Genomic DNA, 116,521 nt, shown 5'->3' on the forward strand with positions numbered 1-116,521 from the left:
TCTCCAAGGAGCCGTCAGTGTCGTTTTGTGAGGCTGATCTCTTTGCTTTCACTGTCACTCTCTTCACTCCATTCCATCCATTCATGGGCCTCAGGTCCTTGTTCTCTTCCTGTGGGGGGGTGGGGGGAAGGCTTTGAAGAGGGTCCAGTCCCAAGGTTGATGTGGCAGCCCTGGGGCTGACAGCAGTGTCCCAGGCAGGCTGCCCCTTCAAGTGGAAGGGGGGCTTCTCTTGGACTCCTCTGGGGCAGCACAGCAGTAATCCAGAGAATGGAAGGTGGAATGGTTGTGTTTGTAACATCGTTACCCAGTGTAGAGGGTTGGGTAGGGAGCAAGCTTGGATTCCATTAAACCCAATTTAGCTGCAGTCACCGAGCACACAGTGTGTGCCTGGCGTGGTGTTGGGGTGGGTGGGGAGGATGAGGGGGTGGATACAGAAATGAGTAAGACACAGTAACTGTCTTCTTAGAGAGAGAGGGTGTGTGTGTGTGTGTGTGTGTGTATGTGTGTTGGGTGGGGGCCCAGGAAACACCACACAGGCAGAACAACCCCTGGGAGGGGAACTTAAATACAATGTGCTCCACGCTAAAACCATCACCTCTGCCCACCCCTCCCCAGAGCATCACAAACACACCATCTGCCTGATCCTCCTGCTATATTTCCTATTTTGATTTACTAAGGCCACATTGCGGCCCAGGGCAACACCTTGGGGCTGCTCCAGATCTTCCCTCTCCTACCGTATCCAATCTGCCCCCCATCCTGTGGGTTTTCTTGTCCCATCTCTTCCATCCACTCTCTCCTTTCAGGGCTCACTGCCTGGGCACCTCTCACCACCTCCCTCCTGGACTTCTAATGGGTGGGGGGAGTCCCACCTTCAGGCTTATTCCATCCTCCACACTGTTGCCAGAACCATCTGCCTTAAACACACAGCTGCTCTGTCACTTAGAGCCCTTCACTGGCTCCCTATTACCACTAGAATAAAGTCCCAAGTGCCTGACATGGCACAGCCATCCATCTGTGCACAGCTCGCTGCACCCCTGCACCTCTCAGCCTGCCCCCAATTCCCAGTTCCCCCAACTGGCTTTGCCGGTGGACACTTCCGAGCCTTCGCATGTGCTGTCCTGTTGCCTGGAATGCCCGTCCCTCCTCGACCTAGCAAGGACCTCCTCATCTTTCCAGACCGAGGGGGTCCTTCTTGGTCTCTATCTAAACCAATTTTATAAGAGTGTTGACAAAAGTGACTTAAAAGCCACATACCAGGCACTCTTCTTTTTTTTTTTTTTAATTAATTATTTTTGGCTGTGTTGGGTCTTCGTTGCTGCGCGCGGGCTTTCTCTAGCTGTGGCGAGCGGGGGCTACTCTTCATTGCGGTGTGCGGGCTTCTCATTGCGGTGGCTTCTCTCGTTGTGGAGCACAGGCTCTAGGCGCGTGGGCTTCAGTAGTAGAGGTTGCTCCGAGGCATGTGGGATCTCCCGGACCAGGGCTCGAACCCGTGTCCCCTGCATTGGCAGGTGGATTCTTAACCACTGCGCCACCAGGGAAGTCCCTACCAGGCACTCTTCTGACTCGTCACTTTATATGTATTTTATATATATATTAGCTCATTTAATCCTCATAACAACCTTGATAGGTGCTACCATTATCATCTCCATTTTATAGATGGGAAAATTGAAACACAGAGAATGTAAGTGACTTATTTACCTAAGGTGATATGCCTAATAAGTGGTGGAGTGGGATTTACACACAGCCAGTTATCTAGAGTCTATGTAGTTAATCCCTGCACTATACTGCCTCACTCACTACTGTGTTTGCTAATTTATATAGCTTTTGAGCAATCAGAGTCAGTTAATGTCTGATGAATAAATGAATGAGTGACTCATTAAAATTGAATGGAATGAAGAAGTAGGGCCCCTCCTCATTTATAAGATTCTGCCATGCTAAAGCTATTTTATTTTTATGAACATAGAAAATTTTAAAGAAAAGGGATTTTGAGAGTAAAATCCCATATATCACTTTTTCATCTTCTTGCTTTTTATATAAAATTTACATGGATCTCCAAGCCTAAGTTTGTTTCAAGTTGATAAAGAGAAATGTCCTCAGGACCCTCTAATGACCTGATTACCATGGCCTGCTGCCCCCAGGGAGACAGACCCACTGAGAAGTGACCCAATGCAAAGTGAATTGTGACTGATGCTGAAAGAGCATCCTATCTCATCGCACAGTCCTGGGACAGAGTCATCCCAACCACGGATGTCAGCGAGAGCTTTCTAGAAGAGGTGAGATTTGGGCTGAGTCATGAAGGATTTTGATAATTGGAGAGAAGGGAGAAGGGCAGGGAAGTCCAGAGAATGTTTGGACTCCAGGTTGGTGGTAGGAAGAGCAGGGCGGGAAGACAGGAGAGGGAGACAGGATGTGATGGAAGGTGAGACCAGGCAGGTAACAGCGCATGGTGGCGTGGCAGGTGTGAAATCACCTTTACTTCCACCCTGGGTGTCTGTACAGTTTTGAACAGGTGGCTGATTTTAAAATTTTCTGCGGGAATTCCCGGGTGGTCCAGTGGTTAGGACTCAGTGCTTTCACTGCCGGGTCCCAGGTTCAATCCCTGTTCAGGGAACTAAGATGCCACAAGGCATGTTGCAAGGCGTGTCACACAGCTAAAAAAAATTTTTTTTGCTTTTTAATTAAATTTTCTGCTATCCTATGTGCAAATTGAGTATTTAAGCCTAGGGAAAAGCTCAAATGAGCATCCCCAGGGCAGGAGAGATTGCTGATTCTCCAATCTAACATACTTGGTTCACCACCCAACCAGCCAACAGCTTCAGTCCCCCTACACTCAACTTCTGAAAGGTGGTGTGGCTTAGAGGGTAAGCCATGACTCTGCCACTTGCTAGCTCGGAAGGTCATTCGACTTCTCTGTGCTACAGTTTCCTTAGGTTGTTGCTGAAGATTAAATTAGTTAAAGCACTTCAATCATCTAGATCATTGGAAGCATCCAGCTTCTAACAAGTGTCCAGTAGACATTAGCTAATATGGTCACTGTAGCCAGAGGTCTTCATAATGATGCAAAATCTCATTGGGTTATCCCTCTTCTAGGCCACAGGATTGGGCCTTTGCTGCCACCTCTTTCCAGTCCCAGGGTTCTCCCCACAGGTATGGTTCCTGTTGACCTCCTCACCCACCAAATGCCCCGAGTCAGTCCCCCCTCTTTTTGCCCCTGCCCACTTATGCCTACTGTGCTGATACACTGGCTTCTTGGGATGAGATTAATTTTGCTTTGTGCCCATAGAGCCTGGGCGGGAGAGCAAAGCTGGGAAGAAACCTGAGTAAATACTTTCTGGGAGTGCACAGGGCACGTGGCCAATTTCAGTTCGAGAGTCAGCCAGGTGCCAGACACCAGAGCTAAGTCCCCAGAGAGTAGGCACTGGTGCCTCAGTGTCTCCTGGGGTGGGGGTGGTGGGTTTTGGCTACCTCACAGCCCTGCAGGGAACCAGTCTTGGGAAATACCTGTTGGTCCTTTGCACAGCAGGGTAAGAGCAGCATCCAGTTATGCAATGACAGCCCAAAGATCCTGAGAACCTGGCTGGGATGGGCTATAAATCTGGTTCCTCACGGCGTCGGGGCAGGTGGCAAGGTGATGAGCTTACAAATCAGAGCCTGGACCCTTTCCCAGGGCCAGGTCGGTGGGCTGCTCCTGAGCAAACCCTGAGGGCCTTGACGATTCTCTTTGAACCATCAGGTTCACCTTCCTGCCATTCTGCCCTTCTTACCCACTTCTGGGGCTTTCTCCTAACACCCTCCATCCTGCAAAAGCTTTCTCTTAAATCCCCTAAGTCAGAGTTTCTCTCTATAGCTGTTCTTTTTTTGTTTTTTGTTTTTTTAGCGGTTTGATAATGATGTGCCTTGGTGAGATTTCCCTTGTGTTTATCCTGCTTGGGGTTCATTCATCAACTCTGGAACAATTTCAACCAATACTTATTCTAAATGGTTTCAGTATTCCTTCTATCCCAACAACTGTGTCTCAAAGATGGTCTGCAGGGGACCACCTGGGAGTGTGCTAACCACACCCCATCCAAGTAAGAATCCCCTGGGAGCCTGGGAGTCTGTGTTTTGAACAAGTTCCTGGCTGAGTCTTAGGTCTACTGAAGGGAGATCACTTCAAAGAGACTGTGAGTGCTCCAGCTGCAGGGCCTGGGTGTCACTCCTCTCTGGGTCCCCAGTCCCTGCAGGGCCTGACTGTTGAATGGAACCCTCAGCTGCAAGGGTTTCTCTTCGTTCACTGAGTCAGCAAGATTGGTGCCACCTGCCTTCCCAGGTTACTGAAGCCCAAAGCTAATAGGATGACCACTGGACTCATGAATTTCAGGTACCAGTCAGCAGAGGAAAGAGACTCTTTGGGGGCTTTAAGGAGCTCCTCCAAATCCACCAAGGAGGCCTCCGGGGAAGGCACTCCTGCTGACTTAACCACGCGGGACCTCTGTTCTCTGTAAAATGCAGGTAAACATTTCTGTGTGGAGGCTGGGTGAGGAAGTCAGCCTCAAAAGTTAGAAATTCTGGGTGACAGGCTTAATTCACTTTGGGGTTAGGAATAGAGGGAGAAAAACAAGTGAGCAGGTTAGAAATGATTCTTTGCAAGCTACTTCCTAGAAAATATACAGAGAAGCAGACAGATAACGTACCAGACTAGTAAACAAGCACACACATTGTGTGTGTTTTCCATCAACTTTACTGAGGCATAATTTACATAACAATACAACACACCCATTTAAGTGTACAGTTTCATGAGTTTTGACAGATGTGTTTGCCTGGGTAACCTCTATCACAACACAGGTCATTTCCTTCACTCTAAAAGTTTCCTTGTTCCTCTTTGCAATGTCTCCACCTGGCCTGAGCAGCCCCTAATCTGCTTTCTGTTACTTTGCATTAGATTGGTATTTCCTAGAATTTCAAATACATGGAATCACACTCTTTTGCATCTGGCTTCTTTTGCTCAACATAATGATTTTGAGATTTGTCCCTGTTTTTGCATGTATCAGTAGTTTTTTCCCTTTGATTGCTGTATTATATTCCATCACATGGCTCTACCACTATTTGTTATCCCTTCTCCTGTGGATGGAGATTATCATTGATCGTAGTTGGAGGCTAGTATGAAAAAGTTGCTATGAACACTCTTGTACAACTCCTTCTGTGAACACACGTTTTTGTTTCTCTTGGGAGCAGAACTGCTGAGTTATATGGCAAGTGTATGTTTAACTTCAAAAGAAGCTGCCAAACAGTATTCCAAAGTGGCTGTATGTTCCCACCAGGAAAGGATGAGAGTTCCAGTTGTTCCACAGCCTTGCCAGCTCTTGGTATTGTTGGTCTTTTTCATTTTAGCAGTAGTGGTTAGGTGTGTAGTGGTCTCTCACTGAAGCACACATATGCCCACCTCTACAACTCTTCTGGGACCAGTGCCCCTGCCCCACACTTCTCCTTAGCCACTCTGACAATCTCTCTGTTTCTCCCATGTACTGAGCTTCTTTCCTGGAATTCTCATCCTCTCAAAATTTCCATAACTGGTTCCTTCTCATGATTCATTTCTCAGAACAAGTGTCACCTCCTCAGAGGCCTTTCCTCACCACCCTCTCTGTTGGTGTCCTCAACACTTTTGATCATATTACTATGTTTGTTTTCTTTGTAGCAGTGAGTCCTATCTGAAAGAATCTTATATGTTTGTCTACTTGTTGACCGTCTGCCCCATAAGAACGTTAGCTCCAGGACCAACGGCATTTTGTCTGTTTTGTTTACCTAGAATCTGATAGATAGTAGGTGTTCAATATATATTGTTGAATGGATTTGCAGTCCAAAGTGGATGTTCAATATATTGGTCTTTGAGGTCCTGGGAACTAAAGGGTATGCATATCAACAACAAAAAAAATATTTAGGGACTTCCCTGGCAGTCCAGTGGTTAGGACTCAGTGCTTCCACTGCAGGGAGCTCCGGTTCCATCCCTCGTTGGGGAACTAAGATCCCGCATGCTGGATGGCGTGGCCAAAACAAAACAAAACAAAAAAAACACAAAGGAAAAATATTTAAACCATAAATTATTTTTATTGCCTGGAGCAATTTGATTTTGCATGTAAATATGCTTAGAAACCTAAAAATACAGGAAAGTAGAAAGAGGAGGAAAATCAACCATAGTTCCACCAAATTACTGCGGTTTTTTTTTCTTAATTTTTTAAAATTTATTTTTATTTATTTTTATTTATGGCTGTGTTGGGTCTTCGTTTCTGTGCGAGGGCTTTTTTCTCTAGTTGCGGCAAGTGGGGGCCACTCTTCATCGCGGTGCGCGGGCCTCTCACTATCGTGGCCTGTCTTGTTGCGGAGCACAGGCTCCAGACGCGCAGGCGCAGTAATTGTGGCTCACGGGCCTCGTTGCTCCGCGGCATGTGGGATCTTCCCAGACCAGGGCTTGAACCCGTGTCCCCTGCATTGGCAGGCAGATTCTCAACCACTGCGCCACCAGGGAAGCCCCCATTACTGCGGTTTTAAAATGTAAATCATTTAAAAATTTTAACTAGGTTTAAAATTTTGATTTTTTAAAGTTAATATTAACTTAATTAAATAATATTTCAACATGGAAAAAAATTCAAACAGTATATCCTTCTGGAAAAAGCTACTCATATACAAACATAGCTATATCTATCTGAATTTTTTCCAAAAATAGTACCATACTGTATACATTGCTTTGCACCTTACTTTTTTTAACAATTTATCTTAGAAATCATTCCACATCAATATGTGTATTGGTTAAGATTATGTTCAGCTGCAAGTGATGGAAAATTCAAAATATCAGTGCCTTGCAAAATTAGACATTGATTTCTCTCTCATTAATGAAATCCAGGGTTAAGTAGCCAGGCAATACTAGGACTACACAATTATCAGGGACCCAGATTCCTTCTGTCTTTTGCTATGCCATACTCAACATGGGGCTTCTACCTCATGGTCCAATATGGCTGAGTTCCAGCCATTACATCTGCATCTAGCCAGTAGAAAGAGGGAAAAAAAGAGAGGGACATCCTTCCTCCCATTAAGGACACTTCCTATGACATTTTTGCTCAGCTCCCACTAGTCAGAACACAGGGACACACCTAGCTGCAAAGGAGGCTGGGAAATATATTCTTTGTTCCAGGTAGCCATGTACCCAGTTCAAAAAGCAGAGGAGAAGAGGAGAATGGATATTGGGGGATGACTAACAATCTCTGCTACAGTATACATAGATTTACCTTATTTCAAAAAATGGATTTTTTTAATAGCCACCTGTCCAGTGGAAAGTGGGGGCCACTCACCAGACCTCCTGTCCTGCATTTCCAAATTGAAGTCTCCCTTAGGTGTGTGATTGATTGAGCTATGATCTAGCTGCAAGGGAGGCTGGGAATTTGAGTTCTGACTTCCAGGTTGAGAGGCAAAATTCATGATAGGAGGATTTCCCCAAATATAGAAATGCCATTTAGAATTTGGATCATTCCCCTCATCAAAGACAACTATATACATTAGACAAATATTTTCAAATCTTAAAAGCATCAAAAATCTAACAAGGTAGTGAGGAATTACTGGACCACGATACATGAAATGATAAGAATCCAGAGGGATTAGAGTTACCAGATAAAATATAGGACTCCCAGTTAAATTTGAATTTCAGATAAACAGCAAAATATTTTTTTAGCATAAGTACGCCCATGCAATATTTGGGACATAGTGATACTGAAAAATAATTTGTTGTTTATTTGAAATTCAAATTTAACTTGATGTCCCCATATTTTTATTTGTTAAATCTGGCAACCCTAACGGAGAAGTGAATCCAGCATATGGGGCTGCTTTTACCCAAGGGCATTTGCCAATCTGAGTCATCAGAGAGGCTGAGCTGTGCTTTTGAAAGCTTCTTAGGACTACAGGCACAAAATTGGAGTTCAGGGCCTACCAAGGTTGTAGACTCTGATAAACTACCCCTGTGGTAGGCTATTACTTTGATGACCCCCAATGAACCATGACTATTGGTCTTCATGCCCTGTGTATTCTCCTGACTCTGGGTTGGCCCTGTGATCCGCTTTACCCAATAGAACATGGTGCAAGTGATGTTGTGCTGGGCCTGGTTCAAGCCTCAAGAGGGCAGCTTCCATATTTTGGCTTTGGGAAGCCAGCCGCCGTGTAAGAACTCCTACTACCCTAAGAACTGGGACCTAACCAAGGAATCGGTGACACGTTCCCAACTAGATTTCAGAATTGCCATGGACCTGTGGCTGCCATGTGCCTGCCATTTCCTCCTTTCTGAATAGGAATATTTATTGGGATTTCCCTTCCTCTGCCTCACCATTACCTGTGGGGAGCAAATAACTTGTCTCTCTAATTCAAAAGTCGTCAGATTCAGAGAAGTATCCCTTGAGAAACCTCATTCATGCGTGGACCTGATTTAGATGATGAAATTATGGACTTCAAGCTCAATGTTGGTAATGGGGTGAGATCTGGGGGTCTTAAGAGGTGGTGAGTGTATTTTGCATGTGGGAGGAGGTATATCACTAGGGCACAGAGGGCAGATTGTAATAGATTGTTACTTCGGTGGGCCCCAGTGAACCATGCACTGTGGTATTCACATCATTATTAGTTCCCTCCCCTTGAATCTGGACTGGCCCATGACCTGCTTTAACCGACAGAACATGGTGGAAATGACGCTGTCAGTTCCAGGCCTAAACCTTAAGAAGGCTTGGCAGCTTCCACATTTGCCCTTTGGAGGAAGCCAGCCGCCATGTTTGGAAATCCAGTTATGCAACTCAGTGGTTTTAATGCATTCACAGAAATGTGCAACCTTCACCACAGTCAACTTTAGAACATTTTCATCACCTCAAAAAGAAACCCTGTACCCTTTACCTATTATCTTCCTATCCTTCCTTCCCCTACACTCCCAGTTCTAAGCAATCTCTAATCTGCTTCCTGTCTTCTGTCTTCCCTTTTCTGGACATTTCATATGAATGGAATCATATAATATGCAGTCTTTTGTGACTGGCTTCTTTTACTTAGCATAATGTTTTCAAGGTTCATCCACATTGTAGCATCTATCAGTACTTCATTCTTTTTTATGGCCAAATAATGTTCCATTGTATGGATATACCACATTTTGTTTATCTATTCATCAGCTGATAGACATTTGGGTTGTTTTCACCTTTTGGCTATTATGAATTTATGCTGATATATACATTGGTGTACAAGTATCTGTTTGAGTCTTCGTTTTCGATTCTTTTGGGTATATACTTAGGAGTGGAATTGCTGGGTCATATGGTCATTCTTTGTTTAACATTTTAGGAAGTGCCAAACTATTTTACATTCCCACCAGCAATGCCCAGGGGTTTCAATTTCTCCACATACTTACCAACACTAGTACCCTTGTGGAAAATCAGTTGACCACAAATGTATGGGTTTACTTCTGGACTCTCAATTCTATTTCATTGATCTAGTATATTTCATTGTCAAGGATATGTCTACCCCATTCTAATACCAGGTGTTGATTACTGTTGTTTTGCAGTAAATTTTGAAATCAGGAAATGTAAATCTTCCTACATTGTTTTTCTTTTTAAATATTGTTTTGGCTATTCTGAGTCCCTTGCAATTCCATATGAATTTTAGAATCAGCTTGCCAATTTCTATAAAGAAGTCAACTGGGACTCGGATGGGATTGCACTGAATTTGTAGATCAATTTGGGGAGTATTGCCATCATAACAGTGTTAAGACTTTTGATGCATAGGATGTTTTTCCAATTAGTTAAGTCCTTAACTTCTTACAACGTTTTATAGTTTTCAGAGTATAAGTTTGGCACCTCTTTTGTTCAATTTGTTCCTAAGTATTTTATTCTTTTTGATGCTATTATAAATGGATTTTTTCCCTTAATTTTATTTTTGGATTGTTCATTGAAAGTATATACAATTGCTATTTATTACTGATCTTGTATCCTGCAACCATGCTGAATTCATTTATTAGTTCTAACAGGTTTTTGGTGGATTCCTTAGGATATTCTACACAAGATCATGTCATCTGTGAATAGAGATAGTTTTACTTTTTCCTGTCCAATCTGGATGCCTTTGTGTGTGTATGGATGTGTCTTTTATTGAAGTATAGTTGATTTACAGTATTATATTAGTTTTAGACATACAACATAGTGATTCAATATTGTTATAGATTTTACTCCATTTGAAATTATTGCAAAATAATAACTATGTTTCCGTGTGCTGTACAATATATCCTTGTTGCTTATCTTTTTTTTTTTTTTTTTTGGCCGCACTGTATGGCATGGACCAGGGAATGGAACCCATGTCCCCTGCAGTGGAAGCACAGAGTCTTGACCACTGGACCACCAAGGAAGCCCTTGCTTATCTATTTTATATGTAGTGGTTTGCATGTTAATCCCATACCCCTATCTTGCCCCTCTCCCCTTCCCTCTCCTCTGGGGTAACCACTAGTTTGTTCTCTATATCTGTAAGTCTGTTTCTGTTTTGTTATATACATTTGCTTGTTTTATTTTTTAGATTCCACATAGAAATGATAACATAGAGTATTTGTCTTTCTCCATCTTACTTATTTCACTAAGCATGATGCTCTCTAGGTCCATCCACATTTGTCACAAATGGCAGAATTTCATTCTTTTTTTATGGCTGAGTAATATCTCATTGTGTATATCTATCTATCTATCTACCAACCACATTTTCTATTTCCATCCATCTGTTGATGGATACAGGTTGCTTCCATATGTTGGCTATTGTAAACAATGCTGCTATGATCATTGGGGTGCATGTATCTTTTTGAATTAGTGTTTTCATTTTCTTCAGATGTATACCCAGGAGTGGAACTGCTGGATCATACGGTCGTTCTAGTTTTAGTTTTTTGAGGAACCTCCATACTGTTTTCCATAGTGGCTCCACCATGGACGCCTTTTAATTTCTATTTCTTAACTAATTGCCCTGGCTAGGACCTCCAGTACAATATTAAATAGAGGTGGCAAGAGTGGACATCCTTGTCTTGTTCCTTGTTTTGTTTTCTGGGAAAAGTATCTAGTTTCTCACTGTTAGGCACGATATTAGTTGTGGGTTTTTGTAGATGTCCTTTATCAGGTTGAGGGTGGCTGCCTGTCTTTACAAATAAAATCTTATTGTTAAATAGCCAGGCCATTCATTGATGTGTTGTCTATGTCTGTTTTGTACTATAATGATAGAGTTGAGTAGTTATGATAGAGACCATATGGCCTGCAAGCCTAAAATATTTACCATCTGGCCCTTTAAGAAAAAAATCTACTGACATCTGTTTTAAACTGCTAAATTTGGGGACAGTTTGCTATGAAACAATATATAACTGAAAAAAAACCTCCCCATCTTCAACTGGGACCTCAAAGAACTGTAGCACTGAGTAAGGGGAAACCATAAATGAACAAACCCTCCCACAGACTCTAGTCTAGCTTCAAGTTATCAGAGATGCTCAGAAAATCAGAAGCCCCTGAAATTGGGTTAAGGTGATCCTAGCTTGCTGGTGTCCCAGGATGCCTGCAGAAACAAATGGAAATCCTTTCTGGAGGAAGATATTATCATCAATGTCTCAAATGATTTTTCAAATACAATGTCCAAAACATAACCAGGTACATGAGGAGATAAAACAACATGAGGAAGAACCAGTAGGAAAAACTGACAATGGAAGTGGACCGCCAGGGACCCCAGATTGTGCTCCTCCCCTCACCAGGGACACAGACCCTGAAACAACTATACTTACTATGTTTAAGGAGAGAAAAGCCAAGCTTGAAAATTAAGTAGGGCACTAAGGGATATAAGAAGTGACATAGCAGATCTGAAAAAGAACCAGATAGAAATTCTAGAACTAAGAAAAATAGAATAACCAAATTTAAGAGCTCAGTGGATGGGTTTAAGAGGAGAATTTTTTTAAAAAGCTGAAGAGAGAATTAGTGAACTGAAAGAGTCAGAAGAAATTTTTAGAACAAAGCATGGAAGGACAAAAGATAGAAAATACAGAAGAAAGGGATGTAGTGAGAAGGTCTAATATATATTTCAACTGGGGGCCCAGAAGGAAAGAGGAAAATGTACAGAAAGAGTATTTGAACATACAATGGCTGAGAGTTTTTCAAAATTGATGAAAAACTATTTAAAAGGTGATAGCCATGAAATGACAGATATCCATTCCATCAGGTGTTCTGACTCTTAAAATCCTTCATGTGCAAATCTACATTTGAAAGGATTCTGAAACTGACATGGAGGTAGCTCTGAAGTGGATGGACTAGTGCTTGGGTGGGCTGAGTTCAAATACAAACTCTGCCACCTCCTAGCTGTGCCACCTGGAGAAGGTTGCCAAACTTCAGTTTTCTCAACTGATAGATGGGACCGGTAATGTAGGCCTACTCCACATTGTCACTGTGAGAATCAGGTGATACAATGCATGTGAACAAACCAAGTTATTTTATTTTTTATTTTTTTGGTTGTGCCGCGCAGCTTCTGGGATCTTAGTTCCCTGACCAGGGATTGAGCCCGTGCCCTGGGCAGTGAAAGTGCAGAGTCCTAACCACTAGACCACCAGGGAATTCCCCATGCCAAGTATTTTAAATGAGATATGGTTTGAGCAGTATCACAAGCATTCCTAGGGGCATTAACAGTGGCAGGTAGGATGGGCAAATAATTTGCTGGTCCCATCACAAAATAAAAATGTGGGCCCCTTGTTAAAAAATTAAGAATTTCAGGACAGTAACAGCAGAGCATTAATCCGAGCACAGGTTACACTCCCATGAAGCCAGCTGTGGTGACAGGCCTTGCAGAGGACTCCTGTGCGCACGAGGAAAGGGTTGCTCATCTCACACCCAGGTGTCTGCAGCCGTAGCCCACGTTATCTGTGCATTCTGAAGGGCAGCAATGCTTAGGGAAATTACAAGCACGCGTGTTTCCAAATGCTGAGGCAGGCAAGTGCAGTGACCGGAGTGGTTTTCTGAGAGAGTGGGTGTGGCCAGCCAGGCTGCCATCGGAACTGTGGAACTGACTGTTCCCCACAGACTCTGGCCTAGAAAAAAAAAAAAGTCTGCAGCTGTATCTACAGGGCCTGTTGTTGTTTGCTGCGGTGTGTTACAACACAGCCTGGCAGCCTCCCGGGTCTTTCTGTCTTCCTCCTGGAAGAGCCTGGTCCCAGACCATGTGGCATGGCCACACAGCCCTGCAGATTTGCCCACACTGTTCCTTGCTGTTCCCTCAGTTACTAGGCTTTTCCAGGTCTGCATTCTTTTTGCTCCTGCTAGTCCCTCCTCCCGCCCCCGCCCCCCCAGGGGAGTTCCTTTCCTTCCTCTTCCACATCTGTCAGTCTGGCAAAAACACCATCTTTTAATACTTATCTTTTAAGACTCAGCTCTAAAGTCACCTCTTCCAGGCCTTTCCTGACTCTCCCAGGAAGAGTGAATTCCCCTCTCCTTGGAGTCCTCCACTGGCCTATGCATAGCCACTCCCTATGCAGACATCTGTCACAGTCTCTGAAACATAAGGAGCACTGACATGCAATGTGGATGTCACTGTCTTTTAGGCTGAAGCCCTTAAGGGCTGGGACAGTGTCCTCTCACCTCTGTATACCCTGCACACAGCACAGTGCTTAATACTTGCTGTTAAAAAGCATAGTAGATGCTTAATCAACTGGTGTTAGTATGCAGAGTAGTTTTAATCACCATTGTCTTACTGAATTAATGCACAAATAAATTGTTTCAGTGACTCTCCCTGGCATCTGGTAAAAAGGGAAGCTTCTAGGCACTGAGACAGGGCCTTTGCCCTTGATGAGGTTTCAGTGTCAGCTCTAGTGGTTATTTCTGCAGGCAGCACCTCTTGAATGCAGGGATGGTGATTTGTAGAAGCTTGTCATCAATACCTAAATGACCCAGGTGATATAGCTTAGACAGCAGTTGTGGAGCTAGGAGATGTTAGGTTTCCATAGGTAATTAATAAGCTCCATAGCTATGGGACTTCAGGTTTCTGTTTCCTCAAAAATGAGATTGAGCTAGCTACTCCCTAAGGCCCAGGTGGCTAGCTCAGTCCCCTCATCTGAATCTCTGGGTGGCCATTTCATTGGAGGGGCCTGAGCACCTCCTGAAGCCGAGTTGCTCAGCAGGCCTACCCTTTCGCAGGTGGCAGAGAACACAGACATCTTTTAAGTCCCTTTGCTGTCTCAGTCACCTGGGATCTCATGTTTGAAAGGTAGAAAGCCACAGGAAACCGTAGTCTTCACAGTCCCTGAGTGTCCAGAGGGAAGTGCTATGTGCTATGTGCTATGGTTCTCCAGGTGGGATTTTCCCCAGTTCCAAATGGACAACTTTGAGTTCCTGGTATTGTTTCCTGGGGCTAACCTCACACAAACAAGCCTGGTCTGTCACTCTCCATCCTCAGGGCAGGCCTAGTGGGCAGACAGGAGGGCAGAGCTTTCAGAGAGAGATCCGTTATGTTTAGTCAACTAGCTTCTTTAGGCATTAGTTTTCCCGAAGAGAAGGGATGGTGTGAGGGGGTGTCGGTCAGTTTCCTCCATTCCTTCCCTCCAGCCCCCACAAAGGGCAAGGGCCAGACACGTGGGCTGGCGTGGAGAGGCGGAGGTTACACCAAGGCGGAGGTGCAAATGGTCGGGGGCGGGGCCTTATTTGCATGGACGGCGCGCGGCCGCCAATCCGGACAGGCGGAGCGACAGCCCGCGCGCCTTTTGGGGGCGGACTGACAGCCCTGGGGCCCTATGGGAGGCGGGTCCTGCGGCCGGCGGGGGTGGGACGGCGCCGGGCGCTGCCCGGGGGATTCGGGCCGGTTCGCGGGCGCTGCCAGTCTCCGGCGGCGGCGTCCGGCGCGCGGGCGGCCTGCTGGGCGGGTTGAGGGTCCAGCGGCTCGCGGGTTAGGCGGAGAGAGACAGAGCAGACGAACAACCGCGGCGACAGGTACTGGCTCCATGGCCGCAGGGATGGGGAGTGTGGTCGCTAAGCCCAGGGAGCCGAATTCCCTGCTTCGCGGTCCGGCCGCCGCTGCGCCGCCTCCCCGCCCCCTCACGCGGCTCCCCAGCCCGGGAGCGGCGCGTCGGGGCCAGGGGAGCCTGGGGAGCCCCCAGGCGGGCGCGCCGGATGCCCCTAGCTCCACTGCGGGGCTCCTCTACGTCCCGCCGGGCCGCGGGGCAGGGGCTCCCTCCCGGAGGCGCGGAGCCGGCGGCTGCTGGAGCAGCTCCCCGCCCCCCGCCGCGCTCTCTCTCTCCGAGGCGAGGCCGGTCGCGCCCGCTGGTCCTCACCCGGCTTTTGTTTCCCTCCCGGGGTGACAGGTCCCGGCTCCCGTCCGCGGCCCCCGACTCGCCCGAGGCCCGGCGCCCGTGACCGCGGCAGCCCGGAGCAGACGGCGGGACCGGCGGAGAGCCGGGCGGCGCGTGAACAGCAGCTGCCGCGGGCGGGAGAGAAACTTCGCTTTCCGGGGCCCGGGCGGCGGGAGAAGTGGAGCCGGGGTGAGCCGTGCACCGGGACGCCGCGGGCGCGATGGAGCCGCACTCACCTGGCGGGCCAGCCGAGAGTGAGGATAACGGAGCGTCCCGCCGCCGCTGTCCTGGCTTTCGGTTTGCGCTCCCCGGGCGGTGGGTGTGGATGCGCGTTCACCGCCTTCACCTGCCGCCCAGGGACCAGTGACTGGGAACAGCATCCCCACTCTCGGCCGCTCGTAGAGGGTGCGGGTGCGGCGCCGTTCTAACAGGTGATAATCCTAGTGCCAGGTGAAAGCCAGTGAAAAGTTGTTTCAGAGCTCAGTATTCAGTTCACTCCGGGACGTTATAACGCCTTCTCCCTTAATGATTTCTAAAAAGGTGTGCTGGTCGCAGTATAGGAGTCAAAACTAGTATTGATTGGAAAAAAAAAAAAAGGTGGGGGGGGGGGACGGGTGTTGTCAGCGTGTAGATTGCCTTCTTTCCATTGACTTGCCGGGAGGAACATCTTTGTAAAAATCGGTTTCTGCAGTGGTGGCGAAAGCATGCATAGTAAGGTACAGGTTGTAAATGGAGAATGCAGAACTCTAGATATCCTTCAGTGTGGTTCAGGGCAGCGTGTACAACGTTTGGCCGCCATTCAGTAAATTCTTCATGAAGCAGTTTGAGCTCGTGGTTTTGGATTTACTTTACAGGAGTAGAATAAGGCTTAGCGTTGAATGGGAGCTTTCTTTGCCTCTCTGAGGGCTCACAGGATTGTTTATTTTCATTGTCTTCCCGTTTTGTTAGATTGTAGACAAGGGAAAAGTTAAGGCATATTTTGGTTCAGTATTTTGAGTAGTCTGTGGGAATTCTCCCGCATCCCACCCCGCGCCCCACATAAGAGTTTGTTTGTTTGTTTGTTTTTTTCAAGGATAGAGTTGAAAAACTTCTTGTTCTTGTGGGAAATTTTTATTTGTTATACTTTTCACTTATTTTCTTTTTCTCTCTCTCCCATCTGACCTCACTTAACAATCTGCAATTATGGCCCCGACCAATTTAGGGCATCTATAGAAAAAAACGTTTTAAAATAATGTATAATTACTTTAAAATATATTATGAAGGTTATTAATAACATTCATTTGTGAGGAACAGTTGATTTAGATTACTCAGTTATTTTCTTCTAATGTGTCTTTTTTTATATCTATGCTGGGTATGATTTGTACTTAAGAGATGTAAGTTTAACTTCTTAAGGACAGTTATTTTAATTATGCTACTTTATTAGTGTTTCATTGAATGGTAATTTTAGTTACTTACATAGCTAATTAGTAACACCTTTTAAAGGTGAACTCTTTAACCAATAGTCTAGTTGTGACTATTTGGGATTTTTTAAAAAATCAAAGATGGACTTTATAAAATGTTTTATTTCTCTAAAACAACAGGCTTACATGCTGTGAGGTCTTTGTCTTTCCAGTATTTAACAAAACAAGTGTGTTTCTGAATCTTCAATTTTTTTAGTGATGGGAATTTTGGGTGAATTTCTTTTTTAAAACATGATTTTAACCAGTTCAACATGAACATTTTAAAATATTGGATTAGGCAACTAGTGAAATCTTCAATTTTCTGTTTACCCTTGGATTGGAAAAGGATACATATTTTAGGTTGTTTTGTTTCCTAAAGGCTTCTTACCTTAGAACCAGTCTAGAGAAGGAAGAGCATCCTCTTTCTATAGCTGTAGAAGAAGTTATTACTGTTGAAAGCTGAGTTGGCTTTTTGATATTTAGTGAAGGTAGATTGAACAGTGACTCGTGCAGAGTGGGTTTTATTCTGTATAAGTAGTTCTAAGGAATCTTATGAGACTGGGGTTATGGGTGATGTATATAATTGTCCTTTAAAGTGTATAGGAATATATTAGTTTAACTACTATGTGTAATTAGAAGTTTTATAGTCATTATCCTATAATGATGCTTAAATATACCACATATCATAAATTAAAGCTATATTTCTTAGTTTTATTTACGTAAAGCATATTTGGGGAACTTTAACTATAAAAGTGCCCTTTATTTAAAAGACCATTTTCAAATTCAGTTTTTACATATTTTAATTACAGATTGTTGTCCACTTTAACTTGCGGTAGACCATATCATAAAACTATCAACCACATTACAGTTTCAAAATTAAGCATAAGTTGAACTCTTGCATCTACACAATAAATGTTGGGAATGTTTTTAAGTCACTGACCCTCAGGTGTGGCTCCTTTTTAGTTTGGGGGTGGGCAAATATTTTTGAATGAATAAAGCTACAAAAGAACAGGGACACATATTAAACCAGCTAAATTTGAGGGTAGATCACATGATACTGTTAGACATTAATACTGCTTTATTTAACAGTAGTATGCATGCTGTATCTGTCATTAAGAATATTTTCTGTAGGCCTTTAATATAATTTTCCACAATTCCTAACAAAGAATCTATACTGTATATATTTTGGCACACTAAATTCTGTAATTATTTTATGCTGAACAATTATTTTATACATTTTATAATTCTAAGACTGTGTGAACTTTCTAACCTAGCTGATTAGTAATTAGATTTTGTTTTTTCATTGTTTTACATTCTGAATTTTTTTACAGTGCATTTTTAACTTCTGACATTATGTCCCCAAAAGTGTAAGGAAAATTAAATCTACACTCACCAGAGATTAGGTGGACGTTGGTAGGTAAATCACGTAACTATTGATTTAAAAACAGTAGCGACGGGACTTACCTTGGTGGTGCAGTGGTTAAGAATCTGCATGCCAATGCAGGGGAGACGGGTTCGAGCCCTGGTCCGGGAAGATCCCACATGCTGGGGAGCAACTAAGCCTGTGCACCACAACTACTGAGCTGCACTCTAGAGCCGGCGAGCCACAACTACTGAAGCCCGCACGCCTAGAGCCTGTGCTCCGCAACAAGAGAAGCCGCCACAAGGGGAAGCCTGCACACCACAATGAAGACCCAATGTGGCCAAAAAACAAACCAACAAACAAATAAATAAATTTTAAAATAAATAAATAAAAACAGTAGCCACTTAAGTGTGGGTTTTTTTTCTTTTGCAAATAAGATGTTTATTGTGTAAAAGACAGTTCTGCCAAATGAGACAGGTTAAAATAATTTATAGTAGGACCTTGTGTAACAAGTTACTAAGGATATTTCAGTAGTATTTGAAACACTAAAACTCAAGTACTCAAAATAATTTGTTCCTCATCGTTTGTTATGAGACTTGACCTGCATTCAGCTGAAACTCAAACATGTAAGACTATAATCCTTTAGTGGGCCGTATTCATTTGCTTATTTTACTATTCTAGTCTTTTGGAAAACATCTGGTTAATAAGAGTGAAGGACCACCAGAGGGAGTATAGGGTCTACACATTTGGTATACCTGTTTTCTAGTCTTGATCTAGAAGAAAAACATTTTAGAAAATAGGAATAAAATTTTAGTTCTCTAACACAATCAGGCAAAAGATATTGAAAGTTGGGAATTGTAGCTGTTTGGAGCTGCTGTCATTTTTGTAACACTTAGTTAATCAAGGTTTTTTTTCTTTTTAGAAAAAGGTGTAGTTATTAGAAAAATGAAAATTATGTATTTTCAGAGTTAAATAATGGGTTCTTAAGTAAACAGTTCCGCATCTGTGAAAGTTAGGGACTATCCAAATGTTAGGAATGTTTTTTAAGATTAAAAATATAGGGGGCTTCCCTGGTGGCGCAGTGGTTAAGAATCCGCCAGCTAATGCAGGGGACACGGGTTCGAGCCCTGGTCCGGGAGGATCCCTCGTGCCGCGGAGCAACTAAGCCTGTGTGCCACAACTGCTGAGCCTGCCCTCTAGAGCCCGCCAGCCTAGAGCCCGTGCTCTGCAACAAGAGAAGCCACCGCAGTGAGAAGCCCACACACCGCAGCTAGAGAGAGCCCGTGCCCAGCAACAAAGACCCAACGCAGCCAAAAATAAATAAATAAATTTATTTAAAAAAAATATATATAGTACATTTGAATTGTATGGTCTTGAAATTGCTCATTGTTTGGAAGGAAGAATAAAAGATGGAGAAAGATCAAAGGCTAGAAGAGGGTTTTTTTTCCCTTTTGTAGTTGCAAACCCTTCCTAAAGCAGATGATGGTAAATTTCTGGAACCGTTTGTAGTGTTCAGCCTCAGTCTTGGCAATTTATGTATGATGTTAAATAGGGAGCCACTCCTAGTCCCCTGAAAATGATCATCTGATTATCAAAAACAGGCTTGGGAATTTCAAATTGATCTCATCAAAAATCAGATTTGTGTGTATGTTTCTCAATGTTCTATCTCTGGAAATTAAAGATCCTCCTCTACTGTCTGCCGAAAATTACACATAGAATTTGAAGGTTAGAATGTCTCTATCACAGACTTAATGCTGTAGTAAGTTACTTTTTGGAACGGAGGAAACATCCTAGCCTTTTTCAGAATATACAGTATTCTGAATGAGGATGAAATGGTCTTTACCCATGTTAAATATTAGCCAATGGAATTATTTCCATGTTTTTAACTTTTTAAAAAAGCAAGACAGTAAAATAAAATATTGAAAGCTTTTGTATTTGTCCCCTAGCATAAAAAATTATTACATGGTGCATGGTAATATTTAATGTTTTGAAATTCTAGTTTGAGAAGGGGATTTGTTATGAGAAGAATGGTATTTCATTGAAGCAAAACAGGGTACCTTACATGGAAAGAAATTTGTTTCTCTTTTGAATTAGTCTTAGGTTAAAACAATACTTATTAAGAAAAATTGAAATGTCATCTTTCCTATCTTAAATTTACTTGCACTATGAACTTCATAAGGTCTTTTTTTTTTTTTAAATGAATTTATTTATTTATTTATTTATTTTTGTCCGAGCTGGGTCTTTGTTGCTGTGCGCGGGCTTTCTTTAGTTGCGGCGAGCCGGGGCTACTCTTCGTTGCGGTACGCCAAGGGCTTCTCATTGCTGTGGCTTCTCTTGTTGCAGAGCATGGGCTCTAGAGCACAGGCTCAGTAGTTGTGGCGCACGGGCTTAGTTGCTCTGCAGCATGTGGGATCTTCCTGGACCAGAGCTCGAACCCGTGTCCCTGGCACTGGCAGGCGGATTCTTAACCACTGTGCCACCAGGGAAGCCCTATAAGGTCTTTTAAAATATCTTTGTTGGTCCTAGGTGGACCTCTCAGAATCCATTTGTAGAGACACACACACATATATATACACACACACATAAATATATACACACAGATAAAGTATCTATGCTATATATATTTGCATTATATATGTAACTGTATGTTTGCTATATGTATATATATAAATCAATCCATCTATCTATACTGTGTGACTTCACAGGCTTATTTATATGTGAAAACTTTTTTTTTTTTAAATGAAATCTTGCTACACCAAGAGAAATAAAGTATATGTACACAGAAAGACTGATAAAAATGTTCATAGCAGCTTTTTTTACAATAGTAATGAACTAATGATTCATACAGTGACATAGATGAATCTCAGAAATATTATTCAGAGCAAGAGAAGCCAAACACAAGTATGTACTATAAGATGCCATTTATAACAAATACAGGAACAGGCCAAACTTAGGTATGGTGATAGAAATCAGGACAGTGGTTTCTGGGTAAGGGCTGTGGATGACTGGAAAGGGGCAAAAAGGAACTTTTTAGGGTAATGGAAATATTCTATAACTTGATTTGGACATCAAGCTATGGAATTCAAGTGTACACTTTTGGGGTAAGTTTTAATTTTCATGTAATTTTTAACTTACAGAACAGTTGCAAGACCAGTACGAGGAACTTCCAGATTCACCAACTGTTGGTGTATACATTTGTTCACATTTACCCAGCTGAATACTTAAGATCCGTGCATTTTATGGTATGTAACTTTTACTTTCATAAGGAAAAAAAACTATAAAAATTTGTTGAAGATGAGGAGAATGACCCTATTATCTGAAAAAAGTGAAATACCTCAATTTGAAATTAAGCAGTGCTTTAATAATGATGTAGGAGAAGAAAATTACTGACAGCCTTTTGTCTCTACATATATGTATCTATGCTGCTTCTCTTTGAAGGTTCATGGCAACATATTTCTGTTAGAAGAAACAAGATCCTGAAAATAGTTCAAGGCAAACTGCCAGCCAGGAAACTGCTTTATTTTGTTATCCTGTGTAAGTCACCTAGGGAATGAGACTGATACCTAGCGATAGCTTCCTGGGAATTGAAGGTAGTGATAATTCCTGTTAAGAGAGTTGCACACCTTCAGTGTGCTAGGTTTTGCACAAACGTGCAATCTTTACTGTCCTGGAACTCACCAGACAAAGAAGAGGCAAACAAAGCTGGTTGTCATTTTTGGGTGGTGTTTATAGTAGAGGGAAGGATTGGTGCTTGTAAACCATATAAACTAATCTTGATCGTAGGTAAGTGGTAAATCTAAGGTGGTGAATTTGATGCTCACTGTTAGTTTTAGGGCTGCTGTAGAGTGATTTGCTTTAAATTAAACCTATTTAAATCACAGTTTAAACTATGTCAGTTGTTTAAAACGTTCAGCTTTTTTTCTCGACTTACTATTTTATATAATCTTAAATATGTGTTCTTCACAATTTAGGATTGGGCATTATTTATGGATATTAATTTTTTAATTAGTTCTTTTGCATCCACATAAGAAATTTGCTTATTTGGTTATTTACTAAAGTGGAATATGATTTGAAGTAACAGAATGACTAGCCAGCAGTTTCAACAAATTAATCATTGATAACTGGGGATAAACATTTATGTTGCCTTTACTAACAAAAACCATACATTTATATGGTCTATATATTTTTCTTTAACAAATATAAGTTCTTTGAAGAGAAAAATGACAAATGTCCAACTCAACCAACATGGATAAAAGGATGACTTTCTCCATTTAATGAACATATTCATGTTCCTCTGAAATGACAGGGCCTTATCTCCCTTTCATATACACTAAATTTCATTGGTCTGTTGAGCATGAATAAGACATTATTTGAAAAGTTTTTAGAATTTTGTTTTGACTTGTCAAAGCCTAACTGCAGATAGAACTTTAAAAATATCTGTAGGTAGCCTTTTTTTTTAGACTTTTTTATTATGAAAGTTTCAAACGTACACAGAACTGGAGAGAATAATAATGAACCTCCATATACCCATTCTTCAGATTTATTAATTATCAACATTTTGGTTAGTGTGCTTTTAAAAACTGATACATTCTCACAAATATTGTAAAATAGTAGTGGTATTAGTGTACCAGATTTTTCTCTCAATTTTTTTCAAAAGTTTTGTTGTAAATAGAGAAACCTGAAAAGCAGTGTGTTTTAACTCAGAGACTTAACTTTGGACAATCAGTAATTATGAACCTATTTTTATTCTAAGTTCCTTTCTGTCAATTCATAGCCTGGAAAAGAAAGATTAATTTTTTAGCTTTTTATTTATAATAAATTAGTCCAAATATTCTAATCTATAGAATAAGGTAGTACTGTTCATCTGGTAAATTAGATTATCTTCAAAGTGTAGTGTCTGAGGAATGCTGTTGTCTAAATGTTTTGCTGTTACTTTCTCTTTCTCTAAAAACTCAGTCATTGCTGTGCTTTTTTAGGCTCCAAATCTGTATCTTATGTCTAAACTCCAGGCCTTGCAAAACTGAGGCCCAAATTTTCGCTTATGTCTTGAAACTAAATATGTTTAAATACCATCTCTGTAGCAACTGCACACCAACACCCCCTCTCTCCACCCCCAGTCAAAACGCTTCTCTTCCTGACTTTCCTCTTTAGCTGTTTGTGACACCATTATTCTTACTGGTCATTTTTTACTCTTCCTTTGCTTCTTAAGCTCAGTGAGTCACGAAATCACTTTGTTTTTAAATTTATAATGTCTTTTTATCTTTTCGTCCTTTTTCATTTCCACTCCAGTTGTCCTAATTTGGGTAACATGTTAGCGGGAAGTTATCCCTAATCTATAATGAACTTCATACATATCAAAATTAAGATATGTTCCTAAAGCAAAATAGAGCATTTTCTTCCCTTTCAGAGAAGGCTTCAGTCAGTCTTATAAGCAAACACATAATTTTTAAGGGCTAGGAAATCATTATATTTAAACCAAGGTGATAGAGACGATTTCCAAATCACTCAGCTCAAATAACCTGGTGAATGATGGCCAGCAGGGCCCACAGTTTATCAAGGGATATAGGCAGCAGACTTTCTTGGACCACAGAAATAGCCCAGAATGAGTTCCTTCCAGCCCAGAATATCTGCAGGTGCTTTGCAGTGGGGGAAATACTGAGTGTATATAACACATTTTAAGGACTTCTTGTGTTTTTATGGTAAAAATAAAGAGCTGTGGGTTTACCCGAAAACCCTTCTATTCCTTGTGGCATATTTCCTGACCAAGATAGTTCTTATCAAAAAGCCATTATGCCAAAAGTGACATGATACTCTTACCTCATTACTTTCCCTTCTTTTTACAGGCTCCTAGAATTGACATTTGTCAGAAAGATAGGAACCTGAGGTTAGTTGGGAAGATATAAAATAGAAATGGGAAAATAAGTGATATCCATTCTACTTCCCACTAGCAGTCGTCCACCCTCCAGTGGTCTTGGGCCTGAGTCATTTACAGATGGATTGTAGCTTATCAACTTGGCTTGCTTTTGGTCAGCTTATGGAGCTCTTTCTTCTTTCCACTCTTCTGGGAAATGTTTGAATTTCCTCCTGGTAGAAATCAAGACCCAATTTAAGATTACTGACTTTGGGGATAAGAGAATAAAATTTGATATTGTTTTAGATAATCCAGAATATCTGATTATTTTCTTCTATGGGAAGTAGGAATAATATGGGGATTCTGAGATGCTTATGCAGAAATTAATTTAATAGTTATTAAGAGTGGAAAATGGAAGAGAAAATTACACCGTTTCTAGGAAGCCTAGTATAGTAGGCATAGACAGGGATGAGATTCAGGAGTGTTGCTACATGATCTTGGGCAAGTTAAAGTTACTTAACCTTACTGAACTTTATGTTAATTGTAAAATGAATGGGTTGGATTAGATAGTGTTCTAAGGTCTTTTTGCAGCTCTGAAATTCTAAAATGAGTGGTTTTTCAGGGGAAAAACTCCTGATTTATATACTCTTCCTAGTTAATGATTTTTTCAGTGATTGTTTCACCTACGTATTTTTCTGTTTCCATTAGAAGTTAGGAAAAGAAATAATTAAAGGAGTCAGCATTCGCGAAATGAATTAGATTTTAGTGTTTTCATTTATCTACATCTCTCTACTGGATTTATTCTGGACTCACTTTCACCTTCTGTTTGTGTCCACTCTCCTGCTTTTCTTGCTTTTTCTTAACTTTGCTATACAGTGTGACTTTCATCTCCCTCTTTTTGCTGCTTCTCCTTGCTACTGGTTTTTTCTAGCTGTCCATTGCCCATATTTCATTATGGACATGGAATTCGCCAAATAGACCCTTGAGTCTGAGCTACTGATAAATTAAATTTAGACATCCTAATAGTTGTCAGGATTAGTGGGATCCTTCTACTCTATAATACAGAAACTAGAGAGATGAGTCCTAGGGTAGAGGGAGTGGGGAAAGCCTGAAGGGAGAAGGAATGGGATGGAAGAGTTTCCAAGGATTATTTAGATATTTTGATTTAAAATATAAGTTAAACTCTTCCTTAAGTTTTGATGATGGTGGCTGTGCCTGTGATATCAAAGTTTGGTCCTGAAGTCTTAGTGCACTGTGAGTTTCATGAGGGCAGCAGCTGTGCCTCTAATTCTGAATCCTTGGTGTTCAGCATAGTGCTGCAGAGTAAGTGAAAGTTGAACTGAGTTGTAGTTAGGACTGATTCTTTCTTCAGGGTGTTTTGTGGTTGGCTGGAGATTAAGATTCTGGTTAGATCCTTAAGTAAGACTGTCAGCACCACTTTGTGATATGGGACAAGATATGTAGCTTCTCTCTAAGCCTCAGTTTCCTCATCTATAATAATGGGAGGTGCAGGCAGTATTAATACCTACCTAAGGGTTGTGAGGAATAAATGAGACAATGCATATAAAGTACTTAGGCCAGAACCTGGCATATGTCTTCAATAAATATTAAATGCTATTATAGTTTCATTAATAAGCACTTTTGTGTTCCAGGTAATAAGTTCTGTTCGGTTCTAAGTAGTGTTGTTACAGAATAAATAAGACAAGATCCTGTCCTTAGAAAAGATAGAACATGTGCACAAAAGATAAATAACAACCTAGGTCTTGTGGTAAGTGACAAAGGAGTGGTTTACTTAAGGTCTCAAGAGGCAGGAATAATTGCTAAGCAGGTGAGAACTTCAGGAAGGTGACAGAACTCTGCCTAAGCCTTGTAGGACTAGTTAGCAAGTTAGGAGGACGGGCTCCTTGGAGCCAGTTTGCCTGTGTTGGAATCCTGACTCTGCTACTGTGTAATCTTTAGCAAGTTACTTGACCTCCTTCCTAGGACTGTTGAGAGAATTAAATGAGTTAATACATGTCAAGTGCTTAGAATGGTGCCTCAAACACGGTTAGAGCATGATAAATTGTTATTATAAATTGAAAGAAGGGAGAAAGCATTTGACAGAACACTGAGTGACAGTGAAGGGGAGATATAAGTTTGTCTGCAGTGATGAAGCCAAATGGACTGGAGGGAATAACCTGTTGGAAAATAGTGAGTGATTATGTTAGGGCAGAGTTATGAATGATTAAGCCAGGGAGTATGGCATCTTTTCCATATGTACTGGGGGAACTTGGGAAGATTTCTTGGGTTATTTGTAAAGCATTCTTGTGTGTTACAAATAACATTTCTAAGTCTGTATCTCTAGCATTTCTCACTATCTTTCCTGATGTCAGTATAACTGAAACTACTATCATACTAATTTTGACAATGAAGCTCATGATCCTCTATTCTGAACCATTATGCCTCTTTAATTTGTCCATTTGTTTTTGTAGACATGTATTTTGGGCTTTCTCTTTTTCTCTCCATATTCTAGTTGTTTACATAATTCTTATTCTTTTTCTCCAGAGTTTAGTGGGTTTCTGCTATTTTCCTCTCTGTCCTCAAAAATCCCAGTCTAGATCCTAAATCACCAAAGTCATAAAGTAGAAAGGGCCAGGGAGAGGGAAAAAGGGGGAGGAAGGTAGGGAAGTATGCTCTAGTCCACCAGTCTTATTGTACAGATGAGGACGTTGAGGTCCAGAGGAAGTAAAGTCAGGATCCACAGCTAATTAATTAATGGCCTGTACCTTTTAGAGCTAAACTAGGGCTGCTTTTGTACTGTCATCCTAGTATGATTCTTAACCATCTGGGTGGGAATTACAGTGGTATTACCAATAATCTTTCTACTAACAGCTATCAAACACCAAGGTAAGAAATAATTTTACTGCCAGGAATAATGTGATAATAATTCACTCTATTCTTAATGAGAAGCCTGTGATCACACTTCTTGGACAGGCATTACTATTCTTAAAGTAATATTTAAAGCCAAGGCTCCAGGGCTTCCCTGGTGGCGCAGTAGTTAAGAATCCGCCTGCCAATGCAGGGGACACGGGTTCAATCCCTGGTCTGGGAAGATCCCACATGCCACGGAGCAGCTAAGCCTGTGCGCCACAACTACTGAGCCTGTGCTCTAAAGCCTGTGAGCCACAATTACTGAAGCCTGTGCACCTACAGCCCGTGTTCCGCAACAAGAGAAGCCACCGCAATGAGAAGCCTGCGCACTGCAAGGAAGAGTAGCCCCTGCTCACCGCAACAAAAGGAAACCCGCGCGCAGCAACGAAGACCCAAGGCAGCCCAAAATAAATAAAATAAATTTATTTAAAAAAATAAAATAAAAAATAAAAATAAAAAAATAAAACCAAGGCTCCAAAATGTGCTTTAGGAACAAAAGGGTTTCTTTATTTTTAAGAGTTGTAAATTATAAATATAATAGTGTTGTAAACATAAATATCATTCTCAAAAAAAGTGGACTTCTGTTTCTGTCATGGTGGAACACAGGTTCTTTTACAGAGTGATTGATAGTCCAGTAAGATTAGCATGAAAAGTTGGGAACTATTGTACTTTCACCTCACAGCCCCCAGCTATGTACTTCTACTAGTACATAGTCTCTAAGTTTACACTTGCTTTCGTCTCTTACATTTTACCATATGCCACACATAATGGTGAGAAACTTATTCAAGCATTGTTTTCCTCCCTAGATGCAATGTGATAGAATGTCTTTTATAAAACCCTAAGCTTAGTGTCTGGATACTCTAGTTGCTCAATAAATACTCCTTCCCTTTTTACAGAGCACGTAATTTTTTCTCATTAATGTCAGTTCCTCATCTTCAAATCACTGTCACACTACTTTTCTTCCCTTGAAATGTCTTGTTTTAACTTTGACAAGATGCTCTCCCTGCATTTTGAAAATTTATGTGATGTGCAAATACTTTTTAGTCACTTTAAGCATGATTTTGTCATAAAATTATTTCACAGCTGGTAATCTTTTCAGGTTCTATATTCTTTCCCATGATTAAAGAAGGAAAAAGTGGCATGAGTCACATAAAAATACCCTAGACATCTCTGCTCATCCTGCCATATTCCTTAAAAAAAAAAAAAAAAGAAAAAAGACTTCTAACTGGATTCATTTTTACTGAAATACTTATTTTTCTTTATCATTTTCAAACACTGTGAAGTTGAATTGTATAATACACAAATATCTATGCAAAAGAATTTTTTCCATGTCCTCAGTGCTTTGTATCAGATCACTTAGTTGTATTTCCCATGGTTTGGTTTCTTTTTCCTGTCTTCATTTTTCTGAAGGGAGAAGGGATTTTTTTCTCTCTTATGATCTGTGACTTGTTTTGTATTTAGATGATTACTCTTTATAACAAATTTTAACTTCTATTTATGCTATTAGGGGGGAAGAGAAATACTTCAAAATTAAATTTTAGATTTCTTTTTTGAGGGCTCTGTGTGTGTGTGTGTGTGTGTGTTTCTCTCAGCCCCTTTCTTCAGATAATATATAGGAGTTTGTTTCTGTTTTTAAATTTTTTTTATGTTGAACTGTTTTATTGTTGTTTGAAGTCTGTTAAGCTATATTTTATGAGTGGTTACTAGCCTTTCCTTGTAAATTTATATAGTAATAGTACTATAAATTCTTCTCTATATAACTATATGTTATATATACTATATATAATACTGTATTATATATGTTATATATATAATATAAATATAGTGTATATTAATACTATATACTATGCTGTATAGTATATAATACTATATAAATTATATAGTAATTTATATAGTAATACATTTTGCTGTTAACTTCATCCTTAGAATATTAAGTTTTTTGTAATTTAACTTCTTTGGGTATGTCTTGCAATTCTCATATGTTGAGAGAGAAAGGAACAATTGGTTTTTGTAACTTTTATATAAATTATTTGGCTGTCTTCTTCCATTTATTATCATTTTCTATTTTTTTATTTATGGCTTCTAAAAGTGAAGAGCTTTAATATTATGCATTTTTGTAGACCGTAGTCTTTGTTACAAAATGTGTTCATTTCTCTTTTCCATGTTTAATATGACTATGCTTAGGTTTTCTGTTTAATTCATGGTATATTTTTGTTTAGTTTTCGGCTGGATTTGTCAGTTTGGGTTGTAGTTTTTTTTCATCTTTGTGTTGTTTTTGTTCATTTTCTTAATATCTCATTTTATCTCCACTTAACAAACTTTTTGGTATTACCATATACTGAATATTTTCATATGTGTGTGTGTCTATAGTTTCTAAACAAGTGTGACCGAGTTTCCCTCTTTTCTTAAGATTCCTAGGCTATTTAAATATTTTTGTACCTGTTGTCTATTTTGCATCTAAAATGCTGATAACAGTAAATAAGATTTTAGTACACTTTATGTGAGTTAATTTTTTATGACAATCTAGCTTTGCCAGACCAATTTTGTTAGTAAATTAAAAACATTTAAAAATTACTAATCCTCCTAATCTAGTGTCCCTAATTTAGTAATTTGTTTTGATCCTTGTGTCATTTTATCAGTCTTTTATTTTGAAAACTTGCCAATGACTTTTCTAAAAGTGAATCATGAATTATGTGAAACAATTAACTTTGAAAGGGGAAAATAAATGTACATTTTAGGACCTACATTTTATATAAATTGGATTAACAGATTATTCAGTGATGTAAAGATATAATCTTTTAAATTAAGTTTCTTTATACTCTATTCTATTCATTGAAAAGATTTGATAGCTTGTAATTAAAACTAAAAAGGCAAGAAACATTAAAAACAAAGTCAGAAATTAAGCATAAATCACTTGAGAAATAATGAGCAGGATGAGGGAGTGGAAAGAAATCTTTACAGCATAATCTGAGGCAAAATATTTTCTGTATTTGAACATTAAATTTAGCTCTGAGCTTCCTGGCAAGCAGGAGAAAAAAGGAAACAGGATGGGTTTCACAGTTATTGTCTGATAAAGAAAGCTTATCAGTTTTTCATGGGAGAGAAACTTTTTCTGAGTTCTAAGTTATAAAAGGAGGTTATGTGAATTCTTAATAAGGAATATAATTTATATTTCCATTTTATAGCTTAATTCCTGCTATTGCTGTGTTAGCTGTGATATACCATTTATATGCACTGTAGTTATATTTGGTCATATTAAGTTCACATCCACTGTTGTCAGGAGTGGAAATACCATGGCTAGGGTGTGTTTATGTATTGCATCTAGAATTGTAGCCATTGACGAACAGGAAACTGAAAGCTAAAAGTTCAGGAAATGTATTGTATTTAGACTTTGTGGAAAAAATATATATGATACTTAACTACTGAAATCCATGGCTGTTTGAAGACTGAAAAATTTATGTGTGCATTTAGTTAGAGAATAATATTATGGATTCTTATAACAATGCTGTCAGATGCTTAAATATGATAATAAATACAGTATGCACATTGTGTGCCAGGAAAATTGTGCAATGCTAGAAAAAATGCAATGGATTATTATATGTGTTCAGCTATACTCTCAAGAAATAAAACAGCTGGCACAGCAGTTGAATTCTTCAAGGATATCTTATTTTCAGAGAATTACAGAGTTTTGGTTTTAGTTTTAGTTCCAGGGAAGGAGAGGTCCCTGTTTTACAAGACAGTCCATTTCACTCTTAGGAAATTCTAATGGTTAAGTTTTATTTTCTCATATTGCATTGAAGTTTGTTCCCCTGTAATTTATTAATATACTCTATAGTTTTCTTAGTGTTGAAAGGAAAATGGTTAACTGATAAAAATTATTATTTTTTTTAATAAAGGTGATTTTTAAAAAATTTTTTATTTATTTATTTATTTTGGCTGCTCCGGGTCTTAGTTGTGGCACGCGAGATCTAGTTTCCTGACCAGGGATCGAACCTGGGCCCCCCTGCATTGGGAGTGCGGAGTCCTACCCACTGGACCACCAGGGAAGTCCCGATAAAAATTATTTTAAAAGCTAAATATATTTCAAATGCTTGGGTTTGGGGGTTTTTTTGTTTGTTTTAGGATTGTGGCATTTTAGGTGCCTCATGAAATACTACCTGTAGGAGCTTTATTTTTGAAGTTGTTTAAAAGATTTCTGTCAGAGGATAAGTGATTAACGTATATGCTGCATAACCTGTATTTTCTTACTGTTTCTGTACTTAGCTATTTTAACAGGATGTGATTTATATGGTTCCAACATTCTTTGAGACAGCATCAAGTCTTAGTAGCTTTTTAGAAATGGGAATTTTCTAATATTGTATTTTTGTTGCTGTTCTGTTTCAACAAGAGATCAGTTATGACTGTTTTCACTGCCAGTTTTGTGATTTGAAGTTATAGTCACACAAAATATTCAGGGACCACATTAAATGAGAATTCTATTTATTACAAAGTTCTTTTAGGTGGGCTTCCCTGGTGGCGCAGTGGTTGAGAATCTGCCTGCCAATGCAGGGCACACGGGTTCGAGCCCTGGGCTGGGAGGATCCCACATGCCGCGGAGCAACTAGGCCCGTGAGCCACAACTACTGAGCCTGCGCGTCTGGAGCCTGTGCTCCGCAACAAGAGAGGCCGCGATAGTGAGAGGCCCGCGCACCGCGATGAAGAGTGGCCCCCGCTTGCCACAACTAGAGAAAGCCCTCGCACAGAAACGAAGACCCAACACAGCCAAAAATAAATATAAAAATAAATTAAAAAAAAAAAAAAGTTCTTTTAGGAAATTTAGCTGTATTATATGTCAGCACTTATAATCATTTTAATAGTCTCATTAAAATTAGCCTCTTTTCAGGATTGATTTGGATTTGGATCTGTTAGGGTCATGTGTTCACCTCTGAACTGTTGGGGTGGCCAAGGGGATAAGAAGCTCTGACTGGCAGAGACTGGGGATTGGGCCCACCCCAGGAGGTAAGGAGCAGTGATTCCCCCGTGGAAAGTCCCAGAAAGCTGTTTGCAGCAGAGGGTGGAATGGGCTCTGGGCTGACAAAACAAGGAGTCTTGACAAGGCCAGACCATAAAGGGCCTGGTATAATGGGTTAGGGGGTTGGACTTTAGGCAGTAGCTGATCTGTTGTTGCAACAGAGGGTTCTTTTCAAGAACAACTTTTACTTCCTTCTTATTGTATAGTACATGGTTATTGTAGAAGAATTTAGTAAGTAAATATAAATCAATGAAGAAAATAAAAATTTCCTGTAATGTTTTTTTCTTTTGAATTTTCTTAGCTAATTTCCCTTACATTTCATTTAACATCTAAATTACTTTTTAAATTTTGTTTATTTGAAATGGTGCTTCTTCAAGTGTTCTTTCACAAATTGTGTTTCTGTTAACTTTTTAAATTAATTATGAAGGAAATAGGAGTTAATTACATTTAAAGCCTTTGTTTTTGTTTGATGTAATTATTCTATTAATTTGTATCTATTTTATGGGAAACTGTAGGCATAATAGGCATAATGAGAACACAGACCTGGAAGTCAGAGTGGTTCTTACAGGGGAGACAGGAAAAATGGAGCAGGGACTAGGTCTGTCTTGTTCACCATTATGGCAGTATCATCAGGCACGATGCCTGACACATAGTAAGTGTTCCATAAATAGTTGCTGAATGAATGGATGAGTTTCTCATTAAGCACTTTGAGTAGCTCATATTTCCTGCACTGTGGATAATCAAGATCAATTATATTCATCCAAAGTTAAGAGTCTTTGCTGTGCTCTGCCCTTTTTTAAAAATGAAAATTGAATAAATTGATTATTTTTTTAAAAGATACGTATGTGTGTACGTACATGCACACACACACAGTACAAAAAGTAAAAATCCCTTGTTTCTTCCCCTGAATTCCATTCTCCAGAATTTGCTACTATTAATGGTTGGTATATTTTTTCTAGATACTTTCTTGCATTTACAAATGTATATGCATTTTCTTCATACAAATAGAATAGTAATTTACACTGTTGTATAACTTGCTTTTTTCCCTCTTCATGCCATTCTTAAACATCTTTCCCTATCAATTCATATATAACTGCTTCTTTATTTTTTTTATTTTTAAAATTTTTATTTATTTATTTTTGGCTGCGTTGGGTCTTTGTTGCTGCGTGCGGGCTTTCTCTAGTTGCGGTGAGTGGGAGTTACTCTTTGTTGCGGTGCGTGGGCTTCTCATTGCAGTGGCTTCTCTTGTTATGGAGCATGAGCTCTAGGTGCGCAGTCTTCAGTAGTTGTGGCATGCGGGCTCAGTAGTTGTGGCTCGCGGGCTCTGGAGCGCAGGCTCAGTAGTTGTGGCACATGGGCTTAGTTGCTCCATGGCATGTGGGATCTTCCCGGACCAGGGCTGAAACCCATGTCCACTGCATTGGCAGGTGTATTCTTAACCACTGCACCACCAGGGAAGTCCTGCTTCTTTATTTTTAATTGCTGCATAATATTCCATTGTGGAGATGTATAATAATAGTCAATTAAGGAAATTTCAGTTGTTCCCCCCCTTTTTTTTTAACCATTACAACAATGTTGTGTTTAATATTCCTTCCACGTGTAATTTTGTTTTCTTCTGTGAGAATATCTATAGGTAATTTCCCGGATGTGCCATTGCTGGGCTGAAGGATATTTGCACTTAACACTTTTTATAGATGTTGGAAAATTCACCCTTAAAGATAGTATATACTACTTTGCACTCTCATTTAAGGATATGAGGTGTTATTTTTTGATAACGACATACTTTCATTTTGTGGATTAGAAGGGTTCAGCTTTTGAAGATGAATCCTTATGGTAATTTGAGTTGTCAGAAGATGATGGATTAAGTCATATATTCCCACTCTCTGACATAAGTAGTTGAAGTCAAGTGAAAGATGGTGGACTGTACTCTCTACAGACCTATAGTGTGCATTGCACTGATCCAGATGTGGAAGATTTGAGAAGTTTAGTTTTATTATGCTGGGGAACTATTTTAAGTCCTTGAACTGGGGTGTGTACCGTGTGAGAGAGGTTTACTGGCAGTATGTACAGCATGAATAGAAGGGAGTAGGCTGGAGGTAGGCAGGTCAGCTGGAGGGCTGTGGTGACTCAGGAAGGAAAGGAAGAAAACCCAGAATGTGGTGATAGCTATGGAATTGGAAAGTAAGAGATAGTAGGAAACACAATGAACAGTTGGCAGGTCCTGTTGATTAAATGGAGAAAAATTAAAGTTGTAGGAGAATAGCCAGACAATACAGATGATAAAGTAAATGGAGAAGGAGCCAATTTTGAAAAAGTGAATTTTCTTTAAAAAATAAGGATATAAAAGGGTCCTGAAGTATTGAATATCTATAGCCAGGCAATTTGGGAGAGATTAAAAACAGGAGAAGGGAAGAGGGAGAAATTATAACTAGATCTGGAAGTTATCTTAATAGAGGCCATATTTGAAATTAAGAGTGGATGAGTTCTGGTATGAAGTGGTTGACAGGGGAAAAGCTGTTGATTGAAAACTACATTTTGAAAAGAGATACTTGCAATAATAGGAGATGGGATAAAAGAATGATCAAGGAAAGAAGAAGTAGGTAATCTGAGGAGTAGGAAAAGAATCAGGAGCAATGTTACTGGGATCTCACCTTCATTCTTTTTCTCTACATATGATACTGTATTTACTGGATGTTTTCCAGGTAGCCACCATGTTCTTTCTTTGGTGTGATACCTCAGAAAATTTTGGTGTGAATATTTTAAAGATGGAGTCAGTTTTATTCCTGAAGTTGACTATTATACTTGAAAAAAACTCTTGGTAAAGTAGTTTTGGTGTCATGTGCTATGTTCCTTCTAGTTTCATAAAATCTTTTCATCTTGTTTTAATATCTGTGGGTCTAAAACAAGAAAAAGTACAGCTTATATTTGAATAGATAAAAGTCCAGATACCTCGTGCATTTTAACTGACCATTTTAAAAATGTTTCCTGGCGATTGAAACTTGGCTAATAACAAATGATAAGAATGCATATCTTTTTAGAAGAACATAGCGTCAATTTAGAGTACACTATCTTGGTGCTTGTCTGGATGGAGCCTATTCACTGGAAATAATCTAGAATCAAAGCCAGGAACCTGCAACTTCACTTGAGTCAGTGTGTGAAATGGTTCGAGTGCAGGCTCAGGAGTCGTTCTGCCTCGTTCCACTGTGCATAGCAATATTATGCCCCTGAATTTTGCCATCTGGAAACGCTAATAACAGTTCCTATATCAGGGTAATTGAGAGGATCCATCCTGGAACTTATATTCTAGTAAAGAGAGACGGGAAACTTACAGATAAATACATGTGCCGGGTGGTAAGTGGAGGAAAAAAAATGGTAGGATTGATTGCCATTGTTTCTTGCTCTTTTATATTGGGTAATAGGGAGGGCCTTTCTGATAAGAAAGTGTTTGAACAGAGACCTGACGGAAGTGAGGGAGCAAACTATGCAGCTGTTTGGGGCAAGAGTTCCAGGCAGAGGGGACAGCAAGTGCAGAAGCCCTGAGTAGGGGTATATTGAAGGGTACAGCAAGAAAGCCAGTGTCACAAAAGCAGAGTGATTGAGAGGAGGAGCAATAGGAAATAATTTCAGAGATAGCCACTGACCGGCATGTGGGGTTTTAAGCATAAGAAGGACTGGGTTTTATTCTGTGTGAGATGGGAAGCTCTTGGAGGATTGCCAGAGAAAAATTTTTTTGAAGTCAGTCTGATTGTCACTTCTTTTCTTTAAAATGCTTCAGTTCTCTATTTCCTTTGGAATAAAGTTCAAATGCCTTATTCTGGCACACAAGGTCCTTCACAGTCAGGCCTCTGCCTATTTATTTAGCATCATCGGCCTCCTTCCCACATGTACACTTCACTTTAGCTAAATTGGATTACGTGCAGTTCCCTGCATGGATCACGATGATTTGTGTCTTTGTGTTTTTCTACATGCTGTTTGCCCTGGGAGAAACTCTCCTCCTCAGCTCCCATGGTCATTGGCTCTGTTTTAGAGGGTCCTCTTTGTGTTCCCAGAGCACCCTGTACCTTGTTCTGTCACCGTTCCCTCCCCTAGCCGCTTTGTACTCAAGCCACATAGTCTTGGAATGTGCTGTGTTCTTTTACCAGCCTTGATTTTACTCTTGCCACACCCTTGCCGGTTGAAATTATGCCCACCCTTCAAGAGCCAGCTCAAACACTGCCGTCTTTACTTTATAAACCTTTATAAACTGCTATCTTTTCCCTACTCTCATAAATACTTCATAGCTCGGTTATACTTAATCGTAGTTACCTTGAATTAAAATGTTTCTTTGCCTTACCTCACACAAAATCCCTGGCCTTACTCATTTTCAGTTTCCATTGTAGCCCCCAGTATAGGGTCTTGTACAGATTTCACGTTCAGTAGATGCTCCAGGTGTGCAGGATTCATATGATAATTAGAAAACTATTGGGTTTCAAGCTGCTAAGGACCAAAAGCAGCAAAAATGAACAGTTAAAGTGAGATGCCTATTAAATTAACAAAACAAATTTATTATAACATAATGTTGATGATGGCCTGATTACTCTGGTTCTCTCATATATTTACTACTAGTGCCAAAAACTAGTGCACCCCTTTTGAAATGTAGTTTGGCAGAATGTATTCAGGCATATAAATGTCCATGTTTTTTGAGGTGGTGATATCACTTCTGGAAGTCATCTTCAGAAAATAGCACAAACTAGAATAACAATTATAATAGCTACCTCTACCACTAATGTTGATAGTTTACTATGTGACAGGCACCATGCAGAGCCCTTTACGTGCGTTACTTAATTCTCAGAATTCCAAGAGGTGTGAATACTGTTAACCTCATGTCATATATGGGGAAATTGAGGCACAAAGAAGTTAACTGACTTGCCCGAGATCATACAGCTGCTATGTTGTCAAGCCAAGATTCCTACTAACAGAATTCATACCCTTATATGATATGGTAAAAGCCTAGGCACAAAACTGTTCACAGTAGTGTTACATAGAATAGATAAGTTGGAAGCAATGTATATCATTAATTATGGTTCATCCATTCAATAGAATAATAGAAAGCTGGATAATAGAATAGATTTATTGAAATAAAATTCACATAGCATAATATTCACCCCTTTTAAAGTGTACAAGTCAGTGGTTTCCAGTATATTCACAGAGTTATACAACTATTACCATTATCCCACTTCAGAACACTTTATCACCCCCAAAGAAATCTCATACCCGTTAGCAGTCACTCCCTATTTCCCTGTTACCCTAGAAGATCACCAGTCTTTTTTCTGTCGCTATAGATTTGCCTATTCTGGACATTTCATATAAATGGAATTGTACAAAATATGGCATTTTGTGTCTGGCTTTCATTTAGCATATTTCGTGGTTCATCCATGTTGTAGCATGTTATCAGTACTTCATTGCTTTTCATTGCTGAGTAATATTCCACTGTATGGATATACCACATTTTGTTTATCCATCATTAACTAATGAACATTTGGGTTGTTTCTACTCTTTCGCTATTAAGAATAATGCTGTTATGAACATTCATGTACAAGTTTTTGTGTGGACATGTTTTCATTTTTCTTGGAATTGTTGATCAAATGATAACTGTTTAACTTTTAGAGGAACTGCCAGACTGTTTTCCAAAGCAGCTGCATCATTTTACCTTTCCACTAGCAATGCATGAGGGTTTCACCTTCTCCACATCTTTGTCAATACTTGTTATTATCTGTCTCTTTGCTAATAGCCATGCTAGTGGGTATGGAGTAGTATCGCATTGTGGTTTTGATTTGCATTTCCCTGATGACTGATGATGTTGAGCATCTTTTCATGTGCTTATTGGCCATTTGTAAATCTTATTTGGAGAAATGTCTGTTTGAATCCTTTGCCCCTTTTTTAACTGAGTTATTTTCTGTTATTGAGTTAAAGGAGTTCTTAGTATATTCTAGATACAATCTCATTATCAGATACATGATTTGCAAAATTTTTCTCCCATCCTATTGTGTTGTGTTTTCACTTTCTTGATGGTGTCCTTTGTAGCACAAAAGTTTTTAATTTTCATGAAGTCTAATTTATCAGTTTTTTTTTATTGCTTTCAGTTTCACATAAGAAAACATTGCCTAATCCAAGGTCAATGAAGATTTACCCCTGTGTTTTCTTCTAAGAGTTTGATAGTTTTTGCTCTTACACTGAGGTCTTTGGTCCATTTTGAGTTCCTTTTTGTATACTGTGTGAGGTGGGGTGTCCAACTTTGTAATCTTTTGCATATGGAGATCCAGCACCATTTGTTGAAAAGGCTGTTCTTTCTCCCACTGAATTGTCTTGGCACCTTTTTCAAATATCAATTGTTCATAAGGTTAAGAGTTTATTTATCAGCTCTCAGTTCTATTCCATTGATCTATGTGTCTGTCCTCATCCTAGTACCACACTGTCTTGATTACTGTCACTTTGTAGTAAGTTTTAGAACCATGACGTGAGTCCTCCCAACTTTGTTCTTTTCAAGGTTGTTTTGGTTATTTTATTCTGTTTGCTGTGAACCTATAACTGCTCTTAAAAATAAAGTCTGGGGCTTCCCTGGTGGCGCAGTGGTTGAGAGTCTGCCTGCCAGTGCAGGGGACGCGGGTTCGGGCCCTGGTCTGGGAGGATCCCGCGTGCCGCGGAGCGACTGGGCCCGTGAGCCACAATTGCTGAGCCTGCGCGTCTGGAGCCTGTGCTCCGCAATGGGAGAGGCCACGGTGGTGGGAGGCCCGCGCACCGCGATGAAGAGTGGCCCCTGCACCACGATGAAGAGTGACCCCCACTTGCCGCAACTGGAGAAAACCCTCGCGCAGAGGCAAAGACCCAACACAGCCAAAAATAAATAAATAAATAAATAAAATTTTTTTTAAAAACTGCTTTGTAAAAAAAAATAATAATAATAAAGTCTGTTTTTAAAAAAGACCTCCTGAATTGTAATGTTGGGATTATGGTGAATTCTTTTCTCCTTTCTTTGTTTCTCAAACTTTCTGTAATATATAACTATATAATATAATTTAAAAATTTTAAGTTTTGGCTAATAGAATACTTTTTTTTAACTCAAGAGGCAACTCTTAGCTCTGTAGCTAAAAACCAAAGTTACCTAACTTTCCAGGAAGAATGTATGAAAGTGAAGAGCTGGGGCATAACATTATGGCTAGAATGAGCCAGTCTCAGATTTAACACTCAGCTGCATGAATGCTCCTTTCTGTCGCCAATCAGTTTCCTTCAGTTTCTTTTTCGCCTTCTCACTCTCCATCAAAAGCCCTCCCTCACATGCTAGCTAAGACTTTCCTCAGACCATTTAGGTGAAATTTTTGGAATCTGGCTAGTCTGTATAATTGCCATTGAGAAATGGAAAGAATTGTGATCGAGTAGCATGAGGGCAAGGAGCCAGATAATGCAGTCTGAGCCACAGAAGTCACTTTGATGGAAGGTGATTTGGGGGGGGGGGGGAGTCATCCAAGCAGAGCTCTTTATGGCCTTCTCTGCCCTTGTTGTGTTCTGTCAATTTCTTTGCAGCTGTATATGTTGTTTTCTTATGAAATCATATGCTGAGGGCAGAGATCTGCAGGTGGTGCTAGGGCTAGTTAAAAGTTTAAATAGACACACAGAGAAACAAGCCACGTGACTTGGCGACAGCCTGCTCCTCCTATGTTGTTTGTAAGTACCACTACAGAGTGTGCATGTTCTAAAGTTTGGGGGCTTTCTTTCCAGTTGAAGCAGTGTTAAAATCTCAGTTTATTATTATTTTTTGCATATAATAGGTGTCCATTTGAGGTTTGTTCCAAAACAAAAGCAAGTTTTATAGACCTGCTAAAGACTGTTAATACCAGTGTCAACCACAAGCCAACTTTTTTGTAGCATTATGACTTTGAAGTATTAAGATGATTAACAATGTATTTTTTTAGTTGAATTAATCAAAGGAAGGGGAAAACAGTTTTTAACTCAGATTTTTAAGAATTGTGGTATATTTATTAATGGCATTTAGAAATGTAGAATCATAATGTTTTTATTCTTATAAGGCTTAAACTTATCATTTTCTTACATAGATTAAAGAAAAAATGAGATACCACAATTATCCAAATTTCCAGAAATATGCACAAAACCATAGTTTTGACTGCTGTTTTAAGATCAAGTACCTGCCATTTTAGGAGAGAGATGTCTTACTGTCAGTTACAGGCTTTGACTTTTGTATTGTCATGGAAAAACTATATCCTTCAAATTTCAGACTGTCAAAATTAGTTCTAAATAATGTTTATTTTATAAGATATTTTCTTGCCACTTGAAATTCCATTCATAGTACTTGTGTCTTTTTACTGTGTCTCCCTTTTTCTGGCTTAAAAATATACTTGTGGGCTTGTGCTTCTGGCCAAGGTGGAATAACAGAGATTGGATTTACTCTCTTGGCTGTAATCACGTAACTAACAAACAAACAAAAACCCCAGAAATACTATATGAAGTTTCAAACACTGCCCAACTGGCAGCACAGGACAGTGATTCCCAAGAAAGCAGAAACAAACAGATGAACCCTACAATTATCCTAGCTTACTGTCTGGAGAGAGTTTCTAGGCTGCAGCGTAAGGAGGGGAATCCCAGGCAGAGCCCATCAGTCTCCCTAGTTGAGGAGACAGAGCTGGAGGCCAAGGAGGCTATAGTTTGGAGAAGAGAGAGCTGCACAAGGAGGAAACTCCAAAGGTCTGCAGAGAGTCTCCCTTAAGTCTTCATATGAGTAATGATTAGTACTTATATTGTGTGGAAGCTACCTGAAGCCAGGAACCACCCAAAAGGAGTAGAAGGGATAATCCCTGATTCTTTTTCAGGGTTAAAAATAGTTTGTGTTCGCACCAGCCAGAGGAAAAAACCGCATAAGTCACAGAACATTGGGTAGAGTACTCAGAGGGTATTGCCCCAGCAGTGGTGCAAATGTAGCCCTAAACTATAGACTGCTGTGATCCCTCCTAACAAAGCTTAAAAATAGGCCTCAAAAGGATCAAACTGTTTCCAAGTAATTTAACTGCATCCCAGAACAAAGCTCAATATGTATAGTTATACAAAAATATCTAGCACTGTATTATCAAATAACAAGTGTTGGTGAGGATGTGGAGAAAAGGGAACCCTTGTGCACTGTTGGTGGGAATATAGATTGGTGCAGCCTCTATGGAAAACAGTATGGAGATTCTTCAGAAAATTAAAAATAGAACTACTGTATGATCCAGCAATTCCACTCCTGCGTATTTTTCCAAAGAGAACAAAATACTAATTAGAAAAGATGCATGTACCCATATGTTCATTGCAGCATTATTTACAATAGCCAAGATATGGAAGCAACCTAGTTACCCATCAGTAGATGAAAGGATAAAGAAGATGTGATCTTTATACCATTTGTGACAACATGGATGTAGAGGGTATTATGCTATGGGAAATAAACCAGAGAGAGATAAATACTATATAATTTCACTTACATGTGGAATCTAAAAACAAAACAAATGAACAAACATAACAAAACGGAGACAGTGTTATAGATACAGAGAACAAATGGGGAGTTGCCAGAGAGGAGGGGAATAGGGGGAAGAAAGAAATAGGTGAGAGAAATTAAGAGGTACAAACTTCTGGTTGCAGAAAAAAAATGAGTCAAGGGTATGAAATGTACAGTGTGGGGAATATAGTCAATAACTGTAATATCTTTGTATGGTGACCTATTGTAACTAGACTTATTGTGGTGATCATTAGACTTATTGTGATGATCATTTTGAAACATATAGAAATACCGAATCACTGTGTTGTGTAACAGGAACTAACATAGTGTTTTAGGTCAATTGTACTTCAAAAACAAACTCATAGAAAAAGAGACCAGCTTTGTGGTTACCAGAGGCAGGGGCAGGAGGAGGGGAATTGGATGCAGGCAGTCAAAAGGTATAAACTCCCAGTTACAGGATAAATGAGTACTAGGGATGTAATGTACAACATGATGAATATAATTAACACTACTGTATGTTATATAGGAAACTTGTTAAGAGAGTAAATCCTGAGAGTTCTCATCACAAGGAATTTTCTATTTCTTTAATTTTGTATCTATATGAGATGATGGGTGTTCACTAAACTTATTGTGATAATTATTTCATGATATATGTAAGTCAAACCATTATGCTGTACACCTTCAACTTATACAGTGCTATATGTCAATTATATCTCAATAAAACTGGAGGAAAAAAATACCTAGCTCTCACCAAGGTAAAATTTACATTTGGCCTCCAGTCAAAAGCATCAGACTTGTAATGAAGCAATCTATGAGGAGGAAAATTAAAAAATAGAAACCGACCCAGAAATGACACAAGTGATAGAATTAGTGGACAAAAACATTAAAACAGTTTTGGCTATATGCCATATATTCAAGAAAGTAGAGGAAAGATTGAGAATGTTAAATGCAGATATAAAATATATTTAAGAGACCTAAATTGAACACCTAGAGATGAAAACTACAACGTGCAAGATGAAAAATAAACTACATGGGATTTACAACAAATTAGACAGTGCAAGAGAAAAGATTAGTAAACTTGAAGCCATAGCAATACAAACTATCCAAAATAAAACTCAGAAAGGAAATAAAGACTAGGAAAAAATGAATAGAGCATCAGTGAGCTGTGAGACAACTTTAGGTGGCCTAATATACATGTAATTGTAGTCTCAAGGAGAGAAGGAGGTGCAGAAAAATTTTTTGAAGAAATAATGGTCAAAAATGTCCAAATTTGATAAAAACTATAAATCTAGAGATCTTAAAAAGAGGAAAAATGGAACAAAGAACAGATGACAAATAGAAAACAAATAGCAAAATGTTAGATTTACACCAAACTATATCAATACTTATATTAGCTACAAACCATCTAAACAATCCAGTTAAACGGCAGAGCTTATTAGATTTGGTAAAAAAGCAAGACTCAACTGCATGTTGCCTACAAGAAACCTCTGATACATAGTAAGATACAAATAGATTAAAAATAAAAGGTTGGAAAAAGATATTCCATGCTATTACTAATCAGGAAAGTTGGAACAACTATATTCATTTCAGAAAAATTAGATTTTAGAACAAAGACTATTACCAGGGATAAAGAGGGTCATTTCATAAGATAAAGTGGTCAGTTCATCAAGTTGAATTAATAGTACTAAATATGTATTGTACCTAATAACAGAGTTTAGAAATACATGAACCAGAAATTAATAGAACTGAAAGGAGAAATAGATCCACAGTTATAGTTGGAGATTTCAATACCTTACTTCTCAATAACTGATTGAACAAGTAGACAAAAAATTAGTAATGATTTAGAAGAGTTAAAGATTATCAACCAGTTGATCTAATTGACATTTATATGACATTCTACCCAATACAGCAGAATACACATTTTGTTCAATTGCACAAAGAACATTTACTAATATAGGTTACATTTTGGTCCATAAAATAGTATCAATAAATTTAAAATTACTTAAATCATAAAAAGTATGTCATCTGACTGAAAGGGAATTTAATTTAAAATCAGTAACAGAAAGATACCTGGAAAACCCCTAAATATTTAGAAACATACTTTTAAGAAACTCATGGGTCAAAGGAAAAAAAAATCAAAGATGAATTTAGAAAGTATTTTGTACTGATTGAAAACGCAACATATCAAAATTTGTGGCAGGTAGCTAATGTAATGTTCAGGGGAAAATTCACTAAATACCTATATTAGAGAAAATGTAAGGTTGCACATCATTGTCCTCAGCTTCTACCTTAAGAAACTAGAAAAAAGGAGAAAATTAAACCCATAGTAAGCAGAAGAAACGAGTTAAAGATAAAAGCCGATACCATGAAATAGAAAAACAGTAGAGAAAGCTAATGAAATCAGAAGCTGGTTCTTTGAGAAGACCAATAAAACTGATAAACCTTTATCCTGTTGGATCAGTTAAAAGAGAAGACACAAGTTATCAATATCAGGAATGAAAGAGTCAACAAAGCTGCAGATACTATAGTTTTAAAAATGATACATGAAAGAATGGTATGAATTACTTTACATCAATACATTAGACTCTTAGATGAAGTGGGCAGATTCTTTGAAAGATGCAAGATACCAATGCCCACTCAAGAAGGTGTGAATAGCCTGAGTAGTCTTATATCTATTAAAGAATTGAATTTCCCCAAAGAAAACTCTGGGCCCAGATGACTTCCCTGATGAATTCTAGCAAATATTTAGGGAAGTCATAATACCAAGTTCATGCAAATTCTTCCATAAAATTTATGGAGGGAATACTTCTTAACTCATTCCATGACAGTGGCATTGTCTTGATACTAAAACCAAATACATTGCAAGAAAAGAAAGTTACAGACCAATATCCCTCATGAACATAGTTGCAAAATTCTTAACAAAATTTTAGCAAATTGACTCCAACAACTTATAAAAAGATAAAATACAATGACCAAATTGGATTTGTCCCAGGAATGCAAGGTTGGTTTAACATTTGAAAATCAATATCATGTACCATGTCAATAAAGTAAAAACAGAAAACCATATGATCAACTCAGTAAATGCATTTAACAAAATCCAACATTAAAAACTCTCAAAGAACTAGGAATAGAAGGTAACTTCCTTAATCTGATAAAGAAGATCCATGAAAAACCAATAGCTGAAATCATACTTAATACTGAAAGACTAAATCTTTCCCTTCTGAGATCAGGAACAAGGCAAGATGTCCATTGTGAGTCACCACTTCTATTCAACATTGTACTTGAGGTTCTAGCCAGTACAATCAGACAGGAAAAAGAAAGAAAAGGTATCCAGATTGGAAGAGAAGTAAAACTCTTTATTCACAGATGACATGATTGCCTATGATTTCTAAGAAAAAAGAAAGAAAAAGCTACTAGAAAAATTAAGTGCACTTAGCAAAGTTGTAGGATACAAGATCAATACAGAAAAGTCAATTATATTTCTATATACTAGGAAATGAACAGTCAGAAGTTGAAATTTTAAAAGAATACTATTTATAGTAAAATTAAAAATATTCAGTACCTAGGATAAGTTTCCTAAAAGATATATAAGACTTCTACACTGGAAGCTACAAAATATTACTGAGAGAAATTAAGGAAAACCTAAATAAATGAAGATATATTGTGTTCAAGGATTGGAAGACTCAATATTGTTGTCAGTTTTCTCTAAAGGTATAGATTCAGTGCAATCTCAATCAAAATCCCAGCTGGCAATTTGTAGAGAGTGACAAGCTGGTTTTAAAATTTATGTGGAAATGCAAAGGTCCTAGAACAGAAGAACAGAGAGGACTTAACACCGTCTGATTTCTAAAACTTATTATAGCTACAATAATCAAGACAACGATGTTGGTGTAAAGATAAGCAAATAGACACACAGAATGGAAAATATTATCAATTAATTTTTGAGTATGGTGCCAAGTCAATTAAATGGAAAAAAGTTTAGTCTTTTCAACAAATGGTGAGGAACAATTTGAGATTCATATACAAAAAACTAAATCCATACCGTATATCATATATAAAAGTTAATTCAGGGCTTCCCTGGTGGTGCAGTGGTTGAGAATCTGCCTGCCAGTGCAGGGGACATGGGTTCGAGCCCTGGTCTGGGAAGATCCCACATCCCGTGGAGCAACTGGGCCCGTGAGCCACAACTACTGAGCCTGCGCGTCTGGAGCCTGTGCTCCGCAACATGAGAGGCCGCGATAGTGAGAGGCCCGTGCACCGCGATGAAGAGTGGCCCCTGCTTGCCGCAACTAGAGAAAGCCCTCGCACAGTAACGAAGACCCAACACAGCCAAAAATAAATTTAAAAAAAAAAAGTTAATTCAAAATTGATCATAGACCTCAACGTAAAGCCCAAATCAATAAAATTTTTAGAAGAAAATATGTTTGACTTTGGGTTTGGTAAAGATTTTTAAGGTACAACACCAAAAGCATGATTTATAAAAGAAAAAAGATAAATTGGATTGTATCAATTAAGAACATCTCTTTGAAAGCCACCTTTAAGAGAATAAAAGGACAAGTCACAGACTGGGAGAAAATATTCGCAAATCACGTTATCTGATTAAAAGCTTGTATTCACGTTATATAAGGAGCTCTCAAAACTTAATAATAAGAAAACTCAGTCAAAAATAGGCAAAAGATTTAAACAGTTTACCAAAGATACACGGATGGCAAATCAGCCCATGAAAAGATGATGAACACCACTAGTCATTAAGAAAATGCAGATTAAAATCACAGTTAGATACATACATGCTAGAATGTCTTCAGTTTAAAAGGCTTATAGTACCAAGTGTTAGTGAGGATGTGGAGCAGCTGAAACTCTTACACACTTCTGGTGGGAACACAAAATGGTACATCCACTTTGGAAAACAGTTTGCCACTTTCTTAAAGACCTAAAATGTACACCTACTCTGTGATTTAGCCATTCCACTCCTAGGCATTTATCTAAGAGAAATGAATGCATATGACTACATGAAGATTTGTACCCAAATATTCATAGCAGCTTTATTTGTAATAGACAAAAACTGAAAACAATCCAAATGTGCATTAACAGGCAAATCACCCAAATGTGCATCAACAGGCAAACATTTAGCACTGTCTCCATACAATGGAATACTACTCAGCAATAAAAAGGAATGAACTATTGATACATGCAACAATGTATTTTATTCTCAATTACAGTAGGAGAAAGAAGTCAGGGAAAAAAGACATGATTCCATTTATATGAAATTCTATAAAATACAAACTATTCAGAAAGCAAATCAGAGATTGCTCTGACGTGAGCCAGAGAGGAATGAATTTTAAAGAGACACAAGGAAACTTTTGTGGGTGACAAATATATTCATTATCTTGATTGTAGTGATGACTTTATAGATATATATACATATGTCAAAACATACGAACTTACAACTTGTATACTTTAAATATATGAAGTTTATTGTACTGTCACCAAATCTGTTTAAAAAATGTACTTGTGTGTTCTTCAACATTTATAGCAAGCTGTTTAAATTTCAGAATCACATAAGGGACTCAGAATAATTTTAAAAATAATTTGTCAGTGATTAAGTTTGATGAGGTGGGAAAACCTGCATTGTATATATCAAGTTTACTTATAATTTTAACTTATTACAAAATCGAGAAACTGAATAAATGTTCCAATTTGGGCTTTCTGAAATTCTGAAGAATTTTTTAGAATAATAATGATCAAATGTTAGATTTAATTGTATTGTCATATTAGAACACTGTAATCCAACTGGATGATAAATAAAGGGAGAGAGGGGAAAGAATGTTGAAAGAGCCCTAAGTATAAAATGGAGGAAGTCCACAGAATTCTAGGCTTGGGAGAAATTCTTATGATATTGTTTGGATGACTAGGTATCTATGGTAGATAGTATTGAATAATGGCCCCCTCAAAGACGCCCACATCCTAATCCCTGAAATTTGTTAATATGTTACCTTACAGAGTAGAAGGGACTTTGCAGATACGATCAAGGTTAAAGACTTTGAGGTGGGGAAATTATCCTGGATTATCCAGATGAGCCCAACATAATCACATGGATTCTTAAGAAATTTAAGAAAGCAGGGAAACTTTCCCGGCTGTGGCCAGAGGGAGATGTGACTATAGAAGAATGATCAGAGAGATACAATATTGCTGGCTTTGAAAATGGAGGAATGGGGGCCATGAGCCTAGGAATGTGGACAGCCTCTAGAGTCTTGAAGAAAGCAGGAAATTCTCTCCTAGAGCCTCCAGAAGGAATGCAGCCCTGCTAACACCTTGATTTTAGCCCAGTGAGACCCATTTCTGACTTCTGCCCTCCAGAACTGTAACATAATAAGTGCATATTGTTTAAGCCATTACGTTGGTGACAATTGTTGTGGCAGCTGTAGAAAATATCTAAGGGGATAAACCTCAGAAAAATCTTTTGCCAGAGGGTTGCAGTAGAAAGTGAACTGTGTGATACCAGAATAACTTTTTCCATTCCTTGGGAATTGTTTTCCCTTCCACATATCAAACCTCATTGTCCTATAAGGTAAAATATGTACTTATTCATTAAAAAGTAATTCTAAATATTAAATATTAGAGTTGGAATAAACCTTAACCCCCTGAAATTTACAGATGGAGAAACTGAGTTTCTCCATTGGAGAAACCAATGGATTTGAGTTTAAATTTAGGCATGGTTCAATCCTCTATCATATATACCCTTTAATTAGAAATTTGTTCTGGAAACATGGAATATATGAGTCATTCCAAAAAGGGTGTTTACTTAGGGAGGTAGACAAATCTTTATCTAGTTGACAGGATTAATTTATGAGATTAATTTGTCACTTTGGAAGGTCCTAACCCTAACCCTGACCCTGAGGAGAAGGAATAAGTCATATTAACAAACTTCACTGTTCAATAACTAGATCTGCATGCAGAGGAGGTACCAACTCAGAATGGAGGGGTTTGGGAGATGGAGGGGTTTGGGAGATGGCAGGGTCACATCAAAAATAAATTTTCCTTATTTCTTCCTGCCTAGGATGTGTTACAGCCTTATAGATTCTGTTTCCCCCCAGACTTCTCCCCAAACAGGAGTCTCTCCTGTTATGGAACATCCCCTTGTTCTCAAAACCCAGTGCCCAGGCAGAGGCTCTGGTCGTCAAACTTGAGAGCAGCACTCTTCCCCTTTTCTCTCCTCAGTCCCTGTCCTCCTTCCATACTTTTGTGGAGGGATTTAATGTGGCCAAGGGTTTTTTCCTTCTGTATTTAAGGATTTGATCACAGACCCAAAATGCAGTTTATTCTTGTGCAGTTTTACTCTTGGACATATAATGGACCTTGGGAAACAGAGTGAAACCATGTTTTAAACCTGCTTAATTTATGTTATAGTGCTTTAATGAAACTATAAGAGGAAAGCAGTACTATACAAAAATTTTATCCTAGGTTTCTTCCTTCTGCAGTCCAGCTCTCTGAGCCATCTCTTCCTCCAGTTGCTATTTAGTGTATACTCAGAGATTGACAGCTAGGTGTGGTCCTCTGTTTTTGACTGCCCATGTTTAAGTCAAACTGATATAATTAATAAGATAAACCTGTTATGTGTATGTATACATAGACATATACTTAACAGTGCACTTCAGGGATGTATTAATTATGCTAGGGTTTTCTTCATTACCACCCCTGATTAGATCAGAATATTATTTTTGCTTTCATAGTTGAACACTTAGGTACGGTGTAATTCTCCAGATTAGATTTTTCAGAGTAGATTTAGAGAAGGAATACAGTCAACTGGTAATGATATTTCAGTGCTGATTCCTTGTAGTGTCTGCTATTTTACCATCTTTATATCAATCAGTTGCTTTTGAAAATCACAATTCATTTGCATTTATCAACTGCCTCTTATATGCCATCCATTTACACTAGGTGTTGGGGGTCCAAAAATGAATAGGACACTTTCTCTGCCTATATCATGTTTACAGACCTTTGCCATATGTTACCTTGCTGGCCTGTTCTTAGAAATCACCAGCAGACTTGGAATCAAACTGTTTGACCCTAATGAATCAACTCAAGTTAATAATCTACCACGGTGGCACAGGTAGAAATTTAATTTTTCTATTAAAACATGAATGGAGGCTCACTCCTACTGTGTTTACCTTTCCCAGAATGTAAGTTCCAGGGAGATGGAAAAAATTTCATCTGTACTGCCACAAGACCTAGTAATCAGAAGTGGGGCTGGCGCATAGCACAGGGAGATCAGCTCGGTGCTTTGTGACCACCTAGAGGGGTGGGATAGGGAGGGTGGGAGGGAGGGAGATGCAAGAGGGAAGAGATATGGGAACATATGTATATGTATAACTGATTCACTTTGTTATAAAGCAGAAACTAACACACCATTGTAAAGCAATTATACTTCAATAAAGATGTTTAAAAAAAAAAAAAAGAAGTGGGGCTGGGACCTTAAAAGTTTGAGAACCACTGTTGTACTTTCTTAGCAGTAACTGCAAGTGTACTTTTATCTTAATTCCATGTAGAATCTGATCACACCCCAACGTGTACTGTCCCCCAGAGTTCTCTCCTGAGCGCAGGCCTTGTCTCTGACTGCCTTCTGGATGTCTCACAAGCACGAACTCTGCTCAACTAGATTTTGCTTCCTCTGCGTAGGAGGCACTCCAAAATGTTTGAGTTAAATTGAACAGAAAGAATAAGTCCTGATGAGTGCAACCGTGAAGTGTTTTCGTCTTTTTGTCCTAAGTTTTTTAAAAAAATCATGGAAGTAATATATACTTAGTGTTAAACTATTTAAATGATAAAAAATTTTGTAAGTGAAAATCCCTCCTTAGACTCCTAAATCTCATTCTCCAGAGGTAACACTGTTTTAATGGTGGTTAATATATTTTTCTTGTATATATAAGTAAATATACACCATTTTCTTCCTAAAAATAGGATCATACTACAAATTGTTGTGCAGCTTGCCATTCGCTTAATAGTCCATGTTGGATGTTGTTCCAACTTTCGTGTCATTATTAGAAGCTTGCTTATCTGGAATAGCTAAGATCTCGCCTGTTCCATATTAATATTTCCAGAGTTTAGTTGTCTTAACTCTAAGGAAGAATGATGATGAAAAAGACATTTTGGCATGTAATATGTAATATTTGCATAATTGTAAGCCAGTGCTCTAAAATGATTCTACACACCAAAATCTATAAATAACTGGGAAACATGGTTGGTTCCTGCAAGCAATTATGATATACCACATTATCTGTACCACATGTATTATCCCTTTGTAACATCCTCAAGTGATGTTGGTTTTGTTTACAGCCGGGAGAACCAAATCATCACTGGGCACTATGCATTGTAACAATACATTTCATTTATTACAATGGTATTCTTTTTTAGTGGATGGGCATCTACAAAATCCTTTCTCAGTTCAGTTGTTTTGATGTTTTTGGTGTTTAGACTCTTAGCTCAGTGATTCTCTTTAGATTTATCTCATCCTTTTCAAAGACAGCATAATATTTTTATAGTATGAATTTGCTAATTTTTATTTAAACATTCCTCTTGAGGAAAAGCTTTAGAATACTTTTATTTAGCCATATTAATTTAACTGTAACTTAAGTGGCAGGGAGGCGGTGGTGGTGGAATGAATTGGGAGATTGGGATTGACATGTATACACTAATATGTATAAAACGGATAACTAATAAGAACCTGCTGTATAAAAAGGTAAAATAAAATTCAAAAAAAATAAGCAATCTATAAATGTTTAATTGACGAACAAGTCTATGCCTTTGTTCTTCCTACTCTTGAATCATTACTTTTTTTGTTTCCCTGTGACTCTTTCCCTGTGTATTTAAGCTTGTCAAGTTCTTTCTTGTTCTTAAGCCTTTGCTCTCCACTCCCCTTTCCACCAAAGCATTTTACTGTTTCCCTTTGTAAGCCTAGTAAAAGTCTCAAAATTCTCACATTTTGCATCTTATACATTCCCCTTATACTTAACTTTACACTCACAGTATGCTACCTTTCTCTCCTTTCCATTTCTTAACTTCTCAACCTTTACCACTGCCCAGTGCCTTTGGGAGATGCTAGGGGATACATAAAATCAGCATTTTTTTTTCCTTAAAAACTTTTTAGCCAAATACTTATTCATAGGAGATGTCCCATTTTATTCTAAGTAGAATCTTCAGAAATATTTGAAAGGTAATTGCATCCATAAAGTAAGGACATGCTAAGAAAAAATGAGCAATTAGATAATAAGAGAGTATATAGAAATAAATATTTTTAAAAATCCTTTGAACAAATTAAATGACACAGTGGGCATAGCTGACAACCAAATGGTGATCTAGAAATTCCATCAAAGGAGATCTCTTAGAATATAGAGCAAAAAGGCAAAGATGGAATTGAGGTGGTTTCTCGACCCTGTGTGCACATTAGAATCATCTGAGATACTTTGTAAAAACACTGACGTCCTGACCACAGACCAATTAAATCCAGACTCTCTGGGAGTGGGTCCAGGCATCAGTGGCTTTTTAAAGCTTCTCAGGTAATTCTTTTTTTTTTTTCCCTTGGTTCTTTGCTGTACTTTATTGTTTTGTTTTTTTAACATCTTTATTGGAGTATAATTGCTTTACAATGTTGTGTTAGTTTCTGCTGTATAACAAAGTGAATCAGCTATATGCATACGTATATCCCCATATCCCCTCCCTCTTGTGTCTCCCTCAGGTAATTCTAATATTTATTCCAGAAACATGTTTAGGAGACCTGAAGGATAGAACCAAGATGCCCAAAGTCTGTCTAATAAGACTTCTAGAAGCAGAGAACAGACAGTGAAGGAAAAGAAATATTAGTAGGAACTTTCCTGAGATCCTCAAAGACTTGTCTTTAGCATTTAAGGACCAGGATGTTAAGGCCCCTGCAGAAATGAAGGAAAGAAGATTAATAACACGTATATCCTGGTGATACATCCGAACCCCAGGAGTGAAGAAAATTCTTACATGTTCATAGAAAAAAATGGGAGCCACCTTGTGCATTCGGGAGGGAGGGAAACCTACCTGGCCTAACTGATCTGAACATAGCATCTGCTCTGTCCCCCAGGTGGGGCTCTACTTAATTTCTCTGCTCTTTGTGATGCTGACCAGGCTCCATTTGGAAGAGCTGTTCTTACAGTCGGTGTTTAGAAGGCAATTTGCTCTTCTTTGTTCTCTCCTTCTGGCTGATCTCATCTGTGTTCTAGTTCAGTGATACACCTTTTCTTGTTTTCAAGCTCAGAGCTTTGCAAATTTTTCTGTCGCTCCATTGCCATCATGGGGGAAGTTGATCCCTTAGTCTTTCAGCCCTTGGTATTTGGATGGTCTAATATTTTCTAGACCTTTTTTTGTTCTGTTTTAATGCTAATATAACTCTTTGCCTCCTACTTATTTAAGAACAGTAATTCATCCAAGTAAACAGGGTTAGCGACAGGAGTAATGGTAAATTTGGTCTATTAACTTTGCTCTTCTTCACTAATTACTGAGAAGGAAAGTGAGTTTACCAAAGCATTGTATGTATCTGAGAGAGACAATAAAGGAGGAAATAATTTGTAGCAATCAAGGGGTAGCTCCATTTAGGATTCTTTTTCCTCTCCAGTCTTCATGATTGGACATCCCAGAGTCTTTGGTCCCCGAAGAACTGATACAATAATCACTTCTGGAGGCTCGACTCAGAACTTTGGGATTGCACTGGAAATACAGAAGGTATCCTCAATTAAGGGGAAGGTAGGAGAGCTAAAGAGAGAACCATGGTTAAGTGTACAGTGCAGTGACATTAAGTACATTCACATTGTTGTGCAGTTATCACCACTCTTCTCCAGAACTTTTTCATCTTCCCAAAAAGACACTCTATATCCATTAAACAACCTCTCTATTCTCTGCTCCCCTCAGCCCCTGGTAATCTCTATTCTACTTTCTGTGTCTGTAAATTTTTTTTTAGTATTTATTTATTTGTTTGGTTGGTTGGTTGGTTGACAGGTTGTGCAGGGTGTTAGTTGCGGCAGGCGGGCTCCTTAGTTGTGGCATGCAAACTCTTAGTTGCGGCATGCATGTGAGATCTAGTTCCCTGACCAGGGATCGAACCCAGGCCCCCTGCATTGGGAGCATGGAGTCTTATCCACTGCACCACCAGGGAAGTCCCTGTCTCTATAAATATGCCTATTCTAAGTACCTCATATAAGTAGAATCATACAATATTTGTCCTTTTGTGTCTTGCTTATTTCACTTAACATAATGTTTTCAAGTTCATCCATGTTGTAGCATGTATCAGAATTTCATTCCTTTTTATAGAATAATATTCATTTTAATAATAATATATAATACATATTGCACACATACCATATTTTGTTTATGGACACTTGGATTTTTTCCCACCTTTTGGCTTTTGTGAATACTACTACTGTATCTGTTTGAGTCTCTGGTTTTGCTTCTTTGGGGTACATACCTAGGAGTGGAATAGCTGGATCATATGGTGATTCTGTGTTTAATATTTTGAGGAACCACCAAACCTGTTCACAGAGGCTGCACCATTTTACATTACTACCAGCAGTGCATGAGGGTTCTGATTTCTCTACATCTTCACCAACACTTGTCATTTTTCCTTTTTTGATAATAGCCATCCTAATGAGTGTGAAGTGGTATCTCATTGTGATTTTGACTTGCATTTCCCTTATGAATAAGGATGTTGAACATCTTTTCACCTGCTTATTGGCTCTTTGTATATCTTCTTGCAGGTTTCTTTTTTAAAGGAGAAAAAGTAAATGTATGAGCATATATAAGAGTGTTGTTCATCATCTCCCCATTCCGCACCCCAGTGTGGAGGAAGCAAATTAACTGGGGGAAAGTAGGTGAATAAATACAGTGTGCAGTTTCATATAGACATATAGTCTGTCTTTATATTTGATCTCGATTCCTCTGCATGCATGTATATCTCTCTTTTGTGTGTATCTTGCCTACAAATAGATAACTCCTCCTGACACTCCTGTGTTACTGGACTTGAATGTTTGATAGAGGCCTGGGGTTGAAAGTAAATGAGGGCTTTCCAGTTCGTCCTTACATGAATATTTTCAAAATTAGGATGCACTTATACTGCATTCAGTTACAAGCCTTTACTTGTGTTTTCTCTCTTTCTTTTGTGTTTTAGTTTTAGGAGACTGAAAGCCTTTATGGCCCAGACATCTATGGTACTTAGAAAGAGTGCTGCTGTAATTTTGTAATTTTCTGTGTTTCTAACAAAGTAGCCAGTTCCTATATTCTTTTTTGTCTTCTTTCTGAAAACTCTTCTGTTAGACAGTAGGATAATCTGTAATACAAGATACCTATATTTTAACAAAGAGAACAACTACAACAGTAGGTAATATACATGGTTAATTAGTGGATAAACCTTTAAAATGATTTCTCATTTGGGGGAATATGACAATTTAGTTACGTTAACTGAAGTTTTCAGTACACTGTTGATGAAATTTTAAGCGTAGTCTCATTTTTCTGTGATGTCTCAGGTGTTTGCTGACCAGCACTTTGGAGAGTGCATGCTTATCTGGCATGTCCATAACAGAACGAACTGTGTGTTCCCTCTCTGAGGCTCTGGGCAGCAATTTCCCCCTTTGGACAGTTCAGGACAGTGAGCTTTATCATAGATTAATATCCATAGCTACAGAGTGATTTTAAATCCAGAATAAACCTAGGGTAGGGGAACGAAGACAAGGCTCTCTTATGAAAAAAGTGAAATTTTCTTAGTGTGTCTTACAGGTTTTTAGGAATTATCTGTTCTTACAGCCTTTTTTTCATGTAACATTAGATCAAGGAAGAAGTTTTTCTTTGTTTTGTTTGCTTACAAAAATCTATACCCCAAATGGTATAACTGGAATTAAGGGGAAGTACTTGGAATGTTCAGTTTATTTCTTTATTCTTCCAGATTTATCTGCCTTTGAAAGTTCAACAAAGTTTTAGTGTTGTTTTTATCTTTGTGTTTTAATTAATTTAATTCGTGCTACCTCTTTTCACATGGACTCCATACTAGTCAGAATCGTTCTGAGATTACAAAGATTATTTGAATCCCTTCAAGTGTTAGAACCAAAAATGAAGAGCAAATTCCTTTATCAAATGAGATTTATAAAGCTTGCAAGTCAACTTATACAAGTTCCCTATTTATTTAAATTTTAGCAAGCCATTGTTTCCAAAGGGGAGGGTTAGAACAAAAGAAAATGTTTTTTGATTGACAGTATTTTCATTTAAAAGTTTAGCTGATCTACAAATGACAAACATTCAAAAGAAAGGCATTGCCTTTGGATGTGTTGTAGTCATGCTTTCTGAATGCTCTGTTTTTAGCTTTTGGTGATATTTGTGCTCACACATGCTCTCTCTCAAATGATTTGAAAGTAAGTGGCAGACATCATGGCACCTCACCCCTAAATACTTCAACATGTGTCTCCTAAGAATGAGGATATTATTCTGTATAAAACCACAATGCTATATCACACTCCAGAAGGCTAACATTATACAGTAATAATAAGGTAATGTATGGTCTGTTTTTCCAAATTTTCCTAATTCTCCCAAAAATGTGCTTTTATAAATTTTTATTCCCCCTAATCCAGGATCCAGCCAAGGATCACACACTGCATTTGGTGGCTGTGTTTCTTTAGTCTTTTTTAAACCAGAACAGGCCCCTTTTCTTTTTTTTAACTTTTTTTTGTCTTTCATAACATTAACATTTTGAGGAGTCTAGGCCAGTTGTAGAATGTTCCACCACCTAATTTTGTCTTTTCTTCTTGATTAGTTTCAGGTTAAATGTTCTTGGTAGGAATACCACATGTATACTTCCCATTACATCACATCAGGAGGCACACTGATATTGGTTTGTGTTAATATAGAAGATGCAGAGTTTTGTCATGATGCAGATCACTTGTGTGAAGGGGGAGGTTTGTCAGATCACTCCACTGGAAAGCCCTTTTTCCTTTTTTAATAATAAGTAATCTGTAGGTTCATGTTTTGAGATCGTGTAGCTGTCCTGTTCCCTAATAACCTTTCATTTGGTGGTTTTAATTTGTTTATTGATTTACTCCAGGGTTTCCCCAGGGGTTTACTGATGGATGTCTATGTACCTGTAAAGCACCAGGAAATTTTTTTGTGTGTATGTATTTTTCCAGGGATACGGTCCAACACCTCCAGAGTGTTTAAAAGATCTTTTCCCTCTGTTTTTGAGGTGGCTCCTGCAAATTTCTATGCATCAGAGAGTGTTTTATAAGTGGTAGGTTACTAGAATTTGGGAACAAACCCTGTTCATCTAATTTTCCTAATTATCTTGCCCAGCATCACACAACAAGTAAGTACTTAATTTTTGTTGTTGTTTGTTTGAGAACGCTTTGTTCTGGCCTTTCCCTTATCCTGAGCCAAGCATTTGGAGCTTTTGTGTTTGGCATAAAGTATACTAGAAAATAAAGCAAAGGGCTAAGCCCCTGGTTTTTGGTGTTCTCTTTGAAGATTTGGGGGCACAGCAAAATTTGATTTGTGTCTTTGTTGACACTGAAGTAAATTTAGGTCAATTGGAAATGATTTAAAACACTATATCAACTATATTTAGTTGTCTAATTATCAGTTGTTTCAGTAAGACATTTTTCACAAGTGTAAAATAGCACTTTTTAACTGTGTAGGCAAGAGGGTCCCACAGGTGACTTAGGAAGCCTTATGTCCATTATTAGCCTAATACTGAATAGCTGTAGAAGTGATTAATTCTTGTCTTCCCCTGCTCAACCAGGAGAGCAGTATGGAATTCATCATGGCAGCAGCCAGCAAGGTGTGTTTTGTTTTGTCTTGTTGATTAGCCTGTTGGTATTTGCCTTGCATGAAAAGTGTCTGTCATTTAGGTGACTGATGATAATAATAAGAGTTAACATTGGAATAGTATACTTTTAACATACATATTATACCATTTAATCCAGAAGATCACTCTGTGAAAGTAGATATTATTTTTATTCTAATTACACAGGTAGGGAAAAAAACTTAGAGAAGTTAAAGTAAGCACATTAAACAGCTTGTAAGGAGCTCCAGATTCCTTGACCTTTCTGTCATTCCAGTCTAAAAGGTAGAGGTGTTCTAAGGAATCTAAACATGAACAAAGCATGGCCCTCCTCGCAAGGATCTTTTAAATACAACAAGTGTGTTGTCTTACGAATGTATTATAGACAACAAATCAAGGGGAGAGCTAAGGAAGTACAGAAAAGGGCAGACAACTGCAAAATAGAAGGTCAAGTTTGGTAAGATGGAGGTAGCATTTGAGTGGGAAAAATGGGGATTTTATTTTTCTTTAATTTTTTTAATTTTTATTTTATTTATTTTTGGCTGTGTTGGGTCTTCGTTGCTGCATGTGGGCTTTCTCTAGTTGTGGCGAGCGGGGCTACTCTTCGTTGAGGTGCACGGGCTTCTCATTGCGGTGGCTTCACTTGTTGCGGAGCACGGGCTCTAGGCGTGCGGGCTTCAGTAGTTGTGGCTCGCGGGCTCTAGAGCACAGGCTCAGTAGTTGTGGCGCACGGGCTTAGTTGCTCCACGGCACGTGGGATCTTCCCGGACCAGGGCTTGAACCCGTGTCCCCTGCATTGGCAGGTGGATTCTTATCCACTGCGCCACCAGGGAAGCCCAAGAATGGGGATTTTAAAAAAGAGTGACCAAGAGCATGGAGATGGGAAAGCACGGGACTTGTTATGGGAGAAGAATTAGTCTGGTTTGGCTAGAGCATGAGCTGCATGAAAGAAAGTAGTGGAAGCTAGACCTGAAAGATAGGTAAGGATCATGTTGTGGAGGGCCTGGAATGCCATGGTAGGGAAGAACCTCATTCCAAAGGAACTTTTGAGCAGGAAATGAAAAATATGGCTGTATAAAAGACCCAGTAATAATCATGATAAATGTTTACATTTTTAAGTTATGACTTTGTGCTAATCTCTTAACATTTGTTATCTCATTAATGCCTCACAGTAACTCTATGAACAAAAACTCCATCCATTTTACAGATGTGAAACTGAGGCTCAGTGACTTTAAGTTTGCAAATGTCAAACAGATATTGCTGGAGCTAGGACTCAGACTGGGGTCTGTCATTTTGAAAGCCTGTCCTGTTTTCCACTGTGATATATTGTCATTTCTTTTATCAGATCACCTGATAAGTTCTTAATTCTCTGTCAAGAATATGGCTGTAGGAAAAGGATGTTTTCAAAGTTCTGAAAGGACTACTTCTCAATGCGTAATCATGCTAAGGAATATAATCACTATCAAACCTGACTTGGTCTGCTCTCTAATTTGGGATCAGAGCTGGATGGGAAATTGAAGAGTTGGATGATGTTTCATTTACATGCCTCACGACATCAATACATGCTCATAGCAAATGTTTTTATTTTCCTTTTCAGTGTTTAACCTTATTGGCCCTTAGTAAATCTTGGGTCAGGTAAAGCTCAGTTCCTAGGGGCATTTAAGATGCATAAAGAAGTGATACTTTTCCTAGCTAAAATATGTTTCTTCTCAGCAGGTTGTCTGCTTATAAAAGACAATGACTACTGATGAAGCTGCCAAGAACAATGGAGAAAGCCCCGCAGCAGCTGTTGCTGAACAGGGAGAGGATATTACCTCCAAAAAAGATAGAGGAGTATTAAAGGTGAGGCCACAAGGATGAATGATATTTTGGGAAATTTGCTATCTGGAAAGATTGTCAATAAAAATCTTTTTTTGTTTTTTTGGCTGGAGGTGGAGATGGATAATGTTTATTGAGGCTTACTAAGTACCAAACACTGCAGTTAAATTCTCATTTTGTCTTCATAAATGGAGGTTTATTTTTAATCCCAGATTATAGATGGTAAAACTGAGGGCCAGCTAGGTAAATTGACTTGCCCCAAATCATATATCTTAGTAAATGCAGATCTGGGGTTCAGGTCCAAGTTATGTCTGACTCCAAAAGGCTGTGTCTCTCTATTCTCAGAGTGTATAAATGGGTTATTATTTTAATACAATATTTAAGTATATTAAAGCTAGCAAATGACAATTCAAAAGACTTTTTTAAAAGAAAAAGAAAAGCTAACTTGCAGAGTTCAAAAGGATTGGTTTTTTACATACAAATAGAATTCCTGTGTGCAGTGAAGGTATTTTTTTGAGATTTCATCAGAGAATATATCTCACTTTTGAATTAGCTTTCCTCCTTAAAAACACTTTTTTCATTCTGTAATTAATCATTTTTACATTTTTTTTTTAATCTCAGTGGTTTTGTGAGACAGAGTTCTTTTTTTTGTTTGTTTTATGAGCTTATTTATTTATTTATTTATTTATTTAATTTTTTTTGGCTGTGTTGGGTCTTCGTTTCTGTGCGAGGGCTTTCTCTAGTTGCGGCAAGCGGGGGCCACTGTTCATTGCGGTGCGCGGGCCTCTCACTATCGCGGCCTCTCTTGTTGCGGAGCACAGGCTCCAGATGCGCAGGCTCAGTAGTTGTGGCTAACGGGCCTAGTTGCTCCGCGGCATGTGGGATCTTCCCAGACCAGGGCTCGAACCCGTGTCCCCTGCTTTGGCAGGCAGATTCTCAACCGCTGTGCCACCAGGGAAGCCCCAGAGTTCTTTTTGAGTCTTCCATTTATGTATGGAAGATATATATGTGTTATTATTCTGTATAATAAAGAGAGGTTAAATGGTTTTAGTCATACTAAGTTCTTTTTTCTCCTACACTGTTGTTATGCGTTCAAGTTTTGTATAATTAATTTTTTTTTTGCTGAAAAGATTATCTTAAGCATTCTAAATATTACCACTAAGCTGAGTTTTAATATCTCCTTGTGTTATCAGTAGCAAACGAGAATTTTTTTAGTTTGTTTTGGCTAATCTTGCTTATGTGCAAGCTTTTTTCTGCACCTGAATCTCTTCCGAATATACATGTTTTACTATTAGTTTGCTATATGCCAAGCCAAAGTTTGAAGACTTGAACCTGTAGAATAAGGGCTTTATGCTATCTATAGCATAAGATGTATATTATGATATCTTCATTCAGAGGGCTTTTCAACCTTGTAGCTCTGTGAATTACTCATCCCATACTCCAGAATGCCTCTCAAGACAGTGGAAATTCTGTGGGCTATCCTCAGCATCTCCCTACCTCTGTTTAAGTTCTTCTCTTTCATCTTTTCAGAGCACTGGTACAGAGAACATGGCCCCCAACTTGCCTGAGGCCCTGCTTTGTTCTAGGGAGTAAATCTAATAAGATTTTTAGGCTTGTAAGAAACATTTAGAGATTATAAACCCTTTAAATCTTATGGTTTATCACTGTCTAAAGCCTCATGTTTCACCATGGCTTTTGGTTAAGATTAGGTCTTTTAACTCTGTGACCTAGAGCAATTTAGTAACCTATCTGTGATGAAGTTTCCTCATTTGTAAAATTAGAGTAATAATACTGCCTACCTCATAGAATTATTGAGATTACATAAAGCATTTAGCACAGTGCCATGATTGTAATAATCTCTCTTACTAACTGTTACTGTATATATTTTTTAAAAGACCAAGGCAGATCTGGGAAGTGAGACACTAACCCAGGAAAATAAAATTTCTTTTTGGAGCTTACATTTTTAAAATGAATTGAGACTAGATCGTATCCTTAAGACAGCTCCAGATTTAGGCACTAAACTCGTCTTGTTGGGGAAACCGGAAGTGATACCACAGTATCACTTGCTGATGTGAACAGCTGTGACTCCATGGTAGCCATTCATCCCATATGCCCAGTTACTTGGTTATAGTCCTAGAAATGCAGATTCCCTCCAGGGGAGGCTCAGGCTCCTAAATACTGCATGCAGTTCATGAACACGAGCACTTCTAGAATATCGTGTGATTTCTTTTAGATTAACTTTTTTGAAACTTTTTTTCCCCTTGAGTACTAGAAGGGCAGTAATGATTCTACTTTTTTTTTTTTTACTAGCACTTAATATAATTTTTTAAACTGTAATTATTTTTTCCCAGCTGTATTGAGATATATTTGAAATATAACACTATGTAAGTTTAAGGTATACAGTGTGATGATATGATACACTTAAATGTTTTGAAATGATTACTGCAGTAGGGTTAGTTAACCCCTTCATCACCTCAGATAATTATTTCTTTTTTGTGGTAAGAACATTTAAGATCTATTCTCTTAGCAGCTCTCAAGTATATAATACAGTGTTGTTAATTATAGTCACCATGCTGTACATTTGATCCCAAAAATTTATTCATCTTATAACTTGGAAGTTTGTACTCTTTGACCAACATCTCCCCATTTTCCCCTAGCCCCTGGCAACCATCATTCTACTCTCTGTTTCTATGAGTTCAGCTTTTTTAGATTCCACATATAAGTGATATCACACAGTATTTATCTGTCTCTGACTGACTTATTTCACTTAGCATAATGCCCTCAAGGTACATTCATATTGTCTCAAATGGTATTATTTCCTTCTTTTTCATGGCTGAATAATATTCTATTATATATATATATATATATATATTATATATATATATATATATATATATATATATATATAATATATATATATATATACCACATCTTTATCCATTATTTCTTTGAGATAGTGATTTCATTTCCTTTGGATTTATACCCAGAAGTGGAATTGCTGGATCATATGGTAGTTCTAGTTTTAATTTTTTGACGAAACTTCATACTGTTTTCCATAGTGGCTGTCCCAATTTATATCCCTACCAACAGTGTACAGGGTTTACTTTTCTCCACATCCTCATCAACACTTGTTATTTCTTGATTTTTTGATTATAGCCATGAGTTCCTTGTATATTTTCAGTATCAAATATATGGTTTGCAGATATTTTCTCCCATTCCATAGATCGCCTTTTCATTTTGGTGATTGTTTCTTTTGCTGTGCAGAAGCTTTTTTTTTTAATATATATATAAATTTATTTTATTTGTATTTATTTTTGGCTGCGTTGGGTCTTTATTGCTGCATGCAGGCTTTCTCTAGTTGCAGTGAGCAGGGGCTACTCTTCATTGCAGTGCGCAGGCTTCTCATTGCAGTGGCTTCTCTTGTTGCAGAGCATGGGCTCTAGGCGTGTGGGCTTCAGTAGTTGTGGCTCGCGGTCTCTAGAGCGCAGGCTCAGTAGTTGTGGCACATGGGCTTAGTTGCTCTGCAGCATGTGGGATCTTCCCGGACCAGGGCTCGAACCTGTGTCGCCTGCGTTAGCAGGAGGATTCTTTTTTTCCTTTTTTTTTTTTTTTTTTTGCGAGTGCTTTCTCTAGTTGTGGCAAGTGGGGGCCACTCTTCATCACGGTGCGCGGGCCTCTCACTATCGCGGCCTCTCTTGTTGTGGAGCACAGGCTCCAGACGCGCAGGCTCAGTAGTTGTGGCTCACGGGCCTAGTTGCTCCGCGGCATGTGGGATCCTCCCAGACCAGGGCTCGAACCCGTGTCCCCTGCATTGGCAGGCAGATTCTCAACCACTGCGCCACCAGGGAAGCCCAGCAGGAGGATTCTTAATCACTGTGCCACCAGGGAAGCCCACAGAAGCTTTTTAGTTTGATGTTCCACTTACTTATTTTTGTTGCTTGTACTTTTGGTGTCATATCCAAAAAATTATTGCCAAGATTAATGTCAAGGAGATTTTCCCCTTGTTTTCCTTTAGATGTTTTATAGTTTCATATCTTATATTTAAGTCTTTCATTGATTTTGAGTTAATTTTTGTGAGTGGTGTAAGATAGGGGTCCAATTTTATTCTTCATAGGGTTATCCAGTTTTCCCTACATCTTTTACTGAAGAGATTATCTGTTCCTCATTGAGCATTCTTGGCTCCCTTGTCAAATATTAGTTGACTGTATATGTTAGGGTTTATTTCTGGGTTCTCGATTCTGTTCCATTGGTCTGTGTGCCTGTTTTTATGTCAGTACCATTCTGTTTTTATCACTATAGCTTTTAATATAGTTTGAAATCAGGAAATGTGATGCCTCCAGCTTTGTTCTTTCTCAGGATTGCTTTGACTATTTGGGATCTTTTATGGGTCTGTACGAATTTTAGCTTTTTTTTTCCTATTTCTGTGAAAAATACCATGGGAAATTTTGATATGTCTTGGATCGAATCTATAGATGTTTTTCAGTAGTATGGACATTTTAACATTTTTAATTCTTCTGATCCATGATCATAGGACACCTTTCCATTTATATGTGTCTTCTTCAGTTTCTTTCATCAGAATCTTATAGTTTTCAGTGTATAGATCTTCCACCTCCTTGGTTAAATTTATTTCTAACTATTTTATAGTTTTTGATGATATTGTGAATGGGATTTTTTATTGAAATATAATTGACATATAACATTTTATTAGTTTCGGGTGTACAACATAATGATTTGACATTTGTATGTATTATGAAATGATCACCACAATAAATCTATTTAACGTCTGTCACCGTACATAGTTTAAAAAAATTTTTTTGTGATGAGAACTTTTTAGATCTATTCTCTTAGCATCTTTCAAATATGCAATACAATATTATTAACTATCGCATCATGCTGTACATTACATCCATGACTTACTCTGTAACTGAAGGTTTGTACCTTTTGACTCCCTTTACCCATTTCTCCCACCCTCCCCTCAAACTCTGACCTCTGGCAACCACCCATCTGTTTCTGCTCTTTGTATCTATAAATTTAGTTGTTTTTTCTTTACTTTTCTTTCTTTTTTTTTTTTTTAAGATTCCATATATAAGTGAGGTCATACGGTATTTGTCTTTCTCTGTCTGACCTATTTTCACTTAGCATAATGCCCTCAAGGTCCATCCATGTTGTTACAAATGGCAAGATTTCATTCTTTTTTTTTTTTTTTTAAATAAGTTTATTTATTTGGCTGCCCTGAGTCTTTGCTGCTGCTTTCTCTGGGGCTACTCTTCGTTGTGGTGCGCGGGCTTCTCATTGTTGTGGCTTCTCTTGTTGCAGAGCATGGGCTCTAGGTGCACGGGCTCAGTAGTTGTGGCTCTCGGCCTCTAGAGCACAGGCTCAGTAGTTGTGGTGCATGGGCTTCGTTGCTCCACGGCATGCGGCATCTTCCTGGACCAGGGCTCGAACCCGTGTCCCCTGCATTGGCAGGCAGATTCTTAACCACTGAGCCACCAGGGAAGTCCTGATTTCATTCTTTTTTATGGCTAAATAATCATCCATTGTGTGTGTGTGTGTGTGTGTGTGTACATACATATATATATATATAACATATACAAATATATATATTTTCTTTATCCATTCATTTATTGATGAGCACAGGTTGTTTCCATATCTTGGCTAATGTAAATAATGCTGCAGTGAACATGGCGAGGGTGCATATATCTTTTTCAGTTAGTGTTTTCATTTCTTTTGTATGAATACCCACAAGTGGAATTGTTGGATCATATGGTAGTTCTACTTTTAATCTTTTGAGGAACCTCCATACTGTTCTCCGTAGTGGCTGCACCAATTTACATTCCCACCAACAATGCAAGAGGGTTCCCTTTTCTCCACATCCTCACCAACACTTTTTATTTCTTGTCTTTTTGATGACAGCCATTCTGACAGGTGTGAGGTGATATCTCATTGTGGTTTTGGTTTACATTTCCGGGATTGTTTTCTCTATTTCTTTTTCAGATATTTTGTTAGTTTGTAGAAACACAACTGATTTCTGTATATTGATTTTGTAATCCTGCAACTTTACTGAATTCATTGATTAGTTCAAACACTTTTTTTGATGAAGTTGCAGTAATCATTTATTTTCCTTTAGAATGTCTAGGCTTTTGAGCTAAGAAAGTTGTAGAATCTAAGTTCACAGTGTTTATGTGGTGATATGAGGGTGGGGCAAGGAGGACGCATCTCAAAAAAGAATTTAGGAGCAAATAATTGAATTCTTTAGATAAAAATTCAAACCCTTCCCCAAAAAAGATGTTTATTGGACATTAGCTACCATCCTCTGTTATCTAATAAAAATGATTAATTTGGCATAAGTGATTGACAGAATAAATTATACACCACATGCCTGGATTTGATTTTATTTTCCCAGAACTGACCAACTGCATTAGTGGCTTGCTCTGCCAAGAACAAAATAAATATACTGGATTTTATGATAGTTAAATGTTTTTCAACTTGGAGCTTTTTGGCATTTCCTTTACTAGAACACAAGTTATTCAGTATCATATCAAACTGTGCAGTGGTACTGTTTTTTTTACGCGTTGAATATTCTTCAAATAGTAGGAAGTATAACCTTTATATCAGGAAATTGGGCTTTTTGAAATTAAACCAAACTAGTGGAATCTAGTCAAAAGATAATGTTTTTAGCAAAGGAGAGAAGTAAAAATCTCACCTTTGAAACTTTGCTTCAGACTTCTTTTTGAATGTTTTTGAAAGTCCACTAATCTTTTTGGTCTAATTCAGTTTGTACATGGACTAACTGTGTTTTGAAAGATTTCAGTGTCAAAAGATGGGGCATTAAACCAATGAAACAAGATCTATTGATTAATTATTTTGAGAGAATAGTGTGATTAACAATACAATTAAATATAGCATTAAAGATTTAGAGTAGTACAGGATAATTTTGCAACAGTGAGGATCATTGAGAGAACTGGGAGGGAAGCCTTTAGAAAGGACAGACAGTTGTTTGCAAATGTGCCTGAGTGATGTGGAAGGGACTGTGTGACCTCTCTATTCTCTGATTAGAAATAAAATGTTTAACCTCATTTTTCTTGACGTTTGTCTTTTCTAGGTTGTCAAAAGAGTGGGGAATAGTGAGGAAACCCCAATGATTGGAGACAAAGTTTATGTCCATTACAAAGGAAAATTGTCAAATGGAAAGAAGTTTGATTCCAGTCATGATCGAAACGAACCGTTTGTCTTTAGTCTTGGCAAAGGTAAGAGGGTATTTTTTTTTTTTTGAGTTGTGTTTTGCTTAGATTTATTGCTATTTATATTATATGGGAGCTAGTGGATCCTATCCTTGCCAAAAGTAAAGATATTTTGGAGCAGTAGTTCTCATGGATCCTATCCTTGCCAAAAATAAACATATTTTGGAGCAGTAGTTCTCAAAGTATGGTCCATGGATCCCTGTGGGGTCCCTGAGATACTTTTAGGGGGTCCATAGTGTCAAAATTATTTTCATAATAATACTAAGATGTTATTTATTTATTTTACTGTGTTGACATTTGCACCGATGGTACCAAGCTGCAATGGTGAATATTTGCTGGAGCCTTAGCACAAATCTAGGCAATGGCACCAAACTATACCATTAGTATGCCCTCACTCACTGTTTAAATAAGAAAAAAAAGAAGGCCAGTTTCACTTAAGAATGTCCTTGATAAGGTGTAAAACATATTAATTTTATTAAATCCTAATCCTTGAGTTTCACATTGTTTTGATATTTTGTGACAGATGGGAAAGTGCACATAAAGCACTTCTGCATCCCCAACTACAGTGGCTATCTCAAGGGAAAGCACTTGTGTACTTGCTTTAGTTTTGAGAGCTGAACTAGCTGCATTTTTTCCATAAAGCACCATTTTTATTTTAAAGGGCAAGCTATGATTATTCAGACTTGATTTTTCCGTATTTGGCAGATATTTTCTCGCAAATGAATGAAGTGAGCCTGTCACTTCAAGGACAACAACTGACAGTATTTGTTGCCATTGAGTTTTCAAGTGAAAATTACAGTTTTGGAAAATTTGTATCTGCTACTCAGAGCTTGACAGCTTCCCAAAATTTAAAAGACTTCTGTTGAAATCAATGAGTATTAATGAATGGGATTTTTAAAATATCATGAAATGAAATGTGTTAACATTTGGAAGATTGTGTGACGCAGTGAACAATATTTTCCCAATGACCAATGCAAGACGTTATGCATTGAGTAAAATTATGCATGAGTAAAAGGTCCATTTGATGTGTAAGCTAGACCAATGGATTTTAACGTAACATAATATGAAAAGTTCATTGATAACGGTTTCAGATCCACATTGCGACTAACCTTTATGAAACTACCACTTGTCCAGTTTTGATGTAGTATCAGATTACATTCATAATTATCTGAAAAGGCTATTTAAAAACTCCTATCTTTTCTAATTATCTATATGTGCGGGTTTGGATTTTTTCCATATACTTCAGCCAAAAATTGCAACAGATGAATCCAAAAGTAGGTATGAGAATCTGGTTGTCTTTTATTAAGTCAGACACATTTTACATTTGTAAAATTATAAAACAACGTCACTATTCTCACTCATTTTTTTCTTTTGGGAAATATAGTTATTTTCCATAAAAATAATTTATGTTAACATATGAGGTTACTGTTATTTTAAATGAACTGGTAAATAACTATTAAAAATTTTTTTAAATATGGTAAATATCAATAGATACAGCATACAAACAAAAGGACCTTAGGGTCTTCAATTTTTAAGATATAAAGGGTCCTGAGGAAAAAAAGTTGAGAACCACTGTTTTAAAATCTTAAATGTGATTTTTTACTAATTTCTTTACAAATGCTTTTAAATGTCTTCAGTTAATTTAGTATTCTTATTTTTTTTAATCTTGGAAGAAGAATAATAGCCCATACATCAAATTGAACTTTGTGGACCATGTGGCTTGTTGGAAGTTAGTGGCTGAATTACAAAGTCTTTTTATTCTTATCTGCCACAGATATAGCGGACTTCTAGTTTGTTCCCAGATCAAGTGTAGGAGAAAAGGGGCGATCCCCCCCATTCACCACCATGGCTCAGTGTTGAATAATTCCTTTCTTTTTCTGACTCTACACCTTAGTTGAGTTGCTAGCTAAGCAAGGATGTAGGAAAGGAAACAGCAAGTAGCTAAGGAGTTAAACTCTTTCTGCCTCTCTGCCTTCCCTGGTACCCACAGGCATTTGTATGTCATGGTGACTTGTGCTTCCTGTACAGCTGTACTCTCTCCAAGCTCTAGTGCTGGCTGTGCCACTGCTCCCTTCTCCTTTGGGTCCTCAGTGAGTTAATGGCTCATGTGAGATTAATCTTGTGTTCAATAAGATAGCAATCAAAATCGAATACAGATTTTTTTTTTCTTAACATAGCAGAATAAGGATAATGGTTAACTTAAACTTTTTTTCATTTTTGTTGATGTAAGGATGTGAATTTCCAGGGCCACCAGCATGGCTGTGGCATCATTATTTAATTTAGATGACCTCAGAGCAAATGGCCTCATCAGACCTCTTTGTTCCCACTGCCCCCCCGCCTTTGAATTTCTGTCTTGAAAAAGTTGGTAGGTTTAAGATAATAGGTCTCCTCTCAGCAGTTATCTTTGCAAGTAGACTTAAGAATTGCTTCTCTACCCAGATTTTCTCAGTAAAACATGCAATGGTGAATGAGTCTTTCATCTTTCCTAGAATTTTGAGCAGAGAGAAAAGAGGCAACTTCCAGTTGACTTGGTACCTATGGCACACCTATCTAGAGATAGTGTTGTCTCATGGGGAGAGCATCCAGCTGGATGTTGGGAAGCCAGGGTTCCTGTCTTTGCTCTTTCCTGTGGTATGTTAACATGAGTAAGCCACCTAACCTTCCCTGCTCTTACAAAAAGGAAGCGTCTGTAGAAGAGCTTTGAGATTAATCCTGAGTCTAAGATTCCTTTCTTGTATATTCTGCAAAGAGTACAGGAACAAAAACTGCAAAGGACTAAACCCAACACAATTACAGAACCTTTAGAGGCCCCCTTAAGATGATAATTAGAAATATGAGACTAGAGCAGTATCCCTCTGGTAAAACTTCTATAACATAATGTGTTATAGTTGCCTATAAAACAAACATTGGTTAGGCAGTTTATAGTTTTATACCTATATGTTATGGCAATAGCTACTTCATAACATAATGAAGAAAAATAATATAAATAACTGTAGCACAAATATTGTACATTGAACTCTCTTGATCCCTTATATTGTACCTCTCCCAAGGGAATAAATAGAAATATTTCAGTGGAAAGTCACACTGATTTTGGGGTTCTATTGTGACTTCAGTATTTAAAATAGAATCATAAGAACTTACCTATAAAAATTGCATTAAAAATACACATACCATATGTATAAATTTGAGGTATACCTACACATTGTTTGTATGTGTGTCTGTTGCTCTTTTTGTACCATCTTTGAAACTCTGTGCCTCACTTCCCTCATATATAAAGTGATGATAATAATAGTATATACAATTATATGTTGAGGATTAAATAAGATATTACACACCGTTGCTTAGCACTCAGCCTAATACATAGTAAGCACTCAAATCTTTTGTTAACTGTTGTTGTTACAGTACTGGGATTATTGGCTGGCTTTACAATGGAGTGGCAAGAGCTGTGTTACAGCAGTTTGGGTCCTCACTCCTATTTACTATGCCTGCATACAGACCTTTTGAATGCTTAACCATCTTTTTTAGCCCCAGAAAGTCTGGAAAAACAACAACTGGATCAATCTAAGACAATTGGTTATCACCACTACAGAATATGTTACAGAAATTAGAATGATGATGGTTTCCCTCACTGGATTTTCTTAACTAAATCTTTGTTACATGTTCTGAATTCCTAGAACTGTGTCCATAACCCATCTTAAAAGAAGTTGAAATAAGAATGACAGGATTTTCAAGTATACTTCCACAACAGGGGTTCTGTTCTTTCCCCTTCCCTGCCTGCAGCAAATATGTTATCACTAAAATTGGGAAGGGATGGGTTTGGGGGCTGAAAGAATTGTATCTACCTCTGTTCTTATAAGTAAATCCAAGGACACTAAAGCTGCACCCCTTCCCCATTTACCCCTATAAAGGTCTGGTGATTTCTGATAAAAGGCTACTTCAGTGAAGTGGTTTTTCGTGTTCTTCGTATATGACTAACATGGTTGGGAACTATGAAGATAAAAATCCTCTCTCTTATATTCTTCCCCCAGATTTGAGAAGTAAGAGAAACAAACCAGTCATTTTGGATTTTTCACATACCTATACTTCTCTCTTACTATTGAGATTAAACCATAATGAAGTAAATATCAGTGATCTGCCTTTAACGTTAATCTAACCTTATTAGATGCATGATGACCCATGATTATTGGTTAAAACATCTTTTAATTTAGCAGTCATTAGCATATTTTACTCCAATATGCTAAGGGAGAAAGTATGTTGAAAGACTAATGGCTAATGCTTTTTAAGTACTTACAGTGCCAGGCAAAGGGCTTACATGCATTATCTCATTTAATCCTCACACCAATCCTATTATTACTTTATAGATTTTTTGTACAATTTATTTAGTATAGTTTAGGTGACAGTCATATTAACATCTGTGTATAAGACTGAGTTTTTTATTGAGGTACTATTTACATATAATAAAACTTAACCCTTTTAAAGGGTGTATAGCTTGATGAATTTGGGTAACAGTTGTGTAACCACCACCACAGTCAAAATATAGAACAATTTCCTCACCCTAAAAAGTTTTCTTATGGACGCTGGGCCATGGAATCACTAATCTGGCTTCTGTTACTATAGTTTTGCCTTTTCCAAAAATTCATATAAATGGAATCATATGTCATCTTTGGCATTTGACTTCTTTCACTTAGCATAACGATTTTGAGATTCATGCATGTTGAATTGCCAAGCAGTACTTTACAAGTATGGAAACACCACAATTTGTTCATCCATTCAAAAAATCGGACATTGGGGTTGTTTCCAATTTGGGGCTATTATGAATAATGTAATGAACATTCATATACCTGTCTTTGTGTGGCTATGTTGGGTAAATTTATTTTGGGGTAAATACCTGGGAGTGGACTTGTTGATCATATGGTAAAACATATGTTTAACTTTGTAAGTTACTACCATACTGTTTTTTCAAAGTGGCTGTACCATTTTGCATTCTCACCAGCAGTGTTTGAGAGTTTGTTTTTCACATGCTTGTCAACCATTAGTACTATCAGTCTTTTTAACTTTAGCCATTTTAATGGGTGTGAAATGGTATCTCATTTTGGTTTTCAGTTGCATTTCCCTGGTAACTGGTCACATTGAGGGTATCTTTTCTTGTGCTTAGTGGACATTTGTATGTTTTCTTTTGTGAAGTATCTGTTCAAATCTTCTGCCCATTAAAAAAAAAAAAACAATCTTTTTATTGAGTTGTACTCAACAAGACAAGCACTTAATCAGATGTGTATTTTGCAAGTATGTTCTCCCAGTCTCTAGCTTGCCTTTTCATTTTCTTAATTGATCTTTCAAAGAACAAAAGTTTTTAATTTTGATGAAGTCCACTTTACCAATTTTTAAAAAATGTTTTAGGTACCTACTATAACCATTTTAGTTTTGGTTTGCTTTGGTTTTTTTGTTTACATATGAGGAAACTAAGGTACAGAGAGAGATTAAGTAATTAGCCCAAAGTTATACGGTAAGTGGCAGAGCCAGGATTCAAAGCCAGGCAGTGTCTTTCAAGTTATGTTAGATATTAAGGTTTAAAACTAGCCTAAACACTAGGTATAGAAACAAAGTAGGTCCTGGTCCAGCAGGATTTACTGAGTGCCTGCTGTACACCAGACATTTTTCTTACAGGAATGATGTAGTTAATGAGGTTTATCAAAAGCAAAATTATTGCTATTACATGCTTGGTATTGTGGGCCTAATTCCTATTTTTAAAGTTTTATTTTTATTTGAAATGTATTTTTTTTCACATATTTTAGGCCTTGACAACGTTTTACAAGTAGTAAAATACACTTACTAGTAATGGGTAACCATGCAGCCAGCTTCTTGTGGGTTGTGGTTTAACCATGTGTTCCCTTTAAATTGCTATTGATACTCTTGCTCCCCCATAAATATATTCTTAACATCTGTTAACTTTTTTTTTTTTAACCTGCAGTTTAGGAGCACTCAGGATTCGGAAAGAAGGCTTTTAGGCCAAAATATTTAATTTTCCTAACCCTCCCCAAAAATGTGAGCCAGAAAGACAGCAAACTTTCAGAAAGTACTTTCTTTGGCTTTACCTGGTACTTTCTAATAGAGGAAGAATGCTTCCAGTTTCATCACTGAATGGATATTAAGGAGAAGCTAATTTAGGCAGGGGTGAGAGCAGACTGGGGCAGCTAACACATTTCTAACTCCATTTAAATTAGATACTGCAGCATGGACCGTGTTCCTTTATTGAGTATAATATTGTGGTGTTAAGTTCTTTGGGAAATAAAAAATAATCAAGACATGACTCCTGCCTTCAGGTATCTAGCAGTTTAGCCTGGCAGAGTTGATCATTAAGGTTGTCCCAGCACAGATTATTTTCTCCCTCTGTTTTTGAAATGACAACCCATGAGGGTGCGGAGAGATCATCTGGTGATCAGTTTTCTTAGTAATTAAATAGAGAAATGGCAAAAATATAATGTAACATAATACATATGAACACTTTAAAAGAATCTTAACATATAAACGAGTTTGTTGAATTCATAATCAGATACTTCTGTTAGGGAATAGGAATGATTATCAGAGCCCTTTTATAAGACATTTAAAAATAAGACTAAATAAAATTTATAAGAGGAAAAAAATACACAGGAAAAACTTTGCTTTATCTAGCATAAAAAGAAGAAAGACAATGTCAATATTATCAATGGTTTCAAATGCAAACATGCATTTAAAGGTTAGATAGTCAATAATTTTATCAAGGATGCCAAGACTGTTTATTGAGGAAAGGACAGTCTTTTCAACAAACAATGCTGGGAAAACTAGATATTCACATGCAAAAGAATAAAGTTAGACCCTTACTTTACATCACATACAAAAATTAACTCGAAATGGATCAAAGATATATAAGACTTAAAACTGTATTTTCTTAGAAGAAAACTTGGAGGGAAAGCTTCTTGACATTAGATTTGGCAATGATTTCTCGGATATGACACCAACAGCAAGGCAGCAAAAGTAAAAAATACATAAATTGGACTACATCAAAATTAAAAACTGTGCATCAAAGGATACAATAATGGAGTGAAAAGGCAGCCTAAAGAATGGGAGGAAATATTTTCAAATCATGTATGTGACAAGGGGTTAATATCCAGAATATATAAAGAACTCCTATAATCCAACAACCAAAAAACCTCAAATATCCTGATTATAAAATGGACAATGGACTTAAATAGACATTTCCCTAAATAAGATATACAAAAGGACTATAAGCATATGAAAAGATGCTCTACATCACTAAATCATTAGGGAAATACAAATCAAAACCACAATGAGAGGGACTTCCCTGGTGGTCCAGTGGTTAAGACTCTGCACTCCCAATGCAGGGGCCACGGGTTTGATCCCTGGTCAGGGAACTAAGATCCTGCATGCCGTGTGGCACAGCCAAAAAAAAAAAAAAAAAAAATTTAACAATATCACCTCACACCATCAGGTACTATTTAAAAAAAAAAAAAAATAGAAATTTGCAAGTGTTAGCAAGTTGTGGAGAAATTGAAACCCCCGTGCACTGTTGGTGGGAATGTAAAATAGCGTAGCCACTATGGAAAACAGTATGGTAGTTCCTCAAACAATTAAAAATAGAGTTAACCTATGATCCAGCAATTCCACTTCTCCGTATATACCAGGGTCCTAATGAGATATGTGTACACCCATATTTGTAGCATTATTCATTATAGCTGAAAGGTGGAAGCTACCCAAATGTTTGTCTGTAGACAAATGGATAAACAAAATGTCTTACATACAATGGTATATTCCTATAAAGGAGTATTATTCACATGGGACAAAACTGATGAACCTCGAGGACATTACACTAAGTGAAATAAGCCAGTCACAAATAGACAAATACTGCGTGATTCCACTTACATCTAGAGAAATCTAGAGTAATCAAATTCATAAAAACAAAGTAGAATAAAATTCTTGCCGGGGCTTGGGACAGGAGGAAAAGAGGAGTAGTTTAATGAGTAGACTTTTAGTGTTGCAAGATGAAAAGTTCTGGACATTGGTTGCACAACAGTGTGAATATACTTAACTGTGCACTTAACAGTTGAAATGGTCATTTTTATGTATTTTACCACAATTTAAAAAATTTTTAATCAGTAAAGAAGAATGTTCTAAAGTGGTCACTATAGTCTTTATTATAAGTGAAAGTATTCAGTGATTAAATTAAAATGTTATATTTTAAAACGTGTATGATTTTTTAATAGACTTTATTTTTTTAGAGCAGTTTTAGGTTCACAGCAAAATTGAGCGGAAGGTACAGAGATTTCCCGTGTACCCCCTGCCCCGCCATGTGCATAGCCTCCCCCTCTTATCAGCACCCCCTCCAGCATGGTGCACTTGTTACAATTGATGAACCTACAGTGAGCCTATAAAATTTGATTTTGATTTTCTTAATCAGAAAAAATTATATAATATTCTGCAGAGAGAAGAAAACAGTACAGTGCATTGCTTTTATACTGGGCTTTGTACACTTTTAACGTTTTCAATTCCCTTATAGTTAGGTATATATAAAAAGCATTTACACTTAAAGATAGATACACTGTATATTTGTGTAAATATATATTCTTATTTCAGATTTTGTTGCTAATGGAATAGGACTACTGAAATGGATAAATTGTGTTTGAGCCGGTAAAATTGAAGTCCAGAACAAGTGGAAGAATAAATTGCGTTTATATATTCTTGGTGTATTATACCTACAGTTAAGACCCTAAAGATCAAAAGATCCCAAAGATCAAGAATCTTAAAAATGTTTATGCTTTGACCCAGTAATTCTACTTCTAGGAATTGAATCTAAGGAAATATGGTAGAAGCTTGCTTAACCAACTCCAGACTAACTGCTGCTCTCCATTCTACTTGTGTATACACTGAGTGATACCGCTGGTTTCCTATTCTTCACTGTGGCCCTGCACTCTGCTTCAGCCAGTTGAGTGAGCCTTGTCAATGCCCTCCACCCACAGACCACTAGGAACACAACTATAGTGAACAAGTTGGGTTTATTACTTGTAGGGAGGTAGACTGCACACCATGGGAAACTGGAGGTGTCTCAGAGTGTTCAAAAGGTCTTTTATAGGATTTGGACTTGTATTAGGTGATTTGGCGAAGAGTTTAAGGAAGAAGGGATTTGCTCTGGATTGGATATTGTTGGGATGCAGGTGATTCTTTGGGTATCTTAGTAAATCTTATCTAGGAGGAGGGCTGACTGGAGTGAGACTAAAGCTGCACCTGTAGAGAAGCAGAAGTCACTCATGTCACCAGGAGAGGGGGATGTTTGGTATTTTGTAGGTTGCACAGGGACCTTGTTTTTTGTCCATGCTCAGACAAAATTTTGAAGTGTTCTTGTTTTGTCTCACTTTTTCATGGTCTCAGAGTGACCTTGTCTGATGTTGATGTTTTGTGAGATTGTTATGTCCAACAGGAGAATAACATGGCTTAGCTGTGTGCCCCAGGCCAGCTTCAGAATCACCAAGGCCTAGCTGTGTTGGGCAGTTTCCAGACATTAGGGTGTGCTTTTTTCTTCCTCAGACTCTTATTAAGAGTCAGTCTAAACTTGTTTATATCCATTGTCCTTTTTGTAATTATATAAGTTCATTAGATAGTATATAAAACTCTGAAATTAGTGTAATAAGAAATGAGACTTATTTCTGTGAAAACTAAGTTGAACATCTTTGGAAAGACTTATTAAAGTGAATTGCTAAAAGCCTTTTTTAAATGGCTATTGAGGGACTTCCCTGGTGGTCCAGTGGCTAAGACTCCAAGCTCCCGATGCAGGTGGCCCGGGTTTGATCCCTGGTCAGGGAACTAGATCTCACATGCCGCAACTAAGAGTTCGCATGCCGCAACTAAAAGATCCTGCGTGCCACAACTAAGACCCAGGGCAGTCAAATAAATAAATAAATATCTTTTAAAAAATGGCAGTTGAATTAGGGGTGGGTAAACGCTAGGTGAAATAAGTAGGCCATTCAGAACACATTTTTACCAGAAGGATTCCACATACTGATTGCTTTTTACAAGTGTCTTCTACTTCTTACTTCACTTTAAAGAAATCCATGTTGTAAGTTGCAAATGATATACCATAAGTGTGATTTATATAGTAAAGATGATATAGAACTCTTATCACTTGTCACACGCAGACAAGGCCTTGGACTTCTATCACAGGATTAGTGAATTAATATATTTTGATAGGTTTTAAGTTTAAAAAAGTTTGAGGTTGTATATGTTCTTTTTTATGATTCCTTACTTAAAGCAACATTTTAAATTAACCTACAACCATAGTCCTAATGTGTCAGGTAAGAGGCTTTCATTATGCAAAAAAAAAAATCATGTGACGATTTAGGTGCAGAGTTGTTCATTGCAACTTAATAAGAGTAAAAAAAAAAAAAAAGCAATTTAAATATTTATTAGTGGGAGTAATGAAATTATGGCATATTTAAAAGATGAAATAGTAAATAGCATATAGTTATTAAAAGTCATGTTTTCAGATATTATCTTTTAACAAGAAAAATGCTCATATAATGTGAAATGCAGAGTAGGCTACAAAACCAAATAAACTATGATCAGAATTTTAAGAATGTATATATAAAAATTTAATATGTAAACAAAGTTATGCATACACAATTGGAAGAAAATGAGCCAAGAAATTGACAGTTTACCCCAGATGCTGAAATTTCAGAGGTTTTTTATTCTCTGTGCTTTTATATACTTTCCAAGTGTTTTATAATGAATATGTATTATTTTGTTTTAAATCAGGGGGAAGTGCTTTTTAAGAAAAGAGGCCCAAGATTGGCAATTTTAGAAATATACCTGTGTTCGTATCAGTCTGGCTCTTTGCTCAGCGTGTTTCCTTCAGTGTCTGAAGCTCAGTGTTTAAGAGAAGCTTTAATGTTCCTGAATGAGAAGAAGAGCCAAAGGCATAGGCATGATTTATTCAGCTTGAGGCTCCTGTGGATTTAATAGCCAGGCTGATGTTTCCAACTTCTAAGGCCTAGCATAGGCATCATCTGTGAAGTAAGCTTTTGCTGACTGTTCCAACCCCACCCCAAGGCAAAAGCCCCTGTTTGTACTGTTATGTTAGTGTTCACCATGCTTAAAAAAATCAGGGCAGGTATCTTTCTGCTCCACTAGCCATACTACATTGCATGTTTCTTGGAAGGAAGAAGGGAACAGCCACCTTTTTATTTTTAGTACCTAGATAGACCTTTGCTCCTCAGTAATTGGCTGAATGCCTTGAACAAATGTACAGTAGTAACCCCATAATATAAAGATTTCCTGAAAGAGGGTGTAACGTATTTGTCTTAAAATATCGGAGTTGAGAGTTAAAAAAAAAAAAAAATTGTTCTAAATGGCCCACGCTGAAACCATTGCAGTCTTTGAAGAGCATCAGTGACAGTAGAGCAGCCTGTCAACAGCAGACTTTACATTTCTTCTGATGATTCTAGACTGTTTCCACATTGGAACCGTGTGTGGGCATATAAATTGATGTAGCCCTTTTGGAAGGGCAGTTGGGCAATATCTATCAAATGGAAAGTGCACATCACCTTTGCACTTCTAGGAATTTACCTTCCAAATATACTTGCACAAAATAGGCAAACATAAGGGACAAAAATCCTTATTAGAGTACTGTTGGCAATGTGTCTCAATAGTAGAGTGACTGGAATATTATGAAGCCACTGAGAATGAAGTAGATCAGTATATATTTACGATGATGATGATAACTATCCTTTATTAAATACATATTATATGCCAGGCACTTGACATATTTTATCTAATAATTCTTGTAACAACTATATGGCAGGTACTATTATTATCTACATTTTACAGACGAGGAAACTTGCACAAGGTCACACAACTAATATGGGGCCGACCTGGTATTCTAATTTAGTCAGTCTGAAGTTAAAGCAGGCTGCACGTCTAACCCCTAAAACGCATATCCTATCTGCTGATGGATAAAGATATGTATATACACATAAATGAATAAATTATAAACATTATATATTTATTTATAACATATTTCTATATAATTAAAATATATATCTATGTAATGAGAAAACAGTTCAGAACTGAATGTATAGTATGCTGTCATTTGTGTTTTAAATTTTTTTAAAAGCGACAGCACACAGTGGATGGATACCAAAAAAACATAACAGTGGCTTCTTTTAAGGAGGGAATGGATGACCTTTTACCTTTCACTTATATCTTTCTCTCATGTGTGTTTTAATAATTGGCATGTATACCTTATATACACTTTTAACTAAAATAAGTGTATCTGATATTTTGAAAAGTTGTAATGCCTAAGACTAAGCTGAAGTCATGAGTCACAAATGCTTTGTCCATATCTACTTACATACCTTAGTATAGGGTTCCCCTTATTCTAATCATCCTTACTCTAATCCTAACATCAGTTCTCAGTTCAAGATAACAGCTCTCTTCAAAATTCACCTTCTCTGGAGTTCATTGCTTATTACCTGATCTCACTTTGAATACTTAAGTCTTTGACATAGCACCTCAAATTTGTATATTATCCCTTGAAATTTTGTACATTTTCTATTGTTTCCCAAAGGATTTGGGACTACTTATTGTAAGATACAATTACAATTATATAGGTTACTATAGTTCTACAGCTGAGCAGTAAGCTTTGTTTCCTGAAAGTAGGCAAAAAAAAAAATTCTGAGTTCTGCACTTCTTGTGATTTGGCAAAAAAGGACACATATTCTGGGTTTTTTTTAGAAAAGCAAAACCCACTTTTTTTCTTACTCTAAATTTTGAGAAGAAATCTGTTTCATGGGCCTTTTTATACAATTTATACTTTTCCGGTTTCTTGTTTGTTGTTTTTGTCTGCCCAACTAAATTATAAGCTTTCTTAGGACAAATTCCATTTTCTATACTATTTTTGTTCCATTTCTGCGTAGAAAACACGCACTTATTCTTATGGTTGAAATTATAAATTAAGCAACAACTGCAGCCCAGCCACATTTCAAAGATGATGTTACTGCCACTTTCCAAAGACCTAGTCTTTGAGCAGTTTAGAAACTGATATTACTTTCATCCTTCTCAGCAGAGAATCTTCTATAATAGCCCTCAAAAAAAAAAATCATAATTTATTTCTTAGTGTATAGGTCTTACTGAGGTTTTTTTTAGCCCCCACTTCCTAGCTGAATAGTATGTAGCATAAGGAATTGGAAATTTGTTTGAACTTCTGTTTCGTGACAGTTAAGTCTTTTAAAATATGGCCTATAGCTTTCAACCACTTTTTCCTTTCTCTTAGGCCAAGTTATCAAGGCATGGGACATTGGGGTGGCTACCATGAAGAAAGGAGAGATCTGTCATTTACTGTGCAAACCAGAATATGCATATGGCTCGGCTGGCAGTCTCCCCAAAATTCCCTCGAATGCAACTCTCTTTTTTGAGGCAAGTATGTGTGTGATGTTGCCTTGTTAGCATCTGCTCTACTATAGTGCTGGCTCCAAAGCAACAGGCAGTGGAACAAGGAGCTGAGCTTGCTATTGAGAATCAGATCCAACTTATTTATTTTGGAGCTTGGCTTCTTGAATTGTTTCCCACAAACCCAAGGGATGTGTGCCAGTGCTTTCTTAGAAACGTGTCTCTGGCAGAAAATGGTCATATCCAAATAAACAAAAGACAACAGGCTTAGAAATAAAGGTTCTGGTCAGTGGTGTGAGTTATGACATACTCAAACCTGATCAGAAGACAGGATGGAAATGTGGGAGATACATGTTGAAATATACCTAAAGCTATAAAGCAAGTTGTAAAGCTATTTTCGTATTACAGAGGTTTATAAATGTCACAGATCTCACTTCCTCATTAGAAGCAGTAGATGGTGATAAAATGTTATTCATCTTGTGTTGAATTATACATATTTGGCCATACCTAATTAAAAAATTAAGGAGGGGAAATGCCTGAAACATTGTAACTAGGTAAAATATACCTTTAGTTGGTTGTAGGCCTGATTCATAAGATTTAGTCTTAATTTTAAGAAGGGCATTCCATGAATCTGGGGTGAAAAAGTGGTGGCCTCTAGGGTCAGACAAAATAGTCTGGGCCAGCACTGTGTCACTCTGGCTTTTTGCCCACAAGGCAGTTTTCCTAGTATTTCCTGTCTGTCTTTGCACTGCAGCCCCACAGGATGTAGTCCTAGACATTATCATTACATGAAGTTTCTTTCCAGGTATTGAAAAGTGCAGTGTTCTTTTTTCCCTACTTTTCCAATAACTAAGAAGCACAGATAAATATAAAACAGAGATTTATTTTGTAAAATGAAAAGAGAGTGGTTGCCCTTGCCTTTAAGTATGTTAAATTGCTTTTTTGGTCCGTTCTCAGTCAGATCCCTTTTTCCTTTCTAGATTGAGCTTCTTGATTTCAAAGGAGAGGATTTATTTGAAGATGGAGGTATTATCCGAAGAATCAAACGGAAAGGAGAAGGGTATTCAAACCCAAACGAAGGAGCGACAGTAGAAAGTAAGTACTGCTGCGACAGGGAACTGGTCCTTAAAAGTTGGGTTCCAATTATGTGGATGAAATGGAGATTTTGTTTTTAAAAATCTGTTTATAAAAATAAATATACTGAAAATATATCTCTTAATAGTTTTAAATTCAACATTTATTTAAAAGTGACTTCATTTAGTAAATATTCATTCAACCTGTGTGTGCCAAGAACTGTACCAGCCTCTTCAAACTCAAAACAATGAGTAAAAGGTAAGCCCATCCATCAAGGAATTCTTAGTCTGTGGACTCCTTGGTGTGCCAACAGCTATATTAGTTGCCTTATATATTATTCATTTATTTCTCACAATAACCTTTTGAGCTATGATTAATTATCCCTAGGTGAGAAAAGTGAGTTCAGAGAAGTTATGTAAATTACCCAAGGTTACAGAGTTACTAAATAGAGTAGTAGATTGTAATGCCCCTCAGTGCTATCAAACCCATTTCACTGGCTGTCATCAAGATAAAAAACAGTTCATCATTTTAGTTAGATCAAAACAGGAGAATAGTTTATTCTGTTCTGTGTCAGGAGACCTGGGTTCAAGCTCTGCTTTGTCATTTATTGAGTGACCTGAAGCTATTCCATTTTCTTCATTTGCTAATAAGTTGGGTATAAGGACAGGACTGAGGACTGGGTTAACTGAGCACCCTTCCACCCTCCCAGAGGGAGGTGTACACACATTGTGTGTACCACTGTGTACACTACTTGTCACTTTATACTCTAATCAGCATCTGCCCATTTCCCTAGTATATAGTGAGTGCTGGAGGACCAGAATCTTTCTTCATCTTTTTGTTTCCAGCATCACCTACAGAGCCTTACACACATTTGTTGTTCAGTAAATGCTTTCTGCATGGATAAATGTTTGCAAGGTGGCATTTACTGAGTTGAAGTACTTCAAAAAAGACAGTAGTGAGAAAACATAAAGAAATACTTCCATTAAAAACAATCAAGGGAGGGCTTCCCTGGTGGCGCAGTGGTTGGGGGTCCGCCTGCCAATGCAGGGGACGCGGGTTCAATCCCTGGTCCGGGAGAGCAACTGGGCCCATGTGCCACGGCGAGGAGTGGCCCCCGCTTGCCACAGCTGGAGGGGACCCGTGTGCAGCAGCGGGGATCCGATGCAGCCAAAGATGAATAAATAGAACAAATAAATTTTTAAAAAAATTTTTTTAAGTTATAAAAAAAAAAAATCAAGGAAATTCCCTGGTGGTCCAATGGTTAGGACTTGGCACTTTTACTGCCATGGCCCGGGTTCAGTCCCTGGTTGGGGAACTAAGATTTTGTAAGCCGCGTGGCACAGCCAAAAAAACTTTTTAAATTTTAAAAAGAAAGAAAGAAAGACTTTCCTTAAAAAAATCAAATCACTGGGCTTCCCTGGTGACGCAATGGTTAAGAATCTGCCTGCCAATGCAGGGGACACGGGTTCCAACCCTGGTTCAGGAAGTTCCCACATGCCGCGGAGCAACTAAGCCAGTGTGCCACAACTACTGAGCCTGCGCTCTAGAGCCCATGAGCCACAACTACTGAAGCCCGCGTACCTAGAGCCCATGCTCCGCAACAAGAGAAGCCCCTGCAATGAGAAGCCTGTGTACCGCAATGAAGAGTAGCCCCCGCTCGCCACAACTAGAGAAAGCCTGCGTGCAGCAACAAAGACCCAACACAGCCAAAAATAAAAATAAATAAGAAGAATTTTAAAAAAATCAAATCACTAAATAAGGATGGCAGCGTGAACTGTTGATATTATCAATATAAAAGGCCTAAAGAGTTCATTTTTAAAATGCAAACTAGAATAGTTGATTTTCTCATCTTTAATGTTGCGTATTGAACCACAACATTATTTTACATTCTACTTTGAACGCATGTTTCATTTCCACGAGTCTGGCAAATTAGTTCAAATTTAGTTTTTTTTTAAATTGGAAACAGTTATAAATAGTATTACTGTTCTATTGTAGTTAAAGTGATAGTTATCACTCTTGATAAGTTTTAGAATAAATGAAGAAGAGCTCAGGTGTATAGTGTTGGAGAAATACCTGGACCAGGAGCCGGAAGATAGGGTTCAGGCTTTGGCCCACTCTAACTAGACGTTGCCTCTCTGGCATTAGCTTCTTTCCTGTCCAGTGACGCAGGGGTAGACGCCTTAATTTCTAAGGTCCTACTAGCCCGAAAAATTCCTGATAGAATTCTAAATGTTTATGAAAGTTATAGGAATGATAGAAAATTCTCCTCAATATATTAACAAGCACTTAAAAATCTTGTCTATAACATGTATTTTAAATTTTTATTATGAAAATTTTCAAACATATACAGAAGTAGAGGGTTTTTTCCCCCCTGTGATACAGTGACTCCCCAGATTTAACAATTTATATATTTTAAAATTGGAGGTTTTTGTCAACTAAATTAAAAGGAAAAACTTCCCAGTTATAGGCAATACCACAAAACTACCACTGTAGAGTTACCTTTGGAGCAGGCTAAATTAAATCAAATCTTGCTTTTGGTAATATTTTCAATTGGAGTCATTCTTTTAACTTTTCATTTTGAAATAATTTTTGACTTATGGAAAAGTTGCAGAACTAGTACAGAGAATTTCCTTATATGCTTCACCCAGCTTCCCCTAATGTTGACATCTTACTTAACCACAGTACTTTTATCAAAATCAGGAAATTAACATTGATTCAGTGCTATTAACTATTCTACAAATCTTATTTGAATTTCACCAGTTGCCACGCTGATGTCCTTTTTCAAGTCCACCATCAAATTCAGGATCCAACATTGTAATTTAGTTGTCATGTCTCCTTGTCTCCTCCAATCTGTGACAGTTGATCAGTCTTTGTGTTTTTCATGACTTTAACACTTTTGAAGTTAAAGTTAAATAATTGAAGGCCAATTATTGTAGAATATCCCTCCATTTGGGTTGGTTTGATGTTTTCCCCTGATTAGATTGAGGCTATGCATATTTGGAAAAATACATAAGTGTTGTGCCCATCTCAGTTCATCATTATCAGGAAGTACATGACATTGATGTCTCATTACTGTTGATGTTAACTTGGGCCACTTGGTTAAGGTGGGGTCTGCCATGTTTCTCCACTGTAAAGTTACTATTTCTCTCTCTAATTACTAAGTATCTTATTAGGAAGGAAATACTTGGAAACTCTGCAGATAACCTCTTTTACATCACACCTTCACACTAATTTTAGCATCCATGAATGATTTTTGTATGCAACAGTTATTACTGTGGTATTTGCCTAATGGTGATTTTTCTATGTCCACTGTTTCTTCTACATTTAATTAGAATTCTACTGTAAGGAAGAGCTGCCTCTTCTCCCCTGTTTATTCAGTTGTTTATTTATATCAGTATTGACCCATGGATATCATTTTATTCTGTAGGTTATTATTCATTACTATTCTTATTTATTTTGTTGCTCAGATTGTCCCAGATTTGGCCATTGGAAACTCCTTCAACTTGGCTCTTTGGTCCTTTCAACATTGTTTCTTGAGCACTTTCTTACTTATGACACCACTAGATGCTTAGGGCTTATTTGGTAATTTTCCTGCCCCCGGTCTGGAATCCGCCATTCCTCCAAGGAGCTGATTCCTTTTACTGGAGAATGGTATTTAGAAATGAAGATCTGGGTGCTAGGTGTACTCATGCTATGGAATGTTATTGCTTCTAGAACCTCTTAACAGAGCTAGAAAATACATATATCTCGACATGCATATATACACATCTATGTGTACTTCTGTATTAGTCTGTATATATATATTAAAAACTATGAGTACATACTGACACTTTCAATTTCAGCCCACCACAGATTTGTTTTAGCCTCCTCTCTTTGCTTCTTTGAAATTGCTTTCTCCAACAGTGAGAAACCTGGCTCTCATTATCCACAGTATATTTATTTATTTGCTCAATCATGGTATATACAGAAAGTAGTTTCAGAATTGCTAACCCATACCCCTGTGAAAAACAAATTTCCTGGGACTTCCCTGGTGGTCCAGTGGGTAAGACTCCATGCTCCCAGTGCAGGGGGCCTGGGTTCGACCCCTGGTCGGGGAACTAGATCCTGCACGCATGCTGCAACTAAGAGTCTGCATGCTGCAACAAAGATCCTGCATGCCGCAACTAAGACCCAGCACAGCCTAAATAAATAAATATTTAAAAAAAACTTTTTTCCTAAGTAGGAAATATCTGAGTGTACTTCCTTTTGTCATTAGCCTATAGCATGCATTGAAAATACTGTTTTCCAATTTAGGTTAGTTCTTTCATCCTCATTCCCTTCAGTATGGTTACGTTATTCATTTGTAATACAGTTAAGTTCATTTGTTATGTTTACCTTCCATTGGGGTTCCCCCCACACTCTGGTAGGTTTTAATTATTTATTTGTTTTTTTGGGTGTATGAAACATTACCATGATTCTAGATGATACAAAAAGATATACTCAGAAGTGTTATTCCCCCCTCATCCCTACTAACCTGTTCCCATTTCCTCATTATTTCCACTCTGTTCCTTCCTACCTCCTATAGGTAACCAATCTCATTAGTTCCTGGTTTATTATTGTATTTTTTTGCAGATATGAGCAGATACTTGTATTTTTTATGTCCCCTTTTTGCATGAAGGATAATATACTATGAATAGAATTTTTAATGTATGTGAATAATCCTTTATATAATTTTATTTTTTCTGTTTCTAAATGTATTAAGAAAGGGCAATGACTAATTTTTTTGTCTCTCATCTTGTTAGACTGTACTTTCCTGGGAAATTTTAGAGTAAATGGTTTATTCTTACTTTTTCTCCCAAAAGCCCTCTTTGGTTTTCTGGAACAAATCAATTTTATAAAAATTTATTGTATTGTCACTTATCAAGGTTAAGGTGTCCTGCTTTCCCTCTCTGAAACCAGTTAGCTGTGTGTGGGAGGAGGACAGAAGGTTGACTCAAAAGTGGTCTCTGTCAGAAGCCAAGATCACCTTGTTCCTTTTGAAGTCTATTCAGTCTTCACTTTACTGGTTTGCCTTTTTTTTGTACCATCACCCATATATTATTAGATTCAAAACCAAGTAGAAATCCTAGAACTAAAGCCAGTTCCACAGTGAAAGAAAAACTATAGACAGTGATCATCCATTATGATATGTCATTATAGATACACAAGAGTGACCGAGTTTCTGTCATTTCTGTGTAAAGGTACAGTGAATAGCAGGGGGATGGGGCACACAGGCTTTGGAAGTGATAGATGTGAATTTCGAATCTTGGAATCACTACTTGATATTTTTATGACTTTAGACAAGTTACTTAATCACCTTGAGCATACAGCTTTCTCATCTGTAAAATGGGAATAATAATCTTTTACCCCCACAGATTGTTGTGACAGTTAAGGGAAGAAAGATGCCTAATACATGGTAGACACTTAGTTTCTTTTTTCTATAAATAAATACATTTATTTCTCTAAATAAATTTATTTCTCTAAATAAATGTTTATATCATTTATTTTGCTTCCTTTAAATAGATTTAAGGAAATAAACTTCTCTTTCTCTTATATTCTACAGCCAGTCCATCAGCAAATTATTTTGTCTCTACCAGGGTTGACCTAGAACCCATGATCAGTTTGTCTTCAGTAACAGTCTTAAAAATAATTATATATCTTCTTAGTAATGTTACCTAAATCATATTTCTCCAGGATTTTTGCTGGTTTGTTTTCTGAAGAACAAAGTTATGGACTGAATCAAAAGGCTTTTATTGAATTGTGATCTTTTGCTTCCTTTTAATAATTTCTTTGGGGAACAGAGAATTTACATTAGTTTGACAGAATTTATTCTTTCTCAAAGAAATTGTGATTTTTACTCCATCAGGATCCTAATGCTTGCAAATCAATTTTTAGATTCTGTTCCAGTGTGCTTTATGTCAATTAAGATGACCATCTTGTAATTTTTATTCAATGTTGTCCTTTTTCCATTAAAAAAAGTCACTGTGTTCTAAGGTACTCTAATTGACATTATCATGATGACTGATACTTTAGTCATCATACTTTAGCTTCATTGCCTGTAGTGGCTACATTGTTACTTTTAAGCTTTGCTTTCTTAGAAAAGCCAATCTGACATAAGGCTCTGAATAGCTACCAGCTCCTCTTCCCCCAGTTCCCATCTCTCACATCTTCTGAGTTAACTTCCGTGCTTGGAGTAGGCACATCAAAATGCTAGCTGTGTGTGACTCTCTTGCCTCACAGTGCTTTCAGCCACATCTGAATGCAAAGAATGCAGACAATCGGGAGTATTTTCAAATGTGAAAATTTCAACAGAGTGATCTGCAGGGATTCAAGTTGTTGGAGTACCCTTCCCTGTCACCTCCTTTCCCTCTGCAAATCCCACTGAAATGAGAGATGGGGAGGGGAGGGGTGGAGAATGATTTCAAAAAAAGAGGAAGAAATCCGTATTGGTGGTGGAAAATAGGAAGACTACAAGAAGTGGATCAGAAATTATGGAGAATTTCTGGAATACGTAAAGTAGATAAAATTGGACTGATGGAAACTAGACTCAGGAAACCCAACCCACAACAGGTGTAGAGAAGACCTCTGCAGAGGTACATACTGTTCTTCTCAACAAGCTTGGGCAGAACTCCAAGCTTAGTCAGCTGGTGCAAGGGAGCCAAGGCAGGCTATGGGGTAATCATCAGGGTTGTTATAAAACAATATGGAACAGCTGGGCTAGTAAGCCTGTCGTGTAGTGGTTCTCAACTTTGGCTGAATTTAGAATTACTTGGGGAGCTTTTAAAATTCTGATGCCCAGGTCTCAGCCCAGACCAGTTAAATAAGAATAGCAAATCTCAAAGGATGGAACTCCAGGCACAAGTATTTAAAAAACAAAAAACTCCCCAGGTGATTCTAGTTTGCAGCCAAGGATTGAGAATTACTACTCTAGGGCCTGGCTGTGACTTTTGCTCCCAAGCTAAAGCCAATAAGGCCAAATTTGTAAAGTAAAGTAGGGATCTGCCTCAGAAGGCTCCATGTGTTAGGACTTGGACTACAGAATGAGAACATAAGTATCTTTGAGCTTTTAAAACAGATTTGAAGGGGAAAAAAGTGAAAGCAGCTCTGCACAACAGTAAATAAGCTGAAGTGTTTTGCTCCTGAAGTAAAACTTTTTCCTACATCACCAGTGGAAAAAGGTGTCCCCAGCCTTCCTCTGCACATGATGCTCAGCACGTAGTAAATGCTCAATAAATATCTTTGGGATCTTCACCCAGAGATCTGCATGATCAGCCCACTCCTCTTGTGAAAAGGCCTACCATGGAAGTATATCCAATGGCTTAGAAAAACTGTGTCAGGTAACTAAAATCACTTGATCTTTCTGAATCCTTCCTTTATAAAGCATGACCAAACAATACAGAATCATCAGCAAATACCATGAAACAGAAGCACTGGGGTGGACTAAGAAGAAATAGAAGAGAACTTTCAAAATACTAATTAGTATCTTCAGAGATATTTAACAGGATATTAAATTCATGAGTCAGAAAAATCAGCTTCTCTGAAAAAGGAAAGAAGATAAAGTATCTGGAAATTAAGAATATGGTTATCAAAATTGGAACTCTGAGGAAGGGTTGAAAAGCAAAATGGACAGTCCCAGAATCTTGAATTAGTGATACGAAGGATAGTGAAGAATATCTCAGAACACAGAGGGAAGAAAAAAAAAAAACCAAAGAGATGAAAAGCGAAAGAAATATTAGAAGACTGGGATAATAAATCAAGGATAGACGATATGTATCTAACCAAACGTGTAATGGAAGAGGGTTTCCTAGAGAAAGATAGAAAAATCTTTTTTTTTTTAAGAATTTACCTCTCACACAGTTTTTTTTGTTTTCATTTTTTTTGGCTGCGTTGGGTCTTCGTTGCTGCACCTGGGCTTTCTCTAGTTGCGGCAAGTGGGGGCTACTCTTCGTTGTGGTTCGTGGGCTTCTCATTGGGGTGGCTTCTCTTGTTGCGGAGCATGGCTCTAGGCACACAGGCTTCAGTAGTTGTGGCATGCGGGCTCAGTAGTTGTGGCTGGCGGGCTGTAGAGCACAGGTTCAGTAGCTGTGGCGCACAGGCTTAGTTGCTCCGTGGCATGTGGGATCTTCCCAGACCAATGTCCCGCACATTGGCAGGCAGATTCCTAACCACTGCGCCACCAGGGAAGCCCCAAGATAGAAGAATCTTAAGATTGAAAGGGCCAGTTGATGGTGGCACACAGGAGTAAGGAGTGCTTTTTCACCTAGATACCTCCTGGTGAAATTTCCCCTTCCTTCCTCCCTCCCTTCCTTCCTATTGAAGTATAATAGACTTAAAATATCATATTAGTTTCAGGTATACAACATAATGATTCAGTATTTTTATACATTAACAAAATGATCACCATGATAAGTCTAGTTACCATCTGTCACCTTACAAAGTTATTACAGTATTACTGACTATATTCCCTATGCTGTACATTACATCCCCTGACATTTATTTTCTAACAAAATTTGTACCTCTTTATCTCCCTCACCTATTTCACTCATCCCCCTACCCCTCTCTCATCCCTCTGTTTGTTTCTGTATCTGTAACTCTGTTTCTGTTTTATTTGTTCATTTGTTTTTTTAGATTTTACATGTAAGTGAAATCATAGGGTATTTGTCTTTGTCTGACTTATTTCACTTAGCATAAATACCCTCTAGGTCCATCTGTGTTTTTGCAAGTGGCAAGGTTTCATTCTTTTTTTTTTTATGGCTGAGTAATATTCCATTGTATATATATCTGGTGAAATTTCTTAATTCCATAACTTAAAATTTTGAACTCTTTCAGGGAGAAATAAGCTATATGCAAAGGAATGAGAATCAGAATGACATCAGACTTCTTACTTGTGACACTAAATACTAAAAGACAGTGCTTTGAGCATTGTCTGTAACTGTGAATATTTTGAACCTAAATTTCTATCCTCAGCCCAATTATCACTTAAGTATGAGAACAAAATTAACTTTGGAGTATGCAGACTTGTGCCCTTTTTGAAAAAAATACTATAGGATATTCTAAAACATCACAAAAACTAAAGCCAAGAAGTGAAGACTCAAGGCATAAGAAACATTAGTGAGCATAAAAGTAATTTCCATAACATGACAGCTGAATTTGGATCCCTGAAATGGTAAAACTATAATGTTAAAAATAATAATTGTTTAACAGTATGGAGCTACGGTAATTAACAAAATGAGGTGCAAATGGGAAATGAAGGGAAATCAAGAGGGGAAGCAAATTGTCTAAGAAGATTTTCTTATTCAAGGAGAGATTATGCTGATTAGTTCACATTGATAAATATGTATATGTGTGTATGTATGTGTGTGTGTATATATATACACATATGTGTGTGTGTGTATATATATATACACACATACTGTTGAATGATTTGTTTAAAATTTAACGTTAGGTACTAGTAAGAATAACATGTAGAACTTCCAAACGACCCTGCGTGGAGTGGGGAAGTAAAGGAACGAGGAAAGTTTGATCAATCTAGTAAAGGTAATAAAGGAAGAATAACAAGAAAACATTATGTAGGAAATCGAAAATAAGATTGTAGGAATAAAATCAATCATGTCAGTGATTACAAAAAATGTGAATGAGATAAAGTCACCTTTTAAAGGCAGAAATTCTCATAAGGTTAACACAGTGATGACAACAAAATCTAGCTATGTGTTCTTTATAAATAAAACACCAAAGACCAAAATGGTCCAAAAATAATAGAGGAAAGATTTCATGTATGCCCAGGTTGAAATCTGATAGAGCTATGAGGGTTTTTTGGGTTTTGTTTGTTTTTCACATGCTTTTGAAGTATTTATGAATGTCCTGGCAAATTTTGTCCAGTAAGAGAGAGCAGATTCTTGAAACCATTTTATTATATATTTTCACGAAAGAATGTAGTATGGTTCTTGGGTCTAAAATGGATAGTGTTTATTCTTTCATATATTTTGGATTTATATAGCTCCTTCTAAAAAGGTATCTTCAAGTCTTCAGGTAGAGTAAAATCTTAGTAGAAAATAATCTTTTTGTTATTAAGAAATTAAGCCAGTGGACCGTTTATTTTGGAATAGTATTAAAAAACAAAACTCCATATCAGTAAAGAATTTAAATAGCTCTTGGCATTTATTAAAAATAGGAGTACTAACATATTCAAAAGGGAAAATTCCTATAAATGAGTGAAAATTACTACCATTTTCCTTAATGCCCTGTTTTCAGATTAATCATTAAATAAATATTTACTTTCTGGCCCTGAACTGTGTGTTGTACACACAGTTGTACACACTGTGAGGTACAAAATAAGATATTGCCTTTGCCTACTTTGAATTTTATTCATACTTTGACAGCTCTCTCTGTGGAGCCATTAAGTGGTTTCTTATACCAAGTTCTAAAACATGTTTAATCTGGTATAATTTACCACTAATTGCAGGAAAATAATCATAGCTAACATTCATTGAGTTCATCTCTGTCTATCCACCCATAACACAGTATTTTCACATAGTAGCCACCCTGACATTAAATGAATGCATGCCAGGTATTGGGCTAAAAGCTTTAATTCAATACCTAATTTAATACTCTCAACAATTAGGAGTTAGCTGACATTATTTCCCCTGTTCTATAGATGAAGAAACTGAGCTTCAGATAATTGAAATGACCTTGCCCAAAGCCACAGTTGTTAAGTGACAGAATGGGACTGGAATCCAGTCTGGTGTAAAGAGGAGAGTGGTGAGGATTTGTATTGGTATAGAATTTATTGCTGTGTGTATGCTTCCTGTTTAGACTAAGGCATATAACCATTTGCATAAATGTTATTCTGTTCAAGTAGCCCGGTTCCACACCTGCTCTCAGTTAGCATCTGTCCCCTCAGTGCCATGAGCAGTCTTCCAGTGGTATTTGTTCATCATAGTACAAAATGGTACAGAGGAGGACAGGAGGCAGTTTGGGGGAAATTTGACCACCATGCCTGAGGGGAAGAGTTTCTCTTCTAATCAGTGATTAATATGCCTCTCCTGATTTTAGAAATCCATCTCTGGATTTGCCCTTTCAGGGGGTCATTAAGATCCCGCTGTCTCTTGGATGCTTTGCTCTGTTAGGCAGGAGATGCAGGCAGAGAGAAACTCCCTTGGCATGAATTAGGCAGCAGAGAAAACCCTTGCCGAGTGGGAGTAACCTGTCACAACCTGGTTTTCTCTGGCTAAATGACCAGTCTTGTCTAGTCGTAATGCAATTACAACATTCCCATTCAGATCCCCATGACCCAGTAATTGTTTTGGGAATGAGTGCAAAGCTATCAGACACCAACTACTATAATTAGAAAAGGGAAAAACAGACACTTACCAGAGCTAACGTCTTTAGGCTGGAGCGTTTACAGCACTTTTTTTTTTAGGTTATGGAGCCTCTTTCTCAGTTTTGCTTCCTAAAATACAAACTATACAGTTTTCGGGTTCTTGCATTCCAGTTTTTTTCCTTACTGCAGTGCACTCTTTCCTTTTCCCCCCTATTTTAATCGGAGTACAAATTGCTGTCAGCACATCGAGTTCATGTGCCAGCCACATTCAGAACAGGGTGTTCTGTGCTCTTCAAAACAAAATTGCTCTAGGGCAGTAAGAGAACAATAAGTCAGAGCTCCAGTTTAAGTGATGTTTTGCAGCAGACCGGGCTCACTTGATGTGGTTACACTCGGATTGCGCAGCAAGGCTTGGGTAATTTGGTTCGGTTTGACTTCGTGGGGTTTGGAGGACCTCCCCCCTTTAAGTTACGTAGACTTTAAGTCAAGAGAAAATGTTGTCCCTTTTTAACTTGTGTATTTCTTTCTCTTCCCAAAAAAACCCTAAGTAGAAGCATCCTGTATGTACTTTTATTCTCTTTGGGCACGTCATAGATCATTTACTTCCCGTAAATCATGCTGGTTGGAATTAGCAACAGACCTCCTGAGCCCTAGAGGCCAAGCTCCCAGTGAGTCATGATGGTTATTATTAAATATTTATTAAATGAGTTTTTGCACTAAGCGATACAAGGTCAAAAGCAACCACAGGTCTTCCACAGCCAGAGCTGCCATGGTTTTCTTTGGTAGCAATTATCGAGACAATTAAAAAAAAATTGGATCTATAGGAGCCAGGCATGTCTGCATCCGTCACCATGATGGAGGTCCCTGCTGCAGCAGTCGGCTCCAAGGTGGGGTGGAGTTCTTGTCAGCTGTCTTATAGAACTTGTCACACCAGTGTTCCAATTTTAGAAACCAGTTAATCTAGCGAGAGTGTTTGCTACTTGTAGATGTAAGGAATCAATGGACTGTACTCCCTGAGGCTGTGATACCTCCTCTTGCTCTGACATTCCAGATAATGTCAGTATTAAAAGGTTTTATATATACACGTAAAGACTGCCGTGTGTGTGCACGCACGCATGCGTATCAGTTTATCAATTTAAGATTCTGTGGTACTGTAGGTAGTGCTTATTCAGGTTCAACTTAAAAGAGATTTAATAGAAAAAAAAGATTGGTCCCTATATAAGGTAGTAAGTGTTTATAAGAGTTATTGCAAATGTTTCCCTATTAGGTGGCCAAAAATATTGGTTCTACCATATATTGTTTCTCTTAGAGAGACCGGCTGCAGTGAACTTTTTTTTTTGCTTTCTTAATTATGCCTTCATTATACTTTGACTTGAACTTTTTTTTTTTGCTTGCTTGCTTGCTTGACTTATCTTTCCCAACATGTTTATTAGTAGCCAATCTTTTCTTTCCCTAATATGAAGGGTTATCACATGTAACGAGAACTTCTGAAATTATTTATATAATTGTAATATCAAGTATATGCATCAAGCTGAAAAACCAGCCTAGGAAACTGACACACAGGCAGGAATCCTCCACAGAGTCTCTGGATTTCCTGTTTTGAAAACACATTCAAACTTGATCAACCAAAAACCACAACGAATGTGCTGATAGTTTCCTCCCCCACTAAATGTACTCTCCGTCAGGGAGGAAAACACTTCTAACAATAAACCTCACTCAAAAAGATCTGTCAACTAAGTTGTGAGCTACTAGGATAATAAATCTCAATGCTTGAGATATTCTCTAATATGTGGGCCGAAACTCACTTTGCTCAGCAAATCTTTTTTCATGAAAAGTGTCATCACGTTAGTCTAAATTAAATTTCTTGGGCAGATTTAAAAATATTTAAGAACACAAATTTTCAAACTCTCAAATTCTTTAGAAACACCAGCTTTTACTCCAGTAAAAAAATATCTTAAGCCTAGGATTCCTTGCAGAACCTCTCTAGTGTGTATGTATTTGAAAATAATAAAGTTGAATTTATTTTGAAACTATTTCCAATTCAAAAGAACTTTCACTGTGCTGCAAGCTAAGCGGTATTTTATCTAGAACATTCCAAAAGTGAGTTAATAGAGAGTCATGTGCATTTATGAGTATGGGACATAGAACAAAATTTCTGTATGCCAGCTCCACCCTGAGAGCCAGTCTAGCTCTTGCCCCTGTTTAGAAGGTCTGACTCGAGAGTCAGGCCTTCTCTAGTTTGGCCCAAGTGTCTTCGACTCCACCCTATGTCTGCAACGGGAACAAATCGGGATGGTATTAATCCTGGTGACTTAGAAAACGGTAGAGAACTTCAGAGCATAAATGTCCATGTGACATTTCGGCCCCTAGTGTCTATGCCACTGCTGTTTACTCTTCAGGGTTTCTCTCATTTCCTAGGCCTGGGCTAAAGGTAACCTGATCAAATGATTAGCTACAGGAATTAGCTTTGAAGCTGGTTTCTGGTCTACATTGAGAGTTATATTACTGGGCCATAGAATTGTAGAATTTTAGAGCTTCAAAGGACCTTTGAGATCAAGTAGTTCAAAAGTAGAGTAAGTTGGGATTGAATTTGTATTTGGAAAATAATTGTCTCCTGGAACGAATGTAACAGAACAAGTGATTTTTAGTCTCTAAAGCAAGTTATTGATCTATAGTAGATCAACCAGTCTCAGAAAAGAAGCATTTTAGGAATTCCTTACATTTGAATCAAGGCCATTATATTACAGAAGTAGGAATAAAGAATTTTCGTATGAAAGACAAATTATTACATTGCTTGTCGACTGTTGTGCTGTCATACAAGCCATCCATTTTTCTTATTGAGTCAAAGACCTAAATGGAAAGGAATGAATATCCGTAATATTAAACGTAGATGGAAAGTTTCAAAGAATTGTTTATCCCAGAAGAAAAAGTCTAACTAACCAAGAGAAAAATATATATCTGTATGCGTTTTCCTATTTTATATTAACATAAAAGCCCCTTATCTAATGTGAAATTACCCTGGGAATGAGCTGAGTTTGAGTGCAATGAGGAGGTAGGCCCTGAGAAATTGACCTCTTCACTTAACATTTCAGAGGAGGTCGTTGAGTAATTTGATTTGTCGAGTAATAGTAGACCATTGATTCCTTCACATTTTACATTTATTACTGCACTAAAGGATTACAGATATGTTAGTTATTGATGATGTTGCCTTTGGCCTTTTCATTTTTATTCAGACATATTTGTGAATGAGATTAAAACTCTTAAAGAAAAAAAAAAGAGCTTCTGTATTCAGTTAACCCTTTAATATCACTGCGGAAATAGCCATTCGGTTGTTTTTCAACTCAAGCATCCGAAGCCAAGATGCAGTTATAAATGTTTAAGCCTTTATATACTTGATATTAAGTTTGTGGCATTTTGATAATTACCTATTAAATAATCTAGTATTTCTTGTCTTGTGTTATAGGTGAGGAAACCTCTGTCATATAGTAGGTTTAAGTTAAACCTGTGTTTCCACTTTATTATCCTCTAAGCTATCTTACTGATGTAGTTATCAGTAATTATAAGTTTAAACTTAAAACAGAAAGAAATATGATTGCTCTTAAATTTCCAGACTGGGTGGACTAAGCTTCAACAAGACATACCTATGTCTCTAGATGAAATGAGGAAGGGGAACTACTCATTTATCACGTCCCTGAATTAGCCAGTCACGAAGAGCAGCTCTGTTGACTGTCCTTCTCCTCTCCCTCAGTCCACCTGGAAGGCCGCTGTGGTGGAAGGATGTTTGATTGCAGAGATGTGGGGTTCATAGTTGGCGAAGGAGAAGACCACGACATTCCAATCGGAATTGACAAAGCCCTGGAGAAAATGCAGCGTGAGGAACAATGTATTTTGTATCTTGGACCACGGTAAGCAGCATACCAGTTCAGTACACAGTGAAGTTATCTAAAGAACAGGGATACACTTGCTTTTTCAATCAATATTTTCAGTGAAGTTAAGGCCAACAGTGGAAACGATTAATTAAATCAGGCTACAGTTAGTCACGGAGTGAGTTAATGGGCCTTATAATATTACAGACATTTGTAAGCCTATTCACTTGATTGATGTGTGTTCAGGGTAGGACTGACAGGCAGGTTTTGCTTTTCTGTTTGTTCTGCCTGCCATATTGCCAAGACAGGAAGCTGTTGGCCCTTCTCACGTGATTCTCTTGCCCCTTCTCTCCTTTTCTCTAAATTAGGCAGGAGGCAGTAAAATGTGGGGGTTAGAAGTTGAAGAAGCATTTGGATGGTTTATTACCACTTGAATTTGTGCCACCTGTTCTTATACAGACTCCCTGAAAAAAGAGTGTTCTTCCTGGATCTAAAGGCAGCAGAGATGACTCATTTTTGCCTAAATTTTTCCCATCATAAGGATATCCATTAGCACTACCAAGCTTAGAACTATCAGACACTAACAGTCTCTCTTGTGAAAACATGTTTGGTATTATTTTTAGATCTAAAATTATACCATGAATCCAACCCTTCTATCTTGAGAAACGGACCCTTGAGAGAAACCAGGGTGTTTTGATTCTGTTTGTGTGAAAGTGCATCTGCTTATCTCATGTCTCCTCCCTCTCTGGATCCTTGGATTTCAGTCAGTAGGATTTTGAGTTATTGAGAATCTTGATGACCTGCACTTACCAATAGGTAATATTGTGCCTTTTGTACAGTTGCTTGCCTTTGTGTAGCCCCGGTCGTAATCCAGTGGCATATTTACCTTTGCCCTAACACTTGAGCCATAATCGTATTTCTTAAGTGATGTTTTAGTCATGCCACTACCCACTTGAAAATCCTTGCAAAATGCTCTACACCTCGAATGCTTTAGAGCTTTCACTGAGGCACCTTTTATTTAATACCTTCTTTTTCTCTGTCTTATTCCTTTTTCAACTAGTATATTCCCACCTTAGTGTGTTTTATTTACATTTACTATGTATTTGTAGTTCACTTAGGTGAATCTGTTTCTCTCTTTCTATAAGGAACTTTTTAATTCAGGTGGTGCATAGAGAGGCTATCTCTTCCATATCCAAGTAATATCTAACTGTTTTTAATCCAGCATTCCAAAGTTACAGTAGTTCTAAACTCATAGAGAGTGGTATTTATGTCCATGTGTTTTCAGATCTAAGTTCCTTGAGGATGAGTTCTCTATACATTGTGAGCATATAATATGAATCAGTTCATTATATTTTAACCTAGCTGACATGCCAGTTGTGGGAACAGATGTCTCAAGTTTAATGGCAAAGAGAAACAGGAATTATCCTTATATTTATTAATGCAAATAGTTCCTTGCAAGTTTAAATTGTTGTATGATTAGCGATTTAAAAAAAAAAAAAACATGCAACTTACCAGCTGTGTACTCGACTCTCCTAAGCCTTAGTTTCCCTTTATGTAAAATGGGGATAACGGTATCTACCATACAAAGTTGTGGAGGACTGAATGAGATAATGCATGTAAAGAATGTAGCAAAGTGCCTGACACAGCCAAACCCTTAGTATGTTAGCTATTATTGCTGTTGTGATGATTATCTCTCTCTTCCATTTTACTCTCAGACCATAAGGAAAGGGAAACCCCGTTTTAACATATGGTAGATTTTTCAGGCATAAAAGTTGTCGACAAGTTTTCATAAATTACTAGATATAAAAGTTTTTTCATATGTTTTATGGAAATAATTTAGCATAGTTAGAAAGGAACATGTTCTTTTCTCTTCAAGATGTTGCTTAGTATGTTGAGGAGTCATTTAAAGTGCAGAGTCTACACCAGGAGACTGTCCACACGGGTGCTGCGTAAGATTATCCATGTATATAGAGAATCCCTGCCCACCGGGCATGCGGTGAGCGTGTGCAGTGAATTTGCTTGTCTTACCAGAGTCCCACTTAAAGATACATTGCATCTGAGTGTGGCTATAAATACGGCTGTTGCAAATATGTGTTCTGTGTTACTCTTAGTGTCATCTGTATTTCATGCTCCAAAAACCCCAGGGCATATACCTTCTCTTTCATTCTGATAGACTCCTTGGCAGGATGTTTTCATAGTAAGGAATTCATAAAACACTTCCAGAGAAGCCATTTTCTCTCTTCTCATCAGGACAATGTCTTTAATGTTGTTTTAAATACAGTGACTGATTAAGCTCTTTTGTTTTAGGTAAAGTATGGCTAGTTTTAGCTTTTTTCTTTTTTCCTCCTTATCTTCTGTCCTGCACCAACCCCAAACAAAAACATAGGCTGCCAAGAGCCAGAGTATCTCAATTATGCGGCTGTGTGGGTCAAAAACTAAACAACTTTCTGGGACACACAGAGTCTGAATTTAAATCCTCGCTCTACCACTGCCTCTTTGTGTGATTCTCAGGAAGCACTTCTCTCTGAGCCTCAGTTTCTTCATCTGTAAAAAGGAAGCAGTTGGTAAGAGCAGTTGCATACAAGGTGCAAGTGCTTCTTGTATGCACATAAAGGCTTAATGGTCATTAGCAATCATTATTTGTATCTCTGCTCTCTGCAGGCACCTGTCAGTTTAAGAACATTGATACTGGATTCCTTCTGTTACTGTAATCCAGCTTGTCTTTTGGTTAAGCCTAGAATTCCTCTTGTGATGTTCTGTCTTTCAGTCAGATGAATTTGTGTGCCCTGGGTTCTTCCTTGCCCAGCCTAATCCAGCATAAATCAGACAACTTTCTGTAAAATAGGAAGTCAGGTTAAATGCTCCCAAAACAGTTCGGTATGAGCTTATGCCTCCCCAGGATTATGTGTTCCACATGTGTCTTCACAGAGTTTCTTCATTTGAACCCAGGAAAGACTGTAGAAATCATATCCTTCCTTAGTCTTCTTTAATCCCGTTGATGATAACCGGAACAATTTGGTGCCTGACCTCGACCCAAACCGTCACCCTCCTCGCCCCCAGCCATGGAACTCCTATTTTTAAGCGTTGTAAGGCAGCTCTTCTCCTCCTCAGCACTGTTGACATTTGGGGCTGGATATTTCTTGGCTGGGGGAGCTGTCCTGTAAGATGTTTGGTAGTGTCCCTGACCTCTACCCACTAGAAGTCAGAAGCCTCCTAGTTGTGACAAACCCCAAATTTCTAGACATTGCTAGATGTCCCTGATAGGGATGGGGGATTAACCCCTTTTGAGAGCCACGGGTCTAAGGCAAGTGCCAGAGCATCTGTTGGATTTGTACCTGTTTAGCACAGGGCTCCAAATAGAACATGCTGTCAGTAAACACACGCTCAGTGAGGACTCACCTGCCTACCTGATTCCCAGCAGTTAAGGAATGTTCTTTTATTTACTAGATGGCAGGAACAAAATAGGCGATATATCGGTCTAAGAGCTCAAAGTAGAAAACTAGTCACCACTTCCTACAGTTGGCCACTGGTAATTATGTCCTCTTTTATTTCTTTGCTGAAGATACCCTTTGCCCTGCTATTAAAAACTACCACACCCCATTCCTACCAGCTCTCACTCCATCTCTGTGCCTCTCTCTGGCTCCAGCTTCCATTTTCTTGTGTAACAGGGGAGGTAAATGAGTAAGCATTTTCTTCCTGAAAAATTCAGGCAGGGAGTAAAGAAGTGGTACAAATAGCAAGAGATGAGTGTTCCCACTCTAGTTCTTTTGCCCCAGAGAAAACTGAGGGTATTAATACATCAACTTGGTTTTGGCCTGGTTTCAAACCATAGCCTGAGAGTTTGAGTTTACTAAGATTTTTGCAGTGCCATTCCATATATTAAAGAGTAGTTTGCTTGAAACAGATGGAGCAGAGTATATTCTGATGAACGTTTTCCTAATATGCTGGGCATTGTTCTCCATGCTGGGAAACCACTGAACCAGACAGACAAAGCTCCATCAGAATTTCCATTCTAGTAGATGTGTGCTCTCTCGAATGCCTTGGATGTGTTAAAATTTTAAATGATTCCAAAAAACAAATTTATATATCCCCCGTAATTTTATTCAGTAAGTTTTGGCTAAAAAGTGTAGTGTTTTACAGTGTTATAGCCAGAGAGCTATGAGAATACAGTACAGAGTATTTCTCTTGATGAGGTATTAGAGTTTGCTGGGGCTGTTCTTTTTGATTATACATTTGTTTTCTAGTATGCTTTCTGAAAGTCTTGAAGAAATACTGTGAGGATGTATATCCTTCCTGATGTGTGCACCTTTCCCCCATTTATCTGACTGGAAGTGGTACTTTTGGAAGGGGACAGCACTTTAAAGTTAAAAGCTTATTAAAACATACCTCTCCCAAACAGCACTGTAATGATTATAGTGCCTGTCTTCTCTGGGTCCTGATAAAGCTTCAGGGAAAGCCCTTATAGTCAAATAATGGCTGTTTTATAGAAAGAACTAGATATAAAATCAAGCAGAAAAAGAGACAGTGACATTTAAAATCACATTAAGCAAGCTGTCCCAAGGAGTACAGGTGTTGCATTACATATGAATATGAAGAAGAAAACTAAATGTAGCCTGGTTTCTTAAAAAAAAAACACCGCAGTGATACTTGGCACTATATCTTCTGATCAACATCTGGTTTGTCTTCAGGGCCTTTGATGTGTGTAGTTTGCAAATGATAGCTCTATGGCTGATGTGATGCCTCAAAATACTGAAGGGGGTGCCTGGAAATACACCAATTCTTTAAAGTTTTATTTTTTTACTCTCCATTTCAGATATGGTTTTGGAGAGGCAGGGAAGCCTAACTTTGGCATTGAACCTAATGCTGAGCTTATATATGATGTTACACTTAAGAGCTTCGAAAAGGTGAGAAAATACCAACTTCTCTGAAATCATGACAGATTTCTTCTCCATCCACTTCTTGTAAATTAGTATCTTATATTACCAGGTGGTATAGATAGATGGTATTTGTTTGTATATTGTGCTTTTCATGAGCAAGTTTGTCTCCTGTCTCTGACGCTGCTACTAGAGCACAGGACAACTGATACAGCACAGCTGATACACAACCAAGGAGCTCAGTGTTCTTATTTTGTTCCTATGTGTCAGCCTTTTTTTTTTTTTTTTATTAACTTTTTTGGGTAGAAGCCAAGACTTGTTCCCTTATTTGTTCCTAGACTTGTTCTTTTTGTACTTTTTTTCCTGGGTTGAAGACAAAAAGGTTCATGTTCTTGCCAAGCAGCTCCTTGGGGGGAGTGGGGTGCAGTTTTCCAGGGCTGGATGGATCATACCCTTCACAGGAGTCGTGAAGAGGCCTTCACTGTGGCTCCAAGTTATTATCCAAAATGCAAGGGCTTCATGGGCCACCAGGCTCTGTGGCAAGGAACACAAGGAACAAACCTGCTAACCCTAGACTTTTTCTTTTCGTACCTGTCCAAGTAGAAAAAAAGAGAGCGTTTGCCTCAGGTTCCAGAAATGGCACGCCTCCTTGAGTGTATTTCCATCTCAAACCCGCCTCTGGAGGCTCCCAGCAGCAGCTTCCCTGGACAAACGCAGAGCATATGCCTGAGCTAGGTACGCTGTCCCATCCAGCTACGTCCTCTGCACCACCAGAGCCCAGCCCTTCCCCGAGAGCCTCAGGAACTGCATCTTGTAGACCTTTTTCATCCCCACAGTGCTACCTCCATGTTCCATACTTCAAGCTTTGGACTGGAAACGTGACTGTTTTTATGTTATTAGACTCAGAAAGGAAATCATTGTCCTGTAGGCCTCTAACTTTGGGGTCCTCCCCGAACAGTGATGTTCCCAATCATAACACATTCCCCAAAACAAACATATGCTCTTGTCACAACCATTGCTTGTTGTCAGGTAACATCTTCTGAAAGTCCTGCTAGCTCCGTACTGATTCTCTAAAGCTGTCTTCATAGCACAAAGTGGTTTTTATATTTAAAGAGGGAGAAAATAATTTTTAGCAGTAAAGTAACCCCCACCCCTTCCCATCACAGCCCAGTGGACCTTGTACACTCAGGAGCCTCCTCACTGTAGTACGCCACAGCGAGCCTGTGCTCAGTCACGGCTGCAAGGGCATATGCCAGGCTGCACTGCTAGCTATATTTGAAACCACGTGATCAATCCAAGAAGAAGATACAAGAATTGCAAATATACTTGCATCCAGCATAGGAGCACCTCAATATATACGGCAGATGTTAACAGACATAAAAGGAGAAGTTGACAGTAACACAATAGCAGTGGGGGATTTTAATACCCCACTTAGATCAATGGACTGATCATCCAGACAGAAAATCAGTAAGGAAACGCAGGCCTTAAATGACACTGTAGACCAGATGGACTTAATTGATACTTATAGAGCAATCCATCCAAAAGCAGCAGAATACACATTCTTTTCAAAAGTGCACATGGAACACTCTCCAGGATAGATCACATGCTGGGTCACAAAGCAAGCCTCGGTAAATTTAAGAAAATTGAAATCATATCGAGCATCTTTTCCGACCACAATGCTATGAGATTATATTTGAAACCATGTGACAGTGTGTGGCAGTGATGGAGGCAACATGAATTCATTTTCTGTTTTGTAATATTAAGAATAGATTTATAATCAATAAAGACTGAACCCAATATAAAAAATGCAGAACCCTTGTTATTAGATTTTTAAATAATAGAGTTAAATTGTTAAGAATCAACATAGGGTTGCCAGGAAGACTAGTAACTCTCATTATTCACTTTAAAAAGGAGGGGATATATATACCACTGTCTTTTGAATAGAGAATTTCATATTTACCCACTTAAGCTTCATAATTCTTATGCAGTAAATAGCACTGACACAGCCATTGTCATCTTCCCTAAAGGACTCCAGATGGTTCTTTTGACTCTTTACGATCCAGCTGTTCATAATGAAAGTGCAGTTGTCCCTGGATTCGTATCTATAATGGGGGAGGAGTAATGATACACACAGTATAAATTAGTAGGTGATCATGAAAGCATTTGTTTACATCTCGGCATCACCTCTATCCTCCCAATTATGTTTTCCTTGAAATTCCCCAAGTACGCATCTGCAAGTTGCTACAGTTTGGAGGCTTTAGTATGTCTGATTGTATCAGAGTGGAGAGACAACTACATGACCTGGAATTTTTAAAGTGTGTATGAATATACAACTGTGACTTGACTACAATAGTGTTACCATGTTAGAGTTGTAAAACTGAGGCTTGAGAGAAACTTGCCTAAATTATAATAGCAGTTTAGCAGCACAGTTTGCAGGAGGGAGATAAGGGGCCCCAGCTTCCATTGTGTGGCCTCACCTCATAATTCTAAAGGCGCATTCTTTAACGACGCTCAACAGTTCATCTTCCTTACGGTATTATTGCCTGCACCTCCCTCTTGAGCAGCATGGATCAAGCTACTGCTTTGTCCTCATGGAAAGTGAGTTATAGCCTAGCAGTGCATTGGCAAGGGCACACAGTTTTAAAAGCCAGTGTGTTTTGGGGGGTGGGTATCCTCTAGGAGTAGCTATTGTTTCTTCTTACGGACATCAGCTGATGCTTTTTCCTTCTCTGTTCATCTAACCATTGTCACACATTTATACAACAGGCCAAAGAATCCTGGGAGATGGATACCAAAGAAAAATTGGAGCAGGCTGCCATTGTCAAAGAGAAGGGAACTGTGTACTTCAAGGTATGTGAGTCTTTGTACAATCCTTTCCATCTCAAAGAATTTATTCAAGTATCAATTAATTGTGCTGATACTCCCTATTCTGAATTCTATACCCTTCTGGATAAGAATAAGCCTGAATTTTTACAAGTCTGTCATTTTCAGTATAAGAAATGGTGCGACAGAATGAATTATGTGGCAAAAAGAATACAAAAGCCTCTTGTACACATTCCACTTTAGATTGTAAGCCTCCGCAAAGTCAGACCAGGTCTGGCTTGCCCACCCACCGTGTATCACTCAAGACCTAAAGCATCTTGCTGGTACATAGTGGTCACTCAACAAGTGTTTGTGGGACGAAACAAAGAATGAATAGAATAATTGTTAGCAAGTAGTAGAATTCAAAGGGGTAAGTTTCATATCATTTTCCTTTCCACTGTCTTGGGGAAGTCACTTAGGTACATGATAAAAGGAAAGATCATGCACAGATTTCAAAAGGAACTGGCAGGAGGAGAGTATAAATTTCTTCTAATGGCCAAGACGATCCCTGCCACACTTGCTTTTGTGAGAAAAAAGCAGAAATTCCTGAATGATATTTGTCATTTATTGATTCTTGAAAACACTTTCTTGTAATCTAGGAATGTGTTGTTTCCTCACTTAGATTTTAAACCCCCAGATACAATAAAAAAAGAAACAGCACTTTGTTCAATTCTAATCAGAATGTACTATCCATTGCTTCCCCATTGCCAAATATTATACCTTCTCCACATCAAGCAGAAAAGGGCTTAGCGCAGAAGAGAATGAGAGAAAGAATGGGAGTTTTGTCGAGGTTTCTCTTTTTTCCTTGCTGCTGTGATCCAGGAGCAAAAAAAAAACAATTAGATGATGTTTTCAACAGTCTATAAAGCAGTGATACATCAGTGTACTTCAACAAGTCTTCATGGAGAACCTGCTGTAAGACATGTCCTTGCATTGACAGCCTTGTCTGGAGGGAGGGGAGGCAATATTAACCCACATGAAACAACTAGAGAATTATGTAAGACTGTATAACCAACATAGAATTACGCAGCCAGAGGGCAACAGGTATGGTTATTATTTTCTACACTTTGAGAGGAGCCCCATTATTGAGTCATGAAATCAATTTAGTGGAAGTGTATTGCCTTATGTAGTAAGGATACACTTTGTTTCACAAAACTTTGTTCAGTTGTGTGTGAGTGGGTACTAGGTCATAATTTAAAACATTTCTTATTGTGGGTGTAGATAATATATAATTATTTATATTTATTTATAACTGTTACATATATTAAAATAATGTATGGATCACCAGAAAGCATTAGGATATGGCAGAATGACCTCTGAATTGGGAAAACTGGGCTTTATGGCTCCAAATGATTTAAAGTCATTTAAGGTCCAAAGAGATTACTTTTTCATGTGAAAAGTGAGGGAGTTAAATTAGAAGACTCCCAAGTTTCCTTCCAGCCCTAAAATTCAGTGCATTTCTAAACTCTCAAGAACAACTTTGATTTTTTTAAATTCTAATTGAGGTATTGGATACTTCTGTAACTATTCAGGTAGATTCCAGATGAGTTATTTGTAGACCCAAATACCTAATACACTAGAACAAAAAGAAAATTTTCTGTAAAATTACTTAAGACCATAGGTCCTGAACTATGTTTTGCTATCTACTTGGAGTCCATAAAAGTCTTTAAGTGTATTTTTTATATTTCCCAAAACCTCTGAAAAGAATATTAACATTTGGTAGAGGGGTTGCGACTTTTGGCATTTGACTAGAATTAACTCCGTGTAATGAAACAGCTTGGCTATTCAGAAGCTCTAATTGGTTGCTGATGACTCAAATAATGTTGCGAAGCCACGTGTCATATAGCTGTGTCCTGAATGTATACAGAGAGATGGCCAGAATTTACGATCAGCAACAGAAAGCAGTGCTAAATTGTCTGTACAGTTACTAAACTTTGTTGCTTCTTAGCATCATAACTGCAACAGTGATTTGTGTATTTCATAATATTATGAACCCTCTTAAAATTACTGATCTTTGGATAAAATCTGGATCAGCAGTCACACATATGGAACATATTATTTTTAACATGCAATTCGATAGACAAAATCTTTCAAAACATTAGTCTTTTGGGGGAAAATTAATGAAAGGTTCAAAACCACTGACCTAAGACCTTTCCCCCAGAATGTCTCTGAACATTCTGTACTACTCAGAACTTCCCTGGAGGCACCTTCATAATTATAGGTAAAAGATCCCAGCAGTGATCCTAGTTTTACCTGTAAGACTTCAGAAATGGTTGGTAGGTGGGTTCCTATACACATTCCCTTTTCAAATGTCAGGGCAGGTTTCAATCTGCCATGCTGCCTTCCCGGGCCTTGACTTTCCAGGGTGTTTGACTTGGCGCCTTGTGCACAGCGCAGAGCCCGGGTGTGTGGGCCAGAGCAGAGATGGGGTACATTGCATGCCACCCGCACGTTGGAGCTCCATTTTCATTGACCTGTCGGTTTGGTTTACACATAAGTGGGTAAGTCTCTCCCCGTAGTAGGGTAGAATTGTAATAAGCCTTTAAATGGGAGTGATTTTGGCGTTTAAAGTGTAAACTCATATCAACCTCTGAACGCTAAAGAAAGGTAGGAGAGGACTCTCTTCATTTGGCTCTGAAAATAATTATTAAGCACGTTTAACAACGTGACGTTGCGCCAGGCATTGTGCAAGTCAGTTAAACAGACATGATTTTTGCCCTCATAGCTGACAGCATTCTGCGGGACAAGAGCATTAACTATCACACGTGTTTCTCTTTTCTGACTTGGAGGCAGAGTGGTAAGGCTGAGGACACTTTCTAACCAAGAGGTTCTTGCGCCCCCTTGTGCTCCTTGGGGGAAAAAGCATTTCTAAAGCAAGCTAGTTAAGGATCGTCCTTCAACCATGGAACCCTTTGCAGACGAACCAGGCTTTGCTATGTTTTGACCACCATTACTGAACCAGGAAACCAGTGCTATGATTTAGAAACAAGTCGTCTATGACTCTAGGATTTTAGGTTAAAAAAACTAAAAACCTGCCCCTCTTTCTTGTTCCTTCACTCTTTTAGAGCAGGATTTCTCAACCTCAGCACAATCAACATTTGGGGCTGTATAAATTCTGCTTGGCAGGAGGCTGTTCTGTGCATTTAGCAGCATCCCTGGCCCCTACCCACTAGATGCCAGTAGTGCACACATATTCTCCAGTTGTGACAACAAAAAACATCTCTAAACATTGCCAGATGTCCCCTGGGGGCAAAATCACCCTAGTTGAGAACTCCTGTTTTAGTACATCAGAAGCAGAAATAACACAGAGGTCTTTGTTCATTAGAAGTTGAGATATAAGTAAAATTATATATACTATATAAGAAAAGGCTGTCAAAAAATTAAAATGCTCTATAAAGGTAAGGAACATTTATGTATTATGAAGTCTAATACTTTGGGTTTTTTTTTTTTTTTAGAAAGCATAGCCTCTACCATTCTGAAGGTCAGAACCTACTGAAGTGATAGGATCTGGATCTTTGTCCTCCCTGACTCTTCTTTTCTTTCTCTATGACAATATATTAAATAGTCAGAAAGGTAATTGGAACACTAAAGATGGAGGAGGAGAGAGAGGAAGAAGAAACTAGGTGTAACAGGGAAAATGCCTGTCCTCACCTAATCTAAATGAAGTGACACCTTTTATTTTCACCTACGCCTCCATTTTGCTCCCAAGGATTGAAAAACTTTTGATTCCATAGTTATATGCCTTTGACCTTAATGTTTACTTAGCACACCTTCATTAAGGGCCTCCTTATGTTAAACCCTGGATATTCCAAAAGGGATAGGACATGCTTCCTGTCCCAAAGAGCTCACAATCCAGCAAGAGAAAAGACAATGACAGAAAATGCCCAACCCTGAAACTGGTGAGGACTTTAATCTTGAGTAGTGGGCCTAAGGCTAAGACAAACTATAAGTACAGACAACCCCCGACTTACAGCGGTGCGAAAGCAATACACATTCAGTAGAAACCACACTTTGAATTTGGGGTTTGACTTTTCCTGGGCTGGCGATGTGATCAGCAGCAGTGAGCACAGCTCCCGGCCCTGCGATCACGGAGGCAAATAACCGATACAGCCATTCTGGACCCACACAACCATTCTGTTTTTCACTTTCAGGACAGTATTCAGTAAATTACATGAGATATTCAACACTTTATTATAAAACAGGCTTTGTGTTAGATGATTTTGCCCAACTGTAGGCTAATGCCAGTGTTCTGATCACACTTAAGGTAGGCCAGGCTAAGTTCTACTGTTTAGTAGGTGAGGGGTAGTAAATGCATTTCAGCTCACCCAGGGTGTGTTGTAAGCTGAGGAAGATTTGTACATTCAGACCCAGGCCCTCTCCTTGGAACTGGTCTACCCCATCCTTATCACTAAAAATCGACATCGGGGCTTCCTTTCTACAGATGGAGCTCATTTTTATGCCAACCACCTGAATTCCTTTATAACGGGAACATTCTTGTAGACTTGCTCTGTGATTTTTCTCTTCTTACTCAGTCATTGGGTGACGTTTGGAGTGCATGGGGAGACATAACTCTACACTGAAGTGTATGCCTTGCTTTGACTATGGTAAATCCTAGTGACATGATCTTAACACTGTTCATTGGTCAGACATTGGATTTAATGTCCTAAGGGGTCTGGCTGCAATTCTGCCATCTGGCGGGATGGGTCATGTTTTCGAGCTTATGGTCACCTCCTGCAGAGGAGACCCCTCACCTGTACCCCCATCTTATTTGTGTACTTACCAGCTGTCACTCCTCTCATTCATCCTAAAATGGCAGTAAACACATTGTTTCAGCCCATTATTTCTTGTATAGAGCAGATATAATTCATGTGAATTAATTACACAATTCTTATTCACAATTTTTAGAATTCTAATCGGGTAAGAGAGCAAAAATATGATTAAGAGAAAGAGCTTTCTCATGTAGTTAGGTGACTAACTCCTGTGTGATTTATGTTTTATAGTTATTTATGTTGGATGGCTGCTCTTCAACTATGTATATTCCCATTATCTATAGATCAGAGGGTAGCAGACCACAGCCTGTTTTTGTAGGTAAGGCTCTACTGGGACGCAGCCATGCCCCTTTATTTATATATTGTCTGTAGCTGCTTTTGTACTACCAAGGACAGAGTTGCAACAGAGACTGTTTGGTCTGCAAAGCCTAAAATATTATCTGCCCCTTTACAGGAAACGTTTGCCAACCCCTGGTTTAAATAAGATTTGCTGGGTTTGGGACTAGCACTTGCCAGAATATAGTATGTACTGTGCAGTGCTGATCGTCAGGAGGAGAAAAGGGAAAAGTAACTTCCCCTTCAAGTAAACTAGTGACATAGTCTATAGCTACTCACCAGCCCTTTGAAAGTTTGGTAAATTTTAGCACCAAAGAATGTAACCCAAAAGCCTTGATGCCCACCTGCTGAAAGAACTGCCCCCTCTGAAAAGGGTGAGATGGTAAATGCTGGACAAGAGCATTACGGTGCCCGGCCCTGCACCAGCTCAGAGGTCACTGGAACTTGAGAAGGAAGGGAGAAAGTTGCCTGGAGAGCCACCTGCTGAGAACAGAAGGAAATGATCAGATACCTTGGTTGGTACCAGGTGGTTGTCTCCTTTTGCGGATTTGATTTTCTCAGGGAGGGCTGAGCTTACACTTCCTTTGTACCCGCTCCAGAGCCTGTACAGCAAGTAATTACTGGCTTTCTCTGTTAGGGAGGCAAGTACATGCAGGCGGTGATTCAGTATGGGAAGATAGTGTCCTGGTTAGAGATGGAATATGGCTTATCAGAAAAGGAATCGAAAGCTTCTGAATCGTTTCTGCTCGCTGCCTTCCTGAACCTGGCCATGTGCTACCTGAAGCTTAGAGAATACACCAAAGCCGTGGAATGCTGTGACAAGGTAAAGTGTCTTCGTGTGGGATGAATGTTAGACAGTCCGGATCTTTTTTCTCCATCCTCGTACTCAGTCGTCTTCTCCTTCCTCTCAGCCAAGCTTTGGATTTTTCATTTTGCTTTGTTTTGTTTGGGATTATTTGTTTCTCAGTAAGAATTGGGAAATTCAGAAAGATTTTTTTTTTTTTTACTACAGTCATACTTTCCTAATGCCTAGACTATTTATAATAATACATTATGAGTAAAAGTTTTGATAAAATTAAGCAATTTTTATCCATGACCTTAAGTCGATGGTATTTGGTACCAGATTACACAATTTAATAAGAACATTTAACTGAAGCCTTTTAGGATTTTAAGAACAGACTGTGGCTGCTCATGCAGGGATATATACAAGTCACTTTTTATTATAATCATATTTATTCACTGACTAGGAGTATACATAAATAATTTGCAAGACCCACAAAGCATCAGCATCCCTTATTACATCTCTGTTGTTAACATGTTAAGCAGCACCTAAGTACTAAAAGACCAGTAACAGTATCATATGTAGGATTCTGTTCTTTTCTACACTAGCTGATGCTATTGTGTCAGGTATTTGGTCTCAGAGTGAACAGTGTATATTATACTATGGGTAAAAGCTAGTAACTGGATATATCTTAAAGACAGACAAAGGAAAGAGGAATAACACGCAACTATTTCATACCTTCTTTGTAAGATTATTTTTGAGTTTTAAGATTTTGAGTTTTGTGGATGTGTTCCCTATCATCTTATACTAAATTTTTGCCTGAGAAAAGAATGTTATTAATTCCATTTTTAAACTTTGTGCTTTTTTATTATAGAAGTAGTATAAAGTCATTCAAATTTCAGACATTACAGAAACATACAAGAAACTGAGTCCATTCATAAAATTCCCATTGACCCTCTCCCAAAACCACAGTCATTCATTTCCCACACACCTTCCTTTTGTTTTTCCATACATAGTAATATGTATATTTTTTAATGAGAATGTATAGATGTATAAAACAAGGACATCTTTCTGCATCTTATCAGTTCATCATATAACTCTTCTTCATTCTTTTTAGTCTATATAGTATCAGTTGTATGCCTCTATCATAATTTGTTTAACCAATACCTTTTGGTAGATTTCCAGGTTTTTGATATTATAAATTATGAAGTGTTTCTCTGCATATGTGTGGAATTATTTCTCTAGGATAAAATTCCTAGGAGTGGAAATACTGGGTCAAAAGATGTTATTTTAATATATTTAAATTTTAATACTTCATATATTATTGAATATTATCAGTGGTTTCTTTTCTCAGTATTATTGGCAACAAAAAATTCTTATTTTCATTTTTATTTCTTGGTTACCAATGAAGTTGCACATCTTTTCATGACTTGTTAGCCATTTGTGTTTCTTCTGTGAATTGCTTGTTCACATCTTTCCACCAGATTATTTGTTTTCTATTGATTGAGGTAGCCTCACATTATCACTGTTAACCCTTTGTCTGACAGTAGGGACCTTGTTCTCACTTGTTTGTCTTTGATGATGGTATCTTTTTCTGAAAAGAAAGTTTTAATACTTCGTAGTAAAATCTGTCTTTTTAGAAAAGTCTTCCCCATCCAACAATAATAAAAATAACCCTGTTCAGTACTTTAAAAACCTACTCCAACTAGGTTTACTTTAAAAAAAATAATAAATAACCCTATTATTTTTTTTTTAAGTTTTTTAAGTTTTATTTATTTTTGGCTGTGTTGGGTCTTCGTTTCTGTGTGAGGGCTTTCTCTAGTTGCGGCAAGCGGGGGCCACTCTTCATCATGGTGCGCGGGCCTCTCACTATCGCGGCCTCTCTTGTTGCGGAGCACAGGCTCCAGACGCGCAGGCTCAGTAGTTGTGGCTCACGGGCCTAGTTGCTCCACGGCGTGTGGGATCTTCCCAGACCAGGGCTCGAACCCGTGTCCCCTGCATTAGCAGGCAGATTCTCAACCACTGCGCCACCAGGGAAGCCCCCAACCCTATTATATTTTATGGGGGGTTTTTTGCATGTAAACATCGTTGGTCTAGAATTTATTTGTTTGTTTATGATATGAGCTAGGAATCTAACTTATTTTCTACATGGATAGTCACTGTCTTGGCCCCATTTATTGCAAAGTTAATCCTTTCCCTACATGATTTACATTACCATCTTGGTGATTATTAAATCTTTTTGTATACATACACATGAATCTGTTTCTGAATGCCTTGTTCTCTTCCACTGACCTGTTTGTCCATGGAGTACTAACCACGGTTTTAATAGTAGTTTTAATAGTTTCAATAGTTTAATAGTATATCTTTTTCTCTGGTGGGTCAAGTCCCCTCATTATTTTTGTTTTTCCAAAATTTTCTCTGCCATTCTTAGTCATTTACTTCTTCCATTGGACTTTATATGAACTTTTCAAAAGTCCTCCTCCCAAGTCCCCTTGGAACCTTTATAGAAATTGCATTAAATACAGAAATTAATTTGGATATTTTGATCAGTAGTACGTAATTACCTTGAGCCTGATCTTTTCAATATGCCTTTTCCAGTTCCCTTGGCCAGAGACCTTTCTCTCCAAATGCCCACAAGGTACATGCATCCTTTCTAAAACATAGACCATCTGTCCCTAGGCCCTTGGACTGGACAGTGCCAATGAGAAGGGCTTGTACAGGAGGGGTGAAGCCCAGCTGCTCATGAATGAGTTTGAGTCAGCCAAGGGCGACTTTGAGAAAGTGCTGGAAGTAAACCCCCAGAATAAGGCCGCGAGACTGCAGATCTCCATGTGCCAGAAAAAGGCTAAGGAGCACAATGAGCGGGACCGCAGGATATACGCCAACATGTTCAAGAAGTTTGCAGAGCAGGATGCAAAGGTATGTGCAGAACCCACTTGCCTTCAGGTAGATCATGAACTGACTGACCTTGCCCCTTTGACTTTTTTTCTAAGAAGGTTCAGCATAGGACACAAGCACAGGAAGACAACCTGAGAGGCACAAGAATAGGGAAAATGATCTCAGATCTGATTGAGGCTGGTTTGGATCCAGAAATAGAGTAGAGCTTTTCCACTATTCTGTTCCCCAAAGGCACATAGTTGTGAGGCCCTGGCATGTCCATGCAAGAGAAGAGGGAAATTAATTCCCTAGAAATGTACTAAGGCTTTTAATATTTTTTAAAAAACCAAACAGTATTTGCTTGTTGAGACTTTGATTTTCCTGGGAAATGGGCTCTGATGGGGAAGCCCCGCCGTCATGCCCTTTAATTTGAGGCTCGGGAGCCAACCTAGCGAATGTGATAGGAGCAGTCAGCCTCCCCTGCAGCAAAGTTGTATTCTGGTCCTGCGCTGACCGTCCGCTCAAACCCCCTTGTTATGTGGACTTGACTGTTAAACAGCTGTCCCTGCGGCAAGCTGGTCACTTTAACGAAAGAAAAGTGAAAGCCCCCACTCTGACTATGGCAGCAGAGCCGTGACTTACACAGCTGCACAATCTAAATAAAGTCATGGTAATGCCCTCTTGTGTTCGACCTGACAGTCTGGAGGAGCCAGGAAGTAATTGGACATTTCATTTCTTTTTTCCTCTAATGCTCTTGATTTACTTCTTCCTCAGGAAGAGGCCAGTAAAGCAATGGGCAAGAAGACTTTAGAAGGGGTCACCAATGAAAAAGAAACAGCAAGTCAGTCGATGGAAGAGAAAGCCAAAGGCCATGTATGACACCACGCCAAGGAGGGAAGAGTCCTAAGGAACTTGGCCCCTCCTCCACGGGCTTTCACCCAACTCAGGACTAAACAGTGTTTAATGTAAAGTTTGTTATAGTCTATGTGATTCTGGAAGCAAATGGCAAAACCAGTAGCTTCCCAAAAAACCACCACCCTGCTGCTGCCCAGAGCTCTCATCGAGGGGGTGGCATGGGACCACTCCAGGTGGAACAAAGCAGCAACTGTTGGTGTGGAGAGATTGAGCCAACAGCTTAAGTCCAGCTCATTTCAGTTTATGTCAACTTGCAATATCCAATTCAGGGTCTCTTGAGATCATCCTAACAATTGGGGGCTGGCTGTTAGGTTTTCCATTTGACTGAACTTTAATAGCACTGCAGAAACCTAGAAATAAATGCTTAATGAGTTTCTTCTTTCCTACAGTTGGGCAGGGGAGAGTTGGGGGAGGTTTTGTTTTTCAAATGACTGAAGTGCTGTGAATGCATGCTGTTGCATTTTTAACCAACAGAACCCAAAGGAGAGGGGCCGGGTCCCCCCCTCAGATCCCCAGCAGCATCACGGACCTGAAAGCCAGAATCTCAGAGGCCTCTCGCTTGCTGACTTAGCCGCCTCCCAGACCCCCTCCTTAGTAAAGCAGCCTCCTTGTGAGAGCAGGCTTCTGCCCCGCCAGCCTGTCCCCCCAGAGGAGGAACCCTGTCATTCCTAAAGTACTCTTCAATGCTAGCGAGCAGAGGGAGTTTCTGGATTAGCTTTCCCTGTTTTGGATGAAGTTCTGAGATGCTGAAATGTGAATAGAACTATCAGAATTGTGCTTTTTCTTCCCTCCTCTATCCTTTTAGGAAAGAATGTTGAATCCAGTACTGCCTGCTCGCATTGCTACCATTCAGTTTCTTATTTCCATTCTAACCCTTGCTATAAAGAATTTCAGGCTTGTTCTTATAATATCTGGAGTGAGTGAGTTTATTTACATATCTGTCTAGGATCCATGCAGCCTTTTTGTTGTCTTTTTAAAATTGCTGTCTCATAAACACATGTATACTGATTTATGGAAGTTTATTTACACTCCTCTATCATGTTAAAAAAATTTTTTGACTTTTTACTACTAAGTAGCTTAATTTTTAAAAACAAAGTCTGTGGGGTTGAAAAAATAAGTCATCGCTCTTCTACGTTAAGCATTTTCCTTGCAGGTTTGACATGCAGTAGCTTTCTTTTCCTGCGCCGATAGCTGCTTTGTTCTGGTGTGAGTTGTGAAAAAGAGTTGAAAACAGCTTCCCATGCAGGTACATCTAGCCTAAAATCTCCAGTACTTGGGCATTGAATTAGGGCAAGTCTTAAATATGTACATGTAGTTGAATTTTAGTCCTTACGGGTAAGCGAGATTAAGCGTGGCTTTCTGGTCCCACAGCCTAAGAAATAAGAAACACTCATGGGAATGCATTTGGCAACCCAAGAAAACATTTGCTTCAACCTGGAACATCTCACTTTTTTAAATCCTAAAGAACACTGGCAATTGTATTTTAGATTAATTTTTATTTTTATGGTGGTTTTAACAAAACACTTTTATTGTTAGGTTAGGTCCCATGTTAAAACCTAAAAATAAAGTCATTTCCTTTTATATCAGTTTTTGTCTCCATGGAACAAATGGAATTGTTTCTCCTTAATGATAACTAAAATCCTTTTAATTTCTCATTTACACATTAGTCTTTTTTCGTGAGTTACTTCTTTTTTTAAAGAAGTCTCACCTAGGGAATATAAAAGCAAAAGTTGATTTTGCTTATCTGCTTAACTGTTTAGTATTTGTAGCTCTGTTGACTAGAGCACGACTCCAGTGAGGCTAAGGTTAAAATTAGATCCTAAAAAGTCCAGTTAGATTTTTGCAGGTAACAAGCAAAAAACTGTTCCAAAAATTAGATTATCTTAGCCCACTGTCTCGTCTGTTATGGGTCATGTGAACAGGCGAGGAGAGAGAGGGGAAGGCTGGGCAAGTGGTTCGGAGCAAATGATTATGAGGTGCCCATCACCACTCAAGAGAAAGAAACTTCACATATTCTTGTATCAAATTCAATAATTTTAAACAATTTGTCTGGAAGTCAGCAGATGTCTTTGAACCATCTCTTAGACTGCATTTGGAGTGGTGAGGCAGCATACGGTGAATTAAAAACAAATTGGTTTTTTAAAAAAAGTATTCAGATGCACTTTTTTGGTGTTCCTTAAATAAATTAAGAAAAACAAATGTGATTTCCCATTCTTGGTTTTGCTAAAATAGTCTTCAAGAAAGGTTGTTTTGGTTGAAAAACTGTGGTGGGGGACAAGTTGAAGAAATGAGACCTCAGAAACTTGGCAAGAGACGATATTCTCCTGCTCCTTGCTCTGATGCACAACTTGAGATCAACATTGGGCTAAAGGCAGTGGAATTATGCATCTTTGTAAAAACAAGAAGATTTTGTTTTTTCATTAACCAGTGGATATTCCGCCATTTTAACTGAGTGTAAGGTAGGTTCAATTGGGGAAATGAAGAGGTTTAATTGTGCCCTTTAATAAATATGTAAAATATAAGTAAGCATATGTCAGTCAGTGTTCTGCGTTAAGCATGTATTTCCTCTTAAGTAGCTTGTTAATCCTGATTCACAGTGCAAAAGACAGGGGCTGCAGGGCTGGGGGCACTGCGACCCCAATAGCACCACCAAGGCCTACAGACAGGTCAGGTCAACACAGGCTCCAGCCACCTTTTATTCCCTTTGAATTCCTTGCTTCATCTCTGGATTTGAATTATACTCTACTCTTCCCCCTTTGCTGCTAAATTATGTGGTAATGGAATAATTCCCTTTATTTGCACGTTTTTCTAAACAAATAATGATTAGCTAGGGATCTTGAAGATAAGCAGAGTTTCCTAACTATAAATTTGTGATTTGGGTAATTCGAGGCAGCCTGCACCTGCTCCAAAGCATGAGGAATATCAGTGAAGAGTTTTCTCCATAGTTATTTGGCCTTTAAGGCATCACTTCGACTCCTCTTTTAGCATGGTGCATCAGAATGTATTCCAAGGGACTGTCACCAACATTAGTGACAAAGAGCATTAATTTGAGTTGATTCATCAAAATCCAAAAACAGTTCCCCAAACTAGCTGTATA

General features: G+C 38.2%; 1 protein-coding gene and 1 non-coding gene across 6 annotated transcripts; both read left to right on the plus strand.

Annotated features, from left to right (window-relative positions):
• The first annotated feature begins 14,798 nt into the window (after positions 1–14,798).
• On the plus strand, positions 14,799–115,623 carry FKBP5 (FKBP prolyl isomerase 5). 5 transcript variants are annotated; one of them, XM_061196331.1, is made up of 13 exons: positions 14,799–14,960; positions 15,332–15,750; positions 21,259–21,363; positions 58,956–59,084; positions 66,163–66,307; positions 79,617–79,759; positions 80,713–80,827; positions 95,893–96,049; positions 100,824–100,914; positions 103,651–103,734; positions 109,489–109,674; positions 112,312–112,551; positions 113,284–115,623. In XM_061196331.1, the coding sequence occupies exons 4-13, from the start codon at positions 58,980–58,982 to the stop codon at positions 113,386–113,388; spliced, it is 1,371 nt and encodes a 456-aa protein (XP_061052314.1). In that variant the 5' UTR covers positions 14,799–14,960; positions 15,332–15,750; positions 21,259–21,363; positions 58,956–58,979; the 3' UTR covers positions 113,389–115,623. The 5 variants fall into 5 exon arrangements, with proteins under 5 accessions (XP_061052314.1, XP_061052316.1, XP_061052312.1 ...); XM_061196333.1 differs by having other exon boundaries at positions 15,332–15,508; XM_061196329.1 differs by lacking the exon at positions 15,332–15,750.
• On the plus strand, positions 82,050–82,121 carry TRNAK-UUU (transfer RNA lysine (anticodon UUU)). The gene has a single exon. It is a non-coding gene; the product is annotated as a tRNA-Lys (tRNA).
• Positions 115,624–116,521: the final 898 nt, after the last annotated feature.

The sequence above is a fragment of the Eubalaena glacialis genome, chromosome 7 (assembly GCF_028564815.1).
Source record: "Eubalaena glacialis isolate mEubGla1 chromosome 7, mEubGla1.1.hap2.+ XY, whole genome shotgun sequence".
NCBI classification, from domain to species: Eukaryota; Metazoa; Chordata; class Mammalia; order Artiodactyla; family Balaenidae; genus Eubalaena; species Eubalaena glacialis.

Bases quoted from the DNA above. Each gene is read 5' to 3' on its own strand.
- FKBP5 (XM_061196331.1), top strand. From the start codon at position 58,980: ATGACTACTGATGAAGCTGCCAAGAACAATGGAGAAAGCCCCGCAGCA. The intron at 79,760-80,712 runs GCAAGTATGTGT...TTTCCTTTCTAG, and splicing joins ATGCAACTCTCTTTTTTGAG to ATTGAGCTTCTTGATTTCAA. The intron at 100,915-103,650 runs GTGAGAAAATAC...TTTATACAACAG, and splicing joins CACTTAAGAGCTTCGAAAAG to GCCAAAGAATCCTGGGAGAT.